This window comes from Phyllostomus discolor, chromosome 5 (assembly GCF_004126475.2).
Source record: "Phyllostomus discolor isolate MPI-MPIP mPhyDis1 chromosome 5, mPhyDis1.pri.v3, whole genome shotgun sequence".
NCBI classification, from domain to species: domain Eukaryota; kingdom Metazoa; phylum Chordata; class Mammalia; order Chiroptera; family Phyllostomidae; genus Phyllostomus; species Phyllostomus discolor.
Window position 1 is genome coordinate 14,494,513 of NC_040907.2, and position 140,103 is coordinate 14,634,615.

General features: G+C 53.8%; 4 protein-coding genes across 4 annotated transcripts; all 4 read right to left on the reverse strand.

Moving 5' to 3' along the window:
* Positions 1-2,449: 2,449 nt before the first annotated feature.
* On the reverse strand, positions 2,450-36,424 carry TCEA3 (transcription elongation factor A3). Its single transcript, XM_036025520.1, has 11 exons — positions 36,202-36,424; positions 31,168-31,230; positions 30,237-30,342; positions 29,625-29,769; positions 25,238-25,300; positions 15,873-16,039; positions 15,646-15,702; positions 12,757-12,911; positions 7,348-7,494; positions 5,841-5,912; positions 2,450-3,632 (listed from the first exon to the last, which is right to left on the reverse strand). The coding sequence occupies exons 1-11, from the start codon at positions 36,268-36,270 to the stop codon at positions 3,624-3,626; spliced, it is 1,053 nt and encodes a 350-aa protein (XP_035881413.1). The 5' UTR covers positions 36,271-36,424; the 3' UTR covers positions 2,450-3,623.
* Positions 36,425-40,027: 3,603 nt separating this feature from the next.
* On the reverse strand, positions 40,028-85,288 carry ASAP3 (ArfGAP with SH3 domain, ankyrin repeat and PH domain 3). The gene is given in 28 exon segments (XM_028514054.2): positions 40,028-41,311; positions 42,219-42,268; positions 42,271-42,311; positions 42,891-43,116; positions 43,943-44,138; positions 44,271-44,378; positions 44,464-44,531; positions 45,363-45,478; positions 45,641-45,765; positions 46,667-46,829; positions 47,067-47,155; positions 47,381-47,494; positions 47,496-47,531; positions 47,604-47,684; positions 47,686-47,803; positions 47,925-47,973; positions 49,072-49,159; positions 49,484-49,553; positions 51,483-51,592; positions 51,766-51,852; positions 52,039-52,114; positions 52,557-52,642; positions 52,875-52,986; positions 58,856-58,905; positions 59,957-60,031; positions 62,330-62,475; positions 62,571-62,643; positions 84,937-85,288. Coding segments are annotated over 28 exon segments (2,757 nt in total). The 5' UTR covers positions 85,066-85,288; the 3' UTR covers positions 40,028-41,236.
* A 10,344-nt stretch (positions 85,289-95,632) lies between these two features.
* E2F2 (E2F transcription factor 2) lies at positions 95,633-112,968 on the reverse strand. The gene is made up of 7 exons (XM_028512418.2): positions 112,399-112,968; positions 106,875-106,980; positions 104,851-105,070; positions 103,889-104,047; positions 102,441-102,555; positions 100,325-100,517; positions 95,633-96,263 (listed from the first exon to the last, which is right to left on the reverse strand). The coding sequence occupies exons 1-7, from the start codon at positions 112,651-112,653 to the stop codon at positions 95,986-95,988; spliced, it is 1,326 nt and encodes a 441-aa protein (XP_028368219.1). The 5' UTR covers positions 112,654-112,968; the 3' UTR covers positions 95,633-95,985.
* An 18,011-nt stretch (positions 112,969-130,979) lies between these two features.
* On the reverse strand, positions 130,980-132,618 carry LOC114497808 (DNA-binding protein inhibitor ID-3). The gene is made up of 3 exons (XM_028513725.2): positions 132,237-132,618; positions 132,024-132,106; positions 130,980-131,476 (listed from the first exon to the last, which is right to left on the reverse strand). Exons 1-2 carry the CDS (start codon positions 132,534-132,536, stop codon positions 132,047-132,049), a joined length of 360 nt encoding a protein of 119 aa, XP_028369526.1. The 5' UTR covers positions 132,537-132,618; the 3' UTR covers positions 130,980-131,476; positions 132,024-132,046.
* Positions 132,619-140,103: the final 7,485 nt, after the last annotated feature.

A 140,103-nucleotide genomic window follows, 5' to 3' on the forward strand; every position in this document is an offset into this window, starting at 1 on the left:
AGTGCTCTTGTACCATTTTACAGATGAAAAGAGGAGGCATGGAGAAGTTACACAAGGTGTCCAAGATACCCAGCTAGCAAATGCTTAAGAATTAAGAAATTATTGTCAACAGGCACTGTCACACACAGAGTCCATCGTCATTGTTACCGTCATGGCAGAATGCAGTGTAATCACTAGAGTTTCACACGCTCTGGGAGTTCTGAGGGACCATCTCTTGTGGCCAGGAGACTTCACAGTAGATGTGCAGTACACTGAAATGAGCCTTGAAGAACAGGTAAGATTCGGACGGGGCAGGGGCGAGACAATCAGAAGAGGCAGTCACGTCTGGGAAGGTCCATGAGGTTTTCAGGAGCAGGGCCATAGCTCCATTAGGCTGGAGCGAGTGGGCAGCAGGGATGGGAGACATGCCACCAAAGGCAGAAAGAAGGCAGATGGAAGGGGACTTACAGAGGCAAACCAAGGGGTTTGCATTTTCTTCAGCAGCTGGTAGAAACCCACTGAAGGTGGTTGGGGAAGGCCATGGAGGGGAGAGGCAGGTAAGGGAGGGAGTGCTTTGATTTGGGAGATGAGCGGAAGGTCTCTGTGTAAGTCCAAGAAAGCAAGACGGAAAGACAATGTTGATAGGGATGGCAGTGGGGAGGGGGTTGGACAAGTGGGAGACTATACAGCTGCTGACCGGGAAAGGGAAGAGGGCAAGGGGGGAGGGTCAAAGATGGTCCAAGTAACGAACTAGTAGTTGAGAGAGAGAGGAAAGGCAGAAGAGCGGATTTAAGAAAGAAGTTGTGAGTTTAGTTTCAGATTAATGGTATTGAGGGGTGGGGGCACTGTTCTTGGGGGAGACATCCAGATGGGCACTTGGTGGCTTCAGTCTGGAGCTCAAGAAAACTCGGGGCTGAAGTTAGAGACCTGGTAGTCTGGACTGCTGAGAAAGACTTCTGATTCCATACAGTACTTCAGGTTCCTGTAACTTTTTGAAACCTCTTCTAAATTTGTCATAGGATCTTGAATGTGCTTTTGCTTTCAAGTTCTTTTGGCTGTAACATTCCTGGTGAGACCTTCCCTCCACCATCCCAAACATCTGTGTTCACCTACCCTGACCTTGTCTTTTTCCTCCTGTAAGGCAGCCAGCTGCCCTCCCTTCGGAGGCCTTCCGGGGTGGCCGAAGTTAGTGCTAACCCCCTGGCAGCTCACACCCTCGTCATCTTGGAGGTCAGGCTGCTTCAGGATGGTCTAACACGCTGGAGGCGGTTTCTCATCTTAGACGGGAAGGTGGAGATGGGGTTAAATTGTGTGTTCCAACTGACAGTGTGTGCAGACTGTGGGGCGAGAGGACCATGGCATGGCCAGTGTGGCTGGAGCACAGCGTGTGGGGGCGGGTCCGAGGCCAGCCCCCCGGGGCCTTGCAGACCCTGCCAAGAGCAGTAGGGAAAGGAAGGAAGGTTTTACATGGGGGTGGTAGACTCGGGGGCTGTAACAGGCCAGATTTGCAATGTTGGATGCCTATTCTGGTCTGCACAGTGGGGCGCAGGAATTGCAGTGGGGGGGGGACACAGGAAGAGCGGGTGGGAGGGCATTGACACCTGCTGGTGCGCACAGTCTGAGGCCTATTCATACTTGTCTGGGTCTTTCTATGAATGTCGATGGGTACTGTATAGATGGGCGGACTGGAGCCAACCAGTTCTTTTGCTGTTTATTCTGACTCATCTCCTCTGTAAAGAGTGAGCTTATGAAGGGTGGACAGTCAGTTCTGTATTTTTTCCTAGGCTGTAAATCCCTATGACACGGGGAGCTCAGCGAATATTTACACCGTGACTGCTGAATATCGCCCCAGGGTGCCCCTTTAAAAAGCCCAAGAGTGACAGGTATTGACAGTATTAAATTGATAGTAGTTGCTGTTTTGTTCTGCTTTTGTTCTCTAGACATTTAGATGGCAGATTAGATAACGCAGAGAAAGATCTGGATCTCTAAACCCTTAGTACTCAAGTGTGGACCAGCAGTGTGGGCATCACCCGGAAGCTTGTTGGAACTGAGAAACCTCAGGCCCCACCCCAGACCCACTGAGTCAGACTGTGCATTTTAACACAACCCCCAGGGCATCCCCAGCCATATTAAAGTATAAGGAGCTCCTGGGTATCCAAGCAGCGCCCTCCACACTTCTACAGGTAGTATCCATACCTCGGACATGCATCACATCCCGTCCGGTATGGAAGTTTGTGCCTGTGACTTCTTTTCCCGCCAGGCCGGGAATTCCTGGAAGGCACCCACCGACCATTGTGTGTGGCCCTGGATCTCTCATTGCATCGAGCACAATGACAGGAAGCAGAAGACCTGGGTTTCGGTCCTGCTCCTGCCATTTAAAGCTTGTGTGTGTTGCATCTTCTGTGAGAGGATTTTCAAGCCTCCCAACAGACCCACCCCAAATCTGACTATTGAAAAACCGAAGATGGTGGCAGATTTCTGTACACGGTTTATTCACAGGATTCATCCAGGAGGAGGTACTTGGTGGGTGGGAGGAGGCAGGTGGTCACCAATTCAGAGTGGGTGATGCTCAGGGCATGTAAAGAACTCGGGCTGAAGTTCCTCCAGGCAGCTGCCCTAAGGCTGTACCAAGGCAGATGGAGACCCAGCGGCCTCTGCACAATCACCCTACGAGGTAGGTGCTAGACCACTCCTGTTTTTACAAGTAGGGGAACAGCTCAGAGAGGGTGAGTGACCTGCCCAGGCTCCCAAGAGCTCACGGGCTCCTGCACACAAGCTGGTTTAGGGAGCACAGCACCCAGGAGGCTTAGGCTGGGACTGCCGGAAGGCCAGGGACAGTCATAGGAGGAGAGCCCGGACAGGCCCCCCAGACCTGCTCCCAGGCCTTTCCCAGAAGACTCCAGCTTTGCCTAAGGCACCTTCCTGTCAGCTGAAAAAGTAAGCTGATGTCACCATGGCAGAAGCATGACAAGGACCCTCGCCCCGCAGACTTTTTCTGGACCTTGGGCCCCAGACAGCGCAGGGAGGACGCAATGCCAGGGCCAAGGCAGACTCTGGGGCTCAGGACCTTCCAGGGGCCATGGAACTGAGGGGCACCACCATACCCTTCAGGCAGAAAGACTCAGTTCAAGATGATCCGCTCCCTGCCTCAAAGGCCCCGATGCCAGCTGTGAACAGGGAGTAACAGAGCTTGGGAAAAGATGTGGAGTAGGGGAAAAAAATCTTCCTACATGGCATGGAAGTCATGTCTGCCTGAGCCAAATCGCGTGCCAAGGGTTCTGCGTGCGTGACTCTGGGGTGGGGCGCAGTAAGACTTGCGTCAGTTTTTTATTTTTCAATTCAAAAAAGGCTGGGAGGTTTGGATGTGAGGGAAGGGACCCAAAGCAAAGGTCTGGCAGCTACTGTCAAAGAGTTGACACCTCTTAGCATGGCAGCCCAATTAGGCTCCCTCTGGGAGCCGATCATTATCAGTGACCTATGGTTAATTTGCAAAAGGATTCTCCCTCTGATCCCTAGTACCCCATTCAGAGTTCAGCATTTTTATTTTCCAGTTTCATTTTTATTTTTTCTCCAGTTGTGATGGCTTAGTGCTTTCTCTTTGTTCTTCCTCACCTTGCTCACTGAAATCCTGGCTGGCAGGTCTGTCAGCAGAACTACAAAACCAAAAAGGCAACACAATTTTAGAGCTTTCCCTGTGTCACCCAAGGAGGCTGGGGGCAGAGGGAAAAGAAGGTAAGGGCTGGAGCCACACAGACCAGCGTCCAAGTCCAAGTTCCACCATTACTGGCTGTGGGACTTCGAACAGATCACTCAACCGTAGAATGGGGTCATAATGCTGGCCAATGGGAGAAGGGTATCAAGTAATGAATGAATGGAAATTTGATGCCAGGCACGTGGTGGGCTCTCCATTCATGGTCAGAATATCACTGTGATGATCACTAATCACTTGATTAGACTTTGGGCCCTCCCCATGGCAATGGACACTATCTGAAAATGGTGTCAGAAGCCATGTGGCTGCCACTCCGAGTGAGCCCAGCCTCTCCAACGAATGGGGATAAGGGGGAGGAGCTGGTTTTGCAGCAGGCAGACTGTCCTTTGTCCAACAGGGACAATGGCAAGAGCCATCACTTAGAGAGCACTCGTTCTGCACTAGGCAGTGTGGGCACGGATTAACTCATCTCGTCCTGACAGTCACCCTGGGAGGTGGGCACTGCGCCGCCCCCATTTTCACAGGTAAAGAAGCAACGCAGAGAGGTTAAGTGATTTGCCGAAGCTCCCACAACACTAGTGGCTGACAAACAGAACAATAGGAGTAGTGGTTTCCATGTGCCAGGAACATACGTGCCTGGGGCTTTTTTATGGTTGTACAGGTGGTGCATGGCACAAGACAGCCTGGCAAAGGGGCAAGCTGGGGCTGAAATTCGGCCTCTGCTCTGTTTGCCAAGCTCCGCACCCTGGTGCGAGGCTGTGTCTGCCTGGAAGCAGGGGCAGCTTGTCTTATTTTGACAAAGATACCATACAAGCTATCAAAGATCCTATTGATGCCTCACGGAGAGCACCTTCCCTAGTCCCCACAGCACGTCTGTGAGCTAGATATAAACATGTCCACTTAGACAGGAGGAAATCCAGGCTGAGAGCGTTCAGGCCACTTGGCCAAGTCACTGTGAGTGATAAAACCAGGATCTGAACCTGATGCCGAAGCCCGTGCTCTGAACCACGAGGCCGCTCTGCTGGCCCTGGCCCTCAGTGCTCAGTGGGTGAGGGAAGGGAAAACACACAGTCGCCTGGCTTCTACACTAAAAAGATGGCAGGTCCAGGGAGGCCCCAGGGCTGTCGAGGCTCTCTGTAAAGCCGTGGAAACTCAGCTGACCAGGACTTTGGAGCCTCGTCTTTCAGTGCTCCCAACCGCGTGACCTTATGCTTGTTAAGCATTTCGGTAGCTCAGTTTCCTCATCCAAAAGTGAGAGTGGTAGTATAAAGGAACACTTCTCGTAGCTGTTTGCAACGTGTGCGTGCATATGTAATCATCTTCATGTCAATCATTGGGGAAAGGCATGGTTATCACCCTTTTGCTTAGGGAGGTCAGTAAGGTGCTCAAGGTCACACGGCGAATAGGGCTGAGTGGAGACCTGAAGCCAGGGCTTCCGCCTCCCAGTCCCATGCTCAGGCTGGGGCTCCTTGCTAAGGACCCTCGCACTGTTGGAGTGTCTGCAGCCTGCCGGGTGGCCCAGACACCACACACAGCACAAGCAAGCCGGGCGGGACTGGAAACTGACATTAATCACGTGACCACATGGCAGGAAGGCGCACTCTGGAGGAGTTTTTGCTCGGCTCCCATGTCTGGGGCAGCCCAGCGTAACGTGAGCTTCTCCAGGGCTGCCTTGGGAAGGGAGGATGACCCGGGAGTGGGGGGCTGGAGGCCCCTCTGACAGGGCCTAGCCTTCCTCGTCCCTGGCGGTGGCCAGGTTCAGAGGAAACGACATCTGTTAAAGCACTTTGGAAAGAGGTGCGGCCCACAAGCAGAGCGCTATTGTTTTTCCTCTGTGGATCTGGGTGGGTGGGGTGGGGAACGACCGATTCCTTGTGCGCTGAGAAGACAGTTCTGCCCATCCTCTGATAAAGTGTGGGCTGCTGCTCCCATCCCAGCTGGGTGCCTTCCAAGATGAGCACGCGCACGTGCACTCCCTGCCTCACCACCACCAACCCGCCCCGATCTCTAGCTCTGCAGACCCGCTCTGCACAGGCTGCTAAGCCCCCCGTGCATGAGGCCCCTCCTTGGCTGTGGGTACACCTACTCCTACTGTGGACCAGCATCTGTGGATGACGAGTTTGCGGGTAGGGAGAGGGAGAAAGATACAGACCTTCCAGCGATTGCCGCACTCATTGCATAAGACGAAGGTAGTCATGGGCTCATCAGCGCTTCGTGTCTGCACCTGAGACAGACAGACGACCACTCACTCATGAAGTCACTCCCCTGCCCCAGGACCTGCCATAGCTCCCACTGTCTGCAAGAGTAGGTCCGAATCCCAGAGCTTGGCACTGTTATTTCCACCCCAGTTTGGCATTCCCCTTTATCACTGAGGACTCTGTGACGTGTATTAACGTGTATCCTCCTGTCCTCCTGCAGGTCCATCAGCTCACTTTCAGTAGCTCACCGGCTGGCCTCTGCACTTCCCCTCTTGTTGAGCCTTCTAAACTGATCTCACTTCTCTTGCCTCAAGACTCATCTCCTACAGGAAGCATTCCCCAACTCTCCTCTGCACACGCCCCATTGGGTGAGCTGGACGCACCCCTAGCGATCACATAGATCGCTCAACTGTGATTGACATCAGCTGGGAGTCTATGGGGTGGGAGGTAGTCCCCGGCTACTGAGGGAGCACACCAGGGAGGACACAGCTTAGCACAGCCTTGTCCCTGGAGAGCAATGACACCCGAGAAAGGAGAACATCGGGGTCCCTCAGTGCAGAGAAAACTTTGCTGATGGGCAGTGTGCTTGTGGTGGGAGGGCAGGCGCAGGAAGCCCGCCCCTCCACGGGGAAATGTCTTGGAGGAGAGCAGGAGCCTGCACAACCATCCCCGAATTCCCGAATCGGCATTCTCTGGGGGATGATTCCTGAGGGGCGAGGCGGCCTGTATGTCTGCTGTAGCCACAGGTCCCCACTGGGAAGGTGCTCTTGATACATCTTGTTTGCTGAGCAGGTGGGAGATTGAACAGAGGTCCAGAGTGACTAGGTACCAACTAGAATCCAAGGCCATTGGTGCCCCAAGGTCATAACATGTGCCACCTGGAAACGGGGTGGTTTTCTGGTGTTTAAACCAGAGAAGTGGCCTCCATAGCCCACGTGACTCCCCACACAGGGGCAGGGGTCTTCACGCTTAGGACTCAGGGCCAAATCCCTCAGGCTTTACACACCGAGTTGGGTGTGACGCAGGCACAAAGGTCTAGATCTAGATTTATTACTACCTCTGCCACCTTGGACGAAACTGCAAAGCTTGTCCCCTGTCGGGACCTCGGTTTCCCTGTGTGTAAAGGGAGGGGGTGGAGTTTTACAGTGCCACGTTCCCTTCCAACTGCCTGTGACTCTACAGTTCTGTGCCCGGTGAGTCTGGTTCCCCCTAGTCTTGCTTCAGGCCCAGCCAGAACACGCTGGCCAAGCCTCCTCGATACAAATCTGGGTGACTGTACATGCGGAAGAACATTTTCTAGAAGCCACGTGGACACATCGGTGTGCAAGATTTGCCCTTTTCTCTGCAGCCTGGAGTGTTAACCCTTCCCCCCCTCTGGCTGTTCCCTGAGCTCTCTCTGGTTCATCATCTCTGTGCCCCTGTAGCTTCCTCCACCGTGGGGCCCTCCCCTCGTCACCTTACCTGGTTGTAGGTACAATTCTTCTTCTTGCATTTCTTGCACTGGAAGAGGTCGGTGGTGGTGCCGCCTGTTTTGGCCATCTGGTGCTCACGGATAGCCTCCTGGGTCATGGCATTCCTCAACTCCCGCAGCTCATCACTGGCCATTTCCTGGAGAGAAACAAGTCTGCCCTTCAGGGCCAGGGGGTCCCGGGGGTCCTGCCCCACATCTGGTTTCTAGAGAGCCCGAACAGAGGAGGGGGATGGAGCACAAGGAGCTGGAGGGAGGCCTGGACTCTCGGCCCTGCCCCAGCTGGGAAAAGTCTGTACGCAGAGTCTCTGTTCTGCCTTTGGGCGGAAGGGCAAACCTTGGGGGCTGTGGCTGGGCCGAGCGCAGAAGGGCGTGCACAGGAGAGCGGAAGGCAAACAGCTTCTGCCCCCGGGTCAACGCTCTTTCATACGTTTCCTCAAAGCTGGTGTTCCCCAGCCTGCCAGGGCCTTGGGCACCTGCCTGAACCCTCCTCTTGGAGCTGACTTGACCGGTGACCATCTGATCTGACATTGTCCTTATCCTTCCAGTCCGGACACGACCTGCGGCCTGTCCAAGCTGTGATCACGGTCCAGCCCATTCAGCCTTGTGGGAACCATGGTCTCACTATGACTTGCTGTTGCTGTCCCCACCCACGCAGCACCTGGAACACCTGCGTTCACACCACTAACTGCTCACCTGTGAGCACATCACAGAACCTAACTTGAAGTTCCTACAGAACAGACTCTCCTGTCTTGCGTCAAACACACTGCAGATACCCAGGGTCCTCATTGTCCCGGTCCTTCCCTTCTTTCTCCATCTCCCTTGCCGTCCGACTCCTCTTCTACCTCTGCCGGAGGAGAGCGGAGAGGGGGACACTCAAACCTAACAGAGTTCTAGTTAAGGTTGGTTTGGGGGAAGCCGGACGGCAGAGGCTAATGCTAAAATGAGTGAGGATTTGGTAGTGGCTAAACATTTTCATTGTTGCTTTCAACCTTGACTCTTTAAAGGTTTTATTTATTTATTTTTAGACAGAGGGGAATGGAGGGAGAAAGAGAGGGTGGAAAATGTCAATGTGTGGTTGCCTCTTGTGCATCTCTACTGAGGACCTGGCCTGCAACCCAGGCATGTGCCCTGGGAATCGAACCAGGGACCCTTTGGTTCAGAGGCTGGCACTCAGTCCACTGAGCCACACCAGGCAGGGTTACCCTAACTCTTTAAACTGAGAACAGAGTTGGCACGAAGGTTAAATGATTTTAGTGACCACTAAATCTAATGGAGAGCACCGCATTATAACTACTTGGCCTTCTTGACAAAATGTAGATTCCTAGGAATCCAAAACTTGAAGGGCCGTCCCAGGAATATGCATTTTTATTAGTGTCCCCAAGTTATTCTGGTTCATGCAAATGTTTAAATCCTACTGTGTTGCCCTGGCTGGGTGGCTCAGTTGGTTGGAGCATCATCCCATACACCAAAAGGCTGGGGGTTCAATTCCCGGTCAGGGTACATACCTAGGTTGCAGGTTCTATATCTGATCAGGGGTGTATGGAAGGCAACCATCGATGTTTCTCTCTCCCTTCCTCCCTCTCTAAATTCAAGAATAAAAAATATCCTTGGGGAAGGATTTTTTAAAAATAAATAAATCCTACTGTGTTAAATCCAACGAATAGGCCCTAATCCATGACAGGATATACAGAGAAACAGATCAAGCCAAAGCGATAGAAGCAAAGGAGCTGACTTTAATCTGGGGCGATTTCCCAGAGCATAATGCATCTGTTCAATCAAAATCTATTGGAAGCCAATTTATTGAATGTCTTTAACTGCATTGGTGTGCTGGTAAACCAGTTTTGACTCTAGGGGTGGCTGATTGGTAGTATTTACCAGTTTCCGTGGTGTAAATATTTCCATCGTGGCCAATCTCCAGCTACTGATGCAACGTGACTGAATGCAGAGCTGGAAACAGCTGTGCACACACAGTCGTAGCTCCTGAGCTGCAGGAGCTGGTTTCAGCACACCACTGCCTCTAAGCCCTCAGGATTCGGACCAGATTTGGTTCCATCCCCAGGTAACACTAATCTGGTGGAGTAGCCAGCATTTGCACAAGATAGCAAGATAGCCTAGGAACTACGGAAACAAAGGCATACAAAGTATAGGAAAAGCGCCCCTCCCCACCCCGGGGTAGGGGCTAACTGCTCAAGAACAGGGCAGGCTCATTAATGAGGCTGACACCTTACCCAGTCTTGATAGATAAGCAGGATTGGTGGGGGTGGGGCAGGGGGTGGCATATTCTAGACAGAGAGAATAGTCCATGCAAAAGATCAGAGGACAGGAATGACATGTTTGCGGAAGGGCGTTTGGAGTGGCCTCGGGATGAGGAGTACAGGAGGGGGGGGCTGGGAATCCAATGTGGAAAGATGGTCTTCTGTGCCCCCTAAGAAATAAAAACAAGCCCTGGCTGGTGTGGCTCAGTGGATTGAGCACCAGCCTGCGAACCAAAAGGTTGCCGGTTTGATTCCCCATCAGGGCACATGCCTGGGTTGTGGGCCAGGTCCCCAGCTGGGGGCATGCAAGAGGCAACTGATTGATATATCTCTCACACATTGATGTTTCTCTCCTCTTTCTCCCTCCCTTCCCCTCTCTCTGAAAGTAAATAAACAAAATCTTTTAAAAAAAGAAAAAGAAATAAAAATAGAAAAAAAGTTGTCTGTTCACCCACCAATCCATTTACCTACCTCTGCCCTGATTCATTTAGAAGGAGGCAGTGCCACAGACACATGGAGTGAGTACAGTAATGTAGAAAGTATGGAGGAAAAATGAGGAACATGAAGGTAGGAGAAGGACCCCACAGGTGAACTCAGTAACTATTTGTTGCACACTCATGATGTGCTGGGCACTGCTCTCAGTGCTGGGTGAGCGGTGAGCAGCCGCAGCCCCTCCCCCTCTCTCTGCGGGGCTGACCGTACACCGCTCAGCAGTTCCAATGGGTGTCTCAGAATCTACGCCAGTCTTTGATATGTCTGGGTAGACAGGAGAAGAGAGAAAGGAGGAGGGAATCTCGTGGACAAGGAAAGAAACACTGAAAGGAGTTAGGGAGACACAGGGGCGCAGGGAGGGACGTCCGTCTGCATGGGCATCGCTGTCCTAGGCTTTCCCTTAAACAGGAGCGCCCTGTCCTCTAAGCCACAGAACAGACAGCGAGCAGCCCAGCCCCACGCTGTTATGTTTCTTATTGGAGCAAAAGTGATCCTATATTTCTTGTAGAAACTTCCTGTCTGGAGCAAAAGATGACCCCAGGAGGAAGATCTTGGCATCCACGTTGTCTGGGTTGCTGGCGGTGAGGGGGAGGGAGTCCTTGGCAGCTGGCCCTGGCAGTCCCTTGTCCGCAGCCTGCCAGGTTCCTGGCTCGCTGCCCTTGGCCTGGTCGGCCTCGCTTTGGGCCTGGGTTGATGGCCCGATTCTCTTGTCTTGTTCTAGTGAACAGTCCTTGGGTGGGGCCCGATTTCAGCCATGTGTCTGGCTTGGCCAATTGCTTTGCTGGGACTTCTGGCGGGGGCTGTCTTTGTCCTAATCCAGACACTTAGCTCTGCTCTGACCTCCAGCTTCTGGGAACTTGCAGGGCTTGGCTCAGACCTGTGCCAGACCTTGCTCCTGGTTCTCCTGGGCTCGCTTTCCCAACGTGGCTCTGGAATTGCCTGTGAGACAGTCTCGTGACAGCACTCCCACAGCACACACACAAAGAGGAGCAGAGGGACCCAGAGCCACAGAGCAGGGGACGGAGAGAAAGAAACACGAGGCTGGGCCGCCATAAAAGTCACAGCTGCACCTTGCAGGGACGGAGCAGGCACGGTAGGGCCAAGTTGCAATTTGTAACTCTGGGCATATATTGCTATTTGCCTAAAAAGATCAGATATTTCAAATTAAGCAGAAATAGAACCCTGGTCTACTTGTGCCAAGTTCCCCACTTTATCCCAAAGCCAAGGGTATTATCTTTCTTATTTTGGGTATTTGAGGAAGTCAGTGAACCCTCTCCTCAGAAAAAAGGTACATACATACTACATAATACCCCCCACACACACACTTACATACACCCCACACAGGCTAACACATACCAGACACACACAGACTAAACACACACGTCATGCACACCGCATGAAGACCCACTCTGGCCAACAGTTTTAGAGGATCGTCAGGTGCAATGAGGCACAGCCAGACTCCAGGATGTCACGCACGTCCCCTCCCCTCCTCTGGCGCCTTCCTGCAGCGTAGGGGTGCCCTCTCCAGGTGCCTGTGGGAAACCCCTCAGTAATCTCTGGCAGCCAAGAGCTGCTCATACCTGAGGGCGTGCACAAGGTGTCTCCAAGATGTAGCCTCTGAAAGAAACAGCTCTGGGTTCCCATCCTCATCTGTCACTGATGAGTTGTTTGGCCTCAGTTTTCTCATCCATAAAATGGGGATAATATTTCCTCTTTCATAGCATCGTGCTGAGGGTTACATGAAATGGTTGGTGAATGGGCCTATTATATACTAATTCTGGGGAGGGTTTTTCATGTATTAACCTTCTAAACTCATTCATTGCTTATGAGATAGCCATTGTTGTTGTTATTATTATTATTATTATTATTATTCACATTTTACAGATGAGAAAGCTGAGGCACAGAGAGGTTAAGTGCCTTGTCTAAGATCACACAGCTAAAAGGCAGAGGCAGAATTCAAACTCAAACAGCTTGGCACAGCCCCCACATTTCTAAGTGTCTCAAACAGGCTCGTTGCCTTTTCCTTCCCTTACTGGCCCTTTCAAGCCGGCTCCGTCCTTCCTTCCTGTGCGTTCCCATGGCGGCCCCATCATGGCACTCACCACCTCTGCTGTACACGTTCAGTATCTGTAAGTACACCCGTCTCCCGCCCTCGGACCCTGCTCCACGGGGACCCCTGTTCTGGCCTGGGCCGGGGGCTGGGTCACGGGATGGAGGCCTGAGCGAGGCAGAGGAGGGCGGCAGATAACAAGGCAGCGAAGAGCGGGCACTCTGAGGCCCCACAGCCTGCCTCCTGGCTGGGGTCTTTTCTGGCTGTGTACATAGGCAAATTCCTTGACTCCTCTGAGCCCCGGCCTCCTCAGCCGTGAGACGGGGAGAGTAAACATTTCTATCTCGGCTGGTGTGAAGACAGAAGTGGCCAGTGTGTCTGTCTGAAGTGCTAGCACAGTGCCTAATACGCGTTAGCCATGTCCACCAGCCTGATGGTCCAGGAGCCTTGAGAGATGGGGAGCGGGAGAGGGTCTGACTGGAAGAGCCTCCTGGCTCTCCTTCGAGGAGTCACAAGCCCCTCCCTGCCTCTGAGACTTGGACGAAGCTGGAGAGGCCTGGCGCCCCACCCCACTGTGCAGAGGCCCCGGCCCCGGCCCTCACCTCCGCTGTCATCTTGGCAATGAGGCTGGTGGAGATGGCCCCACTGAGCACGTTCCGCCTCAGGCCAGGGTTCCTGGGGTCCTTGAGGTTGCTGATTCGGCTGCGCACGCGGTTCCGGTACTTCATGTCTGTGCTCTTGAGCTCCTGGTAGATATGTGACACGGTCAAGGGCCAGCCAGCCAGTCTCGGAGGGGTACGGGAGAATGGGGAGCCTCTCCCTGAAGGGAGGACACTCAGGGCCAACTCTTCCTCTCCCTGGACTTGTACGGAGGTCAGGCACTCCTGTGACACTTGAGGGGACCTCAGTGGGGCATCTGGGGTCAGTCACGTGTCAGGGACAGGAAACAGCCTCCTTGGAGAGTTCAGATCATGGCAAGCACTGCGGTGTCTGGGACTCTGGGAACGGGCACCCCGAGTTTGTCTGGGCCCCCTGTATGACCTCAGGTGAGTCACACGACCTCTCTGTGCCTCCGTTTCCTTGTTCCTAAAATCCAGGGCGGTTATGAGGATGCAGTGAGTTAAGCTGCACGACGACGACCTAGCATGGTGTCTGGGACATATCAGAAGCTCAGCATTCAGGGGCTAAGATGATGATGATGATGAAGATCACCTTTAGTTACCAGAAGTTTGTGGGTCCAGCTGGCAGAGAACCACGAGATTAGGAGCCACGTGTCTGAGGCTCTAAGAAGTGTCGCAAACAATAAAGAACTGGAGGAGCTTTGTTGCATGTGGTGCTCCCCCCGTTCTCTGGTAATACCCATCACCATCTGCTGGAACCTACTTTGGGAATTGCTGGTCAGAGTTATGTCTCTCTCTCTAAGAGATGAGGAAGCTGAGGCTTAGGAAGGGTGCAGGCATTTGCTCAAGATCACGGTCACGTGGCAAATTCCCAGCAGAGACAGGGCTGGAAGCCAGATCCCTCCTAATGGTAATGCTCTCTCCGCTGCTCGCCCAGCAGGAAGCGCCCCGGGCGGGGCCAAGGACCACAGTGACCTCCCTGTCCAGATGCTGCATCCCAGGCGGGCCTCCCACCCGCTTCTCTGGAAGAGCTCAGGGAACACAGCACGTTTTCCTGGTCTCCCAAGCCAGGGGGAGCCAGGAAGGTGAAGCCTCTGCTGGGAAATGCCACGTGCCAGAAGGTGGCTGCGGGGAATGTGGGAACATGGGGACAGCTGACTTGCTGGAAGTGGTGGGAGGAAGGTGGTGTAATTTCTGTTGTTGTTGTTTGTACAATAAAAGTGTAAAAAGAAAGAATATGCCACAGTGCATTTGAAAGCCAAAACGTTTGTTTAAAAGTCTGTGCTTGGGATTCCTGGAGGTGTGTGTCTGTTTAGGTGGGGCCTGGAGGGGGCGCTGGCAATACCCCTCTCCGTTTCCTGAGATCATGGGGGAGGGGGAATGGGGGTGAGGAGCCAGGCCGGCAAGTCACTGACCCCTCCAAGGAGCCATGTGAGTCCAGGGTCACTCCAAAGAGAACAGAGCTTTTTTTGGGAGACGAATACTCAAGCCCTCAAACCTGACCTCCCACCAGCTAAGAACAACGAGCTAAAGAGTAGACACAGCTCTGCTTTCCTCTCCTTTGGGAGAAGGACGTTCAGTGGAGGGAGAAAACAGAGAAGAAAGGCCGGGAGTGGAACCACGGACTGGTCCCCTTTGTTTCCATCCGGGGTTTTAAGGTGGAAGGGACCTGCTTGGAGGGACCAGTGCCAAACAAAGAGGAAGCTCGCACTCAGTGTTCCACATTAGTTACTTGGTGAGCTACTGGATAGCTCAAGACATGCTGGTTAGTAACTGAATGATGGCGGAGAGAAAAGCCCAGATGTGTTGGAGGGTATTGATGTGGGCCTCAGGCAGGAGACGGAAGCAGGCCCCTGCCCCAGCCCACCCCCAGGCTGAGCTCCATAGGTACAGCCTAAGAGTCCTTAAAAAGGTCACTCACACCCCAGTGTGATGCTCAGATGCCCCCTCTCCTGGGGATTCTGTCCCTTCCCTCCACACCTCTTTGACATGCAAAGCTTTGTCTTCAGTAAAAGAAATTCCAGCATTCACACAGTGGGGTGCAGTGCCGAGGAATTTTTCACTCCAAGCCAGGAACTTTTTGATGCACTGGGCCCATGTCACACAGGTGGTCGCCTCCCCTGTCCGCACATGGCCCCTTTCAGAGAGTGAGAGGATGGGGAATATGAAAAGCCCAGGATGTGGAACCCAAAGACCAAGGTTTTCAGTCCAGCTCTGAGACCAGCAGTTCCCGAGCCTCAGTTTCCTCATCCGTGACATGGGAACAGCAGTCCCGGCCTCCCAGAGATTGTCGCGAGAACGGACAGAGGTAGGAAGTGTGTCCGTTGCCCGTCACAGTGCTTGGTGCATATCGGGGAGTAAAAAGTGGGGGCTGCCATCTTCACACGTTGGAAGGGGGGGAAGGCTGAGCAGGAGAAACGCTGTCCTCTCTGTCTACTTGACCACTAGACGTCACAAACTAGGCACACTGACACAGCCTGCTGGCGCAGCAGCTGAGCTTCAGGACCCGGGATCCCACTGCCTGGGTTCCAGTCCCGGCTCTGCCACTGCTATTTGCCGCGTGAGCTTTGGCAAGTGCCTCCGTCTCTCTGCTCCTCAGTAAACTCGCCAGTAAAATGAATGAGGAAACTCACCTTGTGGATTGTTCTCAACACTGAATGAGGTACACTGTTCATGAACAGCCTAGCGTGAGGCCAGCAGGTGCCAGACAATACACGTTTGCTGGAATTAAGAACTCTAGTTCAGCGGCAGAGTGGGGGGCTGTCCCTAGAGCCCCTTCCCTCCCTGTCCAGTCTCCTGGGTCCCCTGCACTCGGAAGGCCTGCTGCCGGACAGTCCAGGCACCCACAGCCTGGGCAAAGCTCAAGGATATGATCTTCGATTTCTGATGCCATCTTGTCACAGTTGATGCCGTAGTCCTTGTAATCATCTAAAAGAGATTCCGAAACATGGGCATCAGCCAGACATGACCTTGGCAGTGAAGCCTGCTTGTGCCAGGGACTATGGCACCCTGTACCACTCCCATGGCCCGGAGCAGACCACATCTCATCTGCCCTTGGGGAGCCTGCCCTGCCCCGTCCCCGGCCCAGGCCCTCTCACCATCTGCCTTCAAGGCCGCTGAGAGCATCTCCACGCACTTGTCCCGGACGGAGTCCCCAGTGAGATAGCAGGGCGCCAGGAGGCAGACGGAGGGGGCGAAGCTGGGGCTCGAGGGGCTGGTGGGGGTCCTAGGGGAGGTCTCTGCTTTTGACTTGCTGCTGTTTGATCTGAGGACGACAATCCACAATCGACATTCTGACATTAAGCGAATAAAGCACTTACTGAGCAACGATCCCCTTCCATCCTCATAGCGGCCCTAGGAGGTAGGCGCTATTTTAGGTGCTTGAGATGGATCATCTCATTTAATCCTCACAACCACCCCATGAGGTTGATACTATTCTTGTCTCCATGTTAGAGTTGCATTTAAAGTGCATTTTAGAGAGCAATGCATTCTAAATACAGGTCACACATCTGGACACCAGTAGGGCCTGAATGAAAACGCAGGCAGGCGGACTCTGGGACCCACGCTCTTAACCCCCCACTGTGCCCTCCTGGGCACAGAACAGCGTAACCACACCAAGAACTACAGCCACTAGCCCCTATGCGAGCTGCTCTCTGTCTTCCGTTCCGCTCTCCTTGAACTCTTTCTTCACTCATTCACTGAATATTTATTAGGCACCTATTCTCGGGGGCTGTGCTAAGAACAAGGGATACAGCAGGCAAGTCAGAAAGGCTCCCCCCCACAAGGAGCTGACAGTCCAGAGAATAGTGAGTGTATCACCATTGAAGAGGGCTGGCTTCTCCCGTGTGCCAGGCACCGATGTAACCACCCCAGCGGTCCTAGGAGGTAAGTACTGTTACCGTCCCCATTTGCAGATGAGGAGGCAAAGCTGGAGAGTTACACCCCTGAGGTTTGCACTCAGGCCTGATTCCGGGCTTTACAGTCTTAATGCCTATGATGCACTGCCTAAGAATGACACCACTTTGGCCTTGGCTTACAAAGCCACAAATAAATATACATACATATACATATACATATACATATACGTGCATATATGCACAGATAATTATAAAGACAACTGTGAGTCTTAGTCTGCCTGGGTTGCCATGATAAAATACCAGACTGGGGGGCTTATACAACTGAAATGAGCCCTGGCTGGTGTGGCTCAGTGGACTGAGTGCTGGCCTGCAAACCAAAGGGTTGCTGGTTTGATTCCCAGTCAGGGCACATGCCTGGGTTGCAGGCCAGGTCCCCAGTAGGGGGCATGCAAGAGGCAACCACACATTGGTGTTTCTCTCCTTCTCTTTCTCCCTCTATTCCCCTCTCTTTAAAAATAAATAAAGAAATCTAAAAAACAACAACAACAGAAATATGTTTCTCACAGTTCCAGAGACAGACCAGGTGCTGGTCCATTTGGTTTCACTCGGGGGTTCCCTTCCAGGCTCGCAGGCGGCCACCCTCTCACCCTGTCCTTACAGGCGGGTGTGCTCAGGTGTCTCCTCCTCTGAGGACACTGCTCCTATTGGGTCAAGTTTCACCCATGTGGCCTTTTTTAACCTTAATTACCTCTATAAAGGACTTAGTTCCAAATTCAGTCACATTGGGGCTTCACCATATGGATTTGGGGAGGGAGGGGTCAATAATATTCATTCTGTAACACAGTATTAACAGCAAGGATCTCTCTGAGATGGCATTATAGGATATTTTCATTTTCTTCTTTTGCTTATACATAGTTCCTAGGTCTTCTACAAAAAAAATATATCTACTTTTGTAATGAGAAACACTTAACACTTTTTTTTTTATGAGCAGTAACTGTGCTGCTGGCTCAGAGCGGCTTCCTGCCTTCCTGTTGTCGAGGAGCTGCCGGCAAAAGATGGAGGAAACCCAGCTATCCGCTGGCGGGTGAACGGATGAACAAAACGTGGCATGTACCTACAGTAAGTAGATTACTATGCAGCCATAAAAAGGAATGAAATTCTGAAACATGCTACCACACGGGTGAACTTTGAGGGCATTACACTAAGTGAAATAGGCAAGATCAGAAAGGGCCAATATTGCATAATTCCATTTACATGAAGTACCTAGAAGTCAAGTTCATAGAGACAGAAAGCAGAATGGTGGTTGCTGGGGGCAGAGGGAGGCGGTTTGGGGAGTGAAGGTTTAATGGGCACAGAGTTCCAGTTTGGGGTGACGGAAGAGCTCTGGAGATGCATGGGCAACATCGAGGGGCTCGGGGCAGCTGGAGCGTGAGGGTGAGGGAACTGGAGAGAAAGGGTTTGGCCAAACTCTTGGACTTGTTGAGGATGGTAACAACGAAAGCCAGCATTCACTGCCCGTTGCTGTTTATTTCTCTCTGCAGGCCCGAGAGTCACCAGTTACCAGCCCCACTTTACAGCTAAGAGGATGGAGTGGTAGCCGTACAGCTCCCTGCCTTTCAGAGCGGCGTCTCACTGCTCTTGGGAGGGGGCAGGCAGGCAACGTGTCTCTGCCTTCATCTCTTGGCTCTTCAGTAACCCGTCAGGGTCTGCGAGCCAGCCCTCGTGCCTCCTAGGAGACACTGGGTCATCAGAGTTGAAGAAATTAGGGACCCCTCCTCCCTCCATCCAGGGTCTGACCACACTGAACCCTTGTGGAAGGCCCCAAAGGGCGGCTGTGTTTCCTACCTCCAGGGGGCGCCATTCACATGGGCACCTGGGTACCTCTTGGGGTTGCACCGTGCACAGCTGGGGCAGCCGCACCGGGCAGCCCTGGAGCTATGGATGCACTTCTTCCCTTCAGGAAGATGATGCTGGGCTTCTGAAAAGCCAGACCCAAGGAGCGGTGTCTGACAGTGAGGCTGACTGAGCAGCTCAGGCTTCCCTGTGTTAAAAGTCTGGGGTTACGAGAAAATCCCACCCAACGCTCCAAGGAGCACTCTTCACTGTGAATTCTGCCAGCGACCTTTTCATCTCCCAGCCCTTGCTGTTTGGCCTGACCTTGGATCCCCTCTGTCACTACAGATGCCCTTGGACCACAGGGGCTGATGTGTCCTCTGGAGCCCTGAGGTCCCTCCAAGGTGTCTCGTTGCTGCCCCAGGAGTGGGGTGGGCTGGGGAAGAGAAGGCTCTGCTCTTAAAAGGTTTACATTTCAAATTCCCAAAAATTTTGTCCAAAGGGATTTCTAGCTTATATATATATGTATATATATAAAGTACTGTTTGAACCTTACTGTACTGTTCTAAGACTAAATTATCCTGGACTCTGCCCAAGCCTGCCTGACAACTGGGTGGCCTGGCAGCCGGGCACAGGGATGGGGGAGCTGCCATCCAACCAGCTCTCCTCTGGAGTCAGGTTTCAGTAGGAGAGGAAGGTGTGGGTGAGGGAAGGCTGGGAAGGCTGTAAACTGGAGAGTCCAGGGGCTGCCTGTAGCCAGTGACTCTCCCTGCACCCAGCCCTGGTCCCAGCCACTGGGACCCGTCCCTGCACAGCCACAAGAGCCCCGAAGCTGGTCTCCCTGCATCTTCTTGCTTCCCTTACCATCTATTTGCCATACAACAGCTTGGCAGGGGCAAGAGGGCTTTCAAAAACCCACACGTAGTCCCAGTATTCCCCTGCTTCTGACGTTCTAACAGCTTCCACTTATTTTCAGCATAAAGACAAACCCCTCACTGAGGCTCCCCAGCCCCTCCACACCTGGCCCCTGCCCGCCTCTGACCTGATCTCTTGCCACCACCGCCCCCCCCACCCTGCTGTTCACTGAAGCCTCTACCACCCTCCTGCTTTCTGTTCCTCGAGCGCACCTGTCCCCCACCACAGTGCCTTTGCACAGCTGGCACCTCCTCCCAGAAGGCTCTTCCTCCTCCGCATCTTCCATGACTGGTTGTTTCTCACCAGTCAGACCCCAATATCACCTCTTCAGGGAGGCCTTCCCTGGCCATGCCAGCCAAGCAGACCGTCCCTGCTCTGTAGCTCTCTAGCACGTGACCTAATTTCTTGCATTCACAGCACTTACCCAAGTCTATAATTAGCTTGTGTATGTGTTTGTAAACATTGTCTGCCTCTGCTGCGGATTACAGGTTCCATAGTATAGGGACCCCATTGGCTGGTTCGCCACTGTCTTCCAGCAGCTGTAACAGTGCTCTCGGTAGGTACCTGATGAACCTTTGCTGATGACTGAATACAGAATGGGCTGAGGGGGCTGGCCACAGAGAGAGGCAAGGGACATCCCAGGGGTCTAGTCAGAGATGAGCTAGGTCAGCCACAGGGTCTCTTTGGAAGGCCAGTGACTTAAGAGAAGGATCTCTCTCTGAGCCAGTGTCTGTCACCTCCCACAGCCTGAGCCAACGCATCTCCTGCAACTGTGATGGAGCTGCCGATGCTTCCTGGGGCTAACCCCTCACTGTCCTGCGTGGCCCACACCGCGTCCTGGGTGTCTAGGACTCAGCGGTGGGGAACCACCAGGGGGAGCTTGAGGGTGCTGCTTGGACGAAGGCATAATAGCAAACAATAGTAACTTGTCATTTAAGAAATGCCTACAGTGTGGTGGTGTATTTATTAAGGACACAGGCTCCAAAGCCAAGTTCCCAGGTTCAAGGCCTGACACCACCACTTTGTAGCTATTTGGCCTAGGGTATATACCTTCCCGCCCAGGTGCCTTGGTTTTCTCACATGGCAGGTGGGGATAACGATAGTACCCATCTTATACAGTTGTTAAGAGAATTAAAGCACCTAAGAGAATTCTAGAAATGAGCATTAGGCAATTTATATAGGTTGCCACATTAAGTGTGAGTATTGTTACTAAGCATTATGTACTTACTGAGCACCTACATGGGTTGGGAACAGTGCTAAACATCTCATTACCTCATTTGATCCTCACCGTAACCTTGAAAGGGGGTCATAATTATCCCCATTTTAAAGATCAATGGACTGAGACTCAAGAGAGCTGAACTGAACTTGTCCAAGGTCATCCAACTAGCCAATGGAAGAGTCAGACTGCAAATCTAGGTGTGCCTGCCTTCCGAATTCTTTTCAATACATCTCACTGTGGCTCCGAAGGGCAGAGTTTTCCAGAGTTCCCTTACCTGGGCGAGGCTAGGCTGCCTGTTGCATTTCCCCCCACCTTCCTGGCAGGGCACTCTCAGTCCCCCTGCCTCCTCTTGGCTAGGAGCTGACTGGCAGGCTGGAAGTTGTTTCTAAATGGCATTCCAGGCAGCCACGCTCATTTTGCTTTCAACGCAGGGAACTGGGAACTGAGTCAAATTGCAGAGAGGACATCACTGGTGGGGGTGGAGGCGAGAGAGGGAGGGCGGGGTTGGATTGATCACAGCTTCCCTCTGCCTCCCGGCTGTGTCAACGTCAGCACCAGCCTGCGTGCGTTCTGATACCGGCTAAGCGCTTAGAAAATCCTTTTGCCCCAGGTCAGAGCAGAGGCACCGGGAGGCCTGGCTCACTACTCGTGCGCGCCACCTCGAGGGCACTTCAGTTACTGCACCGCCAAGCACCTGTACCGCTCAGGTGAAAACAAGTCAACCAATTGCCTCCCACAGCTGGCTGGGTCCTACCACCCTGAAAAAGGGCGGCCTTCTTCACGGACACAGTGATGCCCTCCGCGGTCTGTGCCCTGGCACTCCAGCTACAGTTCCCAGAGTGCCATGCTACTCATACTGCCACGCCTTTGCCTGGGATGCCCTCTCTTGGCTGTCTGCCAGGCAAACTCCTATTCATTTATCTGTCGATCTTCAGCACAAATACTCTCTCTTCCACGAAGTCTCTTTGACTTCTCAAATCATAGTGAAACACTCTTCCGATGTTCCCACTGTGTGTTACCTCTCCAAAAACCAAGTATTTCGGTGTCTGCCTCTACACTGGTGGTTAGCTCTATGAAGACAGAAATGAAGAGTTTGAACCTTTGCTTGGTTTAGAGGTTGCAAACAGGAGGGCTACAAATGTTTTGTTCACCCTACTGTGTCTTACAAAAAAGGTGAGCATGCTGCCAGTGTTTAAAGTTGGGAGTCTCATCTGAAAATCTAGAAGTCCAGTGTCCCCTAAAGAGCGGGGAGGCATGGCACACGGGGCCCGTATTTCCATAAAGCAACAACCGGCTGGGGCTAGGTAGTGGGTGCCCCCTACAGGCAGGCAGGCTACTCTCCATCTTTCCATGGTCCCCAAAAGTCACCCATGGTGTGCACATGCTCTTGACCCCTGGGGGTGTTGTTTGCAAAGAATGTGTACACCAGATAGATGAGTGGATGGATGGATGGATAGATGGAAGAGAAAGATGAGTCAGAGAGGCAGAGAGTACAGGAAACAGTGTGGGTAGTGGGTAAAGTGAATTTACAAGACCTGCTTTGGGTTGCCCGTCCCCGACACTGAACCAACAGAAAATGGTACAGCTGTCTGTCGGACGTATTCTGTTTGCCCTTCAGAAAAAGAATGCTGTATCGGAGGGAGCCGGGAGACTCCGAGGCCCCAGGCAAAGGCAGGAGAGGAGTGTGAAAGTATAAGTCCTTCCACAAATGTTGAATGTTCATATTATAGCGTCAAACCCAGCACTGGATTAGTGCTAAGTGTTTTGTTTTGGGATCGGACGATCCTTCATTATACAGGGCTGCCCTTCATGCCTCTGGATGTTCAGCACCTGTGAGCCCTGCCTCCTAGGTGCTGGAGTGCTCCTCCCCCACTCCCACTACAGACAGAATATTCGTGTTCCCCCAAATTCATAAGTTGAAGCCCTCACCACCAATGGGACAGTATTTGGAGGTGAAGCCTTTGAGAGATAATTAGGTTTAGGTGAGGCTGGGCCCCATGATGGGATTACAGTCCTTGTAAGAACAGGAAGGGAGACCAGAGTACACCCCTCCAGGCAGGTGCAGACAGAGCAAGAAGCAAGCAGGTGGCCACCTGCATCCAGGAAGAGGGGCTCCCTTCCCCAGGAACTGAATTAGCTGGCACCTTGATCTTGGACTTCCCTGCGTCTAGAACTTTGAGAAACAAATGCCTGTTGTTTAGGCCACACAGTCATGATATTTTGTTATAGCAGCCCGAGCTGACTAAGGTACCCCCCAAGCCACAGTGACTACAAAAAACACTTCCACAAATTTCTGAACAACCCTCCATTGAGAACCACTGGTTTAGGGCAGCGAGGCCTCTGAGGCCCCGCTCATGGCAGACATTGCTAACGGACCACAGCACTCTCCTCTCCAGAGGTGGGTGCAGCCTCCACCCCTCTCCAAGCAGCGCTTGGAGAGCCTCCACCATCAGCTGGAGCTGGCACTCGGCAGCCAGTCGGAATCAGGCAACACAGCAGCCCCATCAACATCCTGGGCCAGTTTAATCCCCATAAAGCCTTAAACAACTTAATTTTTGTGCCTCTTTTTTCTTTCCAGTGGTGGTTTTACTGGTACCTTAAGCCTAGAACAGCTGTGCATCTCCCACTCGTATTCACCTAGAAGCCAACCTTACCATCCCACCTGTTTGTCCCAGCATCTAATATGGCCCTGTACCCTCATCACTTGCCTCCATCCACCTTCAAGCCAGGTCCTTGCCTGCCCTGCTCTGCTCCCTCTTGGCCCTGCTTCCCCTGCTCTGACCTCTGACCTCTCCCCGGACTACAGTTCACACTTACCCCTTTACCCACATTCTCTCCGTAGCGATCTCATCCAGCTTGAGATGCCAGCTATGAGCCAATGACTCTGAAATGTATGTTTCCGGCCCAGACTTGCTTCCTGAATTCCAGCCTGGTATAACCTAACTGCTCATTCAACTTCTGCACCTGAATGACTAGCGCACCTCTGACATCCAACATATCCAAACCTGAACTCTGGGTCTCCTGTCGCAGCCAGCCTGGGTTACGTGGCCCTCCCCCCACCAGTGCACGGCAGCGCCATCCTTGCAGATAGATGCCCACGTGAAAACTCTTGGAGTCATCCTGACTGTTCCTTTCGTCTTGTTGCCCATGTGCAATCTGTCAGGAAATCTAGCCAGCTCTGCTTTCCAACTGTATCTGGAGTGGAGTCTGCCCCTTCCCCCCACCTGCTGCCACCCTGAGCCACCGTCACATCCTGCCTGAACTATCGCAATAGTCTCCAGGTCTCTCTGCTTCTGCCTCGACGATCCATTCTCGGCACAGCAGCCAGAGGGATCCTGATACGTTTGATCATATAATTTACAGGCCTAACACCCTGCAGTGCTCCTGCTTCCCTCCGCCCTCCAGCTCTGCCCCTCACTCATTCCCTTCAGCCCCGCTGGCCACCTCGCTGGTCCTCAGGTGTGGGATGAGCCCACTATCTGCATGGCATTTTAAGCTTTTGCTCAAAGGTCACATCCTTAGCCCTGGCTGGTGTGGCTCAGTGCATTGAGTGCTGGCCTGCAAACCAAAGGGTCGCTGGTTTGATTCCCAGTCAGGGCACATGCCTGGGTTGCCGGCCAGGTCCCCAGTATGGGGTGCACCAGAGATAACCACACACTGATGTTTCCCTCTCCTTCTTCCTCCCTTCCCCTCTCTCTAAAAATAAATAAAATATGTTTTTAAAGGTCACATTCTCACCGAGGGCTCTTCTGACCTCCCCAGTGACCGTTTCCCCCCAACTCCCCTCACCCTGCTCTGTTGTTTTCCTGAGCACTTGCCGCCTTCTAACCTGGTGTACAGCTTACTCATCACAGGTATTGCTGCCGCCCCTGTTAGAATACAGGCCCCCTGGCCCCAGCGATTTTGGTTTCTTTTGTTCACCCCTGTATCCTTGGCTCCTAACACGGTTCCCAGCACATAGTAGGCCCTCAATAAATATTTGATGAATGAATGAGTGGTTTGATTAGGATATCGACTCTGAGGCAGAGATCTTCACCAGTTCGGCCCCGAACCAGAGGCCCCACCCCAGGTATGGGCTCTCAAGGCCTCTGTCCTCACGGGGTTCAGGTTGACCTTGAGAATGTCCCCCGGACAGGGATGGGGCAACAGTGACAGGCCAGCCACCCCGGGTGAGGGAGTCACACCTCTGATTCAGGGCCCCCTTAGTCTTTAAAAATATTTATTTATTTCAATGACAGTTCACATTCAATATTATTTTGTATTAGTTTCAGGTGGGCAGCTTCGTGGTTAGACAATGATGTAGTTCACAGAGTGACCCTCCCCCAATATTTCCAGTACCACCTGGCACCGTACACAGGCGTTACAATATTACTGACTATACTCCCCACGCTGTGCTTTCCATCTCTGTGGCTGTTCTGTCGCTGCCCATCTGTCCTTCTCAATCCCGTCACCCTTCTCATCCAGGCCCCGACCTCCCTCCCCTCCGTCATGGCCTTACTGTGTGGATTCTAGGTTTCGGAGGCAGCGTAACGTACCAAGTTGCCTCCTTCCCCAGCCTCGGGCGTCGCACATTACAGCAGAGAGAGGGACACGTGTTGAACAGAACCTCTGGGGTGGAGAAGTCCAAGGCTCCCCTTACCTTTCCATCGATGGTCTTTTTGGAGAGGAGGAGGTTGAAGACTTGGAATCCACAGAGTCTCTCCTGGAAGAAGAGAAATCGAAGATGAGACTCTCCCACGCGCTGGCATCGGTGCTGATTGAGAGAGGTTGGGGGCCGGGGAGAAAGCGTGCTGGGGCCAGGCCTGCCGGGCTGCAGAGGATAGAGCCCACCTGGACCAGCGCTGCCTGGGAGAGGAGGCTCCAGGTGGTGCTGGCGGGTCACCCTCACCTGCCCTCCATCAGATGAAGCAATCAGGGCAAGGGAAGGAAACCGAGCATGCGCCAGATGTGTTGCATGTGTTATGTCTTTAATTGCATGACTTTCACTAATTATGAAAAGCTAAGTCTCGGCAGCCCCCTCTCGTCCTTGCTGTCAGGCCGGCCTCAGCCAGCTGGAGTCCATGGACACTAGAATTGCTGGGATTGCCTGTTCTCCAGACAAACTGGACACCATCTCAGCCTCTTCTGCCGGCCCCTTAGGAGGAGGACAGGAGGAGGACAGGAGAGGCACTCGGGCCTTAGAGATAGAAGAGCTGCGTTAAAATGACAAGTGGAGAAGCAGGATGCCGAATTAGATGCATTTTGTCCCTAAAAGTCTTGCAAGAAAACACCTAGGAAGACAAAAGCTTGAAAGACCACCCACCCAAATGCTAACCAGGGCTACATCAGGAAGACGGGCTGAGAAGTGAAGTTTTTTCCCATTTTCCAAAACACAGGTAGCTACATCCTTTCTGATATAGGATGTATTTTTCTCTTTCATTGGTTTTATAAAATTAATGTAAGTTGCCCCCCACCCCTGCTCCCTAACTCACCCAGCTCTCCTAGTTCCAGCACAGCTGCCACAGCTGTCAGCTGTTAGAAAGACTATGATTTCCTTACTTATTATATGCATTGTCCACGCCCCTGTCACATAAACCCCACAAGAGCAGAGTTCAGGGGGTCCTGTTCACGGTGGTGGACACTGTGCCTGCTCAGCCCATACCCTCTTGGGTGTTTGCTCTCCCAGTGCATGGGACACAGGGGCCTCCCCCTGCAAGCTCCCCTGGGCGCGGTCTGCCTGAGGACTTCTCCGCTCCAGCCAGCACCAGCAGGCCAGTGGGCCGGGAGTGCTGGGTGGGTCTATACCCCACCTTCCTCGGCCTCAAGTGGGTCGGCCCCAGGTGTGTCCTCCACTGTCACACAGCGTTCAGAACAGGACTGAAACCCTGGTCGCCCATGGCAGTCCCCTGCTCAGTGACACACCCTGGGCTGGCTTCCTTCCCTGCCCTGCCTCCCTTCCTTACTCCTCGACCTGCACTTCCTGAAACCACTTCCCAAAGAAACCCCTGGGCTGGGATGCAAGCATCAGGGTCTGCTTCTGGGGAGAGCAGTCTGATACATCCACGGACTTATCCCCAGCAAACAGACTGGTGCCTGGCAAAGGGCAGGCGCTCTGTAAATATTTGTTGCTGAATGCTGTTAAGTCAAACAGTACAGGAATATAAACACTAAAAGGGGGGGAACAAACCTCCCCACAGGTAACAGCTACTAAGTTTAATGTCTTTCCTTCCAGACCTTTTTCTGAATGCATACAAACCCACACAACATTCATCATTGTTCAGAGAGAGCCGATGACAGGGTTGTATTCCCCGTTCTGCCCCGGGGGCAGGTCATTTTCTCTGAGCATCGGGCTCCCTCACCTGTCAACGAGAAGGAAAGAGCCTCTGTCTTGCGCTGTCTGGGAGGAAGACATTGGAGCATGCATGCCCCCACAGCAGTTCCCAGCACAGGGCAGGCCTGGTGCTCCACAGTCCCAGGCATTGGACTTCTTGTTTTCCACATCCTGCAACATTTCTGCCTGGATTTCCAGCTCCCACCTCATCCTCCAGATGGTCTGGGAGACAGTGGGCAAGGTGGGTTTAGGGGCAAGCCTTAATCACCCCGTGGACCAGACCCATCCGCTCCGGACCTTCGCTCCAGCATGAAGACGGGGCAGGCAGCAGTGAGGGCGAGGGGAAGTGTCACCCGCCTTCACGTGCCCCTCCATTCCCACACCCGCCCTGCAGCTCCTCTGCGGGGCGCCTCCCTGAGTGCCCCCCACCGAGGATGGACGGTGTGGACCAGAGTGTGAAGCTGGAATCTTGCAGGCAGAGGAGGGAGAGAAGACACGAGCCTTCACCCCGGAGCCTCGCCATGTTCAGGCCCTTCCTCACTGCTTTTCTTGTTAGGACAAACCAGAAATATTCTGCGGTTATTGTAAATGATCATTGTGAAAGCTCTTCGGGAAGATGAAGAAATGCCTACAATACAATAGGAAGATAAGTGAACGAGAACACGGTAGTTTGCACACTCCACCGACAGGGATGGGAAAATGATGCATGTGAGTAGCTCAGCGCTGGGAGAAAAGAGGAAAAGAAACTGCTTCGTTGGTTGGCAGTGGCACACTGTGGGCAAAGATTTTTAATCCTTATTTCAATTGCACTAATGTGGTTACAGTGTTTCTATAATAAGTAATGATGATCAATTATCATTAAGAAAACTAAAAAGGAAGGAAGTTCACCAATTTAGCTGAAATAGGACCCTTGCCAACTGGATGCATCCAGCAAGGCGGGGAGACAACCAGCCCAGGGCCCGCGCAGCCTCAGTGACAGCTGCGTATGGCGGGCGGCACCTCGGCTGTGAAGGGAAAGCGGCGTTAACAACCCTACCTCCCGTTGAAATGTTTACGACGTCGTTAGGTGTCAAATGCTGGTTACCAAACCGTATGTAGAGTGCGATCCCAGTTTTATTAAGAAAATATAAATGGCCCTGGCTGGCGTAGCTCAGTGGATTGAGCGTGGGCTGCGAACCAAAGCATCGCAGGTTCGATTCCCAGTCAGGGCACATGCCTGGGTTGCAGGCCACGGCCCCCAGCAACCGCACATTGATGTGTGTGTCTCTCTTTCTCCCTCCCTTCCCTCTCTAAAAATAAATAAATAAAATCTTTAAAAAAAAAGAAGAAAGGATCGAGATGACACTGCCCACTTTTCAGGCCACGGTACAGAGTCTCAGGGACTGAGGGTGTGAGTACGTGATTGAGTGAAGCCCAGAGTCTGGCTTTCTGCTCTCCAGCCATCCCCTCGACCATGTCTGTTCTCCTTTTAGAGGCCTTTAAGAGAACCCCCTGTACCGATCACTTGGTGGGATTCGGAGATGGAGCAACAGGAAGCACATGGGCTCGGGCTGCCACCTCTGCCGTGACGTCCACACGCCTGTTCTGCAGCTCAGCTCCCACCCCACTTGGCCTTCTCCCCCAACAGGCCAGCCTCTCGTCTTCCAGCTTCATCTCACAGCACCCCTCCCTCTCCCGGTCCCTCATGTGCCACGGCGCTCAGGACCACACGGGAGGCCCAGACGTGGCGGGACCAGCCCAAGCGTGACCGCCCACAGGGGGCCGCACGTGTGCAGCCAGCCCAGCAGCTGTCAGTAAACGACACTCTGTGTTGGGCCCTGTGGGTCAGAGGGTCCCCGCCAGCCACCCTGCCGACCGGTCTGGAAAAACAAAACATGCTGCACGAAAAGTTAAATGCCAACTGGGATTTCTCCAAGTGGGATACAACCGGAAAACGAGCAAGGAAAGGAAGAGAACACAGAAATGATTACAGAACCATGTGACAAGTAGCAATATTTTAAAAAGTAGGCCCTAAAATGAATAACTGTGGAAAACAAGTCAAAGAGAGAATAGGAAGGAAAAAATCATAAACCAAAACATGAACAGTGATTGCCTGTGGGTGGTGGGAGTGAGAATGATTTTCCCTCGTTTTTTCATTATTTCTACAACAAATTGTCCTCACTCTTGTTTGTTTTTTTTAAAAGTGCTATTATTTGTTCTGATTTCAAAAGCAATACAGGATCATTGTGGAAAAAATACTCAACAATATAAATATAAATTTTGTTGTATAACATAGAATACAAAGTTCTTAATTATAATCACATATATTTTTGTTAAAAAAAATATCTTTGCCCTGGCAGGTGTGGCTCAGCGGACTGAGTGCCAGCCTGCGAACTGAAGGGTCATCTGTTCGATCCTGGGTTGGGGCACGCGCCTGGGTTACAGGCCGGGTCCCCAGTTGGGGATGTGCGAGAGGCAACCGATTGATGTTTCTCTCACACACTGATGTTTCTCTCCCTCTCTCCCTTCCCCTCTTTCTAAATATAAATAAATAAAATCTTTAAAAAAAAAAAGAGGGTTTAGAGGAAAAATGTTTCGGAAACGCCAGCCAAAAAATGTTACACACAGAACATACATCTGTCTGTTTAACGGATTCATGTCTTAATGTAACTTCCTTAGAGTGGACGCGCTGGGTGAAAAGGCTGGGATATTCCTTCTCCATCCCAGAAAAAGTTACCTGTCTTTGGGCTCGTCCCCTTGTTTCTTCCTTGGTGGAGAAAGGCCTGCCTCTGGCTTCCAGCTGGAACAGGCGAGTTCTTTTTCTTTCTTCTTGGCTTTTTCTCCTTCCTCTCCTTTTCCTCCTTTGGGGGACCCAGGGGATTCTGAAAACGAGAGGGCGGCGGTACGGCTCCCTCAGCTCCGGCTCCGTTGAACCCAGCGTGGCCTGGGGGAGGGGCAGGGACAGCCGCACACTCCCCCAACACATACACGCACTTGTACACAGATGCACATACAACATGCACATACGTGAGCAAATCCACGCTCACACACGGGGGCAGGGAGGCACGCACACACACACCTATGTACATGTTCACACAAATATGTATATACAGATGTACAAACACATGAGTAAACAGAAATGCACACACAGGCACATGTATGGGAAAACTTACAGACCTACAAATCTCGCCCTTGAGCAGACAAACACTGACACTCCCCACTAGAGGCCACCTGTCATTTATTAAGTCATTCAACAAACACACACTGAGTGCCTGCTAGGAGCCAGGCACAGTCCTGTCCCAGGTGCTGGGGAAAAAAACACAGTTGAGTCAACCCTGCCCCGCCTCACCCAGCAGCCGCTTCCATTTTTTGATGAGGACTTTGGCCAGGGACACGGCCTCCTTGTCTGAGCAGTGCTTCCGAACCCCGTTCACGGCGACTCCGATCCGGGTTGTCTGCAGAGCGAGAGGGCGAGGGGCTGGTCTGAGAAGGGGCCTGCGGGACTGGCTGCCCTGACTGGCAAGACCTGGCCTGGCTCGTCCACCCCCTTCCCCTAGCCTCAGCTTCCCCACAGCCCCAGGCCCGGCCTGTGGCTGAGACAATAACCCTGACCCTATAACTGAGGCCCTGACCCGCCATCCTGAGGGAGGGCTGGTGCCCCAGGCGCAGCCCCGCACTGTGGGTGATGGCGGCTCTGGTGGAAAGCTGAGGTGGTGGTGGTGGTGGTGGTGGTGGTGGTGGTGGTGGTGGTTGTGGGTCTGGCTGACAGTGAGGGATGAGGACTCCTCCCCATCCCCAGCCCCCTGGAGTGCTGGAGGCATATCTTTGAGCTCAGGTTTCAGCTTAAGACACAGATCTGGCTACTAAAGCTTGGGTGTATGCTAATTTGGGGGGCCAAGAGCATTTGGCAATGTTTGGGGGCTACAGGGGCAACACAGGGCAGACTGAAAAATGGGGACTTTTCCCTGGATCATTGGCCTCTTGGATCCCACAAGCCCAGGACCTTGGGAATTGTGATACTCAAGGGAAGTACATTAGTCTTCCTCCCAGGCCCAGAAGGCCCCTGTGCTTGGAAGGTCCCCTGCCCGCATCTAAATGGCCCAGTCCCCACCCTCAGAGCACCTCAAGGTCCTCCAGCCCTCTGCTCAGAAATTCCCCCCAGACCCCACCCTTGGAGGCCTCCCCCCTGTCAGGTTTCCCCCCCTTGGAAGGTCTACACCCCCGCCCCCCAGCCGCCCCCCAGCCAGCACTGTCCCCAGAGCCTTCCACCCCCACCCCACCTGGAGTAGCTGGATGGACATCTGACAGCTGTTCAGCTTCTTCAGAAGGTCGAGGGCCCCTTCCTGTGGGAGGCCACAAGGTGAGAACTGAGGGCCGTGGGTTCTGCCCCAGGTCCCTCTCTGGTCATCGAGTGGTCTTCTTAGTAGGAAAGAGGAGGGCGGAAGTAGGGAGGAGACTCCCAGGAGACAGGCAGACGCGTGGTTGAAGGACAGGCCAAGGGACAGTGAGGAGGAGAGAGCAGGAGAAGATTCTGCCCCAGACCAGCTCTCCCCTTGATCCCTGTCTCCCAGGCGGGGGGGGGGCCCTAACCACTCGCCCCGCCCCCCAGCTGTTGGTTCTCCTCTTCTTTCCTCTGGGTGTGCTCTCCCTTTCCCCATCTCTTCCTCTGCAGGTACTTCCTTTGCAGCTTATTATTATTGCTTTTATGTCCGTATCCTCCTCCTCTCCTCACTTTCCAACTATGAGCTTAAGCAGAGTGAGGAGTGTGGCTTTTTTTTTTTTTTTTTTTACAGTTTTACCGAGGTATAATTGACAGGCAATAAGCTGGACATATTGCCGGCTACGATTTGATGAGTTTTGACATCGGTATACCCTCATAAAACAGTCAGGATAACACCACAGCCATCACCCCCCAAAGTTTCCTAGTTCCACTTTGTAATCCATCCCTCCTTGCACCCCCCATCCCATGCCCCCGCCACCACTTTTTGTCATGATAGATAGGCTTGCATTTTTAAGGACTGCATGCCAAGAGTACTGTGATAAACGCCCTTTGGTCTGGCTTCTTTCACTCTGCGTAATTATTTTGAGACTCATCCAAGTTTCTGTGTATATCAGAAACAGTTCCTTTTCACGGCTGAGTTGCTTTCCATTGTTCGTACACACCGCAGTTTGCTTGTGGATTTTCACCTGTTGGTGGACTTTCCCACCTGGTTTCCAGGTTGGGGCCACTACAAATAAGGCTGCAAGGAACAGTCACACACAGGCCTGAGTGTGGACATCCACTTTCATTCCTCTCGGGCGAAGGGGACTGTTTTAATCTCTGAGAACTCAGGGCTCAGCACAGGGCTCCCTGCGCAAATGAATCAAACGGACAGCAGGGGGCGGGAGGGCAGACCGGGAGGGGAAGAAAGGAGACTCGGATCTGAAAACCTGCTGGCTGTCTCTGACCCATTTCAGCTTTCTCCCTCCTCCCACCCTCTTCCTAGAAGCCAGCCCCAGCCTCCTGCCCTGCGTGCGGCCCCCTGGGGAGCACCAGCTGACTGTGCCCCCGCGCCCTGTACGCCCCTGCCAGGCTTCCCGGGCCGCGTCCCAGGGGCTACCTGTCCTCATCCTCCCTCGGAGCCTGGGTTCACGGGGTGTTTTCAGAGGTGTGACCTGTGGGTTTGTGTGTGCGTGTAAACGTGTGGGCATATAGCTCTGTGTGTAACGTGAATCAAAGGCTTACAATGTGCTGGATACTCTTTTTAAGTATTTTATGCGCCTTGTCTCATTTAACTCTTATGATGACTTTATGAGGTAGTGGTCTGACTATCCCCATTTTTGTAGATGATCCCACTTTTACAGAAGAGGAATCCAAGAAGCTGGGAGGTTAAATAATCTGCCCAAAGCTACAAGGGACAGAGCTGGGATTCAAACTCAGGCATTTTGGGCGTGAACCGCTACGCAAGTTCACAGGTCTGGGTGCAGACCTGTCCAGATTTACGCGCTCGTGGCCTGGCAGGGGGGAGGGTGCGGCAGCAAGCTGCTCAATGCCAGCAACGGGTTCTCAGGGAAAGGAAAACCCTGATGTGTACTATCTGCCAATTTCTGGTGTGACTACTCCCCCCAGGGCCAAATTTAAATCACAAACACGCTGTCGCTGACTGAAGGGGGTACCGAGGAGCGACACGCCATCCCATGGCGTTCCCACCGTACGGACGTAACGGAAGGGAATTGCCTCCAGACCATGCATGATGGTGAAGTGCAGTCAAAAAATTAGGAAATGACAATTTCAGAGCATTTATTACCTGTGGGGTTTTTTTCTAAAGAGCTTAATGTTTTTTATTGTATTTTATTATTACTTTTTAATCCTCATCTGAGGGTATGTTTGCTGATTTTAGAGAGAGGAAGGGAGGAAGAGAGAAAGAGAGAGAGACATTGATGTCCAAGAGCAACATCGATCAGCTGCTTCCCGTACTCACCCCAATCAGGGATTGAACCCAAGACCTAGACACGTGCACAGCCTGGGATCAAACCCGTGGCCCTTCGGTGCCCAGGATGATGCTCCAACCAGGCCACCCACCAGAGCTATTACCTTCACTTTTTATACAATTTACTTAACTGTAAACATATAATTGAATTTTTAAAATAATGGCTGTATTAACAACAGACTTGCAAAATTCCTGAAAGTTTAACCACGGAGTTAAACCGGCTCCATCCCATCCCTAGACACGGGTCACCAAGGTCTGTCACACTGAGCAGCTGGGACCAGAACGAACTGAGGAACAGCCTCGAGCCCTCCCTGCTTGTGCAAGTGCTGCACGGCCAGGTGTGTCTCTCTGCGTGTGTATGGGGCGTGCAGCCAGCGGTGCCCAGGCCCAGGTGTGGAGCTGTGGGTGAGCAGCTCAAAGCGCAGTGCGTTTACTTGCCTTTGTGGGATGATGCCTCTGCGGCAACGTCTGAATGCGTGAGTGTGGCTGTTAGGTGTGCAGTTTTGCACGTCTGGGTATCGCTTATTGTCTGCATGTACACGTGTACAGTTGTCTTCGCGTGTCTTTCTGTAAATAAAGCAGTCAGCGTATCTGTCATGTCAGGATCCGAAGCCCTGCCTCATATGCAGTTGTGTTCACAGTTGCCTGTTTGGTTATTGTGCGTGGCTGTGCCCGTAGCTACATTTGCTGTGTGCCACTGTGTGTATGTGTAGCCGTGATGTGGTGCTTGCGGGTTCGAAGCTGTTTCAGAGCGTGCACGCCAACAGCGTCTGACAACAGCCCTAAGCTGCTGGCCCTTCAGTAACTGGCAGTAGACCCTGGGCCTGGGCTGCGACGTGGAGGGTGGAGGATCCGCCTTCGAACAGGAAGTGTGTCCTCCTCGCCCTAACCACTCCTGGCGGGGCCCATTGGCCTCCCAGAGCAAGCCCCACCTTCCTTGATCACACGCCCAGAGCTCCGTGCCCACTCGGAGGCTGCAGAAAACCCAGGCACAGACGTGGCTGCAGGCTGGCTCCGAGCTCCAGAGCCCCCGTGGCCAGATTTGGGCCATTCCTGGAGAGAGCTCTGAGTCCTTCCACAGGAATGCGCTCCAAGGAATACCATTTCCCCTTCCCTTTTTATAGAAAAGGAAGTCCGGGCACAGAGAGGGGAAGCAGAGGGAGGATCTGTGGCCATAGAGGAGCGAGGGGAAGCCCGGGCCAGTCCCTTCCTTCTCAGCCAGAGCGCTACTTCCCACCAGGTGCTTTCTCTCAGGTCTGCTAAGCTTCCTCGCCCCAACCCCCACCCTGCACCTCTCTCACGCAGAGGCCCCGAGTCTCCCGGCCTAAACATGAGTCAGTAAGGAGCAGGGCTGGGATAACCCATCTGCTTTCAGTGGAATTCAGCTCAGAAGACCCGGGTTGGGCTCTGCTGCCCCCATAGAAGTGCCCCCATGACTCGAGGCTCAGCTTCACTGATTTTGGAAGATCCTGGAGTGGGGACGGCTGGAGGCGGGGCGGTAAGGGTGAGAAGTTGCCAGCGGGCTGCTGTTTCATCTGGCTGTGCAGAAGCCTTGGACTCCCAGCTAGCACTGCCCCAGGCCCTACTAAGGATTCACATCTCTCCCACCCTCACCGCCAATAGCAGAGACAAAAATCCAGTGACACTCCTTCCCAGGAGGTAGGTAGTCTCAGCTCCTTCTTACAGATGAAGAAACTGAGGCTCTGTCTTTACATCAACACCAACTCATTACTGTTCCCGTCTCCTCAGGGACTTCCGACATTCCGTGGCTCCTGCGGCCCTTCTTCCCTTTTCTCCACTTTAAGTCCATTCGTTTCCCAAGTTCCTAGGGTCACAGAAGGCCCTGGAAATGCAAGTCCTGCTCCAGCACAAGGCTATGGATGGTGAGAGGAGAACCGCCCCAGGACAGGGCAAGATTTAAGGCCATGCCTGCTGGACTACCCTCCCCTCTTTCCCCTGCGCGGGTGTGCCCAGAGCCTTCCTGAACGAAGGCCAAGTTTGCTCTGGCCAGGCAATCCCACGGCGCCAGCCTGAAGGCAAAGATCACGGGAAGGATCAAACATTAACTTCAAGTAGGCTTGCGCTCCGGGCTCCGCGTATCCTTAGGTAGGATCGCGGGCCCTGACTCCCCTCAAACTCCGGGTTGGTGAGGAAAGCCCAGGCCTCCAGCCCGCCCCCGTTCCCCCACCCCGCGGGGCCCCGGAGGGCTGCGGCTGCCCCGCACCTGTTCGGCCCCCCGCCGGCGCAGGCCCCACCCCTCGGCCAGGGAAAAGGAAACTTGCAAACAGAACTGCTCCTTGCGCCCGAAACTGTGCGGTCGCGGAATCCACGGCCCTTTGCTTCTCTCCCCGGGATCCATTCGCCGGTGCCGGGCAGACTCGGCTCAGCGCCCCTCGTCAGCTCAAGTTTCTTTGACACTTCTGGGGCCACCAGGATTTTGTTCCTTCCACCCCGCCCTCGCCGCCACTCCCCTGGCTTTGCCCACGTCGTCTGTCCCCGGACTCGGAAAGTCCGCTTCCAAGTCCCGATCTCTTCCCTTGCTTTCCCGGCACAAGCTACCCCAGGACCCCTGAACCCTACGTGTCCACAGGGACGTGCACAAGCCTTGCCTGTGGGTTCCTGTGATCCCCACCCCGGGTGCCCCGAGCCACGCGCACGCCCACTCTGAGGTGCCCAGCAGTCCCCCAAAGGGCGCTGAGCTCTGCGCCCGCCAAGCTTCCCTCGGGTCCTGGGTCCCGCGCGCGCCTCCCGGGCGCCCCGCCAGCTTGCTCCCCCGGGACCCTCAGGCTGGTCGGCGCCGCGCTTCCCGGGTCGGACGCCGTGGCCCAAACTCTGCAGCCTCACCGTGTTCTTCCTGGCTACCATCTTCTCCAGCTTTTTGGCGATTCTCAGCAGCTCCTCTTCCTGGCCCATGTTGGCCCGCGACACTCGGCGGGGCAACGGGTGCTGGGGCAGCAGCCGGGCCTCGGGGGCGGGAGGCACAGAGGCGGAGGGCGCGCAACACGCGCGGGACGCAAATACACACGACACACACGCCTGGCGGGGGCGGGGTCCCCCTCCCCGCCCGCCTGCCTCCGACGTGGGGGAGGGGTGGAGTGCACTAAATATAGATTTCAAGGACTTGCTGGGGCAAAGATTGCCCGCGCCGGCCGGTCGGGCCTCCCGAGCGGGACAAGGCTTCCAGAGGGGGGCTCTTCTCCTCGTGCCCTTCCCCGGGGGGCCGGGGACCGGGGGCGGTGTCGGGAGCTGAGGGAGGTTTGGGGAGGGAAGCTCTCTGGTGAGTCAGGAGGTCGTCGTCCCGGGACACAAAAGCCTGTCCGGGTGAGAAGGGCGCCTGAGTGTGCAGCGGGAGCTCCGGCAAGAGTTCGGCACCGTGTCTGCACCGTCACAGCTCGAAGCGGGCGGACCCAACTCTGCGCCTGTGCCCAAATGGAGGCAGCTCGGTGCGCTCAGGTCGCACTGGGGGCGTGATCGCTGAACCGAACTCTGCCGGACTCTGTGCTCCCTCACATCCTGTGCGCACGCGTATCCAGGCCTTCTGTTTCGGACTATTTTGCGACCGTTCGAGTTCGCAGGGTTTCACACGGTCCTGCAGAAGAGCTACGTTGGTGCTGCCGCTTCAGGGCGGCATGGAGTAGTGAGGGCTTGGGAGGTTCACAGCGCCCAAGTTTGAGAAATACTGACCCAGGCGCACGGGCGCCCTCTGTTCCCCTCTGTTGGGGCCAGGCCACCGCCTCCCCAGTGGGAGGGCTTGTGGAGGGGTCGTCTTGGGCGGAGAGGAGGAGACAGAATTGTGCCACCATAGCTGCGCACACATTTGTGTTTCTGAGGAAGGACTTCCCAAGGGTCTCCGGCACCCAGGCAGGTCTCTTCTCAAACAAGAGAGCTTAACTGACAGAAAATTATCTTTTGGAGGGATAGGTACTTAGGGACCTGGCAGGGAGGCATGGGAAGCGGTCCACAGTAGGGGGGGGGGAGCTGCGGTTTGGAGTGTTCGGTGACATCTTCAGACTCTCCTGGGAGAACCTGAGAGAACCCTAGCCCAGACCTGTCCCAGAAACAGTGCGATGTGGTCTCGTCTGGCTTGGGACCGCTGCTGTGTTCCCGGGGCCAGGGTAGGAAGGGGTGATGTTTGTCATTCATTCAGAAATACATTGAGTGTTCCAGCAACAAACAAGACAGACCCAATCTCGGCAAGCTTGAGGTTGGGTCTGGGGGCAAGAGAAACCCTTCAACAAATGTGGACACCGTCCATTCCGTATTGTCACAGCCAGGGTGAGGGGCAGGGAGAAGGGCACACACCTTAAGGACACACTAGAGGGGGTGTCGTCTCCGAAGAAATGAAATTTAAACTTTGGGCAGAAGTGCGGAGTGGGAGTTGGAGGGAGGAGGAAGGGAGTGTTTACATAAGAGAAGAAACATTCATTCAACACACATTTATCAAGCACCTACTATGTGCCAGGCGGATCCAGCCCTGTGCATCCAGAGAGGAAGAAAGCAGTCCTCCTGGAGTTTCAGATGTGCAAAGTGTAGGGATGTGGGGGCGGCTGAGCGTGTCGGGGTTGGAGGAACTGAGAACCTGGCGTGGCTGCAGCACAGAGGTGAGAGGGGCGTGGGGAGAGATGAGGCCGAAAATCAGAGACGGGTGACGCCCAACCACGCAAAGCACCGCAGGCCACTTCTCGGAGGTTAGACTAGCAGTGTGGGGTTTGGGGAGGTCTCTTGACCGGCCCCCAAGCGAGCCCCTCCAGACCCAAGGGACAGCTGTCCGCAGTCACTCAGGATCGCCTTTCAAAAAACTGCTTGCAGCTCTTGGCTGGGAGGAGGCCTAGGTGCAACTTTCTCCGGTCATCAGAATCCAGGTTCATCCGACGCCAATTGCCTCCACCGCGCACCAGCGAGGATGTCGGTGCCCTGTCCACCCTGGCCCCCTAGATCGGCCCCCTGGGCCTGTCTCCAGAAAATGTCGGTGATTCCATCGCCAAAGCCCCTGGTGACTGGAAGGGTCTGAGGGTCACGGTGAAACTGGCCATTCGGAGCAGAGAGGCCCAAGCTGGGGCCGTGCCGTCTGCCCCTGCCCTGGTCTCAGCGCCCTCACAGGACCAAAAGAAGCAAAACAACAAAACAAAACAAAACGCCATTCAGCACAGTGGAAATATCACTTTCGATGAGATTGTCGACCTCGCCCCACAGTTGTGTCACCCATCTTTAGCTAGAGAACCCTCTGGAAGCACCCAAGGGGTCCTGGGGACAGCCCCGTCTGCAGGCTGCGACCCTGCTGGCTGCCACCCCTGTGATGTCACAGATGACATCACCGATGATGTCCACAGTGGCGCCGGCCGTGGGCTGCAGGGCTAGTGAACAGCTACGGAGGGAACTAGTTCAATTGAAGGTCATTTGATAGTAAACGAACACATTTGGTTTTCCTCACGCTTCCGCCCAGGTCCCCCTCTGAAGGTGTGTGACAATGAAAGAAGCCAAGATGCCTGCATCGCCAGGGCTCAGGGGACCCCAGGAAAATGAGTGGGACCCCTTTATGGCGAGGATGGGGAGACAGGCCCAGAGAGGCTCAGGCTTGCATTGTGCGAGTGCCTCAGGCACTGCCGGCACCCACTCATGGTCCCCCTGCCCACCCGCCCTCCCTGGAGGTCACCCGCGGGCAGGTCCTGGACACGCTTCTGACATCTTCCCCCTCTCTGACCGGAGGCTCCCAGGCACGCGGGGAGACCTTGGGAATGGGCACCCCCAGTAAGGACCTTCCCAACGACAAGAGACCTGCCCTAACCAGTGTGGTTCAGTTGGTGGCAGGGCAGTATCCTGCAAAGTGAAGGGTCTCAGGTTCGATTCCTGGTCGGGGCATGTGCCTGGGCTGCAGGTTCAGTCCCCGGTCGGGGGGCGGGGGCGGGGGGGAGTTGTACAAGAAGTACCCGATCCATTTCCTTCTCACATCGACGATTCTCTCCCTCTCTTTCTCCTTCCCTTCCCCCCTCTCTAAAAAGAAATAATATCTTAAAAGTAAATAGACCAGAGTCGGTGGGAAAGACACCGATTTCTCCACTCGATGGGACAGCTTGAAGGCATGCATGTCCTCATCTGTACGCTCTCACAAAGGTCGCCGGTGAGGTGAGCCCTGATCCCGCACGGGACTGCGCCTCATTAACGCACCCTTTACTGCTTCCTACGCTCCTGTTTCACTCCCTGCCCTCTCCTTGCGCTTCCCGGGATCACTCCGCAAATAAACTGCCTGAGCCCAAACATCTGCATCAGGGAAACCCGAACTGAGACGAGACCCGAGCGGCAGCGGCGCTGAACGGCAGGTCTCCTCACTGCTCACTGCTGGGCCGCGCTCTTCCCTCCACGCCAGGGTTTCTCCGCGCTGGCACCACCGTTAGCGTTTTGGACCCGAAAACCCATCGCTGTGCGGGGCTGACCTGTGTACTGCCGCCTGTCTAGCAGCACCCCTGACCTCTAGCCACTAGGGGTCAGTAGCTCCATCCCATTGGGAGCAGCGACCCACGTGTCCCTCGGGGCCCAGTTGCCCCAGGCTGTGTCCCTTACAGGGTCCAGAGGAAGATTTCCAAGCCCTAAGGTTCTCTCTGCTTCCCTGTTGCACTTCAGATCACACAAATAAAACACTGGGGTTTACTGGAGAAAAAAAAAAAGGAAAAAGGAAAAGAAAAGACATTTTTTTATTAGAGATGAATGGAAGAACAAGTGTGGGCCCCTGGGGGGCAGGAAGACAGCTCTGCCGCCGGGGAGCATAGAGCAGGCGGGTCTCCAGGGCAAGCGCCTGGCCACAGTGCTGGCCGGCCACTGCCACCGTCTGGCCTCCCCTCCATGGCCTGGCCCGTCGGCCGCTTTAATGCGGGGGAGTTAGACCCTGATGAGGCCTTCGTGGGCCTGTTTTCTAATAGGCGGCTGAAGGCCTGGTGGAACTTCGGGCACTGGGAGGCAGAACCGTTTCGTCTCCGCCCTCCCATCCCTGTCAGTGTCCTGTCACCTGTCCTCACCCTTCCTTCCCAAGGCTGGAAGGCTCCCAAGTCAACCAAGAGAAAGCAGAGAGAAGCGAGAAGCCATCGCCCAGGACGCGCCCTGCTAAGTCAAGGAGACCCGGCAACACGGGTGAGTCCTACTCTGCTTCTTGGCTGGGAATATGGTAGGGGTCCCAGGAGGGCTGTCCTGTCCCTGATAAGGAGTGACACTCAGAATGTTTAGTCAACAGGCAGTAAGGGCGGCCGGGACACAGACCGGCCAGAATGCATACGGGCTGTGGACAGCTGCAGTGTCGCATCAGCCAGCCCCGATCCCCAAACCACCTGCTGTGCCCATTCCCTAGCTCAGCCCTGGGACCAGTGTCCCAGCCAGGGACCACGTCTGTGGGGCCCTCGTCTCATCCATGTGGCATCTGCAGCGCCTAGTACAGGTCTGGACCCAGAGCCAGAACTCAGGAGAAAAACACTGATGCATGGACAAGAAGACGGTCCCTGGTCTGGAGGATGATGAGGGCAGGCTGGCCCTATTCTTGGGACACCCCCAGACTGAAGGAGGAAGCAGAGCCTTGGTCCCGTGGGGGGCTGAGGGGCTGCAGTGGAAGCAAGCTCAGGGGCACTCAGACCCAGCCAAAGGGCCCCCTGTACCAGCGGGGGCGAGGTTAATGAGATAGAAGGGAAAGGACCACCATCAGCCGGAACGTGGTGTCGTCGGCAGGGGCGGGGGCCCGCGGCAGGGAGGCAGGCCAGCCACAGGGGCACAGGGACAGAGAGAGCAAGACCCAGAGAAATGAACACCTCGGCTCCCCAGTCTGGTGGGCTCAAGTCCCAGCTCTGATCGTCGGGGTCCAGCAAGATGGTGGTCCACGTAGGCAAGGGCCAGCGAGGAGCTAGTCTTGCAAGAGCTGCACAGAACTTTCTGGGCAAACCCCGGTTCTTAAGCCTTCTCCTTCAGTGAAGCCAACCTGGGGAGACAAGGATGGAAATGGGCATTTTTCTAAGCACTTATTATATACCAGCTGTTTATCTCACTCACTTTCACAACTGTCCTATGGTGATGACATTATATCACAATATGGGGGTAGAGAAAAGCACCCCCATTTTACAGACAATGAAACTGAGGCTCAAAGAAGTGAAGCCACTTGCCCAAGTCTCCTCACTCTAAAGCTAGAACTCTTATTGCCACACATGCTTCAACGAGAGGCATCAGCTAAATGCTGGGTAATAGATACCTGGCTGGGGACACCGATTGGTGTTTGGTGCCTGACTTTGATGGACTGAGGATGACAATCCCCAGGGACACCCAGTTCCTGCCCCTCCCTTCCCCCACTCCTAACACAGACTGCCCCGCCACCCCTGAGGAATTCCCAGGGGAGCAAGGAACAGAGGGGGCTTCCTTCCCAATGCCACTGGCCCTGTCCTTTGCCATTGCCAGGGTCAACTAAACAGACGCACATCCTCTGCCTGGGAGCTGGCGGGCTCAGCAGACTGCGGGGGACTCCTGCCCTCGGGGAGACTGGTGCACAGCCACCCTCGTCCTGCCTCGACTGCGGGGAAGTGATTCCTTCTCTCTGAGCAGCCAGCCCGGCTGACAGAGCTTTGCCCGTCCTCTCCTGGGGAGTGCCGGAGCTTGGGCCTCCTCACCTCTGCCACCCCTCAAGGCCGGGCTCTCCCCTGCTTCACCCAGCCTGGGCCGGAGCAGGGGGAGTGGAGCACCAAGATAGGAGATGGCCAAACTGTGGCCACCTTGGCCGGTGTGTGCCCCCATCCTGGGGAGTGGTCTCCCACCCTAATCCACCCCCTCTGGACCGACTCTGCCCCCCAGGTACTCTGCCATCTCCCCTCAAACGACAGTCTTGAGCTCCTACCTACTGGCATGCTCCTTCTGGGTAGGGGCTGCCTGGCTGAGGGGTGATCTTCCAGGTCCTGGCGCCCCCCCGCCGATAGGAGCGAGTGCTCTCGGAGCTGGAAAGCAGGGAAAGGCCAATGTGACCCCGATGCCCACAGGGCCCCCCCGCCCCCGGAGCAGAGAGAACGGGCTCAGGTGCAGAACGAGGCTGGGGGGCTTAGGACAGGTGGGTGGAGTCCACACCTCCCCCCCACAACTGGGTCTATCGCATGTCCCAGAGGCCTGGGAATGACCTCCAAAGAGTTGGAAATTTCCGCTTGTCTACTCCCCACACCCCCAACTGAAAGGGCGTGTAAGGAAGAGAGGACCGGACCCTGGGCTGAAGGTGGAGACGGAGTGAAGACCCCACTGACAGCCTCTAGGACAAGCCACATAGAAGGGGCTCAGTCTTCCCTACTCCAGCTTCAGCTTTCTGGGTCCCAGATTCCTAACATTCCAGGCCAGACTCCGGAGCAAGTGCGTAAAGGGGAAAGAAGTTCAATCGCCCTGCACTCGAGGTCTAGTATTTCTGTACTAGTCACGGGCTTCAGGGCTGGAAGGCATGCCAGTCTTTAGGCAGACACAGTTTTGAGGTGAATGGGTGCCCAGAGAGGTCAGGACACTTGCCCAGGTTGCACAGCTGAGCTCTGACCAACCTGAACCTGACAGGGGCGCATGTCTCCGCAGGGGCGGTTCCAGGTGTCAGGCTGGGTCGGGAGGTGCTCGGGGCTTCCAAGGTGCCCTCTTCAGAGCTGGGTGGGGTTTGGGTGCCACCCCCAAGTTCCACGGGGCTGGTAAGGCTAGAGGTGGAGGACGTGGGACTGCCCTGGCTCTCGGGGGGCCCAGGAGGCTCTGAGCTCAGGCTGGGGGCTTCGGAATGATCTGCAATCAGAAATGATAAAGCCTGTCTTCATCTCTCATTCTGCTCAATTTCAAAGTGGTCTCTGGCTTCTAGGATCTCCCCACTCGCCGGCTGTCTCTCCAGGGCCCTCCCTCAGCTCTTCCCCATCAAGCTGCAGTCTCACCCACCCACCCACGACGTTCATTCACGACAGCCAGGGCCACGCGGGCACGCTGCCTGGCGGCTGCTCACACATTCTCCTCAGTCCGGGCTCTCCCGCTCGTCCCTCAGGCTCAGCTCGGAGGCTGCCCCCACCACCAGGAAGCCTTCCCAAACCTCCCGGCAGTCCCAAGAGGACATGCTCTCTCCCTCTCCTGAAATCCCAGAACAAGCCCGTTCATTCATTCATTCATTCATTCATTCAACAAATAGTTCTTGGGGACAGCCAGGCAGCCGGGCACCGTGCTGGGTGCTGGAGAAGTGGTAGGAAACAAAACATTCCAAGTTCCCACCGCCCTGGGGTTCACGTTCCTTATACCGCATTCTGGTTTTTGTCTCCCCCACTCGACTGTGCCTCAGTAGCCCCCAGAGGCCTCAAGACGTAGTGGGTGCTCAGTGAATGCTTCTCTCTCTGTTTAAGTGAAGCACTGACGAATTTGGAATAAAACAGACCTGGGTTTGAATCCCGCAGAGGGGACTTCTGTAAGTTACCTAACATCTTTGCTCCTGTACTTGTAAGGGGGAGATGACAACCCCCACCTGCAGGGTGACAGGAACCAACATATGTGCTCCGAGCTCAGTGCCCAAGCACACAGCAGGCCCTCAACGAACAGCAAAACGAGCATTTCTCTGGGAAGCCAACCATACCTCCACTGGTATGTCCTGTGCGGCCTTGGACCGTGGCCCGAGAAGGGTTTTTGACCGGTAAGGGTGGGGGGCAGTCCTCGCTCTGGCTCTGAGGGGCAGGGGATCCCAGGCTGGTGATGGCCTCGTAGGTCTTGTTGCTGATGTCCATCCTCCCGCTGGTGCAGTGGAGCGGGGCCGGGGCCTTCAGAGGGCAGCCCTGCTGGGGCGGAAGTGTGGGAGGGAGGGCAGCCTGGTTCCCCAGAGCAGCCCCGCCCCTCCCCCCAGCAGGCCCAGTCTGGTTCTTTCCCTCTGCTGTCTAGAAGCCTGACAGGCAGGGACTGGGACCCACCTTCTCCTCTTCCTCCTCCTCACTGTCAGAGGCAGGCTCTGCAGAAATTCCCCAGGAGTAGTCCACGTGCAGAGGGAAGACGAGGGTCCCAGCCTGGGCCTGTTCCAGCTGCCAAAAACAAAGCCTGGACAGTTCAGAGGGCCAGGGCTCAGAGGAGAGAAGGTCGGGGCACCCCTCCGTCCCTGGACCTCACCAGCTCCACACACTCCTTGTGCAGCTTCCTCCTGGCTATGTCCAGAGCTGTCTCTCCGTCATCGTTCACTGCGAGGGGTAACAGCAGGAGTCAAAGTCAGGGTCAAAGCCAAGTTACAGCTTAGAGGTTAAGATGGGCCTCTGGAACCAAACTGTCTGGGTTTGAATCCTGGCTGTGCTACTTCCTGGCTGTGTGAGCTCGGGCCTTAATTTTCTCATCTATAAAATGAGCATGATGGCCCTGGCTGCTGCGGCTTAGTAGACTGAGCATTGGGTTGAGAACCAAAGGGTTGCAGGTTCGATTCCCAGTCAGGGCACATGCCTGGGTTGTGGGCCAGGTCCCCAGTGGGGGGCACACGAGACGCAACCACACACTGATGTTTTCTTCTCTTCCTCCCTCTCTTCCCCTCTCTCTAAAAATAAAATAAATAAATAAATAAATAAATAAATAAAATCTTAAAAAAAATGAGTCTGATACTTGTAATCACCTGGACAGGCTGCTGTGAAAAACGAATGAGTGAGTACGCGCACAGCACTGGGCACATTACCCGGCATGTGTTACACAGTCAATGGTGGCTATCAGACTCACTGTAATTCAGGGTCAGTTCGTGTTTATTTGGTTAGGTACTTTCAGAAACAATATTTCCTTTTACCCTGTTCGCAGGCCTGTTAGGTCAGTGGTATTATTCCCTTTTTACAGATGAGGAGGCTGAGGTTCAAGAGCTGAATGGGCAAACCCCACAGCCACGCAGGTGGTCAGAGGCAAGCCAGGGTTAAGACCCAAGTCTGACTGCGAAGTGCGTGCTTGTGACCAGCGCTGTGCCTGGGGAAGAGGCAGGGGGTCCCCCCCCCAGGGGCAGTCAGGGGTGGGAGTCTGACGGAGGAGGCGGTCGGGCCCACCTGTGCCAGTGGAAGCCCTTCCTCTCAGCAGCAGCTTGAGGCAGTCGGGTTGGTTGTAGAGAGCAGCGTAGTGCAGGGCACTGTTCCCATGGGCAGCTGTGGCGTCCAGGTGACCGCTGCGGAGGTGTGGTCAGGGAGGAGGAAGGAAGGGGAATCGAGAGGGGAGGGGTCAATGTCAGGGTAAGAAGAGGAAGAGGAGAGGAGGGAGGAAGAGTGGGAGAAGGGCAAGGCAAGGGGTCAGAGTGAGGACGTGGACAGACAGGCAGGGAGGCTCTCACCCATTCTGAACGATGAAATCCACCAGGGGCAGGGAGGCCTGGGTGGCGACTCTGACAGCCAAGTGCAGGGCCAGCTCTCCGGGTGCCTGAACACACGTCCACACCTCTGAGTTTCCCCCAGGTCACTCGCCCCCAACCCAGTACTACCCGCTTGAACCCTTGCTGCCTCCTGACACCTCCAGAGAAGAAGCTGCCAGAACCCCTGTAAGCTGAGACTGAATGGACAGACCTCACGTTGGAAAGGAGGGTGGAAGACTATCCCCTCATCTCTTCCTGCAGTGGCTCTGGCTCCTCCTGCCCCCAGTTGAAGATGTTTCCCAAACTTGGTTCTCAGCCCTGGGCTCCCCGCTCTGCTCCTCTCCCTGCCACCCAGGGCCTCAGCTCACCTCGTGCTTTCAGCTACCACTCACGTAGGCTGTTCCAAGTTCTGACCTCCCCTTCGTGCTGCACGCTCACTGCCACTGACAGCCCCATGAAGATATCAGACAGCTCACAGACATGCCACCCCCTTGTGGATATCCGATCAGTCAGCTACTCCTGTCGATTTTATCTTTCAAGTGTCTGATTGTCCCCCCCCCCTTCACATAATGTTTGTTCCTGGAAAAGCCATACACTGGCCTTCCCGCTCCGATCTGACCCACCTTTATCCCTGTCTAAGGGTGTTCAAGAAAAAAATGATACTAACAATTTACTGCACACCTGTTGTGCACCAGGCCCTGCACAACAGGACCAAATTCTCATTTCAGCGCTGTGGGCGCTATCATAGCCCTGCTTGACGGACGAGAAAAGACTCAGAGAAGTGACCTGCCGTGGACTGCACAGCTAGGAGCGGACAGAGCCAGAACTCAGGCTCAGGTCTGCATGACCGAACCTGTGCTGTTCCCCATCTACCCCTCTGATGGGTGGGCTTCCGCAGGTGTCCGAGGTGGGCAGTGGGGAGTCACAGCTGGTCCCGGGGACTGGGGAGAATGTGAGCCGTGGGTGGGTAAGTGTCCTTGGAGGGTTCTCACCTGCCCCTCCGGCCACCGGCAGCAGCTGTCCGAAGTCCTGCCCGTTAGCGAAGGCCTCCAGGACTGACAGGAGGTCCCGGTTACAAATGGCCATCCAGAGTCTCTGAGGCTCGGGTGTGGACCGCCGGGCAAACCTGTGCTCCACATACTTGGCCACGATATAGTCCCTGCGGGCACTCCTGCCAAAGGCAACCGCTGGGTCTCAGAGCAAAAGCAGCTTCCACCCAGCTGACCCCTGAACCATTCCACAGGAGACAAGGGATCTCCTTTCCCCGGAGTCTGTGCTGGACCCTTACAGATCTGAGGCTCCCCTCTCCCTGGACTTCTGGTCCAAGATGCTTCTGGGACCTTGGGAGCCGGAGGGGCAGAATCCCCAGCCAGGACGCCCCTCCATCGGAGAATCCCCTACATGTCACTTGTCAGCTGAGGGTTTAGGGCCACCATGTGAGGGCAGCTGGGCCTCCATGACCTCATTGAAGCGTGTGTTTCCGATGTTCAAGGCCAGCTGGAATCACAGGAAGACCAAGTGGTTAAAAACAGCGCCCCCTGGCGGACGAGCCCTCGGAGATACCCACTCTCCAACTGTCTGCTTTTCTGGCAGTTCCAGATGGGGTCTCACCTCAGCCACACCCACTCGACCCCACATGCTCTGACTGAGCCAGTCTGCCCAAGCCCGCCCTCCTGATCAAGGCCACACCCTGCAACCCCTCTGTCCCCGCCCCACCCTCACCAACAGTTCGGAGGGACACAGCAGGTCCAAGGTGAGGGACTGCATGCGCGAGAATCGCACGCCCAGCTCGCGGTGGACGCCAGAGCACTGGATGCAGGTGAGCACGCCCAGGTTTGGTGCTGAGCCACGTGGGGTCTGCAAGGGAGGGCAGCTCGTTCCTGGAGGTGTGGGCCCCTCCCCGCCCCTCCACCACCCTCCTCCGAGGCCCCACGCCCGCTCGGACCTGCAGCTCCGCGGGGGAGTCGCAGCACTGGCTGTCGTTCCCGGGCCTGTTCTTCACCTCCGCGATGAGCAGCTTGGTGAGGGTCCTGGAGCTCCCCGTCCAGCCCAGCGCCCCCGCAGGGCCCCGGGCAGCCGCTGGGCTCCCCGAGGAAGGCGCTGCTCAGAGCTTCGTCCTTGCTGTTCTGCAGCACTGACACCCACCTGCGGAGAGTGTGTCCGGCGCTGTGGGGAGGGTACGGGCCGGAACCGGGGTCCTTCCCCGTCAGGCTCCCTGGCTCCCACCCCTCTGCACCCCCCAGGCTGGTGGTGGGGAAGCACTCACGCCTCACACTCATGTTCGTCCTCCGCCTGGAAGTGGTACGTCCTGTTGTCTGTGGGGAGAGGAGGAGATGTCTGGGCCACAGAAGTCCGCCCGCCTTCCCTGAGCCCAGGGAGTCTGCACCCAAACCACTGGCTCCAGGTGGAGCGCTAGACCCTGAGGGCCGAGGCTCAGCCAGGAGCGGGCCGGTAATGGCATCGGCCAGCAGGGGGGGCAGTGTCTCAGCAGGGACCTACAAACACCTACAAAGCAGATCCCAGCAAGACTCTCTGTGTGCAGCCCGGATCCCAAGGTCAGGGGAGGTCTTCTAGGGCACAGGGCCCCACCCAGCTCAGAGGCAGTGCCTCCTCTGAACCCGCTGCCACCACCCCACCTGGCCCCACGGCCCCTGTCTGGGCTCCCTGCTCCTCATCTCGTCCCCTCGCCCAGCCTGTACCAGCTGCCAGATGGTTGCAGCGGAGGGCTCTGTGCTAACCGCACCTCTCCCCTGCTCCAAGACCCGCCTTGGCTCCCCACTGCCAGGAAATAAGGCCCACACCTTTAAGAGGCATTCCTAGGCCTCGTCCCCGACGACTCCTAGGTGAAGCCTACACTCTGGCCAAACTGGCCAGACCCACGCTCCTGTTTTTATGCCTGTCCTCTCGCCGATCCTGTCTCCTGAAACGCCCGCCCCAAACTCTGCCTCCTGGGTCCTTCAAGGCTCAGTGCTCCCTCTTCCAGGCAGCCTCTCCTGACTGTGCACAGCAGGGCAGCCGCAGGCCTCCCCGCTTTCATCTTCGACAGTGCTGCTGTGTCTATCTGCATCTCTCTTCTGCACCCCTCCCCCACCCTCTGGGCCTCTAGTCACACCCCTGCCGGAGAGGGCTCCCCAAGGGTGAGGCCTAGGCCGCTCTCCACCTGCGCCTGCCCCAGGGAGGGTTGGCACCGAAGGCTCGGAAGGATGAAACGTGAACTTGTTGAAGTAATAATAATTCCAAAAGCCAAACTACCCAAGTCCATCCAACTGTGCTTTACAGAGTGTCTGTAGCAGCCGTTCGACAGACAGGTGTGGGGTTGGACACAGGCCCCTGATCGTCGCCGCTGCCTGGCTGCGGACAGGTCTCTCAGAGGAGCCTTGGGCTGCTGTGGGGAGGGGCCAGGGAGTACTCACGAGTCACCAGGTCGAAGCACTTTTTCTCCTCGGGGTTCGGCCTCACTTGGCACGTCAGCAGGGTCAGCTTCACCGGGGGCCGGTTTATCTGTGGGAAGTTGGGGGTGGAGGGCATACATGTTACCCTCTGGGCCTGCCAAACCTCGAGGCCTCTGTTTCTCAGTCTGTTAAATGGGCATAATCCAGTTCCCGTTTCATGTCTCCCCTCTCCCAGCACCCCAGGGCTGTAGAATGTGGGCCAAGGCGAGGCTGGGAGCTTTGGGTCCCATATGTCCCTCCACAGGGGTCTCCTGCAACCCAGATCCAGGTTTGGGGGTTGTCCTTAGAGGAGAGGGCTTGGCACTTGTCCGCTCAGAACACCAGGAGGAGAAAGGACCTGGGTTGCCGCGACACCCCCACCCCGGGGCCTCACCATGCTGTGTGAGATGGTCAGGCAGCCGTACTTGACTCCGCACTTCCTCTTCTGCCAGACTCTTCGAATTCTGGGGCCCAGAGGGATAGAGACACAGCGACCCAAGGCTTACACCTAATTCCTCTGTGTCGGAAAAGAGTCCTGGACCAGATCTCCAGCCCCAGCTACACCCCTTCCCCTCTTCTGTCCCCCGATTCCCAGACCCCTCCCTTTCAGCGCCCCCTTCTGGAGGAGAAGATGCAGCTCTGCCCAGAAGCAGCTCCCAGTCTGATGGGGGAAACAGCCTCGCTCTCTGGGAATCCTCATGCTGAAGGGGACCAAGTGGCCTTGACTCTCTGAGAGCTTCTAGTCTGATGCAGGAGACACAGCCCCCACCTTAGGGTGCTCCTCATCTGAGCGGAGGCCCAGGCACTTGACTGTGACAGATTATGGGTAAAGACAAAGCGAGATAAATACTGGGACCCCAGAGACACAAGGAGCAAACCCATGCTCCGAAGCTGCGTAGCACCACTGTAAATATTAATTGGTTTAACAGTTACTCTTCTCTGATAAAAACTGACTAGAAAGCAGAAACATGAACACATGAGACGGATACTGAACCAGCAGTATCCATCGCTGCAGATGCTCCTCGAAACACGAGAAAAACATACACAGGGACAACCGAGTCCTGTGGGGAAATAGGGACGAAACGGCCACTTTCTCTAGTAGAGAGCACCCTGAGTCGCCACCTGAGCAGGCTTTTATGGAGAATACAGACACAGTTTGTGGATTACAGTCTGGCAGGGAAGATCAAAAGGAATAGGCAGCTTTCAAAGGTGCTGGTAGATCTCCCGCTGGGATTCTGGGCTGAGATTTTGGGTTTTATCACTTAAAAAGACCACAGGATCTAAAAGGCTAGTTTCATTTCCTGCCTGTGCCTTCATATTCTAATTCAAGAGCATCCTCCAGCAAGTAGATCTCACAGGATCTTGCATATTCTATGTCCCAGGCCTGATTACCCCAGGGGCCTGCCGACTCTGGTCTGGGCTGCACTGCCCTGTTATTTCCGCGGCCTGAGTCAGGCAGAGGAGACAAAGGCAGCCTGAGACTCGGATTCTCACAACTAAGAACAAGGACTCAGGCTTTGACAAAGCCGAGGGGGCAGGGGGTTGATGTCGATCACCCCCTCATTTCCACAGCCCCCCCTAGTCCCTTCCCTGAGGCCTCCTTGTGATCATGCCTGTCTTAGACGATTCCCCCCTTAGGAAATCTTGCCAATCTTTGGCTACTGATCAAGCATCGGAGGCCAGGTACAGAACAGGCAGCGTTCATTGCCAGGGAAATAAGTTTTGTCTCCTTAGTGGTTCCTGGTCCGGAGGTCTCTCACTCAGCCTAAGTCTCGGGGGGGTTACAGCTTCCTGAGACCAGGCAGGGGCAGACCCCAGCAAACACGTCCATAGCGTCCTTTGCATTTCACAGACTGGTTTTTTTACACCAGGGAGCAAGGCACAGGCAACACTGTCATTTCCAGGCGTGTTCAGTACACTGGAGAGGTTAGGCGTGAGGGTGTGCAGACTGTCGCAGGGGTGCCTAACCTGCGGCCCATGGGCCACATGCGGCTCAGCGGCCCAACACAAAATCGTGAATTTACTTAAAACACTATGAAATGTTTTTGTGTGTGACTATGTGTCTCAATGCATTTAACATGTGGCCCAAGACAACTCTTCATCCAGTGTGGCCCAGAGGCGCCACACGTTTGGACACCCTGGCAAGGACATGGTAAGTGCTCAGAAAGTGTCAGCTGCTGCTATTGTTCTTCTTCAAGTTAAGAACAACCAGTGACTCTTAGAAGTCCCTGTGCCCAGGACTGGGATGATTTTGCATGGCCCAGTGGAGGGTCCTGGAGCCCTCAGGGTTTACACAAATGATAAGAATAGTCCTCTTGGTCGGCAACTCCAACCCTGACTTTTACTGTCTGTGTGGCTCTGGGCAAGTCACTCCAGCTCTCCAGGTCACTTACCCATCACTTTTCTTGTACAGAAAGCCCACCTTCTCCGTCCCAAACTGCTTGTTGCCTTGGTGCTGGTGGATGCTGTAGCCACACCCTGAGTTCTTCCGGCTCGTGCTCTCCTGTTCCTCAGACATGCAAAGGGGACCTCAGGTTGGAAAGAGCCCCGTCCTGCAGGGGTCTCCTGCAAGGAGACTTAAGGGGACTCTGAAAAGTCTCCCTTCTCTCCCTGCCACCCCCCCACATGGAGTGCCTTGGGGGGAAGCACTCCTTTTGGGATGAACCAGGGGCTGACCTCTCTGTTCTCAAGCTGCAGCATCCCTCGGAGGGAGTCCCGGAGCTGGGTTAGCTTCTGCAGCTCCTCCTCTTGGGCTTGGCGCAGCTGCGGGACCGAGGGCAGGACCCCGTCAGCAGCCAGCAGATGTGCCAGGCACAGAGCCCAGGGCCAGAGCCGCAGGGCGGGAGCCTCTCCCCCTGGGCTGGACCGGGGCCAGCTCTTCCACACCCACAGATCCTCCCAGAAGGACAGGGGGCTCGACCACACGCCAAAGGGTAAGGCCCGACTTACTGCATGTACCGAGGCTGCCAGCTTCTCGATGAAGGGGGACAGGCTCTGAGCAGCCTTCCAGCCATCTTGGAAAAAGCTGAGGTGCGAGGCCAAACAAGGGACCCGAGAGAAATGAAAATGAGAGATCAAGCATGAAGCGTGGGGCAAGGGCTCTAAGGATCACCGGGCAGCACAGTCTGATGGTCAGGAACAGGCACCCCGGATTTAGAGTGTCTGGGTCCGGGTCCCACTTACTCTGTGTGTGAGCTCAGTAAACCTGAGCCTCAGTTTTCTCATCTGTACAATAGGGATAATATGAGTACCTGTTCACACAGGTGCAGGGGGATTGCGTGAGATCAAGTGACACGTGGAGTGTGCTCAGTGGAGAAGGGCTGTAACAAACATTACCCATGAGAGACAGACACACGGAGTCCTTAAGGGGCTTCCAGACTCTGGGCCTGGGCCCTGGTCTGTGTTGCCTGACGGGTTAAGGGGCGAGGAGAGTGGGGGTTGGGCCGGGGACATAGGAAGAAACCTACTTGTGCTGGGCATGGAAGAACTTGATGAGGCTCTGCAGGAAGTCGGGGCCTTGCTTCATCTGGCTCTCCCCGGCTTTGAGCAGGTACTGAGGGGCAGGCAGGACAAGACGTGCCACGTGAGCAGAAACTACGTCCTGGGGACAAGGGGCTGTAGTCCCCTCCCCAGGCTACTCCTCTCGGCCATGAGTGAAGCTTGATGACATCCTGAGGGCCACCTGACCGGGGCCTGAGCCGAGCCTGTGACCGGGCCCCTAGAGGTTCGGGAGGGGTAGACAGGAAAACGCAGCCCATTGCCCCCTCCCCTGGAGCAGCCGTTACCTCGCACATGTGCAGCTGGAAGACGCGCCGCTCTCTGTGTGTGTCCTGGGCCACCTCCCCAGGGTTCCCTCCTGTCGCCCTGGCCCGGTCCCTGTCCTTCTCCAGCCTGGTCCTAGGCCCCAAGAAAAGAGAGGTCTGAACACCTCTCGCCGGCCCCGTTCACGTCTCACCATCCCTACGGCCTCCTCTCTGCCGCGGGCACACGAGAGTGAGGAGGCCTCCTGTGTGCCAGCTGTGTGTGTGGGGGGGGGTACACAGTGACAAAGGCAGATTCGGGGAACCCGCAGGCTCATGGGGGGAAAAAGACGTGAATCAAATCACAGCCTTGAGGAGAGCGGTGGGGGGTCAAATGGGGCACTCGACCTTTTCCAGCTGCTCAGGAATTGGTGTTTGAGCTGGGATCTGAAGTCTGAGAAGTTGTCTCGGAGGGATCTAGGGCTGGGTAGGAGGACCAGAGCATGTGACGGCCGGAGGCAGGAGGGATCAGGAGCTCGGATGGAGAGGGAGGTGGTTCCAGGTGAGCTAAAGAGGGGCCAGACCATGCAGGGCTAACTCAGACCCTGTTGAGGTTGTTGGTCTTTACCCCAAGAGCAATGGAAACGACTTCAGGGTTTTATGCCGGGAGGCGAGGGGCTCAGATAAGGGCCAGGTGGGAGCTGGGCCCCTTCTGTCTGATCTTACTGAAAGGGATTTAGTACCACGTGGGTTTAGATGACCACTAAGTACCTTCATGCTTCTGAGCTGTGGAGTTTCCCATGCAAAGCTTAGGAAAACCTTTGTTCTTTCCTTTGTAAGTGAAGATAGAAAGCGCTTCCTATCCGAGTGACTGAGAGTAACCTGGGCCCTCTCCCAGCGGATCGCAAGGGCTGGCTGTTTTTCTCTCTGGGGGTGGGTGGCAGTGTGTGTACACGGTTTCCTGGAAATCCCACACCTGTCAGACCACCCACTCCCACCCAGGAGAGCATTCCCATCTCGGAGGCAGGGCGCACGGGACCACGAATCCTGTGGAAAGGAGACGTCTCTCTGAACTGCTTCTACGCCCACGTGGGGCCAGCCCCGAGCACAGGAGACAGATGTGGGACACACTATGAGCAGCATCACTTTCCCTCTTTGAGCCTCAGTCTTCTCATCTGGAAAGTGGGGGCCCTTACCTGTACCCGGATGAGAGAAAGTATGCGACAGCCTCAGCACATAGAAGATACCATGGCTATTATTGCTACAGGCCCCTCTGTGCCTCAGTCTCCCATCTGTGAGCGGAGGGAGCAATGGCCCAGAATGGTCCCTCTGGCACTAGAGCGCCAGGCCTCACTGGGGTCAGACCTGTGGGATCGTGTTTACAGGCAGAACCTGCACCCAAAGCAGCGGCTCAGCCTTGGGCCTAGAGACACTTCCGCCACACGGGTCTTTGCTGTGGGGCTGTCTTGTGGAGGCAGGTTGCTTCGCAGCATCCGTGACCTCTACCCACTAGATGCCCATCTCCCCAGTGGGGACAATCAGAAATGTCCCCTGGGGGTGAGGGCAGGGGTGCAATATCACCCTCGGGGGAGAACCCCTGCTCGAGAGCGGAGTTCTGCAGGCCTTTAAAACCTTATTCAAATTTTCTCAGAAGTGGTTATTTTTCATTCCAAACGGGAGTTTGCGGCAGGGTGGTGGAGTTGCAGGGGGTAAGTGGCAGCTCTGTGACACGGGCCTGAGCATCGGGGCAGGAGCTTCTTTTTTGGATCTGAAGGGGAGCGGGAGAGAGAGGGGCAATGGCCGAGCCCGCAGTGGGTCAGCGGCGGTGAGCCGGCAGCTTGCCAAGCAGGCCGGGACACTGAGTGGGCAGAGTGGCCGGCAGGGGGTAGGGGACTCTCCCAAGCACACACTGTTACTATTTCTTTCAGCAGTAAAACATAAGAAATAAGTTACATGTATAGCAATAGGAAGGGGTTAAACCAAGCATGCGATGTCCCTACATAGGAATACTACGCAGCTCTTAAAAAGGAGGCGGCGGCTCTATACACGCTGGCGTGGGAAGGTGTCTGCTTCAGAGTGAGCGGGCGGAAGGGGAGTCTCAGTGTAACACAGCAGTGGCTAGAAATGCGGACTCTGGGTCTGACGGCAGCTCCCTCCCTTACTGATCTTCCTAAGCTTAGTTTCTCCATCCCAAACACGAGACGAATGCCGCCGCGCTCTCAGATGACGCGATCACACGGGAAGCATTTACGGCCATTCCTGGCACACAGTCCGCCCGCAGTGAGTGGCAGGAGCATGCTGATGCTGATGATGCTGACGATCATAATAATAACTCCTGGTGATTCCTTCGGATGATTGCTTTACTATAGGGCACGTACTTATTTAGTCAATATTTTAAATACAGGGTCTAGTGGAGATTAAAGGACAGGGCTGGTTAGCTCAGAATGAAGGTAAGCTGTGAAGTGCAATCCATGACTTCGTGAATTGCCAGAGCTCTGCCCCTCAGCCTCAGCTCGGGGGGGTTTGGAGACTCGCCCTGCAACGTCTGACACAGCCACCCAAGGGGACCCGAGACACCGCAGACTAAGAGCTGGGAGTGCTTTCTACCCCACGCCCCCCATCCACCCGTAAAACATCAGCTCCCACTCCTTTCCTGTCCTCAGAGGATCGCCAATGTTTGTACATATTTCCAATGTTAGGAAGGGTTTTCTTTCCTTTGAATGGAGTGGCAGCAGAAGGAGTGAAATGAGGTAGTGAGTGAAAAGTGCTGGAATGCTGGTTACCGGGGAGACCGAGGGACCTGGAGAGCAGGGTGGCAGCAACTACGTTGAGGAGACGTTGAGGAGACGGGGAACAGGCACTCCGGGGAGGGAGGACCAAAGGAACCACAGTGGATCCCGCACCCGCCAGCCTGACCTTGAACCATCTCTCCTGTGATGCCTGTTCCGACCACCCTTCCCTCCACCCAAACAAAGACCTGCCTTTTCTACACCCCTGTGCTGGCGCTGCCCCTTGGCACCGTCACTTCATGCTTTCCTTGCTCACTGAGCCACCCCTCTTCTCGCTGATAAACCAGGCGGATCCACCAAGGTGGGGTGGTGGCGGGTTTTCCCTCACTACTTACCTGCAGGCTGGGGATAATGACAGCACCTCTCCCTGCTAAGGGGACTAACCTTGTACCAGATGTAAAGGCCTGATCACAGTATCTGATCACAAAGGCAGCTCTTAAGTATGAGGATTAGCTGCTATTATTACTGATGAGTATTTTTAAGCACTCAAGCAATAGCCCCATTTTCCCGATGAGGAGCCTGAGATGATAAGTCACTTGTTCAAGTCACATAGCTGTTAGGTGGTAGAGCAGGATTTGAACCCATGTCTGTCTGGTGCCAGAGCCCTGGGGATGGCCCCCCAGTCACCAACACTGTGCTCGGACTTGTGCCGTCCCTGCTACCCTCCCTGCCTGGTTCCCCCAGCTGGTGATAGTCACAGTGCCTTTTCTGATAGGTCATGGTCTATTAGGAGCTATTTTCCAGATGGGGAAGCTGAGACCCAGATGAGAGAGGTGACTGCCCGAGATCCCGAGCTGGCCAGGGGAATGCTGGGAGCAGGGGGTCTGGGCTCCTGCCTCTCCACCCCTTGCCGAGTTATTCTGGTCCCAGTTCTGGCTCAGAAGGATGGCCAGCCAGTACCTGTTGGACTGCAGTGCCAGGTGCTTCATATGCACTGCACTGATTTCATCCCCATGTTAACCCTGCAAGGACTCCCTGGCTCCATTTTGCAGATGAGGCAACAGACCCTCACGTGGAACGGCCTCCATCAACTTGGCTCCTGCACAGGCCCTGGGATGCCCTTCTCAGCAGCTCTGGGTGGAGAGGGAAACCTCCCTCCCGTATGAAAATCCAGGATGAGACGCCTGGTGGTGTCAGACACCTGCTATCAGCACCCTGGGCCCTTCCAGCTGCTGCCCAGACTGGTTTGGTGAGAATGAGGCGGAATCACTCATCGACTCACGGCTCATCGATGCCTCGCTGCACCTGGAGTGCCCCCGGAGGGAAACGTACACAGACGTCTGTGCCAGGACAGGTAGCTCGACCAATGTCACATGCATGTCAGGAGCCCGGAGACCATGTGCATGGCTGGAAGAATGCTGGACTAAGAAGCTTTGGGTTCTAGATCAGGCCCTATTGATAACCCACTAAATTATCTCAGCCAAGCCCTTTTCCCATCCATCACACAGAATCTTTTCTTTAAATGAAACCTTGCAGGCAAGTTCAGTGTATAAACCTGGTAAAAGCAGAGCTTGTTGGGGTAGGTCAGCGGGGCAGGGTTTACCCTTCCCACTGGGTACATGATGTCCCGACAGGCCAAGGCCTTCTTCCAGGTAACTCAGGAAGGCCACGTGACCCACATGAAGTTATAAAGAGAAAGCCTGTGTTGTCCACACCCCTCTCTAGGCCTCTGATGAGGGCCGATGGCCATGCCCATCACAGCGGCCATGCCCATCACAGGATCTACACCCACGGCTGGCGTGGAGATGGAGATCCCCTGGGAGGGAGAAGCCATGACCTTCATTCAGCCTGGGGAAGGTCACCATGGCTCTGGGAGCTGGAGGAGCAATGGAGCTCCAGGATCTACTTCTCGGCTTTGAGCCTTTACAGAAATAATTATGCGTGAGAGTGAAGATTTCATTCTGAGGATGCTTCCCCAGTGGTAGGGGGGATGAAATACACTGTGGATCATGCAGATGCTGGCACACCTTGCATCATGCAAGCAACGTATAAGAATAGGTAATGATGTAGAGAGATGGTCACCATGCACTTGTTCTCTTTTTAAACTCTTGTGTGTGCCCTGACCGGGATCGAACCTGCAACCTTGGCATATCTGGACGATGTTCGAACCCACTGAGTTTACCTAGCCAGGGCCACAATGCATTTTTAAGTACGAAAAAGTTTACACAATTATTATGATGTCAGTTTTATAAATATCTTTCTTTCTATGTAGAAAAATAGCTAGAAAGATGTTAATACTTTTGCCTTGGAAATTAAGGATTTTCCTCCTAGTTTTTGGTAGTTCCTCCTTCCCCTACTCTTTTTAATTGATAAAATTACTGCGTTACCCATACTATGTAAAAAAAAAATTCAAACAACAGAGAAGTACTAGATACTTCCCACATGACCCTAATCCTCTCCTTGGAATAATTAAACTTTTTTTTCTTGTACATCATATTTTCTAAGTTATTAATAATGAACATGTATAGCTTTTGCAAAATGTAAGAGAAACAAATTTACAGAGATGAGCAAACAGTGATCTGAGGTGTGGAGAGTCCGGCTGGGCCCCGGCGGAGGGCTGGGCCAGGACATGTGCAGATTCCAGAAGGCAGAGCCCGAGGTGTCTCCACTCAGAGGGAGTTGGCCACTGGATGCCCGAGGCTCCTTCTGTCCCCATGATGTCATCGGTGGTGCCCATAAGAGGCCAGGGTATGACATCAACTCCCTTTCCTCCTCTGTGTCCAACTAAATGTTTATAGACAGTACCTTGTGTTGCAGACAGAGGATCGAGGCACACGAAACCGAGCTCTGCCTCTGCCTAGCTGTGTGGCCTTGGGAAAGTGACTTAACCTCTCTGAGCCTCCAGTTCCTTCTCTGTTACCGGGGACACTGATATCTCCCTCACAGGGCTGGTCGATTGTGAGGGTTCAATGACTAGCATAGAGAGGCGTTCAGTAAAGGGTGGCTCTTGTCTCTGCCACACCTGATGCCACCCAGCACATGGGTCTCTGCTAGCAGCATTCTGAGGTCACTTCTCCAGAGCTCCCCTTTGGTGGTCTTGTGGTCCAGCCCCCAGATTCCTGTTAGGCCTGGTCATAAACCACCGCCACCACGACAAACCCCACCCCGGGAGAGCAAGATGTCACGCGCTTTTGGGCGTCACGTCCTGGCAGCGCTCAGGCCCTCCCCAGACCCAGCCTCCTGCTGCAGCGTAAGCGCCCCTCTCCCGGACAAACCACCCCGGCTGCAACCACTTACATTTTGGCTTCCAAGTCCTTCCACGCCTTCTCCAGCTGTTTTTTGGAATCCTGCGGTTTTAAAAAGAACAAAAATTTGCCCAAAGGGGCACTTGGGGTGTGGAATCAACAGTACACTTTGCTGCCTTTAGGGGAACCCTGCGCCTGATTTCTTCCCACAGTTGCCAAGAATCAGCTAGGTTTGGTGGCCCGGGCCCAGGATGTGGGGAGATTTGGGGGGGTCCACCCTGAATTTGCTTCCTCAGAAGATGGAGATTGCCATGAGGATGAGGATGGTGGGGGGGAGATGAAGTTCAGAGCCCCTTCCTCCAGCTTTATCCCTCCATTTTTCTCCTCCCTGGTCCCAGATCATCCTCTCAATAAGAAGGGTACGGGGCGAAGAACATAAGCGCAGAGAGGCTAAGAAATCTGCCCAGGGCCACACAGCAAGCCAGGGTGACCCGGCTGATCCCTGGCCTAGTTTGCCTGGGCCTGGCCGCTCACACCCGCAGAGCAGCCCTCACTTCCGGGCGCCCCAGTCAGCCGGGTGAAAAAGCTGCCCGTCTGGTTTGGGTGGCTCCCAATCTGGTGTCTAGCCTAGGGTCAGGAGGGAAGCCTCTGGGGGGAGGACCGCTCCTCCCCTGGACCTTCTGGGGCAGCCTTTCCAGGCAGATTATTGTCACCTTCTCTGAGCTCCTCCCCACCTCACGCCAGGAGCTGCCAGGTGCAGAGTGAGCAGCCGAGCACGGGAGTCGCGAGTCCGGACCCCACACTGGCTCCTCCTCGCACCGACGGTGTCAACCCCAAGCAGGTGGCCAAACGTCCCGGGCCTCCATTTCCCCAGCTGGGGATGGCAGCACCTACAGACCCCACTCCACAGGGCTGCAGGACTTCCATGGGCTACTTCACATCGGGCCCTGGCAGGCAGTAGGTCAGCCATCCTAGGCTCACCCCCAAGCCAGGTCCTCCTGTCCTCCTGAGGGTCAGTAATGCGGGGTCACCACTTCCCCTGTGACAGCCTCACTTGGCCTCCTCTAAGGTGTCCTGCCCACCCCTGGCTCGCTCCACCCCACACCCTCTGGGCATCTCCCACCCCAGCCCCCATTCCCACACTCAAACTCACCTGCCGCCCGTCCCTCAGTTGCCCCTTCAACAGACTGTCCAGCGGGAAGGAGACAATGTTGTTCAAGTTCTGAACCTGGAAAAGGCAGACACCCCCATGCCCCACCTTGCGTGACCGTCTGTCCAGCCCCAAGGGGGCTCGAGTGCAGGGAAGCAGCAGGAGGCAAAGGACACCACTGGGGGTCAGGGAAGCCGGGGAGAGAAAGGGGAGAAGGTGGGGGTCAGGGAAGCCGGGGAGAGAAAGGGGAGAAGGTTGGGGGGAAGGGGATGGCGGAGTTGGCCTCCTGTAAGAGCTGTTACCCTGGCTGACCAGCCTCGGCAGCTCGCCGCCCCAGGAACGCCCATGGGCAGCCCCATCTCTGTTCTTCCTCCAGGAGCACCTTCCTGCCCCTCTCTGACTCTGAGGTCCCCCTGTCATGCCCACGTGTGGCTTTTGTCTGGCTAGTTCCTTGTCTCCCCTTGAATGTGGGGAACCCTTTCCCTGTGCTCACGTGGGGTGAATACAGGAGTCAGAACTGACCAGAGAGTACCCCAGCTTTGGGCCATCGTGGTTGGATCAAGAACCGGCATGTGACCCAAACCAGCCAATCAGATCCTTTCGGGGACTTTGCTGCCCCAGTCCTGGGAGAAAGACCATGCCTTTCTCCAGGTAAGACATGAGCTGGGCCTGCTGGGCCATCTTGCCCACTGAGCAGAGACAGAGGAACTAAGAGAAACAAGGAGCCTAAAGCCAGCGGCACTCCTGAACTTTCCATCATAGGGGCCAACGAATTCCCCTTTTAAAAATTAACCTAGTTTGGGTCGAGTTTCTGTCATTTGGCAACCTCAGATGGCCTGTCTGATATTTCAGCCCACCTTTCAGGGTACAGTCCAGGTCTCCCCTCCTCCAGGAAGCCTTCCTGACCATGATGCTCGTGGCCTACGCTGAGCTCCCCTTTTCTCAGTCTGTGCCCTGCTGCTGGCGTTGCGTGGTATCGCCCTACACCTCACTCCCTGTCTCTCCCGCTAGACCGCGGCTCTCTGAGGCAGAGGCTGACTCTTCTCTGTGCTGCCAGCCCTGCAGTGCCCGGCAAACACCAGCTTGAGTGACACAGGGACAGAGAGGTAGACACAAAGGAGGTCACTGACTCAGCTGAACTCAAACACTGTGAGGCCTATGTGTGCCGGCCGGTATCTGAGGCGCTGCCCCTCGGAGGTGTAACGACAGACGGCAGTGCTGGCCAGCGCTCCCTCTGGAGCGGGCACTCAGCTTGTGTGGTCTTCGTTGCAACTCTGTGAGGCGGGTCCCCTTACTGTCCCAGTGTCACAGACACAGACCTGGGGCTCAGGCAGGCTGAGCGGCTCACCCAGGGTCACACACCCAGCGAGCAGCAGAGTGGGGATTAGAGGCCCCCGTCTAAGTCCAAGGTCCAGGGACTTAACCACAGAGCAAACCGCTTCTTGGAGATGGTGCAACCCTGCCGGCCCTGGAGGGCACTGGTGGGACTCGAGCCACCAGAGCTGAGGGCCAGTCCCAGGAAGCCTGGAAGGAGAGGGGCTTTCCTAGGAAAGGGGTAGCACCAGGCTTGTGCTCGGATGCTGGGGCCAGGCAACTTGGGTTCAGATCCAGCTGTCTGACCTCAGGTAAGCTGCTTAACCTCAAGTCCCAGGTTCCTAGCCTGTGAAGCGGGGGCAATAGCAAAACCAACCCCACCGAGCTGTGCTCCAGGATTCAGCCAGTTAATACATAAGGTCCTGGGACCAGGCCTGCACATGGGAGGAGCTTCTATCTCAGGCGGCCTCGAGGCAGGGACTCCTGGACAGGGTGTGGGGAAGGGGGAGGCCGTTTCAGGAAGGGGCCTGAGGCCACTGGGCACTGTGCGGAGATGAGAGGCTTGTTGAGACACGGCAGGTTCTAGGCTTTGAGGACCAAGCAGATGCGGTCGGGAACGCAGAGGACAAAGAAGGTGGAGGGGAGGTGGTGGCATAAAAACAGGAACCCCAGAGTCTGTGCTCTCTTCTCCCCCACCTCCTCCAGGGAGCCCTCCCTCCTGTGGGGCTCTTCCCTGCTGCTGAGACCCCTCCGGTCCTGGATAGTCACCACAGAAGACAAAGAAGAGGATAGAGAGGAAGGAAGGAAGGAAGGAAGGAAGGAAGGAAGGAAGGAAGGAAGACAGAGAAGACAGGGGTGAGGAGTCACAGAGGAAGAATGCAAAGGTAGGTTGGAACTACAAAGGGGCCTGAGGTCATGGGTCAGAGGTCAAGGGACACTAGAGGTCAGTGACAACTTAGGAGAAGAGTGGAAACCAACTCTTTCCTATCCAGGTTCTTAAGCCCACTGGATTTGCCCCAAGCCTGGGCTAGAGGCTGGCTAAGAAAGGCCCAGGGTCCTCACCAGGTTCTTGAAGAGTGCAGCCACCTCACGGGTGAACACGGCCAAGTTCAGGAAGCCGGTAGACAGCTCATGACTGTTTTGGGACAGGTGGCTATTGCCTAAGGATTCCACGGCCTCTCGGTACTGCTCCTCGTTCTCCACGTGGCCTGTGGAGAAAGGGAAGGGAGCTCAGAGTTAGCTCCTGTCTGGGGCTGGGGAAGGGGCGACCTGGCCAGGCTGGGCATCAGGCGGGCTGACTCACCGAGGCCAGAGCTGTGGATGGCCCGCACAGCCTTCTTTATCCTCTGCAGGATGGCCTGGTCTCCTTCCAGGATCTGGAAGCAAACGTGGACAGAAGTTCAGGGATGCCCAGCTGGGAGGGGTGCCTGACTCCACAATCCCACCCTCCAAACACAAAAATAGAATTCCGCCCTGGCTGGCGTAGCTCAGTGGATTGAGCGTGGGCTGCGAACCAAAGCATCGCAGGTTCGATTCCCAGTCAGGGCACATGCCTGGGTTGCAGGCCATGGCCCGCAGCAACCACACATTGATGTTTCTCTCTCTCTCTCTCTTAAAAAAAAAAATAGAATTCCCTCCATAGGTCCCCTTGCACCCTCCACCAAACATAAACAGACCCAAAGGAACCCACAGACCAGTCACACCACTCCAGGAGGACCACAGACTTGTCCCCAGGTGCAGTGCAGGCGGTGTAAGCGTAGTGATTCTGATGTATGGGCATCACGGGATATGCCAGACCTGGCTTGGGTCTCGGCTCTGGCGCTAACCAGTGTGTCAACTTAGACAAACCTGTTAACTTCTTTGAGCCTTGGACGCCCTGTCTGCAAAACTGTGGACTCAAGGAGTTGCCGAGGGAATGAATGACTTTATGAATACGTACAAAATGCTTAGCAAAGACCAGGGAGAGAACATGGACATCGCTACATTCTCAAAGACATAGATGGGGGCAAGCTTGTTCTCCCAACCCCAGGCTCAATAAGCAGCCGCGTGAGGACGAGGAGCAGGTGCAGGATACCACGGGCAGGCGGTGAGATGGGAGAGGGCAGAGGGCACACACTCAGCACCCCACGGGAAAGGACTGGTGGATGACATCGGGCAGCCTCGAAGTGCAGGGGCGGCGGCACAAACGGCAGACCAGGGAGGGGGCAGTTGTGATGGCAAGACGCAGGCCTCCCAGGCCCACGGTGGGTTTACCCGGTATGGAAACCACCCCTCCTCTGCTGAGGTATGGAAGCTGCCAATCTCATGAAACCCTTATGCAGTACATAGCTGAGTTGGAATGCAAGGGCTGCAAAGGGCCCACAGACCCACAGATGAGGAATGTGAGGCCAGGAGCGGGGAGGGCCGTGCCCAGTCGCACGGTGGGCAGGCTGCATAGCTGGGCTCCCGGGGGTGGCCCGGGACAGTGCCCCACCCACGGCCCCGCCCTGACCCCAGCCCCACCTGTTTTGTCCAGTGACTAAAATGGGATCAGAGTCTCCTCTCCAAAGAGTTATTACACCATAACGAGAGTTAGCAAACACATTGGAATGGTATCTCCGAAGATTCTAAACATCGCTCACAGAGGACGTGCGCAGGGCAGAACTCAGGGGCTAAGGAGAGCAATCTCAGAGCCTGGGGCGTGTGGGAAGCCTCTGGAGGCGGGGGTCTGGTTTTGAGGCCCAGCTCCACTGCCCAGACGCTGCGTGACCTCGGGCCAGCTGCCGACGCTCTCCGCGCTTCCTGATCAGCTATCTGGAAAGGAGGGGAAATAGTGCCTCCCTCTCAGGCTCGTTGTGGAGATTGGTTTGTGTGTGATGATGCACAGAAAGGGTTTACACGGTGCTTAGCAGCGTGTCCTCCTTGAATAGTACCTGTGATCCTTATCAGCAGCTGCTGCCGATGATGAAAAGGTCCATCACATTCTGAATGCTTTTCCTACATAGATGAGAAACCTAATATTCTCCGCCTTGAGTATGAACTTGAGACACTTTCACGCTTGGAACCCAGGGAAGCCCAGCGGTTGTGAACAGGGCTGAAGGAAGAAAGTCAAGGACTTAGGGAGACTGGGGAGAGGGGCCATGATTGAAGCAGCTAAAGAACTAAGACACTTCTTCCTGGAGAGACAAAGACAGGAGGAGAGGACACGGACATCTCCTTAGTTCCCAAAGACGTGGCCGCCAAAGCCCTTGATCCCCACCTTGAAACCTGAAAAGGAAAAGCTAGGAGGTGATTAACTTAAGGAGCTGTGACTTCACTCCAAAAGTCAATATGAGCAAAAAAGATATGAACGAATTCCAAGGAGATTTAGAAAGCTCCCTAGAAGGTCAATCCGTGTGCTTAGCCTACAGAAAGTGCTCAAAATTGTTTACCTAAATGAATGGTAGTCGGCAGAGCCCTGGGGCACGGGCCTGGGAGTTCCAAGTCCATTCTCTAGATGCCTTTTGGAGATTTTCCTAGCCCACGAGGCCCCTTCTCTGGAAACTGCCTTCCTCCCCTCTGGAGGTGACCCTTTGCTGCCTTGTTTGTTCTAGTCAGAGTTCACTGGGCCAGGGTGGACACCTGCCCCACGGTGGGCCAATCAGATTCTGTCTCCAAGGGATTTGGAACTGGGCTCTGGGAAGCGAGCTGACTGATTGGAAGTGCTCAGGCTGGGACGTCTTGCCCACCACGTGCATGAAAAAGGAGTCAAGCAGGCGTGTAGAAAGAAGCACGGGACGCACACTCCCACAGAAGGGCAGACGGAAGGAGCTGCCCTGGTTTCTGGTAACATGTCAGCTCCTGTTATATCGAGTATCCTGTCGCTCGGAGCTGAACCCGGCTGTAAGCGGTATAGACAGGTTAGTCACCCTAATCACCCCACACACTGTCCCCTGATGGCCTTGTCAGACATATATGGGAAACAGCCTCCCAGAAAGATCCTGTTCCTGTCCCTATTGCTCTTCACAATCAAGGTTCACACAGCTATTCACTCATTCATTCAATTAGTTATTGAGTGCCTGCCGTGCATCCAAACCCTGTGTAAAAGACACAATTGCAGCTGTCAGCACATCTCCATCTAAGGTGAGAAGGAGCCAAGTAAACAGACACTTGTAAAGTAACATGACTAGGGCACAACGTCAGATGGACAAGGTGCCTGGGAGCCCAGGGGAAGCAGAGCCACGTCTGCTTAGGAAGGGCAGGGAAGGCTGCCCCGGTGCTGTGATGATGCTCAACCCCAGGACAGGGCCGGAAGAAAAGAAACTAAGAGACGGGCCGCACTGTGAGGCGGGCAGCACGGGGAGCACTGGGTGTAATGGTGGGATTGCTACAGGAGGGAGGCTTGCTCTGGGAAGAATGGGCAGGGAGATGAACATAGTTCGCTTGTTTGTTCCTTTGTTCGTTCGCTCGTTCATTCATTCATTCATTCATTGACTCCAACAAGCATCTATGGGTGCCTCTTTCAGCCAAGCACGGCCCCTTCCTTCCAGAGGCTCGCAGATATATAAACACACAAGTGCCTGAAGGGGGCACAAGACGGGAGAATGCTCATCACCCTCTTCTCAAGAAAATATCTGGAAATCATTCACACCAGGGTATAAACGATAATACCTACCCTCTATGACACAATGGGCAAAGATTTAAGCTGAAGAACTATAGTTTTTCCTTAGGCTTCTATTTTTCTTTTTTTTTAATTTATTTCATTTTTTAAAAGATTGTATTTATTTATTTTTAGAGAGGGGAAGGGAAGGAGAAAGAGAAGGAGAGAAATCAATGTGTGGTTGCCTCTCATGCACCCCCTACTGGGGACCCAGCCTGCCCCCCGGGCATGTGCCCTGACTGGGAATTGAACCTACGACCCTTTGGTTCACAGACCAGCACTCAATCCACTGAGCTCAGTAGCCAGGGCAGAACTATAGTTTTAAGGAGGGACTTCTGATCACAGCCTGGGGATGGGTGTCGGGGAAAGGCACAGGGGTGTCCAGCAGTGATGAGTCACAGGCTGAGATGCTAGCCCCAGTCTCCTCCAAACACTGTCCCTGGGAGACACCAGCCCGACCGCTTCTCCAAACCTCCTCTTCTTTCAAATGGGAGAAAAATCATGTAATTTGGGGGGGAAAATCCATTTTCCACTTAACTCACAGAGTTACTCAAATTCCCAGTCAGGGCACATATCTAGCCAAGGCTTGAGGCTTTCGGAAAAAATGAATCTGGTCCCTACTGTGGTTTGTGCTCTGCCCCTGTGTGAGGTCGACCCTTGTTTCCCGAGCCTGAGCCCAGACAGGCCAGGGGAGAAGCCAGGTCTGGAAGTAGGTGGCTCCGTTTAATCCCCGATAGTCAGTCATTCTCAGAGTGGGGTCCCTGGACCAGCAGCATGTCCATCACCTGGGAACAAGTCAGAAATGCAAAATCTCTGGCCAAATCAGATAATCTGGGGTGGGGCTCATCAATTTGTGGGTTTAAAGAAATTTTTAAATATGGCCCCGACTGCTGTGGCTCTGTCGGTTGGGCGTCGTCCCACAAACCTGGGTTGTGGGCCAGGTCCCTGGTTGGGGATGTGTGAGAGGCAACCAATTGACGCATCTCTCTCGCATTGCTGTTTCTCTCCCAGTCTTTCCCCCTCCCTTCCCCTCTCTCTAAAAATAAACAAATAAAATCTTAAAATTTTTTTACATGTGTTTATTGATTTGAGAGAGAGGGAAAAAAAAACCATCTCTTGGTTGCCTGCCCTATGCACCCCGACTGGGGATTGAAACTGCAACCTAGATATGTGCCCTGACTGGGAATTGAACCCCCAGCTTTTTGGTGAATGGGACGACGCTCCAACCGACTGAGCCACACCAGCCAGGGCTCCATTTGTGTCTGAACAAGCCTTCTGGGTGATTCTGATGCACACTAAAGTTTGGGAACCACTGACCTAATTCTACCCTTCTGAGGTGCAGTGATTCATCATCGCTGAAAGGATGGGGCTGGCCCCAAACTACGTGGCTTTCAATATCTGCTCTGGTAGGTACTTGCTCTGACTGCTCTGTGCCTCAGTTTCCCCATTCATAAAATGAGGATGATAACAGTTCCTATTACACAGGGTTGTTGGGGAGATTAAATGAGTTCACATAAGTAGGATGTGTGTAGCACTATTATTTGAAAGCTAAAAATGTTATCTATTTCAAAACTAAATTTAGTTTGGCTTAGGAAATTTTCAAGTTTCCTTGAGCTAATTAAAGATACCCCCCGCTCAGCAAGATGTGGGACCCACAGGTGCAGAGGGGCCAAGTGAAACCTCTGCCCCTGGGCGGCCGCAGAGAAAGATGTCACACGTGCTGGCTGTGTGCCAGGTACGTTACTTGTCACTCTCCCAGCCACGCTTTACACTTTAGAGCTGCAGCTGTCAGGAGAAGGAACATGCCCAGGTGTGTCCAGGTCAGAGAATGCTGAAGAATGGCAGAGACGTCATTTAAACTGAGGTCTGGCCAATCCAGGGCCAGTGTTCTTTCCATACCAACAAGCTGCCCCACAAAGGTGAGGGGACACGGCTTCTTTGATCCTAGGACCAGATCTGACTCTGAACCCCAACTCCACCACCTCTGCCATATCCCCTCAGCATCTTCTCAAACTTCGGGGAGGGAGGAGGGGGGGAGAGAGAGGGACAGGAGACCCATCCAAAGAAAGCAAGGCTGACCACAGTGGTGGGGCCCCAGCTACCAATGCTCCGAGGGCTTTCCTGCTGAAGAGAAACAGATCTGTTCAGGGGGGCCTTGGCGAGCATTCCCAGGACCATGAGGTGGAAGTTAGGGAGCTAAAATCAGAGTTCAGCTCAACCAGAGGAAGAAGTTCCTAAGGAAGAATCAAGGATCCCTGGAGGGAGTGAGCTTCCTGTTGCTTGAAGTATTTAAGAAATTCAGATCCTAGTCAGTGATGCAGGCACTGGATTTGTGGTTACTATGGATGATCACTTAGATTTCTCTCCAAGCCGAGTCAGTGGCTCCCTGCAGGAGCCTGCGCAGGCCCTGGAGAAAGGCAGGTAGAACACAGAACACCGGGGACATGTCTGAACTTGGAAAACCAATTGGAGGCCTTCAGATAGCCTTGCCTGTCCTGTCCCAGACAAAGCCCGAATTCCAGCTGGTGGCACTGCCCCACCCCACCCAAATCTCTCTCTCTCTCTCTCTCTCTCTCACACACACACACACACACACCGTGCCCTGGCTCTCTGGTTTCTCTTCTCTGCAGCCAAAAGCACCGTAGATGGCACTACTAGGTCCATGCCCAGCTGTCCTGCTTGGACGGGCCTTCTGCATGGGCCTCCTCCTGGGTCAGGATTCATCAATAGGACTCATTCTTCATTCCTGTGATCTCTCAGAGCCAGCTGTGGTTACCATGGAGACCCTGCCAAGGGGGCAGAGTTGCTAAAGCTGAGGCCCTGGGAGCTGTAGATTAAATTCCACTATTAGACATTCACTCCTTTGGACTATTATTAGGCATAGGCACCACATTGGTGGCACCATTAGTAAATCATACAAACAAAAAGGGGTGGAGAAGGACATGGGACCCAAACTGCCTATAATTGCCTTGTTCAGTTCCAGTCTGTGGGCCCCAGGCCCTGGAGGTCCATGCAGTTATCACCAGGGCCCTGAGAAGCTGCACTTACCATGAGCACTATAGGTCAATAAAAAAAAGTCTCCCGCCCTGGCTGGCATAGCTCAATGGATTGAGCGCGGGCTGGGAACCAAAGTGTCCTAGGTTCGATTCCCAGCCAGGGTACATTCCTGGGTTGCAGGCCATAACCCCCAGCAACCGCACATTGATGTTTCTCTCTCTCTCTCTCTCTCTCTCTCTCTCTCTCTCTCTCTCTCTTCCCCCCTCCCTCCCTTCCCTCTCTAAAAATAAATAAATAAAATCTTAAAAAAAAAAGTCTCCCAAGTCCATATGACCAAATGTGTATGCAGATATTATGATCAATAAGACCTAGAAATTTGTAAAAGCACTCTTGAATTCATGATAGCTTTTTGTCCTTTTCCATTTTTGATCAATCAATTCTAAAAGTACAACTGCTGAGGAAAAGTTAATGAAACCTTGACATTGAAATGGGGTTCAAAGGAGCTGGATCCCAGCTCCTTTGATCTTTGACTCCGATGTCCACAAAAGATTAAGTTATATGTGCATGCCAAATGTGAAAATTAAAACACGATATTTTAATGAGCAAACTAAAAGTTAGACTTAAAACATTTAATAAAATGATATATAAAATGCAAAGAAAACAGCCCTGGTTGGTGTGGCTCGGCAGGATTGAGTGCCAGTCTGTGAACCAAAGGGTCGCCGGTTCGATTCCCAGTCAGGCACACCCCTGAGTTGCGGTCCACATCCCTAGTTGGGGGTGTGTGACAGGCAACCGACTGATGTTTCTCTCGTACATGTTTCTCTCTCTGTCTTTCTCCCCACCCTTCCCCTCTCTCTAGAAAGAAAGAAAGAAGGAAAGAAAGAGAGAGAGAAAGAAAGTTAGGATGATTATGAAACAACTGAAAATCTGAAAAGAGGATAATTGACAATTTAGGAATTACTGTTAACATGTTAGGGTACAATAATAGTATTGTAGTTATGTAAACAAAAAAGTCTTCACTGTTTACAGATACATATTGAAATATTTAAGTGTTATGATGTTTGGAATTCGCTCTGAAATAAGGTGAGAGTCAGGGAAGTAGGTGGGGATGTGGAGAGAGCAGATGGAGTTACAGGTGAATGGGGGAGCAGTTCATCATTCCGTTCATTCTGTTCTGAATACTCCGAATTTTCCCTTATCAGAAAAAAATGAGGGCTAGTAGATGAAAAGATAAAATTAGCAAAATATTAACCGTTGAAGTTGTGTGAATCTACTTTTGGGTATGTTTAAAATTTTCTACAATACCAAGTTAATAAAGAGCCTCTTATATTCAGGAGAGTTGGGAACCAAGAGACTAAATTACCTGAAACTCATCCTTGACACCTTAGCACGTTGATCTGGCCCCTTTCAATGGACAGCTGTCTGGGCACGGACGGCTTTCAACAGAGGGGCGGGTGGGGAACAGTGGGTCTGGAGAAGTCAGCCTGGGGGCTTGGCCAGGACCGGTGGAGGGCAAGGGCCAGGCGGGAGGGTCCTTGCGGGGGAGGCAGAATGGGTTTAGCTGACCTGCTGGCTAGAGGTGACCGCCGAGTGCCGTGGCCTAAATATTTACAAAGAGGACACACTGTAGGGAGAGCGCAGGATGTAGAGTGAGGAGACCTGGGTTCAATTCCAGACCCAATTCCTTACCGGCTCTGAGACGCTGAGCAAGCCCCTGCCTCTCTAAGCGACTCTGAACCTGCAAAACGGGAGTGCCAGCCGCTGCCGCTCCAGCCCCCTCCCGCTGCCAATCAAACCGCCTGAAGACAGAACGGACACTCGCAACCCGGGCACATGTGAGCCGTCCTGTTCACGTCACGTTCTGAGTCTGCTTTTTCTCATCCACCTGCCCAACCACCAGATCCAGAGCAAGGCAGGGAGCCCCACAGGGCCCTCCCTGGGTGGCCGGCAAGGAGGGGAAAGGGTGGGACTGAGAAATATTTGCTTCCAGGGCAGTCCCAGCGCAGCTCCACTCCCTTAATAGCGTCTCCTCCAGGATCCCCAATCTGCAAACCTGCTCCTCTCCACCCAGTGGGGCAGAGGGGGAGCGGCTGGGGTAACGTCTCTGACAGAGTCACTGGCACATAGTAGGAGCTCATCCAAACACGCTGAGTGTCTGGCTGCACTCGCAGGGGCTGGGAGAGGGAGATGCCAGGCTCGGGCGCTGCCCTGAAGGTGCTCACAAGGAGACAAGGATACACACTCGCTAAGGGCTGAGGAGGCCCTGGCGAGCCCGGAGCAGCAGAGAAGCCTGTGCGGGGGTGCAGACAAGGAACACCCACCCCACCCTGGGATGGAGTGATGCTACACCAGAGCCTTGAAAAAAAGGACACCGATGAAGCAAAGTAGGACGGGGAAGATGACTCAGAGAGGAGAGGCACCGCTGCTGAGTCCCTGGTAGGAGTGCTGGGCACATTTGGGGACTGGCCAGGACTTACTGGAGCAGGCGCTTACCTGGACTGGAGGGGACATGGTGAGGGCTTGGACTGACACGCCGGGAGGCCATGCTTACAAAGAAAGCTGCACAGATGTTTCTATATCATCCCTACCACGTGTGCCAGGCTCATTCTAAATACATGGCATACTTCATATTATTGCGTGTGATCCTGTCAACATCCCCGGGAGCTTTTGCAGATGAGGAAACAGGCCCAGGGAGGTCACAGCATTGGCCCAGGCTCACACAACTAGCAAGGGGTGGGACCTGGGCTCAGGTCCAGCGTGTCGTGCTCCGGAGTCTGTGTTTTTAGTCCAAACCTCTACCTGTTATCCCGTAAGTGATGGGGGCGCTCCTGGAGGGTTCTCAACAGGAGAGGAGCGACTTGATAAATGCTGGTGGTAGAAAGGTCAACGCTGGGGCTCAGCGGCAGACTCTCGTCCAGGTGGGAGAAAGGGGTTGCGCCTTGTCTACTAGGCAAAACAGGGTGATGGGGAGCACAGCCCAGTCTGGCCCAGAGCTTATCACCCAACAGGAAGGACTCAATCCCGAGCTCTGAGGATGAGTCCACTTACTAACAGGAACCCGACCTCCGCCCACTTACTGAGTGCTGGCTTTGGGGCAGGCACCTGGTTTATTCCTCCCAGCTTCCCTGGGAGGTAGTTATTATCCTCCTCCTTTTACAGAGGCTGGGGCAGGTTAGGCAACTGGCTCAAGGTCACGGGGTGGCTCTAGGAAGCACAGAGCCCTCTGCCTCCAGAGTCCTCTCTCTACCACACTAGGGCAAACCACAAGGTAAATGCGCCCTGGCTGAGCCCCCATTATCTCTGTGAGGATTGCCGTGAAGATTGAGTTAGGTCACATTGTGTCCAACGGTGGATGCTGGGCGTTGAGAGGCAATGCGGACACACTGTGAGGGAGGAAAGTGCTGAATTTTAGACCTGCGCCTGCCATCAGCCCCTCTGAGCAAGTTCCTTTCTCCTCTGCCTCAGTTTCTCCATCTGTACAATTTAGAGCTGACGGACATGAACCCTAAATACCCTTTGAGGTCAAGGCTCTGGGACTCAAAGTCAAGGGTAATCATACCTGCAAGGCTGCTCCAACCTCAGCCACCAGCAGGAGCAAAAGTCTCCAAACGGTTTTCATCTGGAGAAGCCCCCAGCCCCACACCTGAGAGTCCATGCTGGGCCAGTCGGGAGGTGTCAGAGGCGAGCAGGGCTCTTCCCAGCTGCCCTTTGCACACCCATGTGGGAGGGGCAGGCCCTGTAGTGGCTGTACTGCAGGCCTGGGAGCCAGGACCCAGGGCCAGCCCCAGCCTCTGGTGTGATCTCGTAAAGTCTCCCTCCCTCCCTGGCCTGACTCCTCATCCCCATGGACTGAAGAGGTTAAGCGGTGACGTGGAAGGCTCCTGCCAGCTCTGACATTTGTTATTTCAGGATCCCTCGGCCTCTCACTCTTTTCCTTCCTGCACTGCTGGAGCCCGTGACGGGCCGTGCGCCCCTCGGTGGGGCCCGCACAGACCTCTCCCCAGCCGGGGAACCTGTCCGACCTCGCCAGCTCAGCCCCACCAGCCGCCCCTTGCAGGGTGGTGGGAAGCGGGGTCGCAGGAAGGGAGCCTCACCCTCATCATATGCTGAGGCCTCTGCAAACCCCAAGTTTCCTGGCCGGGACTTTCCTCGGGAGACTGCTCAGCAGGGATGAGCTAAGAGAGCAAGAACTCTGCAGACAGACAGCCCAAGATTCCAGTCTGACCCCGGTCTGGCCCCAAGCCCTGAATTCCCCCCAGCTCTGGGGAGAGCCCAGCCTGCCCTCCTGGACAGAGTGGCAAAGGGTCCCGTGCCTTCCCATCCTCTGGGCCACCTTGCAGGCCTGGACGAATCCCTCCCTGCCCCCACTTGGACTTGATAACCATCGCTAATCCCTTAAACCCCAGACCCGTCCAACTTTTTGTAATTTCCTCAATTTGCCAGATCTTTATTCCCACTGCTCCCGCTGCCTGGAGAGGCCTCGCCATTCTGCCTAGTAAACACTTCATCTTTCCTGACTCAGCTTGAAGGTCACGCCCACATCTTCCACACAGAACTGACCCCTCCAGAACCCACCTCTCTGACCTATATGCCCCCCTGTGCCCACTTTAATCAGGGCGCTCATGGCCCTTATTTACGCGACATGTCCGAGTTCTGAAAACTCCAGAAGGGCAGGGATTGGCTCATTTGCTTTTGCATCCACAGCATTCAGCATGAGAACCAGCACACGAGCAGCAATAAATGTTTATGGAATGAATGAATGAGTAAATGAATGAATGGATATTAGCAAGGCCCTATGGGAACACGGAAAAGACAGCAGGAGTTAAGGACTCCAGCTTTTACGTCACACTGTCATGAGGTCCAGATTCTGGTTCCAATTCTTAGTTGTGTGACCTGGGGCAAGTGACTTAGTTTCTCCAAGCCTCTTTTTTCCCATCTGTCAAGTGGGACAAGAAGAGCACCTGTCTTACCAGACTGGACGTGAGCAAGCTTTGAAGCACCTGACCCAGTGCTGGGCATACAGGGCAGCTGCATGGTAGCTGTCCTGCCCCACAGACGTCTCTGTGTTCCCGGGCCCCGAGTCACACACCCCCCAGGCTGCTGAGTGGCACCACCTGGAACACTTAAAAAAGCAAGTGTGCCAGAGTCTCATGTCAGGCCCATTAAACCAAAGACTGTGGGGAGAGGGAGGGAGAGCCAGGCATCACCAGTGGAGTGAGGAGAAGGACCCCCAAGTGCTTGGGACCGCCCAAGTCCAAACCCTGGTTCTGCCACTTACTGCTGGTGGAGTTGCCAGATTTAGCAAAAATGAATACAGGACATACAGCTATGGTTGCATTTCAGATGATCAATGAGGAAGTTTTCAGTATAAGTATGCCCCAAATTTGCATTGGGCATCCTGTATATTACTTGGCAGCCCTGTTTGCTATGTTATTTTGTCTCTCTGTGCCCTTGTTTCCTCACGGGGATTATACGAATCAATAAATGGAAAATGCTTGTAACACTGCTTGTGTTTGCCATCCCTACTTTTATTGCTTTTAAGGCAACCCAGACGACATGGAAGAGCCTTGGGAACATCACGCTGGCTGAAGGCAGCCAGACACAGCAGGCTCCGCGGTGCAGGGTTCCACGGATCTGACACGTCCGGAACATGCAAACCCACAGAGGCACAAAGCTGCCAGAGGATGGGGGAGGGGGGGAGTGACTGCTACCAGACACCGTTTCCCTTTTGGGGCTGATGGAAACGTTCTGGAATTGGTGTGACGACTGCACGACACTGTGAATAAAAACCCCTGAGCTGTAATCTTTAAAACAGTTGAAATAGCGGATTTCACCTCCGTTTCTGAAAGTCTACCTAAAAGCAACCCAGGGAATTACCACGTCCAGCCAGGACTGAGAACCGCGTAGGCTCTCAAATGTCTGGCGGAGAAATGAATGGGTGGGGGAGAGGCAGGGCAGGGCGGAGGGAAGAACCTGGCTTGTCCAGAACTAGGTTCAGTTCCTCGTTCCCAGACACCCCCAAGGTTCACGAGAGTCCTCCTGCTGCTCCGGCGCCAGGGCTGCCTGGACAGTTGTGGTGCTCACTTGTGGTAACGACCTCACCCCCGTCGCCGGCGTCTCCCCTGCGCTCTGTGTGCTTCCTGCTCTCTTCAACCACCCCACATGCCGGTCTGCTTGTGTTTGTAGTAAAAGGGAATTTTTTAAAAAGTATTAAGTATCTATTATGTGCCAGGTATATGCTAGGTATTTCACATATAACCCCCTCAAAAAACCCCATAAGATTGGTATTATCACTCCTGATTTGCAGCTGGGGAAACTGAGATTCAGAAAGGCTGAGTCACTTGCCCGAGGTCACATGACCGGCAGGAACTGAAACCCAGGTCTGCGTGATTTCAGTCACTGTACTGCCCAGACCGCAGCCACGGGTCCATAGGCTGTGGGCTGACAATCAGTTTTTCATGGACTTGAGTCCTTCTTCCCAGATGAAGAAGGGGATTATATGAATCAATGTTTGGGAAATGCTTATCACCTGCCATCTCCAGCTCTCAGAACCTGCCATCCCCATGCTCTCAGAACCATGCTCTGAGAACCTGCCATCCCAACTTTGTACACAGGGGTACTCAACAAATAGACTTGAATTACTGACCTTGAGTGGGCCCACAGTAGCTCGCCACAACTGTTTTCACCCCGACTGCTCCTCGGAGTCACGGGGGAACTGCCAAAATGCTCCCTTGTCCAGGCCTCACACCTCAGAGATTTCTATTCAGTAGGTCTCGGTGGAGCCTGAAGTTCTTAAAATGGGGTCAAGGTCAAACCCCAGCTGAGTTAGAGAACGTTTAGCAGCTATTTCCAGCTCGGCCTTCCATACCTTCACCCTGAGGCCCAATCACAATGTTCCCCAGACACGCAGGGCCTGGAGCCTTGCCCCAGAGTCGTGGGGAACCCACTGTGCCTCCATGGGCCTCCCCAACTCCTGAGCTCTGGGCCCAAGCCCTGGGCCCGCCACAGGGACCGCCTAGCTCTAAGGACTAACCCCGCGCACGTGGTTTCATCGCGCTTCTCTTTACTGTGCTTCGCAGATGTTGCGTTCTCTACACATTAAAGGCAAGACCCCCCACCAGCAAAAGGATGATAATTCACTTCATTGCCAGACTCGCTCCACTGTGGTCGTCTGGAAGCAAGCCCTGAGTATCTCCCAGGCATGCCTGCACCACCAAATTACATTTGAGGGGAAGCATTTTCCTTCCGCTCTGGCCTAAAGTTCCCAAATTTGCCTATGTCACCTCACTGGCCAGAGACAGCTGAACACGAGGAAAGAAATGAAGCACAGAAGACTGAAATTCGGGGAGGGGAGGGGAGGAGAGTCTGGGAGGCTGGACTCAAGGCTGACGACTCCGGGAAGACCCTCTGCCCTTGCGCAGAGCCCGCTGGTCTGGGAAGAGGCTGGGCTCCGAGGAGCTGGATACTAAGTCCATCCTGGAAAATTCTCTGGGTCCAGGTCCCCGCTCCCCTATGTGGGGGAGGACTTCTCATCTGCCCTCTCCTGCGATCAGTCCAGGCTGGTGTGGAGGGGAAAACAGCACTAAACTGGTTCTTAAGGGCATCGGTGACTTCTGTGTTGTCAAAGCTGGGGGTCCTGTCTGCCCTTTTCTTACTTTATTTCTGGACACGAAGGCAGCGTGGGACAGAGCTCCCTCACTGAAACACTCCTCCCCCGGCTTCTGAGCCACTGTGCTCTCTCGACTCCCCTCCCTCCTCTCTGGCAGCCCCTTCTCAGCCTCCTGCATTAACTCCTCCTCCCATCCTAATCTCTCAACACTGCAGCTCCCCGGAGCTTGTGCCCAGGCCCTCTTCATCCCTCTCCCTGGGTGATCTCATCCATTCCCACAGCCTTAAACACCAGCTAATGCAATGGACTGCCTGCATGAGCAATCTCCTGGTATTCCTTTTTATTTATTTATTTACTTACTTACTTTTTTAGAGAGGGGAAAGGAGGGAGAGAGGGAGACAAACATCAATGTGTGGTTGCCTTTTGTGTGCCACCTACTGGGGAACTGGACGGCAACCCAGGCACGTGTCCTGACTGGGAATTGAACTGGTGACCCCCTGGTTCATAGGCTGGCGCTCAATCCACTGAGCCACACCAGCCAGGGTATGGCATTCTTGCTAAAATGATGATTCCCAGATACCCTCCTGCATGCTGGCAAACCTGCTAAGTATATTTGGCTTTCTTTTCTTTTCTTCTTCTTCTTCTTTTTTTTTTTTTTTTTTTTTTTGTTAGTCTGGGAAATTACCTGCTGCACAAGTCTTGGCAAAGTTTGCCTCCTATAAAAGCTGGTAAGACCAAATTCTTGCTTTTCCAGCCTCCCTTGCAGCCAGGGTACAGGTGTATGAGCTAGGCTTGGCCAGTTAGAGACACTCACTGGAAACTGTGAGTCAGGAGCAGAGAGGGTCGAACATCCATCCTTATGCTGGGGGCAACAGCACTGAAGGTGCCCAGTCGCCAGGGCCTGGTGGCGGTGCAAGCTGTGACATTTAGTATGTAGTAGCAGTGTCCTCGCCAAACTGGCTCAGTGGGGTTGATTTTGGCTGAGATCCTACCTGATGCTTCACCCCAGTCCCCGGCTTCCCAGAAATTGTGTGAACTGCTGAATATTCCCTTTCAATGAACTCCTTTTCTGTTTAAATCAGCTCAGGATGGTCTCTGTTACTTGCAATAAGAAGCCCAAGTAAGATACAGCTAGTGGATTGGACTCTCTGGGAATGATGCCAGGTGACTCTTACACAGATGCGAGCTTGAAACCCAGTATCTCAATGCTGACAAGTCTCAAATGTGTATTTCCAATCCACTCCTGTGATCCCCACACTCATATATCCAAACGCCTTTTCGATATCCCGCTTGGATGCCTCACAGGCCTGTAAATGTACACTCAGAATTCTTGACTTTCCCCCAAAACCTGTCCCTCTCCCAGATTCCCCCTTCCTGGGAATGAGGAATTCCCCCTTCCCGCTCCCCCATTAGGAATTTGGGGACCATTCTTGACCACTTCCCACATGTACTCCATCAACGCATCTTGATGTTACTTGTCATGCAGCCCTTAGCAACAGGTACGCAGTCTGAGAACTGAGTCGTTCGAAGATTCTGCCCTTGTGCAAACATCACAGAGGACACTTACTCAAACCTGGATGGCGGAACTTACACACCCCTAGGCTCTATGGTCCAGCCCACTGCTCCCGGCTACAGGCCTATGCAGCGTGTTACTGTACTGAATACTGTAGGCAATTGTGAACCACTGCGCTGCAAACCACTACAATGGCTATGATGTCACTAGGGAATAGGAATTTTTCAGCTCCATTATAATCTTATGGACCTCCATCATACACGGCCCACCACTGAATGAAGCATTGTTAAGCACTGAGGGATTGTACAGTGGACCCTTGAACAATATGGGGGTTAGAGGTGCCAATCCCCACATCCCTGCATGGTGGAAAATCCACATAAAACTTTGGAATCCCACAAAACTTAACTAGTAATCATCTCCTGTTGCCTAGAAGCCTGGCTGATAACATAAACAGTCAATTCACACATATTTTGTGTGTTACATGTACTACATACTATATTCTTGTAATAAACTAAGCTAGAGAAAATGTTACTAAGAAAAATCATAGGGAAGAGAAAAATACACATTTACAGTATTTATAGAAAAATATCCCTGGCTGGCATAGCTCAGTGGATTGAGCGCGGGCTGGGAACCAAAGTGTCCCAGGTTCGATTCCCAGCCAGGGTACATTCCTGGGTTGCAGGCCATAACCCCCAGCAACCGCACATTAATATTTCTCTTTCTCTCTCCCTCTCTCCCTCTCTCCCTCTCTCTCTCTCTCTCTCTCTCTCATCTCTATCTCCCTCCCATCCCTCTCTAAAATGTCCCTCTCTAAAATGAATAAATAAAATCTTAAAAAAAAGAAAAAAGTTAAAAAAAAAAAAAGAAAAATATCCTTGTAAAAGTCCATGCACACTGTTCAAACTTGTGTTGTTCAAGGGTCAACTGTACCTATAAAATACGTGTAGAACCTGCCCACCTCTCTCCCCCAGCCGTGGCCCTGTCCACACCACCATCATCTCTTCCATGAACAAGTACAACAGCCTTCTGGGGTCCTCTCCTGCCCCCTCCCACCTGGTCTCTACACAGCAGCCGTATGTCTTTCTGAAATACAATGTGGGTCCGACTGCTTGCCTGCAAAATAAATAAAGTCCAAGCCCGCCATCAGGGCTTCGAAGGTCGAACATAATCCAGCCCCCACTTAGATTCCCAGACTCAGCTGGCGCCGCCCTCCCCTTTGCCCATCACTGTGCTTCCGCTCCTCTGGACCGTTTCCAGTGTCACCAACCAACACTGTGGGCTCCTCACTGCCTCGGGGCCTTTGCTTACGCTGGGCCCTCCCTCTGCAGCACCCTCGCAACATTATTCTCTACAAATGCTCCTTTATGGTTTTCGTCTTTTATTTACTTTTTATTCAGCCAATGTGTCCTGAGCACCTACTATGGTGCCATGGTGAGATCCATCCTATTCTCCTGGAAGTCAAATAACTAAGTGAAAAATCAGACTTTTAAGAGAGGAATGTTACAAACAAATGCAAATTTTACCTATGATGTATGCTGCAAAGGAGAGAGCTTTCAGGGAGAACCGAGCCAGGGGAAAAGTGGAGAGCCAAGCCAGGAGGCCACGCGGTTCTGCAGGGGAGAGGTGGCGGTGGCTCGGACCAGGGCAGAGTGCAGGGAAACGGGCAGACCGCAGCCATGCTAAGAATGCGAAACTGATGACCCTCCGCAGTGAAACGTGCATGTGGGGTGCCAGACTTCTGGATTGTGTAACGGAGTAAAGGGAGATAGAACTCCACGGGGAGGGGACGCTGGAAGGACCAGCCTGGGGGAACTTAGTCAAGAGTGTGGTTTTGGACAGGTTGAGATGTCCCAGGGAAATAGCCAAAGGAGCAGTTGGACGTGAGGGTTTGGGCTGGAGGTCCAAATGAGTGAGTCATCTAAAGGCGGGAGAGGACTGGAGCGTGGGTGAGATTGCCTGGGGTGAGGTTCTTTCTGCATCTCTAGCGTGCATAGGGATGTGGACACAGGACCAAACCTCAAGGGAGGCCTTGGCCAGGAGGACGAGCCTTCCTGCCACTTATCATAACGTGCAATTACTGACTTGTTTGTTTACTTGTTTACTACCTGTCTTCTCCCGATGACATTAAGCTCAATGGAGCATCTCTTTTAATGAGCTATGTGTTACCCAGTGCCTAAAACAGGGCCTGGCATGAAACACTCCCCGGACTGCATGCTGGCTGCCATGTTTCTCAGTAGGACTGGCCTTAGCCATTCCAACATGATTGGATCCACGGGTCCCTACCGCCCAGCAAAAAGCCCAAATGCCTAATTAGCATTCAAGGCCCTCCAAGTTGTGCTGTAGCCACTGAGCTCTCCAATCCATGTTTTAAATCCTCTTACACCTGAGCTTTCCAAACTGGGGTTCATCTACACCTGGATAACTAGGTGGGCACAAAACAGGGTGAGTGCAGCGCCTCTCCCCGGATCCTAGGTTGTGCCAGATGAAGCGGAACTGCCGTGGACACGTGGGGGGACCCTTCCAGGCCCCGCCCCTCTTCTCTGAGAAGTGCACCCCTCCCACCGCTCCACAGTGTGTAGATCTCTACGCCATGTTTACCCTGCCTGCATCTATTCCTCCATGGCCTCTGTGGATGAAACCAGGGTGGGGACCCGGCTTCTGGAACCAATCCAGAACTGGGCCAGGCCACTAGCCTCTCTGCCAAGAACTTGGATGTGGCACAGCAGACTGGCTGGATTCCCTTTAGGGGCTGGACCAGTGTGGTCGCGTGAATGTGGGGGCTGAAGGTGCCTGTCTTCCCCAGGAGACAGTGTTATGCCTTTGGGGGTCTGTGTGACGACAAGTGACTAAAAGCGCCGTCCAGATAATGCAGAAAGAAACAGAGGCAAGAGACAGAGAGAATGATGAGGCAGGCGCCTTTGTTTCTGACCAACTTCCCAGCCTCCGCGGAGGCCCTGGGGAGTTTCCAGCCTCCAGCGAGGCCCTGGTGAGGTCTCCTGTCGCTGACAGCTCCTCAGCCCCCGCAGCACCTCTGGTTCCTTAAAACAAATCTCCCCGCCACGTAAGCCAGCTTGAGAGGGGTTCTAGGTTTCGTGCACACCGTCTCTAAGATCACATAATTTCTATTATTTTCTTGTAAAACAATTACAGACCAAGCGGAATGTAAAATTCACAAGAACAGGAAGAACTAAGAATAAAGTCCTTTCTAAACAAGATTCAAGAAAAGCAAAAGTCACAAAGGAAAAGATGGATTCCACTCCGATAAAATTTAAACCCGTGGATTGTAAGACATGACTCCAATGCAGGCAAATACTCCTCCCCACTACCACTCCCCCCTGGGTAGTGTATTCCTCTCCGAGGGTACACACTGGGGCGCGCGCACCTCCCCAGCACGTGCCTCTGGGGAGAGTATAGGGATTGTGAGACACAGTCAGAGGTGACTTTAGACTTTTCAGCTATGTTTGTAAATTTTTTAATGAAAAATTATCTTTTGTATAATTAAAGCTTCATTAAATCTCTCTTTCTCTCTCTATATATATATAACACAAGCCTTGGAAGACCCCCTGCTTACGGTGGGACTGCTTCACTCGAGACCCACTAGGACACAGAAGTTGACTACCAGTGTGAGACGCATGACACAGCAGGAATTCTCAGCACTGGTCCAAAGGCCTTACTTGGTTCCCGAATACGCTTTCCCCCCACTATTCTCAAGAAGTTCTTCACTTAATAAAGTTCTTCCCGCCCTGGCTGGTGTGGCTCAGTGGATTGAGCAGCCTGAGAACCAAAGGGTCGCTAGTTCAATTCCCAGCCAGGGCACATGCCTTGGTTGCGGGCCAGGTTCCCTGTTGGGGGTGTGCAAGAAGCAACCAGTAGATGTATCTCTCACACACCGATGTTTCTCTCCCTCTCATTCTCCCTCCCTTCCCATCACTCTAAAAATAAATAAATAAAATCTTGAAAAAAAAATAAACTTCTTTCCTCCTTCAATACCCATCTAGAAGTGTCACTTCCTCCAGGAAGTTCTCCCTGATTGTACCAACCCTCACTGCTCTCTCCCGGCCCCACTTATTGGCCTCTTATGGTACTGACTGTACCTTTCTCTGGGCACTCAGAACAGATTCCTAGGGTTCCTACTTATCTCCCTAAGATAGGCCACATCTCCCCATCCAGCCAGCAAAAGAGAGCAGCATCTTAATGTCCTTGGTACCTAGCACGGAGATGGCATGAAGGAATGGACAGGCCTTAGAGTCAGACAGACCCACTATGGGATGCAAGGCAGCTGCCTCACCCTCCCTGGGCCCATTTTCACTTGTGTCATTGTAACCACCAATTAGATGAGGGATGTAAAGGGGCCGGGACAGGAAAAAGGTGGTCGACAGGATGATGACCTGTCTTCTTAAGATTCCCTCATATTTCTCCAGTGTTGCACAATTAAAAACAAAAAACTTTAACAACCCAAAGAGGTAAGCAAGGAGGGATGAGCAAACCCATTTTGAGCTTAAAATAACTGAGGTTCAGAGAAGTGACATGGGGAAGACAGGCAGCTGGACTTTAGAAGGAAAGAGAATGGGACCAGGGGTTAGAACATTCGGGCAGAAATGCCAGAGTTCTTCCCCTACCCAGCGGTGGGAGCTTGGACTATTTCTTGTCCCCTTGGCACATCAGTTTCCCCATCTCAAATAAGAGCCTTCCTAGGTGGTCTCTATCTTGAAGGATTCCTCCACCCTGGTATTCTAGGTTCCTGTGACCTGTCCAGGGCCCTTCCCAGCAGGGCTGCAAAAGAGGGTTGCAAGTCCCAGGACAGAGACTACCAGGAAACCAGCTGGGATTGGAAGACCTGATTTAAGAATCAGTTGCATTTTGATTCAGCCAAATTCAACCCCCTTCAAGCCTGGGGGTGGGTTAGTCATGCCCAGAAAAGGAGAAGGGAAATGCCAGCTTCAAACGACATGTAAATATAAACACAAATGCAAAACCAAACAGGAAACTTCAGGAAAGTCCAATCCAAAGGTCAGATTCTAACTTTTGGGGAAGTGAAGTGCTGGAGAGGAAAGCTGTGTTTGGGTGCCACGGGCTCGCTGTTGTGGCAATGAACCTTGTGTACACAACACCAAAGTCCCAAAGGCAAAGGAGACCCGGTTTTGTAGGGACTGAATTGGGGCAGGCCTGAGCCCTGACCTGGGCCTGCTTCGGCCCCCAGGCCTATCCCAAGGCCTCCCCCAGCCCCTCCAGGCCCACGCAACTGCTTACTCGCACCAAGCCAGGCGAGGGCAGATGCACGGGTATAAATGGCCATTTCTGTCCCTTGATGAAGGGTTCATAGTACAGCCTCTTCTCCTGCTCTGGCTCTGATTTAACATTTTAATGAACAACCCAGAGAGGAATGTGAACTGTGACAACCCCAGGGGTACCAATGACAGTGAACTCTTCTGGGTCATGAAATGTGAGACTATGGAGACCAACCTCAGGGCGCTGTCCCCTCGGGATGAGGCTCTGTGGCAGTTTTCCTGTTAGCCTCGCAGTAAAAGACAATTCATATTCTTAGGTGGTGGACTCCCAACTACCGGTTCTGCCCAAGGAAGGAAGCCAAAGATCATCGACTGCCTCTCATTTAAATTGGAACCTGTATCCCTACTACGTGCAAAGCACTAGGCTGGACTCTGTGAGGGAAATGAACAAAAGAGACCCAGGCACTGGCTAAAGAGGCCCATCAGTTAACCCAATCATCATTCCATTGATCAAGACACATGCCTGACATGCATTGCCTCGTGTAATACCACAGCCCTGTACGGTAAATATTATTATCTCCATTTTACAGATGCCAAAAGCAGGGCTCAAACAAATCAGGTCACATGCCCAAGCACACCCAGCGGGCAAACTGCAGAGCCAGAACTTGAACTCAGTCTGCCTCCCCCAGAGTTGGTGCTCTTTCCACAACCCTCCATCACCCACGACAAAGGGACAGATACAGACTCTGAGACGGGGGGTTCTGCCTGCCAGAGGAAAGGGGGAAGAGAAATTTTCCAAGAGACTGACTCGGGGTATCATGAACTACTGAGCTTTGTATCAGCTACACAGTAGGTGCTCAATACTCTTCCGGTGAAGGATGGAAGGTGAGAGGCATGGCCGAAGTCCAAAACATCACCCAAATTCAGGGCATCCTCTGAAAGGGAGCTGCAAAGACACATTTTTTCTCTTTTGGCCCAGAGCTGCAGGGTGTCTGCCCTAGAATATTCCCTGCAGGGGAAGCCCGGGAAAGTGCAGCAGGTCGGAGAGGAATGAACTCCGAAGAGCAGGGGAATGGGGTGGGGCAGCCTGTAGGGGTGAAAGAAAAGGCCTGGGACTCGCTGCTGGGAAAGACAAAGAGGAGAGGGGAGGGAGGTGGAGACTAGAAACTTGCCAACAGCCAGGCCAAGGTGAACCCCAGTCTCCTGGCGCCTTCTCATTCGCATTCATTCCACAAACCCCAGCCAAATCTCAGAGCCAGCAGCCAGGGGGAGGGGGCCTCCCTGTAGCCGGGGAAGAAGTAAGTTCATGACTGAGGCGGGAAGGCCTGCTTCCCAGAAGGGGAGTAACTTGGGAGCCAGACTTGTGGGGCTCCGAAGATGGAAATCCAAACAGATGTAGTAAGGAGCTGAGCAAGCACATGCGATGGTGCAGGGCACCAAGAGCATGGGGGGTATGTCCCCCACCTGTGAAGTCTGTCATCGAGGGGACCTCGAGGCCCCCCACAAACTGTCCCTCCAGCCCTCCCCAAGGCCTCGACGGCGAGTGAAGACGCGGGTGTTTGAGATGCACTCGGTTCTCACAGATCTAGGGAGGGAGCAGGTTTCTGGGAAGCGGTAAGTGCCCACACAGCTCTGGTCACGCCAGTGAACTTCAAGGCGAGGCCCTGCAGGGACCCCGGACCCTTCCCTCCTCAGCCCCCTCACCTCCTCCCGCGCCAGTGCTGCCCCCCGGCACCGGGACATCCTGGCGGCGAAGGCGGCGGCCCCGGCCGGGGAGCTGAGGTCCTCGGCGGTGACGGCCAGGAACTCTGCGACGCTGAGCTGCTCCGGCATGGTGGGCGCGGGGCGGGGGCTCCGGGGCTGCGGGAGTGGGGTGCGGGGCGCAGAGCGTGCTTGATACTCAGAGCTCGGCTGGGCTCACTGCACTCTGCGGGCGCCGTCCAGGCCTCCGCACGCCCCACCCCCTTCGCGCCGCCCCGCCCCTGACTGCCTTAGCCGCGTACCGCCAAGTTCTCTCGCGTCCCGGGAGCCCCGAGCTTCCCCACCCAGTTCTCTCCTCGGCCCCGCCCCGGCCTTCGAGCCTCCCTTCCGAGCTCTGCCAGAACAGCCGTCTCAGGCCGTACTCTTAGCTCCTCAGCCCCGCCCCCTGGCCTCCCAGCCCCGGAGAGCGCTGCCCCTGGCTCATTGCCCCGCCCCTGGCCTCCCGCAGGGCTGATAGGCCCCGCCCCTTGTCTTTCGGCCCCGCCCCCGACCTCTCTTTCGAACCTCCCCCTGCCCGGAGCCGCCCTCCGGGCCCCTCCAAACTCCATTCCCTTTCTTTCCTCCCCTTGGCCTCCCAAGTCTTTCTCTTTTCCCATCCGCCTCCCTTCGTTTCCATCCCCTATGGCCGCGTCCCTTAAGCCTCCACCCCCACCTCCACCCCAAGCCCTGCTGGCATCTTTGTCCCGCTCTACCCGGAATCACCCCATTTCTCCCTGGGTCCACGCACCCAGCTGTCAGCCTCCGGTTCCCTGTGCCGTCGGGGCCGCCCACCCTCCTTTAGGCTCGGCCCCTAGCGGAGTGCCCCGCCTCCAGGGTCTGTGTAGCTAGGAGCCCCGGGGTAACTGTGTGATTCTGGCAAAATGTGATTCCTTCTTGGAACCTCTCCTTTTTTGCAGAATGGGAAGTCTCATGCTCCCTCTGTTATAATGTTGCGAGAAAAAAAATCTAACACGTGCGTGTACCCAGTAAGTGCTCGGTAACCCTCTCTTCACCTGGCCTTCTCACCCACCCTCTTCTTTCTTCCTGGGCTTAGTCTGGTGCCTTTCACCCCTCAACTCCCCGTCACTGTCCCTACCAGGCTGAAGATGGTCACTCCTAGCCATGCACTAACTTCTTCCTCTTGGTAATCACCTGTATCTTTAGATGGATGACGGATGGGGTCTGAACAGAAATCTGCTTTGATTTAGTTCTGGACCCGGAGGCCCTCTTGAAAAGATTCCTTCAGGTGAATGACCAGGGGAGCACCGAGGTGAAGAACACTGGCCTTGGAGTGTGCTACATCTAAGTTCCCATCCTGGTGCTGCTGTTGACCAGCTCTGGGCAGCTGGGGAAACTGCTTGCTTCTCTAAGGCAGAATGTCTTCTTAAAATGGCCAATCGTCTTCTACCCCATAAGGTGACTGAGAGAATTGTACAGTTTGCATAAACAAAGAAAACTTGAAAAGATGTATACTAAAATAGCACCATCTGAGGACATTATGAGTAATTTATTTTTCTTTTGGCTAATTGTGCATCTTAACTTTTTTTATAAGGAACATAATACTACTTGTGGAGTAGAATTAAAAGTTGAAAAAATAGGTACAATCTGGGGGAGGAGACAGGACAAATGGCTGTGAAATACAACTCTACTTCACCCCTCAGTCGCCTTTCAACCAACTCCTGTCTGTTTTCAACCCCAACTACCCAGAATTATCTCAAGGTCAACTAGGATCTTCCCTCACAACTCAACAAGCACTTACTTCTCTTGTTTGACTTTGTTCTTCCTCTGTATTTTTTAAATATTTTATTTATTTGCTTATTATTTATTTAGTTATAGGAGAAGGGAAGGAGAAAGAGAGGGAGAGAAACATCAATGTGTGGTTGCCTCTGGAGCGCCCCCAGTTCAGGAAGTGGCCCACAACCCAGGCATGTGCCCTGACTGGGAATCGAACCAGCAACCCATGCTCAATCCACTGAGGTAGACCAGGCAGGGCTTTTTTGTTTGTTTGTTTTTAATTTATTTTTAGAGGAGAAAGAGAGGGAGAGAAATCAATGTGTGCTTGCCTCTCATGCACCTCCTACTGGGGACCCGGCCCACAACCCAGGTATGTGCCTTGACTGGCAATCGAACCGGTGGCCCATTGGTTTGCAGGCCAGCACTCAATCCACTGAACCACACCAGCCAGGGCAGTATGTATCTTAAATGCTGGCGTCATCGGGAGCCCTCTGCTGGGCACTTTGCTCTTCTCACTCTATGCAGGCTTGGACACCATCCTATGCCACCAGCTTCCTTTACACCATTCATGTTGATGTTTTCTGTATTAGTTTCCTATTGCTGCTGTAACAAATGGCTGCAAGTTGGTGGCTTAAAACAACACATCTATTCTCTTATGGGGCTGGAGGTCAGAAACCTGAAATGTGTTTCAGTGCATTGAAATCGAGGTATCAGCAGGGCCGCACTCCCTCCAGAGGCTCTAGGGGAGCATGCATTTCCTTAACCTTTTCCAGCATCTAGAACTGCACTCCTTGCATCCTCTGGCCTGCGGCCACCTCCTTGTATCTTCAAGGGCATCTTGCTTCTGCAAAGGCATCATATTGCCTTCTTTTGTGTGGTCAAATCTTCCTCAGCCTCGGTCTTACATGCACATTTGTGATTATGCGTAGGGTCCACCTGGATAATCCAGGATAATTGTCCCATCGTGAGATCCTTAAATTAATCACATCTGCAAAATTCCTTTTGCCATATGGGGTAACACTCATAGGTTCCAGGGATTAGGACCTGGATACCTTTGGGGCCCATTAGTGAGCCAACCATACCTTCCAAGTCTCCCTTTCCAGCCTGGCCCTTTCTCTGGCTTGAGCTCTGTGTATCCAACTGCCTATGTGATGATTTCACGTGGCCATCTCATAGACAGATACCTCAAACTCTACATGTCCAAAACTGAACTTGACATCTTTTACCTGGTCCCTGGCCCCAGCCTCTTTGTCTGTGTCTTGGTGGGAGGCACCACCATACACCACCTGAGAGTCATTCTCTCCATCTCTTTCCACCAACCTCCACCCAGTCGTCATTTTGTCATTGCCTCCTAAATGTCTCACATATGTGACCACCTCCTCCATCTCCATGCCAGCCCTAATCCAGGCCATACCGCCTGCTCACTGGTCTCCCTTCTCCCAGTTTTGCATATCTGATCTATTGCTCTCTTGCTTAACTTAAACCTTTTCAATAGTCCTCTTTACTGTCTGGATGAAAGATTAACTTTTTTTCATGGCTACCTGGTCCTGCATGATCTGAATGCTTCTGCCATTTACAGCCTTGTCTCTCACTCTTCCCTCCCTGCCACGACCTGTGCCCTCCCACTGCTCTTCCCTCTGCCTGTAACACTCCCCCACCTCCTTTCAGCTGGGCTGATCAGAGGTCAATTCCTCCAGAAACCCTTCTAGTGACCTAGTATCCCCTGCCACAGCTCTTTCTCTCTCTGTCTTTTTAAAGGCTTTATTTATTTCTTTTTAGAGAGGGGGGAAGGAAAGGAGAAAGAGAGGGAGAGAAATATCAATGTGTGGTTGCCTCTCACGCACCCATTGCTGGGAACCTGGCCCATCACCCAGGCATGTGCCCTGACTGGGAATCAAACCAGTGACCCCCTGGTTCATGGGACGGCACTCAATCCACTGAGCCACACTGGCCAGGGCAGGTTTGGGGTTATCTTTAAATAATCTGTATTTGATATCATGTCCTGACCAAGTTTATGTTTACACTGAGCATGTTCCTTCTATGCTACAGGTGGCAAACACAAGGCCTACAGGCTTAATCCGGCCCTTCACCTTGTTCTATCCTGCCCAGCACCTTGTTTCTACCCGGGGCAGCAGTGCCAAGCTCCTTGCTCCTAGTTAAGGAGTAGTTACATTGATACAGTCCTGACATTACATTCGGCCCTTTGAAGGCAACTGCGAAGCTAATGGGGCCCCTGGTGAAAACGAGTTTGACACCCCTGTTCCATGCCCTGTGACCACCCAGTACAATAACAATCATGTGTATCATGACAATGGACAGCAAGTCAACTGCATCGTGAGCTCACGGTCATTTATGCGAGAAGTGGTTCCCCGGCACCTCTGAGGAGCTGGCCTGGTGCTGACTGCGTGCCTCAGGGGATGCACTGCCTGGGGAAGGAGACTCCCTGCGGCTGGGGCTCTGCCTTCAGGCTTCCCTGAGACCTGTGGGCTTAGGACACAACACACATACACACATGCACACACGAATAACGCTTCCTTTGCTGCTCCTGGAGCAAGGAGTCTTCTCATAACTACATGTGCAGGACATAAGTGATGCTCTTCAAGGATAAAGGGGTGAGTCTTTGTCTCCCCAGCATCTAGCATTGGACACACAAAGGAAATGCCCAAGGTCAGAAGGGAACCCCCTCAATGACAGTTAGGAGGTTGGGCTGCGTGGTGGTTGAGACCATCAGCCTTGGGGTTTGGCTGGCCCAATTCCAGGGCCCGCCCATCTCCGGGGCTGGGACTGGGACGAGGCAGGTGAGGTGCCTCTCTTGCCTCACGCTACTTCTTCACTCTATTCATGATCCTGTCCACCGCTTCCAGCTGTGTGACCTTAGGAAGGTAACTCCTCCTCTCTGATCTTCAATAAGAACAATAATACCTATTCAATAAGGTTTCTGGGAGATTAAAAGAAATAAATCCTGGTCCTTAATGATCCTTAACAGTTGTAATGAAGGGTAGTTCCCCCCGCCACCCCAATTTCAGCATTTATCAGAGTGGCCACCAGAGGGCAGTGGTCTCCCTGACAGTAAAAGAACCTGCCTTGGTGATCGATCAGTGATCCCTTTGAAGAAAACACACCTGTGAGTGTGCGTGTGCACATGTGTGTGCCAGGAGGGTTGTATGGCCTTGATTGAGTCAACACAGCAACCGGCCAGCAGATACACAGGGCATCCTATCCTGCTGGTCACTTTCCCACTCTCCACTGTACTCATGTGAGAGTTGGCAGGAGTCTGAGACCAGTGAACCGGATTTCCTGGGTCACTCTGTTCTCTAGACTGCAACCATGGAACCACCTGGCCTTCCCCAGAGCGGTTCCTTTGGCTGCTGCACAGCCTTCTCCCACCCTGTTCTTTGGCAAATGTCTCTTTCAGGTCTATCCCCAATGTGACCTCTCTGAGTTCCTTCTTCCACAGATGGAGTCCTCGGCTCCGGAGTCAACCTATTCTTTTCTCGATGGTGCATTCCTAACACACCATGGAATCGCTCATTTAGGTGCAGTTCAACTAGAGTAGGGACTCCTGGGGACCCGTAGCCTGGGCTCTGTCACTTCCTTGTAACTGCATGTACATTACCTAAACTGAGTTTCAGTTTCCTTGTTTGTAAAAATGGGGCCTATAACAATATCCAGCTCACGGGGGTTCCTGAAAACTAACGACAGTATGCACGCACAGTCCTGTTTTGTGGAGCGAATGCCTGTCAAAACCACTGAGCTGTAAGGTCCTCAGGGGGTAAGGACTGTTTTCTTCCTTTTTCACAGGATAGAATACCTGAATCTCAGTGTGGGCATACGGCCAGGGCAGAGTTCTGAAAGTAGGGTGCCCGTGACCGGCAGCCTCAGGAGCCTGTCAGAAATGCACATTTTCAGGCCCCGCCCCTGACCCGCTGAAACAGAAACTCTGGGGATGGGGCCCTGCAACTGGTTTTTAACAAGTTCTTGCGGTGATTCTGCTGAGTGCTGAAGTCTGAGATGCATCGGCCTAGAACAGAGGCTGTAAAGTATTTGTACAACAAATGAGAGGAGACCCCATCTGGGGTCTTTTTGTGGCTCTTACACTTTCCAAGGTTTATTATGTGCTCTCTATCCCTGGATTGATGGAAGGATCGAGGCAAACAAAACGTACGAGTCTACATAATAAAATAGCATTGGCATCTGCTGCGCCCTGTGAGAAACTCTCCTCTAGACCCCAGGAGAAGCCTGGTCTTCCCTTCCTGCCACCGTCTAGCATGTGAGGCGCACAGGCATGTGTGCTGCAGACACACGCCTGCCAAGCCTGTCCGCTCATGGAAAGAGGAAGCCAGTTCTTAAAGCGTGCTGATGGCCTCGATAAGGGAGGAGCAGTGGTTACGACCCCACCCTGGCACAGGGCAGGTGCCCAGTAAACATCTGACAAGTGAGCGACCCTGTCCAGGGGAGCACAGGAGCCGATTGGTTGGGTTTGGGGGCAGTCAGATCTGGGCTTTCCCTCGCCCTTGGTCTCATTGCTTTCTCTGGGATCAGCAGGATGATGTCGATTTATGAGTGAGTGATAGTAGCTGTCATTGTCTTGTTTCTAATGCTTCACCATCAAGAATGATATTTGCATCCAGGAGTTTTTTAGTCTGGCCGTGGCTGGTTGGCTTAGTGGACTGAGCACCAGCCTGCAAACTGCAAGTTTGCTGGTTCGATTCCCAGTCAGGGTACATGCCTGGGCTGCAGCCCAGGTTCCCAGTTGGGGGCGTGTGAGAGGCAACCAATGGATGTATCTCTCACACATTGATGTTTCTCTCCCTCCCTCGCCCTCTCTAAAAATAAATAAAATATTTATTTAAAAAAAAGGTTTTTACTCCAAATGATGCCAGAGCCAGATGTAGTTACTGGCATTTTATTTGCCTTCTATGTAAATGGATTTCTTGGTGTCAAGCTCCAGACTCATCTCATTGGTCAGTTTGTCCCCTATGGTCTAACAGGACCCCCGACCTTGTTTCCCCCACCCCATCCCACTGCCCTCAGGGTCTGTGTCAACCCCTTTGACTCACTGGACTTCCCCAGAGCAGGAGCTCCAAACCGGCAGAGTTGGAGCAGCAGGCAGTGCTCCACGACACCCACCTTTGTCTGCTGGACCACAGGACAGGATATACTGATCGCTCTGATTGGAAGGGAGGACTCCCATCCCCATATGCCCTAGCTCCAGGCTACTCCTGCTTATCCTTTAAGACATAGTTTGGACATCACCTCCTCCAGGAAGCCTTCCCTAATGACCCCCCCAACTCCTATCAAGTATATTACTGCAACTGCCACATTATTTGTAATTACACTTTTATGTCTGTCTTGTAAGCATCCTGAGGATGGGGACTCTTCTTATTCATTTCTCTCTCCACTGCCGAGCATCAACAACCATATCCATGTGCAAAGTATTAAAGGTTCCATGTTAGTGTCGAGGAAAACAACAAAGAAAAGATGTTTGAACTGCACCTGGAAGAACAGGCAGGAGCCTGTTCAGCTGAAATGGAGAGAAGGGCATGCCAAGTGGAGTGAGCGCACAGCACATGGAAGGGCCAGAAGAGAGGAAACGTATTGTTTTCGGGAACCAATATAGAGTTCCCATGTGGCTGAGTGGCTCGGAGTGGCCAGGGAGTCTGGAAAATTAGAGCAAGCCAGTTGTAAGGCTGCAAATGGACTTCCTTGTCATGCAAAGGGGGAAACTTCATCCTAAGGGCAGAGGGGAGCTGTCTGTTAAGCAGGGGAGCGGCATCATTAGAACTGTTGGAGGATCTCTTGGGGTAGCAGAGGACGTGGCTGTCAGACTTCAGCTGCGTCAGAACCACCTGGAGGGCTCATCAAGTGGTGGTTCTGGGTTCAACCCACTCAGTTCCTTCTCCAGGTCCTGAGTGGGGCCTGAGAATATGCATTTCCCACAAGTTCCAGGTAATGCTGGTCTACCCCCACTTTGAAAACCACTGCTAGAGAGGACGAAACGGAGAAGAATGGGCAGCAGAGGGAATAGAATATTAAGGAAGCTACTGAAATAGCCCAGGTGACAGGTGATGGAGGCCACGCAAGGAAGGTGCTCACATTTTAGGTCGGGGTGTGGCCGACTTTTCCGTCTTAATGGTGAGGTTTTAGGCACGGTAACAAGCCGGTGCGGAAAAGGGAGAAACCAGCCAGCTGGCCAGGATAGTCCCCACACCTGACCCAGCAGAGCCAGACCCACACTGGTAATGACCTTCAGAAAGCACAACAGAGACCAGGTGCCCCGGGTTGCTGTTTAATGCCCGATTACCACACACGGGGAGGTTTACACGGCACTCATCCAAGCAGGACCCAGGGCAAAGCCAGGTTGGAGGTACCTGACCCATCCCGAGTCCCCGCACCGAGACCCGGTTCCCTCGGGTTTGCACACCCTCGAGACATATGTGATGCACATGAGGCTTCTCCACTCGCCCAGGCTGGCCGGGTCTGTGGTCACTGAGGGTCCTCACGGGAGAACAGGTCCCCAGGATGGGGCGGGGACCTCGGGGCACGATGGCGAGAACCAGACAGCGGCCCGTAAACAACCCCGAAGGGCTTCCATGTCAGATGCACTGAGCCACACAGCGCTCGGACACGGGACATCCGAGCTCTTTCACTGAAGACACCAAACACTGTGCGGAGCTGACGCTGGAGACACCTGGGGAGAGACCCCGATGCCCGAGCCATCCCAGAGCCAGTTTCACGAGCTTCCTCTCCCCTCGTCCCTGCAGCTGTGCTGGTCGGGCCAGCACTGCGGTGGGGAGGGGACGCCACTCTGGTCTAGCCGACACTGTCAATGGGAAGGGACTCGGGAGCGTGTCCCTGGTTTTAAGGAATTTCTTATACCCTGACTCTGTCCAACAATGTAACACTACTGGGTTCCCTGGGGCCCTGAGTCTTTGATGTCCCTGGGGACACAGGTGACTTGGGGGCTGAAGAACTTCCTGGCAGAAATGATGTACCTCGGGGAGAAACTGGCTTGTCTTCTGCCCTCATTTTAATGTTTTCCTGGCCCCTAAAGGAAACATACCCCTCAAGATGTCTTCTTAAAGCACTTCAGTGAACTTGGGGGGTTTCAAGTGTCACTGGTAAGCAAGAGGCTCGAACTTGTTTCCGACACCGAGCTTGAGAATGGGCCTGGGTGGCCCAGCCCCTGGGCCAGGCAGGGGACCACACAAGAGGCGACAGGCCATGGGCCCAAGAGGCAGCCCCTCTGCCCAACCCTATGGCTGGGCATCTGGAGACAGAGCCTGTGTTCTGGCCAGATTTCAGCATTAGACTCATTCCCAGGGGATCCTGCAGGCCTCTTACTCCTTTTTTTCTGACTCAGTTCTAGGAGAAAGCTCTCGATAGAGCCCAAGGCGTGAAAGTCAAACACGCCTGTCCTCCGAGATGGTGAGTGGCCGAACAGCAGCCCAGCAAAGAGCCCGGGACAGCCACGCCATCTCCAGCCTCATGGGCCCCGACCATGCAAGGGCCGCAGTGGTCCTGGGCATCTGGGCTGCAAAACAAGCTTTCCATGAAAGCCCCGTGGAGCCGTGGAGGTGGGGAGACCACAGGCATTTCTGTAAATTATAGAAGATTAGCCCTGTTTATAGAGCTGGGCGCCTTTGACCTGCAAACGACAAGGCACAACTGTCCCCAGCTGGGCCTTAGTCATGCCGGACCCCGCTCCCCAAAGACGCCCACCTCCCAAACTTCAGAGGCCCACAGATCGCCTCGAGAGCAACCACACGGGGCCGAATTCATATTACAAACCAGCTTAATGCTACAAACGTCGGGAAAACAAAGTGCTGCCCAGCCGAGCCCCTGAGAAAACAGCTCCCTGAGGTGGGGAGTGGGCCTGTTGGACCACCGCCCCTGGCCGCCGCCCTCCAGAAGGCACAGCCGTGGTTCGGCCCAGGGCACCCCACCCCGGGCTGGGTGGGGGAGGAGAGCCACCAGCCCCCCACCCAACTGGGCTACAGGGGCTGTGTGGGATGGTCAAGCCCCTGGGGGTGAGGGTGGGGACAGGCCAAAGACCCCAGAACTCCAGGTCTGAAGGGGTAACACGAGCCCACCTCCTCATTAGCTGCCCAGTCTGGTCTGCAGCAAAGGCCCTCTCTGTCACTTCTGCTTTCCTGGGACAAAAGGAGCCACCCTGCCACCAAGTCCTGGTCACCCCTGGCCCTGGGGGTCCCTGTGCGAGCTGGGAGGAAGGGGAAGTCCTTAAAGAATCACCCCCTTTAACAAACGAGGCAAGAAGACCCGAAATCTTTCCAAGGAAGGGGAGGGGGCAGCTACAGAGGGGGCGTGTTCTGGCAATTTCGTGTCTTAATCTCACCCTCCCCTGCGGTGCCTGCCCCCGCCCGCCAGGTCCTCAGTGGGAAGCAGCCCGGCCCGGCAAGGGGCCCACACGGAGGGGCAGCGCCTGCAACACTCCCGTCTGCGCTTCCTCTGTAGCTCTGCTCGGCTGTCTCCCCCGAGGACCACTTTTTACATTCTAAGGGAGGCAAATAAGGAATTCCACAGGGAGGGAGGCCCCTTAATTGGCTGGTCCTGTTTCCTCAGGAGCCTCAGTGTCACCTGAGCACTGGAGTGGCTCCCTGGACCCACCTCTGGGACAGAGGAGACCGGGGAGCCGGGGCTGGGACGTCAGCCGCTGCTTACTAGATAGAATTAGGGACCTAAGTGCAACGAATGGCCCAGCAGATGGGACGGCCCCTCAGGGACCCAGCCGCCACCGCAGGGGGGTGGGGTTAGGGAGTTGGCCCGGGTGCCAGGAATCCCCGGGCTGCCCTTGGACAGCAGTCGGTGTGGGCCTGCCTGAGGAGTCTGACCAGAACATGTCCCTGCTAAAACTCGGGGAAGACACACAAACTCAACTCAACCTGAAATAAATACACGAGGCATCAAGTGCTTTCCGATAAACGGAGGGCCCTAATCACCCCTCAGAGGGCCGTGGCAAGGCCTCTCCCCAGACCCGGTCACCTCATCTGCGGCCCTTCACGTGGGAGGTCAGAAGGCTAACTGGGCCTTCTCGGGCCCAGCTTCCACCAGGAGGGACAGACTCAACCCCTGGCACACCCTCCAGGACCCTCCCAGGCAACCTCGGCTGGCGCGGGGGCAGGGGCACAAAGGAGAGGAGACCCCCACGCTCAGAGGGTAACACCTTGTGGCCAGTGTCCCAGTGCAGGCAGAGGGACTGTCAGTCTGTCCGCAAGGAGGTAGAGACAGTGACGGGGTGCTGGGGGCGGGCAGGGTCACTCAGTTAATCAGCAGGTCCCCGAAGTCATAGAAGTCAAACAGGTCGCTGATGCCCTCGCCCCCGTCCAGGCCCCACAGGTAGTCGTCCTGGTCCAAGGGCGGAGAGAGGCTGATCAGAGGCGAGCCGTCCGTCAGGGCTGGGGACAGGAACTGGTCCTCGGTCTGCTGCAGGAGCGGGTGTGGCAGCTCCAGCATGCTGTCGGTGGCCTCCAGCGGGACAAGGGGTGCTGGCAGCGGCGGGGGCAGGACACTGTCCTGCTGGGAAGTCAGCGATGGTCCTGGGGACAAACAGACGAGGGTCAAGCCTGGCCTGGTGCCCAGAGGCCTCCGGCCAGGCCCCAGAGCACCGGAGCAGCCCTCCAGCTCTCTGGATGCCTGCGTGCCCTTCTCTTCTCTCCCGCCCTGCCGCAAGCCGAGTGGCACAGGGCCCCCTTCCCGGCACCAGCCCCAGCAACTGCCCTCCTTCCCCCACACGCTCCCCTGTCCTCTCCCAGTGGGTGGGGTCTCCTGCTCTCAGAACCCGCCCTCTCTCACTGTGATGTCCCTGAAGTCCTCTTCCCTTTTTCCTGCATCATCAGCTCCTCTCGCTCTACCAGATCATCCCCGTCCACACCTGGACAGATCTGATAACGCCATCTTTAACGAAGCCTCCTCCTCCCCCATCTCACGACTCTCCAGTCGCCAGCCCATGTGACGGCCCTCTTGTGGAGCAGAGTGTCTCAAGAGTGGCCTGTGCTCACTGTCATAACGAATGAACCACCGCCCACTCGGTGCACGAGGCCGGAAGGCCCAAGAATCCTGGGATCCTGCCCATTTCCCCTGCATCCAACCCAGCAGCAAGCTCTTCTCCACGACCAGGTGTGTTCTCCAAGCTGCCCACTCCTCCCTCACCCATACCGCTCCTGACCAGCCACCTCTCTCCAGCTCTTGTCCCTTGCCCTCTGTGCTCTGATATAAAAAGAACTTAGAGACCTGGCTGGTGTGGCTCAGTGGACTGAGCACCAACCAGCCTGTGAACCAGAAGGTGGTCAGTTTGATTCCCAGTGAGGACCAGGTCCCCAGCAGGGGGCGTGTGAGAGGCAACTGATCAAAGTTTCTTTCCCTCTCCTTCTCCCTCCCTTCCCTTCTCTCTGAAAAGGAAATAAATACGTTTTTCTTTTTTAAATAAAAGGACTTAGAATGACATGCTGACGAGGGCTGAGAGGCCCAGTTCGATCGGGCCCCTGTCTACCTCCCTCCCATAGTCCACGCTCAACCACGCTAGCTACACTGGCCATCCGCTAGCCCTCAGATGCCAAGTCCACATTCACGTAGAGGTAAGAAGGCGATCTGCCACTCAGAGATGTGGAGCAGGGCCCAGGAGTCCCCTGTCAGGCGCACCCCGAAGCCTGCACTCTCACCACTCGAGTCACTCCTTAAGGCCCAGGCAGGCATTGCTTTGGAGGTGCAACCGTGCCGGCATGCCTACTGCCTGTGGGGAAGAGACTTCACGTGGCTGAGTCCCCGTTTCCTCGCCTCTAAGCGGGGGTGGTGACACAGACCTCAGAGGGTGGCGGAGAGGGTGACACGCTCAGTGCGGGTGAAGCTCGCTGGCGTGCAGAAACCCCATACTGGGTCTGTCGCTGCCCTGCCAGCAGTTATGATGGCTCCCGTTCACCAGGGGCTTACGGGACCCAGCTCTGCTTGCAAGGACGGGCAGGTGTCACCTCCACGGACACTCAAGTGTCAGTGTTGTTACCCCTATTTACAGATGGGGAAACTGGAGCTCAAAGAAGTCCAATGTATTCAGACGAAAGAAACAAAGCACAAATGTTTGTTTGCTGTGCTGCAGGGGCCTGCAGGTGTCAGAGTGAGAGGCCCCGGGCTCGGGAGCAGGGAGGGCGTGGGCTCGGATCCCAGCCCCACCTCACCGGCTGTGGGACCCGGCACCTCCGTTTCACCACAAGGAAAAGTGAGGACCCGCCTCGGTGAGCTGCACAGGGCAGCAGCTGGGATAACCTGTGAAGGCCTCCGCTGCAGGCCGGGCCTGGCTCTCCCTGTCCTAGAGCTTATCGCATCCTGAAGAGAATTGCTCTTTGTAAAAATGTCTGTGCCTCACCACACCGAGTGGCTCATGTTCACTTCTGTGGCTCCCAAACTGGGCATAGTAGGTGCTCAGTTCACATAAGGTTTTTCAAAAATCACATTCACGCTGTGTCATCTCCATAACCCACCCAATGGTCAGGAGGGGTTATGAGTGCGGGAGCAGGCTCTGAGGGGCTCAAGTGACTCAGCCACCGTCCCCAAGGCAGGGGAGGGGAGGTGCAGGCGAGTCCCCCGATTTTAACCTCTGTGCCATCAGCCACATTTAGGTTTACCTCGGAATGTCAGGGCCTGCAAGGATGGTCTCCTAGGACAACTGAAGTGAAAGTGGTTCGAACTCTGGAGAGCTGTGTACTTGTTGACAGTGGAGTGAGAACAGGGTGGGGCATGGGCCTGGAGTGGGAGATAGGCACTGGGAGGTGCCCAGAGGGACAGATGGCTGGTGCGGGGAGCATCCCTGGTCCCCAGACCAGGCCAGGACACAGGGGAGATCACTGGAGAAGAGCTGGGAGTCTGGGCTGTTGCCCAAGCTCCACCACCAACTTGCTGTGTGACCTTAGAGAAGTCACTTGCCCTCTCTGGGCTTCTTTTATTCACATGCAAAATGAAGGGCTGCGTTAGATCAGGGGTCAGGAAACTTCTGTACAAGGCCTGTAGTATTTTTGGTTTTGCAGAACACTTATGGTCTCTTGTCACAGTCGCTTTCTTTTCTATTTCCCCCTACAACTCGCACAATGTGAAAACCATTCTTAGCTTGTGAACCGTATAAAAACAGGCCGCATTTGGCCTGCAGGCAGCAGCATGTCAATCCTTGAGTCACATAAAGACACAGAATCCAATCTGTATTCTATAGACCCTCCCAAACACACCTCTTCCACCAGACCAGTTCTGGCTCTGCATTTGTTTTGTTCTTTTGTTTTAAGATTTTATTTATTTATGTTTAGAGAACAGGGAAAGGAGAGAGAGAAACAGCCAACATGTAAGAGATACAAACAATTGGTTGCCTCTCACACACACTCCCATTGGGGACCCCCAGCCCGCAACCCAGGCATGTGCCCTAACTGGGAATCGAACCAGTGTACTTTTGGTTCGCAGGCCGGCACTCAATCCACTGAGCCACACCAGCCAGGGCTCTGCATTCGTCTACACACTGGGGTTCTACTTAAGGAAATTCTGCTGCTAAAACACACAGAGTGGAACACTGGCCTGCGCAGCCTCGAGAATCCTGCCAATGTGACCTGAAGTGTGATCCCAGCAAAGAGCAAAAACCATGCTGGTGGAGGGGCCTTTGCAGGTCCCCGCTCCCACTCCTTCCAGACCCCCACCCTCCCTGGAAAGGCCTCGGGAACCTCTCCCACCTCCTTGCCCCCTGGCAGCTGCCTCATTCTACTTCCTATGAGGCGTAGCCAGCTTTTGGCTGGACCGTCCACTTCCCAGCCCAGGATCCCCTGCCTGATGTGTTCTGTTTCTCGCGGAGACAGCGCTGGGCTGGGGAGGTGGAGACCAAGGCTCAGGACCCAGCTGTGTCATCTCCCAGCCAAGAGACCTTGGGCAGGCCACGTCACCTCTCTGCCTCGGTGGATTATGTCTACCCTGGGAATACAAAACCCCCCTCAAGAATTGCTGTGAGGAGTAACGTGAAAATGGGTGTACCTGGCAGAGTCATGGTTCAAAAACCTTAGTTATTATCGTCCAAGAAAGCGCTGAGCCTTCCTCAAAAAAATATATATATATAGTTTCCACTTCCTGTGGGCTTACTGAGCACCAGAAGCTCTGTTCTCGGTAGCTGTCACAGAAGCAGCAGGACCGGCAGTGGTGGCAATAATCATGGTAACGACAGCTAGCACTCACTGCCAGGCACAGTTCTGAGTGCTTTCGTGTGTTCACTCATTTAACTCTCACAGCAACCCATGCAGCGAATACCGTTAATTTCTAGGCCCAACTTACAGACGAGGAAATTGAGGCAAAGAGAGGTTATATACGTTGTCCAAGATCACGTAGCTGGTAAGTGGAAGAGCTGGGATTCAGACCCAGGCCCCCCACTGCCCTGAAGCAGGATCAGCCTGCCAATGAGACAGCAATGCACACGTGCTTTATGGCGTGTAGAGTGCAATGCACACACAGGGGGAGGACTGTATCCCCTGCCGCTGGGTACAAGGTCAATACCCAACAAATGGTGATGTGGAAGAGGAAACTTCCACCCAACCTTGGCCAGTGGCTCTCCCCACCTCCTATTCCCCTGGACAGAGGGCCCTACCTGGGGAGGCCGTGGGTTCCAGAATGCAGGGGTTGGTGCTGCTGCTGGGCTGGGCAGAGTCAGGGCTGGGGCTGAGGGTGGACGTGGAGGGGATGGGCTCCTTGGCAGGGCTGTCTGGTTCCTGCATCTCCTCCGGGCACAGGTAGACTTCGATGGGCCCCTGTGTGCTCTTCAGGTATATCTGCAGGTTCTCCTGGAGGAGGAAGAGAAGCCAGGCCATGGCTCTGGGCAGCTGGACACTTACTCAGGGGTCAGTGTACATGGACACACACACGTGGCTCCCACCATTCATGAGAGCAAGCTCAAGTCCTGAGCTGGGCACGGAGGCCTGCTCCGCCTGGCCTGTGGTGACATCTGCTGCTTCCACCTGCCCAGCCCCCAGGCCCCCTTCTTTCAGGGAGAATGCCTGGATTTTCCTTTGGGAAATACCTATATCCCCACTCTCAAGCTCCAATGGGTGAGCTTGGGATGCAGGACGAGAAAGTCCGAGGGACAGTGACTGGTGCAGGATGGCACGTGACTCAGGCCAGCCCAACCAGCATGAGGCCCACGGCCTGGCAACAGAAGCTCCCTTCCCATTGGGGTTGCCCAGCTGGTATCATGAAGGCTATCTTTGCCACAAGGGGGGAGCCCACCTGGGAACAGAGTCAGCGCAGAAAACGACACAGTGAGATGGAGAGGGTGAGGAGGAGTCATAGGCGAGCCCCTGCAGCAAGCCTGGCCTGCAGCTTCCACATCCTGCCCCCGATCTGTCACTCAGCCCCGCTTCCCCCTCCCTGAAGCCAGCTTGACTTGTCTTTCTGCCACTTGTAACCAGGAGTCCTGACACACGGCTTTCCCATCCCTGCCTCTTGTCTACCACATACCAGCAGCTTCCACCACAGCTGACTGCACACATGTGCCATTTCGGCACTCGCGTGCCATTCTGGCACGCACTCAGCTCTCCAGGCCGGGGCTCACGCAGCACCCTCCTCCCCCACTCCACCTGGCAAGAATCCTGCGCAATGATATTGAGACAGGTTTGCACAGTGACAGGCGATTACTAAGCTTAGTGTGGCGATCACATTGTAAGGTGTACAAATGTTGAGTCAGTATATTGTACACCCGAAACTGATACAATACTGTATACCAACTATATGTAAATAAGGGACTTGATTTTCAAAAATCCCCTTCATTCTTTAGGACCCAGTTTAACTGTCACCGCCGATGGCTGCTTCCCCCAACTCTCCTTCCTCCCGGCCCTCAAAGCCCATCTCCAGGCTACGACCCAATGCTTGCTTGCGTCTTTTAGGTTCTGAGCTCCTCTGGGTGGTAAAGGCAGGGCCTTATTTATCCTCCTGTTCTTCCATTAAACAAATTATTTCTTGAGCCCTTATGAGGGTCTGGGTTGGGGTGTCACAGGAGGGGAACGCACTTTTTCTGGAGTGCGCACTCTAACGGACAAAACAGAACACTGTCATGTAAGCACCAAGATATTCTGGCGCATGGAGGTTAGGGGTGGTGGGAAAGCACAGGTGGTTATGAATTCTGGGGGTGATCAGGGAAGGCTTCTAGGTGGAAGTGATGTTTGAGTTGAGACTTGTAGGCTCAATGGCAGTAAACCAGGGGGAGAGAGGGAAGAGTATTTCAGCTGGAGGGAACAGCATGTGTGAAGTCCTGCACTGGGACAAGCTTACAGCGGTGGGGAACCCGCAGGCAGGCGGGTGGCTGAAGCAAAGACGAGGGGCAGCGCGTGCGTGGAGGCTGATGAGGTCAGAGTGCAGAGGGCCTCACAGGGAGCGTTAAGAATTTCGGTCTTTAATGCAGAACAGCGTGGTTAGCATGAGAAGATTATTGTGAGCGCTACCACTGCTGTGTGTGGTCACACGTGTGCGTGTGTGCAGGCACGCAGGGGCTGGTGGGACGCAGAGAGCAACCAGAAGCAGCGGTTTTCCTCAGGCCACAATGTGTCGCCCTTTCCAGCTTCCGTCACTTCTGCCCCAGCTCAGGGCTTGCCGTGGGTGCTAGCAAGGCCTGGGGGAGCAGGGGGCTGGGCAGGGCCAGGGCCAGGGCCAGAGCCTGCAGCGCTGCCCAGGACCCCCCTGACACTGCTGTCCACCAAATGCTCCCTGCTCACCTCACTCTTGTCGGGCACTTCCAGCCTGGTCTGCGGAGGGGCCTTGACGGCGATCACCGTCTGTTCCTTAAAGGTGCCAATCGCACGGATGTCCTGGTAAGTCACATAGGCCAGTGTAGGGGGCAGCAGAGTCAAGGGAAGTTAAAATCCACACCCTCAGCCCACAGGCAGGGATCCCACCCCCTCTCCTAAGTCTTTGAACACTTTCCCTCATGCCTTCTGTGGCTTAGAAACAACCCCAAACTGTAACCTGTCCTGTCAATATTATAAGCTACTTTGGATCTCTTAGAAAGCAAACAAAGGTATAAATCATTTTTTTAAATGCTGCCTTTTATCACTTTTAAGATTTTATTTATTTATTTTTAGAGAGGGAAGGGAGGAAGAAAGAGAGAGAGAAACATCAATGTGCAGTTGCTGGGGGCCATAGCCTGCAACCCAGGCATGTACCCTTGCTGGGAATCGAACCTGTGACACTTTGGTTCACAGCCCATGCTCAATCCACTGAGCTACACCAGCCAGGTCTTTTATCAGTTTTTTATATAAAGGCTTTATCTCTCAAACTAAAGAAGGCAGGAAGACATGTCTTATTTCTTTAAATTTCTCACAATGCCTAGCAACCTTCCAAATATACAAGGTTATATACAAAAAAACAATTAGGCCCTGGCTGGTATGGCTCAGTGGATTGAGTACTGGCCTGTGAACCAAAGGGTTGCCAGTTCGATTCCCATCAGCGCCTGGGTTGTGGGCCAGGTCCTCAGTGGGGAGGGCATGCAAAAGGTAACCACACATTGATGTTTCTCTCCTTTTTCTCTCCCTCCCTTCCCCTCTCTGAAAATAAATGAAATCTTTAAAAAAAAACAGGACAATTAGATGGTGAAACTGTTTGGGGAAAAACATATAAAAAGCCCTAACAAAGTCCATGTTCTGTGACATCATCATTTCTGTCCTAGGTATCTGACCTAGGGAAATACGTAAAAAGACAGGGAAATGTTCTATATACAAAGGCATCCATCGTTGTATTGCCTCATAAAAGCAGAAATCTGGAATGGATCTAAATGTGTGCCAGGTCCACAGTATGGGGGGTGCGGGGGCAGGAGAGGCATCACCACATCGATGTGTCTCTCCCTCCCTTCCCCTCCATCTAAAAAGAAATAACTTCTTTAAAAAAACAAAAAACATAGCCCATGGAAGGTTCAAGAACAATGGCTATGTTGCAGTGGAAGCTATTTCTTTCTTTTTGTCACTTTGCAAATTTAAAGAAATGCACTTGTCTTACTTTGACTATGAGAAAGTCACTTTAGTAGAACCAAGAGGAGAAGCCACCCAGAAAGGAAAACTCGGATACGCCAGGCCCTGAGCGGGGCACTGCACCAACTCTGGATAGACGTGAGCGTGCCGCAGGTCCCCTCCCCACTCCCCGACAGCCTTCTCCCAACCAAAGAGGATATTTCTTGTTGGCCTTGTCCTCGGTCAGCTGCTTGAAGTTCAGAGAGCAGCTCTGGATGAGCTGGTCCAAGGCCTGCTCCGTGCTCATCAGCTCCTGCAGCTCCTGCCCCAGCTGCTGCTGCTTCCTGGGCCCAGTGGGGTCTTCAAATATTCCCCTGCCTCTGGTAACAGAGCAGCCCCCCAGTGTCAGTCTCAGTCCACACCCAGGGGCCCCAACCCGAGGGCTGCTGGGCACAGCCGCACAGAGGGTGCACGGCCCCAGGATGAGGCCGTTCACATGGTCTACAGTGGTGCTCCTGGGCTGCGCAAATCAGCTCCCAGGGAGCCGCCAGAGATCGAACCTCGGCGTTAGGGGGCTGGGCTAGGGAAAAGAAATAAATCAGAGTGTGACCTCACTTGTGGGAGGCTTTCAACTCTGTCCACCCTATGCCCCAGCCTCCCCCAAATGGCAGGGAGCTAGAATGACTTCAGTCCTGACCCCCCTGCCTGGTTCTCTTAGGATTCAGGCTGGAGGCTGCAGGTCTGCTCTTTAAGACCTTGTGGAAGTGAGGAGAGGAGCCTGGAGTCATGTCTCTGAGCTGCAAGGAGCCTAGGTTATTACCGCTCAGCAACCAGGGGACTTTCCTACACTACAAGAGGGAAATCTTGGGGTCTCTGACTCAAGAGGACACAGTCCTCTTAGGCCTTTACACCCCTAAAAAGCCTCCTCCACCCTGCCCTGCCATGCTCTCCCAGCACTGCTCCGGCATGTACACCTGCTCTTCCGCTCCAGCCTTAGGTACCCTGGCTCCGCCCCCAGCTTATAAGCCTGGTGGATGTACTCCTGGTCCGCTCCGACCACTTGTGCCCATTGGGTGTTGCTCTCGGCCCCACCCCCGACTTCAACACCCACTGGGTACTGCTCCTGGTTCCACCCGCAGCACCTGCACCCATAGGTGCCCCCAGCCCCAGCCCAGGCACTCACACCCACTGGATGTTGTTCTTAGCCTTCTTGCGGATGAGCTGGATGCCCTCCAGCACGTTGGTGATGTCATAGATGCGCCGCTTCTGCACGTCCAGCACCTCGGCAGCCCAGTTCAGGTCCAGGACCCCGTCCTTGGACTCGCTCAGGAGGTAAATGAACTTCTTGGTGAGCAGCCCCAGTGACGTGTCATACCGAGTCTTCTCCCCGGGGGACTTGGGTGCTGAGGAGGAAAGGGGCGCAGTCAGTGCTGAGAGAAGGCCGGCCTGGGGAGCTCCTTCATGGGCCTGGACCCATTCAGTACCAGCCCTCACAAGAGCCCCCACTCTCCAGCTACAGAGCACTGTGAGGCGGGGGGGGGCGGGGGTCACTCACTGCCATTGTCCAAAAATGGAGCCTCATACCTAAAGGGGGAAAGTGATTTGCTAAGGTCTCATAGTCAAGGGCAATGTCAGGGCTCAAACCAAGCATCCTAACCCCTGGTACAGAGCACCTGTCCATCACAGCTTAGGGCAGCCCACATCACCACCACCACTGATGACAAGGACAAATGCATACTGAGCGTAGGTCACTGTGCTACGCACTTTCCATATACAACAAATGTAACCCCTACAACATTCTAAAAATGTGATGCATGACCACCCCCATTTTAGAGATGGGTATACTGAGGCATGGACAGGTTAAGTAGCATGCTCACCTCGCTCGGCTAGAAAGTGGCAAAGCTGGGGTTTATACCCAGACAGTGTAAACGTAAGCCTCCCTTCTTAACCATTGTCCTATCCCGCCTGTCATGTCAGCAATGTGGAGTTAGGATAGGGAGCGAATGCCAAGCTTGGGTTTGAGAACATTCTTACAGACCTGCCTTTTCTTTCTATGTGCTCCAGTGGGGCAGGTTCATGAAAAGGTCCCTTTGTTAATGAAGCTGATGTCACAAGACCACATCTCAGCTGCAGCATCTTGAACCACAAGGGGACTTTTGCAATCGAGTGACTTGCAAGTCATACAGCAAGTTAGTGTCCAAACTAGTTCAGGAAACTGAGTTTTAGAGAGTCTCAGATTCCTCTAGAAGGGGACCTTAGGATCCCTTCACATACAGATGACAAGTATTTGGCACACAGGTTGCTTTTTTAACTTTTGCACCCAGGGCAGGCATTACTAATTGATCAATGCACTTAGGATCCTTCAATAAAGAGCTCTGAGCATCAATAAGAAAGGATGCTCTCGTGCTGCTCCCGATTTAGCTGTACCTCGTTTTACAGATGAGACAGCTAAGGTTCATGGAGGAGGAATGGCCGGTCGGGTCTGGGCACAGCTCTGCCTGAACCCCCAGGCTGCCGACCCTCGTGCTTCCCACCCAGTCACATACCTTCTCTACTGGGTCTCTGACCCCCCAAATTAGCATTCCCTCTTAACACAGGTGCTGAAACTCCCACCCTAACCAGGATGACTGCAAATACTAAGGCGGAACATCTCTGGGACTTAGCTTTAGGAAGTCACTGCCTGGGTGGCCTCTGGGTCTTAAAAACACTCGGAGGTGGCATGAGCTGGATTAATCCCGGCTTCACTTCCCCTTGAACCTCTCAGTTAGCTCTCTGTCTGCATGCAGGAGGGAGAACCTGCTCCTCTCCGAGCTGGGTTCTCTCTCTGAGAAAAGGTCAGATTGGACTAAGAAACTTTAAAAACAGTAAGCTCCCAAATAAGTCGTCGGTCGTCCTGTCCGGCCCCTGAGGGCACAGGTGCGGGAGAGGCAGTACAAGACGGGGCCACAGTCCCGTCTCCACCTGCCAGCAGTGTCGCCTTGGGCAAGGCACTCAAGCGCTAGGTCTCAAGTCGCTCCATCAGCCCAAGGCGGGTAACCCTACCTGCCTGGCGGGATCCAGGGGCAGAGCACACAGCAAACTGTTTCACGCACCAGGAAGTCTGCTACCAATGTTACTCCTGCCAATCTGGGCAGGGCTGCTGCCCTGGGCCCCTGCCCACCCCGCCCCTACTCTCCTGCCCCCAGGTGCCCCATCAGTGCCACTTACTTTTAGGGCTGGGGAGGCCATCCACTCTAATGTGCTTCCCCTTGGGGGTCTGGAATTCCAGCACCGCGGGCCTCCCGATCCCCTCCAGGTCCAGCTTCCTTTTGGCCTTGGAGAGAGAGAGAGAGAGAGGCAGAGTTTGAGAATCATTCCCCCTTCAGCCTTTCCCCAACCTGGGGCCAAAGTACTGAGGACACCAGCTGCTGCTTCCTGCCTCAGTTTACCCCCAGTCCTGGTGGAACCCCAGTGTACTTGGTGAGGAAATGTCAGTGACCGGACAAGTGACCTTTCAGGGGAAGGAAGCCCTATTTCCTGAGAGGCACACGACACTCGCATCCTCCGAGGCCCAGGCACGTGGAGACCCTACCAAAGTCAGCCTGGCCACAAGCTCGGGGTTCCTCAATAACAGGCTACAAGGTCACTTCCACATCTGCCCCCTCCCCCTATGCACAGAGGACGATGCAGGAAGGAGTGGGTGGTTCCTAAACCACATCAGACTGGGGCGAGCCCCCCCCATCGCCCCGCCAAGCAGCTGGCCCAGCCAGACTGGGTGCCCATCACGGCCCCACAGCTGGCCCTTATCAGGGTGGGGCTGGGCATCCGCCCAGCCCCAGGGGACTTCCTGGATTGCTGCCACAACCCAGGGAGGTGCCCACATCGGGAAGCAGTGCAAACATCCCCCACCCCGATGTCTGGACTCCAGCTCAAGGGCTCTGGGGCCCCCTGAATAGACTCCACTTGCCATTCTTTCTTTGCGGAGAGGGGCAGACAATGAATCCTTCCCCTGTGTCTTAAGGACAAGCAGCTGAGGTCCCCCTGCTCCCCCTCCCTGTTCCCGCCAAGCTTGGGAAACACCTGCTGGGGAAATCAAACCACAGACCCATCTGCTCCTCTACACCCCATTGCCGCCCAGCCCCAGTTAGGCCCAGAAGCTGCGCTGGCCCGGAAGGGGCCTCGCTCCCGGTTAGGGTTGGGCAGGGGCAGGGCGAGGGCACTGGGGCACTGGGGCGCTGGAGCCAGAGAGCTGGGCTTGCACCTCCCAGCTCCTTCACAGGCACACACGACTCGACTCGGAGAAATGCCCCACAACCAGGAACCTGTTTCCCCCTCTGTAAAATGGGGCAGAAAAACACCTCCACCAAGGGGCCACTGTAAGAATTCAAGATAACCTCTGCAGGGTGCTCAGCCTGTGTGTGGCTCAGCACACGGTGGACGTTCAGGAAATGCAGCGTCCCTACTTTAAAATCCAATCTCAGCCTCTTCCTTGGCACACACTTCTGGGGGTCACCGGGCCTATTTTCTTCCTACTTTCTGTCCCAACCAGTCACCCCTACCCTGGTTGGGACAGAGAGGCCTATTTTAACCTTTGGTATGAAGTCATGCTCGGCAGGGCTGAGAGTTCTAACCGCTTCTGAGCACAGCTGGGCTGGCAGGTGTGGGAGGCGAGGACAGTTCTTGCTCTACACTCCCCTCTGTGCTGCCCCCCCCCACACACACATACACACCTCCTCCAGGAAGTCTTCCTGGATTGATTTGAAGGGCACTGCTCCTTGATTTGAGGAGCCTACAAATATTTCTCTCCTCTACACCTACCCAGATGTGGACATGGTCCAAATGCCTCTCTGTTCGTTCCTCTTGAAGTCTCCCTGGAATATTCCTTTTCTAACCTCCCAGCTGGTGACATCCTAGATTCTAGAGAAGATGGCCTGCTCTGGCCCCATCTTGTCTCTAGAGAAAGGCCCAATCATTTGCCAAAACCTTCCACATACCCTGGTCCAAGCCCGAACACTCATCACCTCACCGAATCTTCCCAACACCATTCATCCTGTTTCACAGCTAAAGTAACCGAGACTTGGCGAACTCCAAGGCCTTTATCAATCCTGATCAAGGTTATTGATCCCAGAATCCTTCATCCACTCCTCAAAAGGAATGCCAAGGGCTGGGAGAAGAAGGGAAGTCAGGCTGAGCTCTACCTGAGGCAGAGGTGGGGCAACCCAGAACCTCCCTGCCCCACTGACCTCCCCTACCTGGCAGAACACACCAGGAAGGACCTCACTACCTGCAGAGTGGGGGAGAAACGGAGGAGGACCTTGAAGAGAGTCCCTGTGAAGAGCCTGTCCTGTGCTCATCGATCCTGCGACATCAGTGTTGGCAATCTCTTTTGGCAGAGAAGTGGAGGCTCAGAGAGGCTAAGCCACGTGCCCAAGGTCACACAGACAAAGGGAAGACCCGGTTTGAACCCAGGACTGTCTGATTCCAAAGCCATGTAGCAGGCTTCCTTGGTGGGCCAAGGCCTGGCTATACCCACCTGCCTCCATCACTTATACACACACACACACACACACACACACACACACACACACCAGCCCCCTCCCTTCTCACTCTCACCCTTATCTTGCACTCTGAGTCCCTAAGCAGCAAAGTGCCCCCCCACCCGAGGACATCTCTCTGACACCTTTGTGCACTGCCCAGAGGAAGGTCAGCGCATGGATGTTCCTGAGCCTGCAGCACAGAAGTGGCCGAGGACACGCCCAGGAGGAGGACCAGGGAGAGGCTGAGCACCAGCCTCCGAGCCAGGCCCGCCTGGGTTCCCCTCTAGCCCTCCTACCCCACTTCTTAGCTGGGTGGGCTGAGCAAGTCAGCTGACCTCTTGCGTCCTACCCGTGAAGTGGGGCTAAGCCACCCAACCTCAGACTCGGGGAGGCAGTGCAGCAAAGCGCCTTGCGCACTCAGGGGAGCTGCTGTCACTAAGGCACCAGAGGCACTCGAAGGGGAAACGTTCAGAGGTCAGCTGAAAAGACAGGCATGTGCCAAGAGCAAAAGTCTGGGACCACACCCAGAGGCCAGGTTGGCTCTGACCTGGGCCCTCTTAGGCCACCCCTTGGGCTGCTTCTTAAAGGCCTGGTTAAAACTCGAAGCCACCCAGCCAGTCCTCAGGGAGAAGAACAGAGGTCCTTTCTAAGGCAGCTCCAGAAGTGAGAGAGTCAGACACAGCCCCCTTTCGGGGCAGCCAGGTGAGGAAACGGGCTCACGGGAGAGGAAGTGACTTGCCCAAGGTCATGCAGGGAGTGGAGCCAGGCCTCTGAGCCCCAAGTCCTCTGTCAGAGAGTGGGGGCAGGAGCGAGCGCGAGGCCTTCCTCGGGAGCCTCACGTCCAGATCCCAGCGTGGGAGCCGCACACAGCCTCGCCTCTCCGAGCCCGCGTTTCCTCCTCCCACCCGCCTTGCAGGGTGGTTCGTCAGAACGTTCACTTTCTTTCATGGTTCTCAGAGGAAATTTGGGAAGTACAGAGAAATTCAAAGGAAAAGAGAACAGTGCAGAATCCCACCCTCGTCCCAGGTTCCTGCAGGTATGAAGACAACGATGCAGCACCTGCCGGAGCAGGGGCTCAATGGACAACCATCCTGAGCCTTCTGCACAGAGTGGCAGGAAAAGCACTAGACAGAGAGCACAGAGACCTGGGCTCTGCCCTTCATTCTGCCATCGAGCTTGGTTGCCATCCCTAGGCAGTGCCTGAGGTCCTTTTAAACAGCAGCTCACTGACAAATCCTGCTCACCCTGCACTTTGCAGCCTGGCCACAAAGCAAGCGGCCACACCCAGGGTTGGGTTTGGAGCTCCTCCAGGTCACACCCTGCAGAATGAGTAAGCAGGGGGCCAAGGCCTGCCCACGGGGCCAGGGGCACCAGGCCTCCGAGGACTGACGGGAAAGCGGGAGCGCTGGGCTCGGTAGGCCTTTAGGGTGGTCTGATGGGAGGAGACTCTACCACCTCCTAGCTTGTTACTTGAAAAAGTGACTTCCCACGTCTCTGCTCAGTTTCCTCATCTGTAAGATGCCTCATCCCAGGCATCTTGGCTGAGATAACGAATGTGAAGAGTGCCAAGCAGTGCCTGGCACCCAACAGGCGTTCAGTAAAAAGGAGCCATTCTTGCTGTGATTAATGAGCCCCTCTTGGAGGGAGGTACAAACAGATGCACTCGGGCTCCTCTGGGAGAGAAGCAGTTCAAAACCACAGCTGTCACTGAAACTCCGCCTGGGCGCCTGAACGCAGCTGGCCAGAGGAGACTCGGCCAGCCACTGAGCCCCTTCCCGGGATGCACCCAGCTTCTAAGTCAAGCGGTGCTGGGGAAAGTCAAGGCTGCAGAGAGGAGACTGATGACCACCTGCCTGTGGCATCGTACATCTCCCTGGATGGCCTTGGCCAGGTCGCATCCCCTCTCTGAGCCTGTTTCCCCCTACTGCCATCCACCTCACAGGGTTCAAAATTGTTTTAGGCTGTAAAATGCTGAACACAAGACAGAGACCCAGCCCCAGTTATCCTTGACTGCTTGACCTATAAAATGGGACTAGCTCTCCCGCCTTCTTCCCCCTAGCTGGAAATAACATGAGGAAGGGGCTCTGGGTAGGGTAAAGCCTAGAATAGGGCCAAGCACAACTCCAGTAGCAGGGAGTTAAAGGCTCTGCCTGCATCCAGAAATGGCCGGGGTCTGTGCCTATTGACTGACACAGGTCTGACCAGGTGCCTCTAGGAGCATGGTCTTACCCCCTCTACCTGTACTGATTCAACGCTCACAACTAAGCAAACCTCCAACACCCGCTCCCTGGAGCCTGCTCCCAAAACCCAGCACCTGCAGCTGGAAGTGACCTGAGATGAGTTAGCTCCACAGCTACTCCACGCGCTCGCGCACACACGTTTACAGGAAAACGAAACTGAGGCTAAGACCTGTCCAAGGACACACAGTGAATTGGTGGCAGTTAAGACCAGAAATCAGGCTCCCCAACCTCCCCCCTTCCCCCAGGGCTTTTCCCACTCCACCCTCACCCTATGGTTGTTGAGATTCTCATGGGCTCCAGCCAGGAATTCCACTCCCACAAAACACACCCTGTGCCCAGTGCACCACACTGCAAGCTCTCCCTGGCAACAGGCTTGGGGGCTTACGGAGGGAACAGTCCATCTGAACTGGAGCCCCAGGGAGCTGCCCCCAACTTGCACCTGCTACTGGCTGTCTGGGAGGAAAGACTGGGCCTGGCGGGGAGGACTCAGGGCACATAATTAAGAAGGAGTTGGCTGGATGGAAAATTTGGAGTCTGTCCAAGCCATACTCAACTGGGAAGACACCCCCCACCCCGCATTTTAAAGTCCCTACAGTATCCGCAGACCTAGCTTTGCTCTGGCACAATAGCAGGTGCCCAGTACTGGTTACTGAGCCAAACAATGAATGAAGAATGAATGAATGACAACAAAGTTGGCCCCCTGGACTTCTCCAAGGTCACATAGTGCACCAGGGATGATGGGATGAATCTCCACACCCCCAACCCAGTGTTATTTCGCCCCAAGTTTGAAAAGCAAGGGCTCTTCTCCACTGGGGGCATTGAATTGTTCTGGAAACTGAAAGCTCCCCTTTTCCCTCCCCAAACTCCACCTGCTTCACTCAAACTGGGTCCCAGGCGCCTCTCCCTCCTTGACCACAAACCGAAAGCATAGGGGGGAAGCGGTTAGGGAGTTGTGGAAGGGGTCCCCAGAATTACCGGCAACCGGCCAGCCGGCACGCATCGCACAGCTTGGCCCTCCGGTCCGTGGGGGGTGGCGTCGAGGCAGGTGCCGGGCACCGCGGCCGGAGGCACAGTCTGCGGGCACAGCGAGGTGTAGTAGGTGGTGGTGGTGACCGGGCAGAGCTGGGGGCTGCCAAGGCCGGGCGGCCACAGTTCGGTGGGGCTCATCGCGGGCAGCCCCTTCAGGGGCGGCCCAGCGGCCGGAGCCAGGGCCCGGGGCCCTCGCAACATGGTGAGCGCAGAGCCCCCTCCCCTGGCGTGCCGGCGGGCACCAGCGGACTCCGGAGCCAGCGGCCGCTCACACGGCCCGCGGCATGGTGCGGAGGCCCGGGGAAGCTGCCAATGGACGCCTGCGGGGCAAGGCCGGACCCTCCCCTCCTGGCCCGCGGCCGAGCGGAGGAGCGCTCGGAGATCTCCGCTTGGAGATCGCCCGGCGGCTGGGGCTGCGGCACAGCCAGGGGCTGCCCCGCCCCAAGGGCGGCCGCGACCCGCGATGGCCCCACGCCCCTGAGGGCCTCGGTGCCTAGGGTGCAGCGCCTAGGGGGTCTCTGGCGTACCCGCGGGCTCGACCGAGACGTGATGCGCTCGGACGGGGTAGGAGGAGGACCGATTGCACCGACTCTCTCTCGCCTCGCTCTGTAGTCCCTGAGTCTTTCTCTGCCTCTTTTTTTCCTTCTTCTTTTTTTTTTTTAGCGCCAAACTGCGTGCCGCGAAATTCGGATCTCCCGCGGAAAATGCCGCGCTTCCATTGGTCGCTGCAACAAGCCTAGGCTCCACCTCCCGGAAAAGACCCATCCCCTAGGCGGCGATTGCAACAGGAGTTTGGCTGCTTAAAGAGACAGCCACACCTGTCGTCGTTAGCGAAACAGTCTGGAAGGGCGGTTCCGGTACTGTGCCGAAGCACCTAAGCACGGAGGAGCGCTCCGCGCTCCGGGGAATGGGCCCGAATTCCCTGGGGGTGAGTCGGGAACAGAATCCTGACCTGAATCCAGACGCAGCAGTACATCACTCAGGCCGAGGGTCTTTTGTTAGTTGGGGTGGTCGGCTAACTGGCATACATGCATTTCTATCCTTTTCTCAAGAAAATGAAGGCCAGGAATCTAGTCTCCTCCTTGGCGGCAGAGAGGGGTGGGGGACAAGGGACGGAGCCTAACATTTATATCTCTCAGCAGGGAGATACTGACATCTACTGAATGCCTACAGTTGCCAAGCATCCTGCTAGACGATTACATGTATTGTTTTGTTGAATTTAATACAACAATCCTGGGGAGAGTAATTCGCATCTTCCTGGTGAAGATGGAGAGTCTGGGAGGCTGGGTAACTTGCCTCAGGTCACATGGAGAGATCTGCTGATTTGAGAACTGGGGCAGGCCGGCTGCTGAGCCCTTGTTTGTTCCAGTAAGAGGTCCCTCCTCAGTTCTCCCAAGCTGTGCCCTGGGCCCTGCCCGGCGCAGGTATGGGAGCGGGGTGGGGGGCCAGGGGGCCAAGCTGTGTCTTCTTCACAGTTGTATTCCCAGAGCCCAACACCCAGTAAATATTTGAACATCTCTAGGGTTCTCCAAAGCAATCCTTTTGTCACGAGAGCCTCCCTCCTTCATTCAAAACCTTTATTGTTGACAATCCACTACATTCCTCTTCTCTCCAGTTAAGAGATGCTGAGGCTCAGAGAAGTGGCCTTGGCTGGTCAATGGCAATGCTGCTGGAAGCGGCTGCTAAATTCTAGGTCTGCTGATTCCTTCCTGGTGCCATGGGATTTTTTTTTTTTTGCATGTCTGAGCCTGGTGTTTATCGCCATTCAGAGTCAGTTCCCAGCTTAATATCTAGTCCTCACCCTCAGATAGTGAAGCTGAGGCGGCAATAATCCACGGTGATTAAAAGCCCAGACTCTGTAGACAGCCTTGGGTTTAAACTTGACTAGCCTGTGTGACCCCGTGCAAGTTTTGTAAACTAGATTTCCTCGCCCCTAGTAACAACACCCACTTTGTAGAACCCTGGGAAAGTTTCATGAGATTATGCATGTAAAGCTCTCAGTGTAGAGCCCGGTTCATAAGGAACCTGGCAGCTGGGCTACATCCCTGTCATCTCCAGTACACACACGCCTCACTCCAGTCACGTATTTCACTGGTCCTGCAGCTCCTCCAGGAAGCGTCCCTTGCCTGCCACCCCTTTACCAGAGTGTCTCTTGCACTTTGAACCCTTAGTGTGTTCTATCTCACCAAGCAAGCCTTTGTTTTCATGCCTTGTTTATCCGTTAGGTTCCTCCAAGTCCCCTCAAAGGTGGGAACTGTAGCTGAATGCCCCTCAGCACCTAGGGCCTGGTTTTGCATGCAGAGAGTGGGTAATAAATACAGACTATATGATTCACTCATCTTCCCACCGAAGAGTGGCGAGGAGGCCCCGATTCAAATCCCACTCTGCACTTCCTAGCTGCGTGAGCCTGGATGAGCTGCTGCTTCACCTCTCGGCCATCAGGTATGGGGAATGCTCCCACCCGGCCTACTTCACAGGACTTCAGAGACACTATTAAAATTGTGGTGGTAAAAAGTTTTTAAAAGATAGCCTTGGCTGGTGTTGCTCAGTGGACTGAGGGCCAGCCTGAGAACCACAAGGTCACCGGTTTGATTCACAGCCCCAGCACAAGCCTGGGTTGTGGGCCAGGTCCCCAGTAGGGGGCGTGTGAGAGGGCGTCTCTCCCTCTCTTTCACCCTCCTTTCCCCTCTAAAAATAAATAAAGTCTTTTAAAAAACAAACAAGTGAAAGGTTTTAAAAACATTTTAAGATAGAAAAAAATGGTGGTGGTGATGATCGTTAGTATTTATGAGGACCCACTGTGTGTTGGGTTCCAGGTTCTTGGGAATCTCCCCTGATCCTTATGACAGCCCCTCAGAGACAGACATTCTTTTTATCCCCATTTTACAGATGTGGGAGCCTGGAAGAAATTGTGGCAGAACAGGTTTGGGGAAGCAGCAGCTCCAGGGCCAGGAAGGGAAATGAGGGTGGCAGGGTGGGGCTGAGACCAAAGAAGGGAGCCAGCAAGGGGGCTGGGAGCCAACTGTGTGGTTGAGTTTCAGGCGGCTGGGGTTGGCTTTTGAGTTTCACTGCCTGGGAACTAATTCCTGCAAAAAGGTGTGTGGCACAGACCTGTAGTCCGCCTCCCTGAACTTGAGTTCATGCCCCATCCACCCCCAGCATTGTATTCTTGGTCAGACCTCTCTGAGCCTCGACGTCCTCATCTTTGCAATTCAAATGGCAGAAGCAACCTTTCCCTTTACTGTGTGGATCCAGTAAGGTATACGACATAAACTACTCAGAGGGGTGCATGCATAATGGGTCCTTAATATGTTTTAGCTAAAGTTCGTCTGAGATGAACCAGACGAGGTTGTCACATGGAATCAAACTAAAATACTTGGAGATTTCCATTCATGCTTGTGGACAGAAAAAAAACGGAGAGGGGGTTTTATGGAAAGTAACCTCACAGGGTGGTCTGATCATAAATTCCTAAGTGGGCAGGTCATGGTGGGTAGTCATGCCCCAGGCTTGTAGCTTCTTTAGGGAAAGGTTTTAAGCAACCTCTGTCCATTGTTTTTGAGCATTTGGGTAAACACACATTTGAAATACCAGAAGTTAACACCCCTAGAAGGGGATATTAACCCTCAAGAGAGCACGTAATCTTGTCAATTATCCTGTAGTCCAGTCCCCACGTTGCTTTCTCCCACCTCCACGTGCATTCAGGTGCAAAACGGTTATTCTCCAGGGCGTCTGAGATCTTGCTCCCCGGCTTATGTTGTCAGTTTCACTCAAATAAACTCATAAAAATTCTCTACAGGTGTGGACATTTCTCAATGTCGACATGCACTACACTTTCCCATTTCCCAGGCTTTGCTAACGTGGCTTCCTACCCACGAGGCCCCTCCTCCCTTCCATCCCCATGTGCTCAAGTCTGACCCATCCTTCAAGGCCCAACTCGAATGGTGGAGTGGCAAGAGCACAGAGTCGAAGTCAGACATTCAGCGAGGCTTCAGACCCCTTGGGAGCTGGACGGAGGCTCCGTCCTCACTGTGTGCTCTCCTCCCTGAGAGTGCTGGCACACAGGAGGGCTGCAGTCCGAGAGGATGGTGGTAAGAGCTCACACCTCCCGAGCACTTTCTCGGTGCAAAGCATCCCACCAGGCTCTTTACATGTGTTGGTATGTTGAAACCCCCTAATTACCCTTTAACACAGGTACAATTTGGACAGATGAGGAAACTGAGGCTCAAAAATGTAAAAGGACTTGACCAAGGACTGATTAAAGATGAAGCCAGCATCAGAACGCAGATCTGCCCCCCAAGGTACTGAGGCATTTTGCACAAAGAGCTCAGCCCGGGGGCCCATGGGAAGGAGGGTGTGTTCTGCCCACGCACCAGGGCTTCCAGTGCAGCAGGCGTTGCTGGGCTTGGGACGTGTGCCCCACGGCTAGGTGAGTTAGGGATGCAGAGTCTCACTTTCCAGGTGCAGGAGCAAGGCATGATGGGCATTAAGTGACTTGTCCGATGTGGCACAGCTGGTAAAGGAGGAAGCCCCTGGTCCAGCCAGGCCCCAAGACCTGGAAAAGCCCCCAAAGCAAACTTCCTTATCCTTGGTGTATCTTCTGAAAAACGCCTCCGTTCCCTCTGCTCAAAGTCCTTTATATCAAAACACAAAATGCTGCCTATTAGCTTCCAGGAGACGCAGACTGCCCGTCCCGGCTTCCCCGGCGCATCACCTGTCCATGGGAATCCGCAGGCAGGGAGAAGCCACGTGGGAGCTGCGGGAAGGAAGGAACATCTGCTCTGTCTTCTTTGTGCTTCTCTGGATAGTTTTGTTCCAACCTATTCCCCAATAAGCATGTATTACTTTGTAATTGGAGGAAAAAAGCTTACATTAAAAAAAAGAAACCAGTTGTCACTTCAGGGAAGTTCTGCTCGTGATGATAATACTTTACGGAAAATTGTTGGAAGGTGAGGTTCATGGGTTCTCTGGACTGACACAGAGTGAACACTACATGAATGTTTGTTAAATAAATAAAACTCTGCCTGGCTGGCATAGCTCAGTGGATTGAGCACGGGCTGCGACCCAAAGTGTCGCAGGTTCGATTCCCAGTCAGGGCACATGCCTGGGTTGCAGGCCACGGCCCCCAGCAACCGCACATTGATGTTCCTCTTTCTCCCTCCCTTCCCTCTCTAAAATAAATAATAAAAATAAATAAATAAAATAAAATAAAACTCTGGGCTTGACGCTCCTTAAGCTGTGTGCTTTGGAGCATATCATTGCACTACTCTGGGCCTCAGTTTCTTCACCTGAGAAATGGGGCTAAACATGGCTGCCTCACAGGGCTATCGTGGTGGTTGGGGTCGATCTCGGAAAGTGCGTGAATGCACTTCGTGTGAGTGCACGCGTGTGTTTACAGTAATATTACCAAAATGCGTGGAGAAGGTAAAGGGCTTGAGTGGATGACTCTCCAAAGATGTATAGAGATGAAATGAGCACATAAAAAGATATTCAACATCCTTAGTCATGAGGAAAATGAAAATCAAAACCGCAGCAAGATTCATACCCACTGTGATGGCTGTAATCGAAAAGACTGACAATAACATGTGTGGGCCAGGATGTGGAGAAGCTGAAACCTTCATATGCTGGGGTGTAGCCTGGGGCAGCTGCTGTGGAGGACAGTTTGGTGGAAGGGATGAACAAACGTGGTGTCTCCGCACAAAGGGATATTACTCAGCCACGAAAAAGGAACGAAGCCCTGACACACACTACAATATGGATGAACCTCGAACACATGATGCTAAGTGCATGAAATGGGACACAAAAGGCCATATATTGTATGGTTCTATTTACGTGAAATGTCCAGAACAGGCAAATCTATAGACACAGAGAGGAAATTAGTGTTGCCGGTAGTGGATCAGTTTCATGTCACAGATAAGGAAACCCAGGTCAGAGAAGCCGGGCTCCACTGTGCCCCCCTATCTGTGTGACTGCGGAGAGTGGTTTCACCCCTCGGAGGTGTAGTTTTCTCAATTGTAAAGCAGAGATAACGAGGCACACGTGAGAATGTGGTTGATTGCACATCCTTCCCTTGTGTTAGTTCCTTTTCCCCTCTCTCTGGCCTTCGGGTGGAAGCTGATGGGATTTAAGGGTTAAGGCTGCCATCTAGAGGTGAACTCCAGCACCTGCCAAAAGCCTGCGAGACTGTGGAGTCAATTCCCTATGGGCTTGGGGAGGAGGAAAAGGATGCGAAAGAGGCAACCCTGCTGAGAAGGCCAGGGCTACCAGAGTGGTCAGATTCTTTCCAGATGTTTCCAGACTTGGAGATGTTTTTCACAGATGTTGGTCCTGTGGTGGTGGTCCCACATTGCGGGATGTAGGGGCAATCGGGTTCAGGTCCCAATAGTAGTGCCCAGAGGAGCTTCGGAGAAGCCACTGTAATTCCTGTTATTATCGATGTATTTCTCCTTTTCCCTGCTGGAACTCTTTAAAACGTGCACCTGACCTTGTTACTCTCTAGCTTAAGGTCTGGCAAGCAGTTCCCCATTGTGGCCTGGCCACCCCACCCCAGCCCTCCTGATCTGCAGCCTCCCTTACGGGGCACCTTAGACTCTGGTTATACACACTTTCTCGGACACCCCTCAGACGTCCCTGCTCCCGTTTGGCCATGCTGTTCCCTCTGCTTGGGGTGTCTCTCCCCACCTCTCCCACAGGAAAGAAAGGCCTGTCCTCAGACACACGTTTCTCAGATGCACAAGTCACTGAGAACATTGTGTACCACCCACCCCCATCCTATGCACACATGATCTCAGACATCAATAAAAACAGGTATTTTTAACTCTTCAGACTAGCAGAATTGAAACCCGAGACAGCAAAAATCAAGAATCCAGATCAGTTCCACTGAAAAAACAGACTCAGAATTCTTTTGACATAAGCAAGACATTCAGCCTTGGAGTCAGGTGGCCCTGGCAGCTTACACCACCCACTGCTCAGAGGCTGACCCTGGCCTTGCTCCCCACCTCTGTCAGGAATCCCCGTCTGTTGTCCTATCACTCTGTAGTGACAGCCTTTCTGTTCTATCATCACCAGACTCAAGATGCCCCTTTTCTTCCTTATTTTCACATCCCAATGTCCGGCCCAGTGCTCACTGCAAGGCAGAAGCTCATCAATGAGTTCCTGAAGTGAAGTCAGTGAAAGGGTTTGGGAACAGCTGAAAGACTATGCCCAGTCTCTTCCCGGGAAAGTCTCTGGCCACACTGTCAGAGTCTCTTGGTGACTCTGCATGGGGAAAAGTGGGGGCCCGAATTCTCAGGTACCTCCTTCTCCTGGCTGGTGGAGAAGCATAACTTCTTACTTTCTTTTCTTTTTTTTTTAAAAAAAACAACATTTAAAGCAAGATTCTTTTTTAAATTTATTTTATTTTTAGAGAGGGAAGGGAGGGAGATGGAGAGAGAGAGAGAGAAACATCAATGTGCGGTTGCTGGGGGTTATGGCCTGCAACCCAGTCATGGACCCTGACTGGGAATCGAACTTACGACACTTTGGTTCGCAGCCCGCGCTCAATCCACTGAGCTACGCCAGCCAGGGCTAACTTCTCACTTTCTAACCTCATCCATCGCCCTGCCTCCTGGTCATTCCTGCCCCCAAAGGCAGATCCAAAAACAAAAAACAAAACTGATGCTAATAGTAGCAAAGTAAGGACACCCCAAATCCGCTTGAGTTATCACCACAGCCCTATGAGGAAGTCACGATTAGCCCCATCTCACAGCTGAGACAACTGAGGCCAGGAGCAGTTCCACGATATGCCTGAAGGCACACAGCTAGAAAGCTAGGACCTGGAATTGTACTTATTTACTCTGTGCCAGTCCTCGTTCCGACAGCTTATAAATCTGAACTCCTATAATCCTCACAACGTCCCTGTGAGGTATGCATTGTTACCACTTGAACTTCACAGATGAAGAAACTGAGACTCAGAGAGTCTAGATAATTTGCCCAAGGTCGCAAGGCTGGTGACGGCGCAGCGGGTTTTGAGCCAGGGTAATCTGGGTTCACCCTGTCCACCCCTCTGCTCGGTGTCCTTCCCTCTGATGTCCTCTGAGAGCTGTGACATCGGCTTGGCTGAGTAGGGTAACACCCGCTTCTCAGGGTGGCTGTGATGTTTAGACCTAGTGTGTTATGTTGGGCATCTGGAGGACAGTAGGTACCGAGGAAGGAGAGGTGATACCATATCTTGCTGTGGATAATGCACTCCTTTTCCCAAATGTCTGAAGGAAAAATAAGGACGTGCATTATACATGAGTAGTCTAATTCCTTATCTATATGCTTTTAATTATTTTATTTATGCTTATAATGTAATATAGAAATTGAAGAGATACTTCTGATAGTGACAGTGATGGAGAGTTCTTGGCCTTCTATGATATATAAATATCATAAATTTGTTACCATCTCTTCTTATATTTTGTAATTATTTGTTATATAAAATTTCTTGTACCATATGTTAAAAATAAAGGTTAAAATTCATTTATAATACAAAGAAACAAGTATCTAAATGTAAATAAATAATTAAATTTAATATTAAAACGAGATTTTTTCCCCTGAAAGTTTGGGCCAAAAATGTGAGTGTGCATTATACACAGCAAAATACGGTGATTTTTTGTTCCTCTCCAGAGCCTCAGCTGACAATTGCATCAACTGGCCACCAGAGGGAAGTCATGCGCCAAAGACCTAAGCCCTTCCCAGGGACCTGGGTGGCCGTTCAATGGTTAGGGATTCTGCTGAGTCCTTTTCCCTCCCTGTGCCCAACCCTGGGACCAAGGACATTATCTCACCAGTGCAGAACCTCTCGGAACTGACCTTCTTGCAAAAGAAACAAGGTCTGGGCCTTAAAGGCATCCAGGGGCTCCTTTGCCAACAACACTTCTGGAACTGGGGCGGGTGGGAGAGGGCGGGGACAGGATGGGAGGATGAATGTTGAGGGGAGGCCAGCTGTGTCCTATTTGGTGGTGGTGGTGCTGGGGGGTGGCAATTATCAGCCATGCCCCTTCTGCTTGAGGCTGGGTTTCTGGAACCACAGCTGCAGGGTGGAGGGTGGCAGGGAGGGCTTTGGAATTGTCTCCCTAGGGGTTTCCATGGTTACAGATTGATGCGGGCAACCCACTAGGCTGGGTCCTTTATCTGTATTGTCTCCCGGAGAGACAATGGGCTCTGCGGATGTGGGGGTGGGGTGGGGGGTCACTTCATGCAGATCACTGCTGCAGCTAGGGCCTTCTGTGCCCTGCCCTGTGGATCTCCTGACCCCGGCTGCTGGGGCCGGGCCGAGAGAGGCAGGCAGGGGGGTCAGCCTTGGCGACCACTTCTAACATTAGGGTACAACATTACTGCTGCAGAGACTCGGAGAGGCCCGTGTTTCTGAGGCTCCAAGCCAGCAAAGCTGCAGAGGCCTGGGGGTGTTAAATAAAAACACACACGTTGGAGTCAGCCCCATCACACCAGTGTTCTGTCCCTTACTGCTGTCCAACTGGGGCACGTTATTTTACCTGTCCAAGTTCCAGTTTCCTCCTCTTTTTAAAAAATTTTCTTTTTTTGAAGATTTTATGTTGTTATTTTAGAGAGGGGAAAGGAGGGGAACATCAATATGTGGTTGCCTCTCATGCGCCCCCTACTGGGGACCTGGCCTGCAACCCAGGCATGTGCCCTATACTGGGAATTGAACCAGCAACCCTTTGGTTCTCAGGCTGGTGCTCAATCCACTGAGCCACAGCAGCCAGGGCTCAGTTTCCTGATCTTGAAGGTGAGGACAACGCCTGCTTTACAAAACCGTGAAGAAGTGCCAAGCACAAAGTCTGGTTTTGAGAAGGTGCTCACAGAGTACCTGGGCTCAGACACTGTAAGACCCAAGCATAAAATTAATTTGTCTGTGGTATGGAAGGCAGGTTTGGGGCCACAGGACTGGCCCCACTCTGTGGCCCTTATCAACACCCTCTTCTCTCTGGGCCTTGGCTGCCGTATCTGTGACTTGGGGTCTTCAAAAGATTTTTAAGAGGTGAAATGACTGGATGCTAAGAAAATGCTTGGGAAAATAGAAGTCAAACCCCTACTACACAACCCTTGCCTCCCAGGACTTCAATCTACTTGGAATATGCAACACATGATGACAGGGGGCAGGCAGGGGGCATCCGGGGCGTTGGGTCTTTGGTGCTATGGCAGATAAGGGAGATTTTCTGATAAGGAACAGGACTTGCGGGGTCTCAGAGTCGGGAAATCACTCCAGAAAGATCTGCCACCCTGTGCCAAAGAGAAGCAAGGGATGAAGGGACTCGGCTCTCTGCTGCCCGGTTTAACCATCTTGCCTTCTGTCCACCTTGTTCTCCGAGGGAAGGGTGTGTGTGGGTGGGGTGGGGTGAGGGAAGGTTATTGCCATTTACGTGACACGCTTACATGAGGCAAGTTGATCATTAGCCCCACGTTCTAGATAAGGAAACGAAAGACTGCTTATGCCACTGGGTTGGCCGAACAGTGTGTAAGACCCAAGCATAAAATTACTTTGTCTGTGGTACGGAAGACAGAACTTGCCCAAGGGAAAAGAAAAACAGTCTCTTCCCCTCTAAGTAATCAGCAGAGGGGACCAACCACTTCCAAATGTCTATCATTCACCTTTCCAGTCAATGCTCTTAGCCCAGAACCCCACACATCATAAGTGTTCAAGAAATGAAAGTTCTCATCACAATCACCATGATTATTAAATTTACTACTACACAATCATCGCTGAGGATGCAAAGGTAAATAAAACTCCTTCTAGTCTTTGAGGAATTCAGTCTAGTGAGAGGGAAGGGGAGGTTGCAAAAAAATGATCTCTGACACTTGTTCAGCGTGGCCATTCCCACAGCCCTCTTCACCCCACCTCACTGAATTCTGCAAGCAAGCTCATGAGGAGGGCATTTGTCCCATTTTAGAGATAAGGAAACTGAGTCTCCGTGGGCTCCGATGACTTGCCCAGACATTGTAAAATATGAAACATGAAATAAAATAATTTTAGGAGGAAAAAACACTTTATTGGATGAACAGAGAGGTGTTACAGAGTGATAAAACGTACTGATTAGGTAAGGCACAGCGCCCGCTGCCCTGTTTTACGAACGCCAACAGAAAAGACAGCTTTTCCAGAATTTAAAAACCCAGCCAGGCTTCCTAGAGCTCTCATTTATGGGGCGAGGGCTATGTGCTTGGCACTTTCGATGTGTTTCTCTAATTCTCACAAAGGTCCTCCAAGTTAGACGTGGCCGCCACCTCTCACAGATGAGAGGCCAAGGCTCAGAGCGGTGAAGCTGCGTGCCTGGGTCGCACAGCGAGGAAGGGATAGAGCCAGGACCCGGGGCCCGGGCTCCGCCGCTCAGGTTAAGGGCTGGGGCCAGGACTTCCTCCCGTGTTTGGTTTTGCCAAGCACCATGCTCGAGCTGAGAGGTGAGCCCGCTTCCTTGCCTCACCCCGCAGAGCACGCGGGGTGGGCGGGCGGCGCAGGCGGTGCCGCAGGGTAAGAGGGCCTGCTCCAGCCCATTCGGGAAGCAGCGCAGTGACACATGGCCTTCTCAGAGCATACGTGTTGATGTGTGTGTGTACACACACATGCATGCGAGTGACTGTGTGAGGAGCTGGCCGTGTGCCAGGTCTCGCAAAGCTATGTGACAAAAATCTGTACACCTTCCTCCACTGTCAATTTTACTTAGAAAAATGAGACATTCTGATTTTATATTAAAGCACAGGTGGCTATCAAATGTATGAGAACAAAAACTTTCCAAAACACGCTCAGGGAGTGGATGACAACTGGCGTTCGGGGCCGAGCTCCAGTCTAAGCGTTCCGTGCGTTCATTAGTTTAGTCCTCAGAGTGACCGTCTGCGGCAGAGACTTCCGTGTGCCCATTTCGTGGAGGCAGACGCCGAAGCCAAAAGACGTTAAGTAAGTTGTGCAAGTTCACACAGCTAGTAAGGAAAGGAGTTTGGGCACATACAGGCATTTTCATTTTCATGGCCAAATATTAGACATCTGCTACCCACTGTTTGTTCTACTGGAAGTCTGCACACGGATGTGAGTGGGGAATGATGACGAAGCAGCAGCTGCGGCCACTGGACTTCCTCTTGATAAAAATTATAAGGGCTGCCAATTGCTAGCAGCTTACCTGTGTCGGGTTCCCTACCTCTGTTGTCTTATTTCATGCCTACGAGAACCCTGTAGAAGTGACTATTTGGAGTTCTCCAGGTGAAACACTGAGGCTCAGAGAGGTGGTGTCCCTTAGCTGGTCACACAGGTCTGTGTGGCAGCGACAGGGTTACAGCACAGGTCTCTCTGATGACAAACGGCTGCTCGTGCTCATGAGTGTACCACCTCTGGTCTCCTGGTCCCCTGGCCTCCGAGTCACCCGCCCCATCCCAGCCCCCAGCCCCCAGTTTCTTCCAGATAGGGGTGCTTCCATGAGTGAGCTGGTTCTGGCTCGGGCTGAGCCTGCAGAGGCTCACAGGGTCTGAAGCTCTGTCATCCCACCAGCTGATAACACATGTGCCATGCAGTCATTACACATCCCAATAGTGAGAAAGTAGCAGCTGGGCCCTGACTGGGAGCATGAAGATCCGGCCTTTAACCCCTAGGTCTGTCTGTGAGGGCATCTTCCCACATGACTTTGGGTGAGTCACTTCCTCACCCTGGTACTCAGTTTCTCCATCTGTGAAATAGGAATAACAATACCCACCAGCCATGACTTACATGACTTCTTAGGTGCTTTTTACATCAATTCCTCACTAAGTCCTCACCACAACTCTGTGGACAGGTTCCAGGCAGGATTATGGGGAGACACTGAGACCCAGAGAGGTAAAGAGCTTGCCCACGGTGGCAGAGCCTGGGAGTGGAGGCGCTGGGCTGGAGCCCCCCTTTTAGTCCCTGTGCTATTCCTCCAGGCACCGGGCTGCCCTGGGCGTGCGTGGAAGGGCCTTGATGAGCACAGATGCTGGACAGTGCTGAGGTGCTGTGTGACTGGGTTATGCCAACAACACTAAGGAAGGAATTATGTTAGGAATTTGACAATGATCCCCAGCCAGCTCCACGGCTGGGGGTCACACAGGACCTACCAAGTGCCAGGTGCTATACATATGTCATCTAATGTAACCATGCAGCAATCATGTGGGGCTCTGAGAGGACAAATGACTTACCCACGGTGGCATAGCTGCTGCAGAGCAAAGCTGTGACTGCAATCAGCATCCGTCTGATTCTTAGACTCACGGCAAGTGCACCAGCAGGACCGCAGTGGCTGGGAGAGGCCAACTCTGTAGGACCCACTGGTTTGTGCAGTTTCTAAAGAGCTGCAAATGGCAACAGAGCTGGGTGTGCAGGTGGTGCTGCAGCCCCGGGCTCCAGGGGTGAAATGGGGGCAGCACACCGCCACCCCCTGCACCCCCTATTACCAGACACTTTCCTGACACTCTCTTTGTGTATGGAGACAAATCTGCAGTGGAAAATGCAATTGACAGGATGTGGGACCAACATTTAGGCCCCTGGGTGGCTCATCTGGATGAAAACCTCGATGGGAGCTGGGATCAACCCTTCATGCATCTGGACACATGGCAAGACCTGCCAGGGGCCCCTGGTGTGAGTCAGGGTGTGTGGGGGGACAGGGGCATGTGGTTGTCTGTCCCACTGGTCTCCAAATCCTCATCTCCTTTCTGCAAAACCTATAGATCCCATATCCGGATGTCTTGTCCCCCCCTAACCCCCACCCACTTTTTGAGGCTAGAACTGGCATAGGCTGAAAACAAAACCAGGTTTAGGAATAACCTGGGTCAGTGAGCGGGCGGGTAATTCTGGGGAGTCTGCCGTGCCTTGGGTACCCTCATTGCCACACAACACACACTTTTAGCCCTAAACCAACCATTTGCCAGCTGGCCAGCGACCATCTCAACTTAAGAGTAATGAGTTCCATATGTTTCCATAAGAAACCAGCTAAGCTTTTCCCCAGCAGTTCTTAAAAAGTGTTTTCTCCCCTCCCAGGCTTCCAACGCAGGCTTGGCCACCCTTGTTTCATTTACTCCTAATGAGATGGGGAAGGAGGGGGCTGGGTGGCAATGACAAGGAGACAGTGCCTTAGGGAATCACCATTCCCTGACTTCACATTTCCAGATCCTCGGGGTGAGGGGGTGTGCAGTCCTCCAGCCCCTCGCAGCCCCTCCGTGCGAGCTATGGGTGAGAGCTCCAGTCGTCCCATCTCCAAAGTGGGAATAGCAATCCCTGCTCAGGGTAGGCTGAGTACCCCCCAAAGAGCCCTGGGTGGGAAGCTGGCAGGCTTGGACTTGATGACTGTCTCATGTCGTGTGTCCCTGAGCAGGCTCCTGCCCCTCTTGGGTGGAACTTATGACCTCTAAGGGCCCTTCCGTCCCTGACAGGCTGTAGATTTACGAACAAATGGCAGAAGGTACAGGGAAGAGCACTAACTCACCTGTTGAATACGGGTGGCTCCAGGCTCCGGTCGGTGGAAGCCTAAGGTCTCACTCACTATGGCCAGTCTGGGCTGCCTTTGACCACAGTCTGGCCCAGCGAGGGCTCCTGCCTCCAGCTTCTGGCACCAAGCAGGGGTGGGATGGTGCTGAGGAGGACGGGGAGGGTCCCCCCATGGCTGGTCAGTCCCACCACCGCTTGGGTGGTGTAGGAGTGGGCTACGGCCAGCCCCCAGCCGTGGAGGGATGTGAATCCGAGTTCAGAGGGCTAAGGCACCCCCTCCCCTTATCTGGCTTGTCCAAGGCAACCCCCAAATCCTGGTCTCAAGATGACCTACCACCCTGGTCTGGACCAACCACTGGAAACTACACTCACTAAACTTGGCCACTGATGCTACTCAGACTAACCCTCACACCCTGTCGGTTAACCCAGGACACACACTGGCTGCTGCCGACTGCTCCCCACACTTAGCCCCAAGCCCTGCCCAGTCAGGCTGAACCCCAACTCTGTCCACGCTCTGGCCCCTCACTCTTTTAGACTGATTCCTGATTCGGGTCACAAAGCAACCACTGCCACTAACTGACCCTTAGCAGGAGAAATAATCAGAGAGCAATTAGATGCTGAACTCGACGAGTGAAACAGGACATCAGAGAGGAGAGACTGAGGCGGGGTGGGGAGAGAGACTGGGATGGAGCGCAGAGGCTTCCCGCAGGACCCCCGCGGGCCTGGGGCCACACTCCGAAGGTCGGAGAGGCCTTGTGCGGGGCACGTCGCAGGCGCTCGAGGAATGCGAGTTGCCTGACAGAATGAAGGAAGGAAGGAACGGGGTGCGAGCCAGGGCTGCCGCCCGGCCGGCCGGGGCAAAGCTGCAAAGCTGCCGAGGCAGGAAGCGGGATGGGGGCGTGCCGAAGCTGCAGCGGCCGGAGCGCAGCTGGGGGCAGCGGGAGAGCAGTCGGGTCAGCGACTCCGCTGGGTGGGGGGCCCCCCAGGCCGGGAGGCTGGGAACCGGGAGGCCACGCTGCTGGCAGAGCGGCGGGGGCGCCGCGAGACTCCGGATGGGCTGGGAGCCCCGCCCGCAGGCTGCGGAGGGAGCCGGAGCCAGAGCGGAGCCAGAGCTCAGACATCCGGGCGCCAGCGAACACCTGCGAGCGGCCCCCAGGGCCCGCGGGGGGAGCGCGGGTCGCCCGGGCCGAGGGCGGGCCGAGGGCTGGCCGAGGGGCGGGGCCGGTCGACTCAGCTCAGCCAGGCTCGGGTCCACGTGGGTCGGGGCTCCGCCCCTGCCGGGCTGCGGAGAAGCGGTCGGTGGGGAGCGGCTCTCTCCTCGCTGGGCCGGGGCCTGGCAGAGGGGGCCCTGAGAGGTATCTCTGAAGGAAAGAGAGGGCGACAGGAGGTTTAGGTGTAGCCTGGGGAGTAGAGAACAGTGGGGGCCACGAGACGTGATGAGGCCGGGAAGACAGAACTGCCGGCCCGTCCACAGCCAGGAAGAGCTGTAACTGGGCTCGGAAGGGCACCGCTGTCTCCGGTGTAAAAGGCCTAGATTCGAATCACGGCTTTGATGCTTAGGAACTGTGTGGACACGGGCAAGTTACTTTGTTTTGCGCCTTTCTCCTATTTACAAAGTAAAAATTCCTTCCAAAAGTAGGTATTTTAGAGCTGATGGGCTAATGACCGTTCAGACACACAATTAATAGTGAACACTGTATTTCAGGGAGCCTGGTAGATGTTTTAGGCGTGTTATCTTTAATCTGGACCACAAAACTGTTAAGGGGGGGTACCATCATCCTTTTAACAAATGAATGGGAGGCCTCAGGTGGCCACCTGAGGTCTTTCTCGTTCAGCGAGCACCCGCTGGGGTCCAGCGCCCAGAATGGAAAGGGAAAAGAGCTGGCCTCCAGTAGAGGTGAGAACATGGGCTTTGAAGCTAGATGCAGGTGGAGTTTACTAATCCTTGCTGTGTGACTTGGATCAAGTTATTCGGCTTCTCTGGATGATTCCTCTGCAAAATGGAAATAATGATACTTTTCTGGATTATGGTGAGGATTAGAAAAACTAAGATACAGTAGAGCCTGGCATTTGGTAGGCACTGGATAGGTGATTCTGACAGAAGACGCTCTCTTCTTTCTGCGAGTTTTCTGTCCCAGGGCCAAATTGCTTTCACTCTCTAAGGACTCATGAATTGGTGTGCTGGTTTCAGCTTTTGTCTCAGCCACCTGAACAGCTCAGTCTCAGCAGAGCTAACAGGCAATTTCCTTGGAATTAGCTTAATAATACCTTGTAGGTGTGTGATGCATTTCAAAGAACTTTCCCACCATTATCTTCTGTCCAGGGAGGCAGTAGGACAAGAACCGCCAGCTGCTGGGCAAGGGCAGGGAGGCTTGGAAAAGTGAAGTGGCTTGCCCATTCTAGCCTTCTTCGGCACCACAACTTCTGAGCAAGCAGGAAGCGGCATACTGGAGCAAAAAGGGTACAGAACCTTGAGTTCAGTGCCTGGTTCTACTGCAACTAATGCTGTAATGTGGGGCCAGGTGCCTCAGAACTGTATCCTCAAGGTCAGCAATTTTATACCAATGTGAAAACAGGCTCAGTTATTCAGTTGAGTATGTGGCAGTGCAAGGACTTGCACCCCTGTGTGGCTGTCTCGGAGCCAGCACAGCACACCTGGCTGGTGACCCAAGACAGACCGGGCCTGGGTCTTGTATCTCATGGTTTGAGACAAGAGTTCCTCACATGAAGACTGAGGGCTTCCCAGGGGACTGGGGATCTGCTATTGCTCTGCAAAGTTGTGTGCGTGTATTTGTGTGTTTATTTTCTGAAGAGTGTTCATACCTTCCATTAGATCATCAGAGGAGACTGGGAAACAAGTTGAGAACCGCTGGTCGGCTGGGAGGATGGTTGGCAAAGGCAGGTTGCTTACCTCCCCTCCAGATGCCCCTGTTCACCCCTGAAAGCAAGCTCACCAGGGTTAAGGCGTGAAGGGTGATGTGAGCTGTTTGTTATGAAATATTAAACTAACTCATGCCAGGGGCCAACACACAGATGAGATCATATCATAAACAAGAATCTAGTGAGGCCAGATGCCTGTGGAGCCCACCTGGGGAGCTGCCAGGTAAGAGGCAAACTGGCATGGATTGGGGGCTTGGCCCCATGGGATATCCAGTCTTGGACCCTGCTCCTCCGTGTCACAATCTTAGTCACTGTAGTTAAGACTGAAATTCCATTCCTGCCTCTCCCGGGGCTGTGATAATCTGGCTAAGACTCATTATCAACTGAGCCTCAGTTTCTCCATTTCTGAAGTAGGGATAAAGATGCTTGCTCACAGAATAGGCTCTCTATAGAGGTGTTTGGGAAGGAAATAGCACAGGTGTGAGGGTACAGGGCCTCTTCATCCAATTCCCCGTCCAGGGTCAATTCTTCAACTAGCTGACAGTAGGGAAGGGATTGGTACTAGTACTTTCCAACCAGCACCAAAATCCTGATCAGAGTGTCTGGGGATTTGAGAGAAGAGACCTGTTTTCCAATTTTGGAGGCCCCAGAGCAAGCCCAATCAAAGAGCGTGAGGAAGGAAATGAAACCAGACCGATTCATCTCTGAAATGGGTCTATGAACCACCACCCTGTCTGGGCACCAGGTGAGGCTCCTCTCTTCCCTGTCCCATGCTAGAAAGACACAAATAATTAATGGCAGTGAACTAAGACAGCCATCTGCTAGTGCAGCAAAAAAAAAAAAAAAAAATCCCAGGGGACTTACTGGGATTCAGACTTGATTTCTATCCTGAGCTCCCAACTTGCTGGGCGAACTTGTATCAGTCACTTCCCCTCTCCAGTCTTCCCTCATCTGTAGCATGGGGGGCCAGGGCCAGGACATTCTCTGCATCCAACCCTCAATGGATGTAGGGCTCCCATCGTGAGCCCCTTCCACTCCCCCCTCCACCCCAGTGTTAGTTGGTCATTTCCCCACCTCCCTTTTAAGGAAATAAATAAGTTTGGTTTTCCCAGGCTCCGAGAGGGATCTTTATTCCCCCTAAATTCAGCCTCGTGAGACTGTTACTAGCACTTTCGGAATCAAATTACACACACAAGTGTTTAAAAACCGTTTATTATGCAAAATGTTAACTTTTATAAAAAGTTTAATAATATACATCACTTGGTCACAGAAAGTCACCTTCCTGCAAAAAGGTACAAAAGCTATATACTCTATTATAGAGTTCATAATTAGGGCCACAGAGCCTTTTCCCGAGGAGACCAGAAGACCAGCTCTACTGCTGCCTTGGCAGTTTGGAGAGCAGCCACTCTCCCCCCACTCCCACCCCCACACTCTGAAAGACAGTCTTTAAAACTTGGGGGTGGGGTGGGGCTGGGTGACGTTGCCCAGCTGGTGCCCAGAGCTAGCGCTGGCTCTTTAGGCCACCCAAGTTCACAGTCCTTCGCTCCCGGGCGCCAGGTCCAGCCTCGAAGCAGGGGCTTGGGGAAGTCAAATGGGCAGGGAGAGGCTGGGGCCCATCCGTGCTCTGGAGCTTCGGGCCATAGAGTCCTGGGGTCCTGGGTCCCAGGCGGAACGGGCGCCAGCACCTGCGTTCTGGGCGGGGGAGGAGAGAAGACCAGTGAGTCGTCAGTTTCCGGCGAGAGAGCCGAGGCGGGGGCCGTCCGCAGACTGGCCGGCGCCAGGGAGGAAACTTGGTCTCTACCTCCAGTTGATAACTCTGCGCCCCACGCTGCCCCCACCCAGTTGGCGCCAAAGGACCACAGGCGGAGCTTGCGCCACCCCTCCCTCTTGGAACTGACACTAGATGGGAGGGAATTGAAAAAGACACAGCTCTCTTTACGACTCCAAGTTACTAACAGACGTCTATTTCATGCAGGAGGACCTGCAAGTACTTTCTTGGGTCTTTGGCCACTGGGGGAGGGCAGGAGCAACGTGCGTTTAAGGTTGAAACACACACAAGATGAAAATTGGTTCCATCATTCATGTGGTATGATCACGGGCTAGTTACTTGTCCCTGGCCTCGGTTTCTCTAAATAGAGAGAGTGGTAATATCTTAAAAAGCCTACCAACTCCAAGATTTACTGTGTAACCACTACCGCGCCTGCACCCCCACAGCCCCCGAAAAGGTGGGGATACTCACCTGGAGATGCCAGGACGGCCAGGTCAGTGGCAGAAGCTCCTCTTGTCGTTGGAGATTACAAGTTCAGGAGAGAGCTCGGCTGTCTGAGAGAGAAGGAAAAGAGAAGAGAGTTAGGTATATGCAGGTATGGCACTTGGGAGTTCCCAGGAGTGCAGCAGCATCCCCAGTCCTGGAACTCAGCCCCGCCCGGCTCCCGCGCACGCCCGAGCGTACCTGGATAGGAAGATGCGGGCCGTCTGGGGGTCCAGGGGCGGGTTCGGCCAGGACCACCTGCAGGTCGAGGATGTAGTCGATGACGCGCTGCAGGATTTCCACCTGGCTAAGCTGAGTGCCTCGCGGGACTCCGGGTACCAGTTCCCGCAGGCGTGAGTAGCAGTGGTTCATGTCGTCGAGCAGGCTCAGCGGCTCCTCGGCTGCCGGGCCCTTGCCGCGGCCCCGCGCGATAGCTAGGCTGCGTTCAGACAGGCAGCACACCGCCTCGTAGCAGCCGCGCACTGGACTCAGCGCCTTCATGTTGAGGAATGAGGTTGGAGATCCCGAAAGTACAAGCAGTGAAAACACAAACCTTACAGCAGCCTGCTGTGCGCGCACGCTCTCCAGCGGCCGGTACTTATAGAGCCAGCCTGGAAGGCACGGCCTGTTATGCAAAACAGCCCGCCTCGGCCCCGCCCCCTCCGGCCAAGGGCGTTCACAACGCGGTTAAATTGCAAACAGGCTTTCTTCGGCGGGTCTGACGCCGAATACCGCGGAGTCGCGGATTCAAAGAATGAGGAAGCGCTGATACTGGGGAGAGGCTGGCCTCTTTGCCAGCAAGGATTTCAAAAATCACTTAAAACCATTAACTTTAAGAATTTGCCTTTTCCTGGCAGCGACCCAGATCTTTGAGCTCCCCTGCCCCCTGCCAATCCACCCACAGCCCAACACTAGTTCGAACCCACAGCTCCTCTGAGGTCATAAATCCCTGAACAGCAAAGAAGCTTTTTTTTTTTTTCTCAAAAGCAAAGATTTTTCAAGGGAAACTTGTAAGGAATTAGTGCCGCCTTGTTCCCCAATTTGCTGTTCGTCTGACCTCCAGACTCACTGGCGTCAGGAATTATCTTGTGACCAGAGGGGAAAAAAATTAATTGCGGTGAAGCTGAGGTTACAATGAAGAAAACAGATTTGGGCTAGGCGCTGAGATTACAGGAGGAGGAGGGGAAAGGGATCTGAGCAAAAAACATTATTTGAGCAACAGGAGAAAAGAAAGAAAAAGGAGACTGAATCAGTGCTTTTTGCTTGGGAAAGGAAAAGAGCCACCATCCTCGGGCCTCATGCACATGTAACTGGCATAAGGAGCCAAATACATGCCCAGTTACGTTTCAGCAATGAGTTTGATTTGATTAGAATTTTGGACAGTTCTGAATCAAGGAGGGGCAGTGACAGAAGGGATGATTTCTATATAACTGTTTTAGGAGCCACCCATGGAGTCAACACATCTCTTAACTCTTGCTTTCTCCTTTCCCCCCTTCTCCAAACACCTCTATGCTGAAAACAGTAGTTTGGTGATACCATAGCTCTATTGTCTATCTCTTCATGCTATGAAATGGCAGGCCACCTGGACTTGATTATTCCTGGCCCTGATGAAATAGCTCCAGTTCTATCTGGGAGCCCAGGAAAGGGACCAGAGAACAGGCAAGTAGAGCCCTGTATTGCAACAGGACATTCATTCCATTCAGTAGCTTGCACTTGTCTTCTTATCACTTCCTAGAACTTTTGGGAATTTGCAGCCTTAAAATGCTGGTTTCATCTTGACACTGACCAAGTAGGATCCCCCAATGGTTGCTTCCTTAATCGACCAGTTGGTAGATACTTATGGAATCCCTTCACATAAAGCAGTAGCTCCTGTTCTCAAGAATTTCACAATTTGGGGAGACAAGATTAACACAGGAAACAATTAAGAGTTCTATAGCATGTGACACTGATTAACAGGACAATGCGAGCTCAGAGCTAGGAGAATCTCAAAATAACCATAATAAAAAGGACGTGGGACTGGAAGGCAGGAGGCTTCCAGTTCAACATCCCAGCCCTGCCAATAGTTTCTTCGTGCTCTTGAACAACCCCAGCTGCCCTGGCCTCACTTGCCTTGTGAATAAAATGGGGAGATGGTTCTAAGTGTTTATTTTAAATCACTTCCAAATCCAGAAGTCTATAGCTTTATGATTTTGGACAGGCAGGTGTGGAGTGGTCAAGGGTGCAGAGAGGGACTATAAAGCATGTCCAGTGCCACACCACAAATAATGGCAGAGCCAGACCTGACGTCTTGTTCTTTGCTGTCATCCCACAGTGCTCTGTGTCCCAAGAAATGTCTTTGAAAGGCATCAGTGTTTCCAAGGACAGCTTCTTGAGTATAAGGAAAAGGAAGGAAATAACCTGTGAGTAAACAAGTCAATCCATATACACCCAAAACATAAAATGAAGAGCATGCCAGCTATTTGATCATGGAAAGGGAAAATGGTGTCCATGGCGACTCCTGAATGACCGTATAGAAAGGCCTTTCTTTCCTTTTCTATCATGGAGAGTTCCAAGGTTTGTGCAAAGTGGCAATGCCCGGGAGGTTCTAGAAATATCATGGTCATCCCGATGACCATGACAGATTTATGTTCAAATCCCCATTCTCTTTTATGAATGATGTGAACTTTGGGTAGGTCACCTCTCTATGCCTCAATTTCCTGATTTATAAAATGCACCTAATCAGACCAACCTCGTGCCTTCAACAAGTAAGTGTCGAATGCCTCTTCTCTGCCAGGTGTCTGACAGGCCGTCTCCAACAGACCTGTTCGTCTCCTTGGTGCCTGGGGACCCAGCATGGGCCAGGTGTGTGGTAAGTACACGGTCCACAGGTCCTCACAGGTTCTCCTCGTGCATGTAAAGCCATTTTCAAAATACCTTCCCATTTGCTGTTTCCCAAGATGCTTTCAGATTGCAATGCCTTTGGGCTGTGTGACATAGGCGAGAGAGAGACACGCAGTGGGATTAGCAAGCAAAATTCTGCCCTTGCCATGCCAAATACTTGCAGTGTGGCCCCGTTTCCTTTCTCCCGGGCTTCGTTTTCTGTAAAATTGGGGGTGGAAAGTAGCAAATGACCTCTAAGGCCCCCTCCGATCTAAGATTCTAATTCTGAAAGAGGCAGGTTAAGGTGGGAACTCTAAATGAAGTTTGAATCCCAAAGACCTCTTTTCCCCAACGGCAGACTGGAGGGCTAGCTCAGGTCTTGTGCAAGTTGCTTAGCGGCGGCGGGGCCTCAGCCTCTTATTCCAAATGCCTCTGAACTTTCTGTTCCCAGTTCTGCTCCTTTTACCAGCTTTTCCCCCCTCTTGCATTTTTTTATTTTTATGAAAGGATGTCATTAAGGCTTTTGTCTGCACTGTTTTTGTTTCAGAACTTTTCTCACAATCCTATTTTTTGTTGAGGAATCCGCTCCTTTGCCCAGCTGTGGGTCCCGGTCCCACAGCTGTGTTGATCTAAGACTCAGCCCCAGACAGCCTGGCGCCAGGGTGGGACGTCATGCGTTCACACAGGGATGCGTGTCCCAGGCAACCTTTCCTCGGGCAGTCACCGGACGGCGACGGCCGCCCCCACCAATGAGCGTCCGACACCCGAGAAAGGGGCGGAGTCTGTGCCGCCCCGGCCCGCGAGCGGCTAGGGAGTCGCAGATGCTGAGAACTTGATAACGTTCCTTGAATTGGTGCCTTTTAAAGTCTTTTTTTTTCCCCACCTCTTTCTTTTCTTTCTTTTGTTTGCTCTCTTTCTCTCCACCGTCTTCCTTTATCTAGAAATGTATATAGTTTTTCGTCGTCGCCTTCCTTTTCTAACTATCTCCTCCCAGTGTCAGGAATTATTTTGTAAGCATTTCCAGGAACTGAATCTTCCTTTGCCAAAATTAAAAAAAGAGAGAGAGAGAGAAGAAAAGAAAAAAAATAAGTGTTGTGCTCTCCGACTTTTTTTTTGAAGAGTTGGCAGAACTATTAAGTTATACTGTTTTGTCTTTAAAAAATTTTTAAAGTGGTGGGGGGTCTCTGAGCTGTCGATTTCAAAGCCAAAGTAATGATGATGAGAGTTGCAGATGTCTTTTTGCCTAGACCGAGCCTCTATTTTTTTTTTTTTTTTTTTTGCCATTTATGTTGACAGTGAGGATGAGGGAAACTTCAGAAACTTGCCCAGGGTTGCTTGGGATGAGAACTGCCCACCTGTGGCCAAGCCCCAGCCCTCCCTGTCACTGGGCTCCCCGTCCACTCTGCCCCCCACCACTCTGCCCTCCAGCTCTCACCGGGGCCAAAGTGGTCTGCTGTGGCCTCAGAGCACGCCCAGACGCTGCACTTCCTGGCCTGTACCTGTTTGCTCACAAAGTTCCCGTAAGGGTGTGCTGAAGGCTTCCCAGCCGTATGTGTAGGAATATCCACCGCTGCTCCCCTCAGCAAGGCCACACCTCAAAGGACTGCTTGGGACTTGTGCCATACAAGAAAGCACAGGGAACTCAGAAGCAAGGTCAGCTTCAGATCGTTGCAGAGGTCACCTACCCTCACTCTGCCTCAGTTGTCCCCTCTGTAAAATGAAGTGAACAATAATATCCATCTTCCTCACAGCTGGGAGGGTGAAAAAGGACAAGGGGTGGAAAGTGTTGTGGGAACCAATTACTGGCAATTACAGGCAATTACTATTGCCATTATTTTTATTATTTTAGTTTCACCTGAGGACATGCTTATTGATTTTTTTTTAGAGAGAGGGGGAGGAAGGGAGAGAGGGAGAGAAATATCGATGTGAGAGAGAAACATCAATTGGTTGTCTCCTGAATGCGCTCTGATGGGGGACCAAACCAGCCCGAACAGCAGCCTAGGCATGTGCTCTAAGCAGGAATCGAACCCTCGACCTTTCACTTTACTTACTGGATGACACTCCAACCAACTGAAGCCACACTGGCCAGGCCTGTAATTATTTTGATGTGCTATGATGTAAAGTAGCCCCTGGTGAGTAGGATAGGTGGTGCCAAGTGAGTTTAATGGTTCCTGTTGAGACTGTTTTCAGGAATCTGGGCAATACTAAGAAGGGACTCATGGGGGGCCAACTGGAGCTAAAGTGTGAGTCCTTACAGGGCTGGGGATTTTAGGAGCCTCCAAGTTGGGCTACTCTGTACTTGGTGCCAGCGTCAGCGTCAGCATCAGCATCATCCTTCAGTGACTCGTAACTGTTTGCCAAGTCCCATTTGCCTTCTCTCACATTATCTCATCGACCCACTTTAAGGACAAAGAGACCGAGGTTCCAGGAGGTTAATGTGCTTGCCCATGGTCACGTAGCTCATAAGTGACAGATCCAAGATTTGCAACAATGCCTGCTTGTCTCAAAGAGTGTGTCATTTTGTGCCTATGCCTTTCATTCTGCTCCTTCACAAAGGACCTCCTGGGAAGATCACTTGGACCTGAGAGGGTTTTACTCTACCCGGTGGAGGAAAGCAAGGAGTGGGGGAGATGTGCTGAGGAAGGGAGAGAGAGAAAAACATTGATTTGTTGGTCTACTTATTCATGCATTCATTGGTTGATTCTTATATATGCCCTGACTGGGGATTGAACCTGGAACCTTGGCATATCAGGATGATGCTCTAACCAACTGAGTTCCCTGGCTCAGGGAAAACATTGTTTTGTTTTGTTTTTTTTAAAACAGAGACTCAGAGAGCATTGATGGTAACTAACCCCTTGCTTTAGCAGGTAGGCAGTGACCATGGGATGTCCAGGGGCTAGCTTGGCCTCTGGGGTGGGATGGGGAGGTGCCCACCCACAGGGAAGTGAGAAGGGCCTTTCTTTTCTGAGAACCTATCATGTGCTGGTGCTTTATACATTCAGTCTTGTATAATCTTCTCTAGAGTCTTCAGGGGTAAGTATTATTATGACAAAGATACTGATGTTCAAAGAGATTTGTCCACGCAGCCGGTAGGGAAGATCTCTAACAATCAAGATGTGACCCCCAGGCCTATGGCTCAAACATTGACATACACAAGGTTGGAGATTGACATTCAAGTTGCACAGTGTCACCCTGGCTGGTGGAGCTCAGTGGATTGAGCACAGCCTGCAAACCAAAGGGTCGCTGGTTCTATTCCCAGTCAGGGGACATGCCTGGGTTGTGTGCCAGATCCTCAGCGGGGTGTGTGCAAGAGGCAACCACACAGTGTTGAGTTTCTCTCCCTCTCTCCTTCCCTTCCCCTCTCTCTAGAAATAAATAAATAAACCCTTTTTTAAAAAATTGCAGTGCCCAGACACACAAGGACTAGTTCCCTCACCGTAGCATTTCCAGGCTAATGAGGACAAACCAGGACAGCCGACTCTGGAAAGCATCAGTGGATTACGTGGCTTAACTCTGACCTAATACGCATATATTGCTGTAGTCTTGCTATTTCCAAAGCACCCACATTCATGGTATTACTGAGCACTCCCAACTACCCTACCAGGTACAGAGCGCACTTGATTTTTAGTCAAGTCTTGTCTCCCTGGTCTCAGGATCACAGTGCCTGAAACAGTGTGGAAACTTGGTAAAGATGCACTGAATTAAGTTCCACCCTGGGAACCGCTTTTGGGAGACCGCCTGGAAAGGAGTCTGAAACTCAAATACAGGTTGTGCTGGATGACTCTGACTGTGGCTCTCAGGCCTCATGGTCTTTTGCTTCAGACAGATGCTGACATTTGGACTTGGGCTCCCACTAATGGGGTTCAGGGAGTGCTTTAGAAAGATAATGGAGTCCAAGGCAAGAAAAGATGAAGGGGAAAAAGAAGCCTTGAAAAGCAATGTTTACCTTGCTAGATATTGTCTTGCGTTGGCCTCAGTCCCAGCAGCAATTCAAAGGCTGGAAGGTAGTAGGTAGGGAGGTAGAAGGGAGGGGCCTGGCCTGGGGACACAGCTGACCCTGCCAGAGAGGAGAGGGCTCCTCCGCCCCTAACCCGGCTCAGCTCTGCAGTAAGTTCAGCCGACCAAAGATGTCCTTCGGGGCAATCATTTCAACAGCCCCAAGCACCAGCGAGCTCATAAAGGATAATTTTTGCTGAGTGCCAACAATGAGCCAGGCCTATTGTATTATGTCCCCCAGTCCTCATGTGGATTGAAACTCAGGTGAGGTGACTTGCCCAAGGTCACACAGCTGCTGGGAGGCAGAGCAGAGTCCAGAGCTTGTGCTTTGATGCGAGAGCCAGGCCACCAAACGGGGAGAGAGAGAGGAAGCAAATGCTGGAAAATAGGCGACTGTCTTACGGAGAACGTCATGGGGATGGAAGAAGGAAATTCCTATTTGAAATCCCTTTTTGCTCAACAGACCCTTACGGTGTCTGGCAGTGTACATGTGAGTCTCTGAGTAAGTGGGTTCTTCCCTGAGGATGTGCGTCTCTCCCTGAGTGTGTTTTTGGTCCCTCTCTGAGTGTGGGACCCTCTAGGAGGCTTGTGGGTCTAGGCCCTTGGAGAACGTGTGTCCCTCCCCGCGTGTCGCAGCCTATTTAAACGTATGGGGCGTCTCCCTAAGTGCTGGGGCCCCTCGCCTGAGTGCATGACCTCCTGTGGGTGTGCAGCCTCTGCCTCAGTACCCGCTTCATTAAGTGTGCGTCTTCCCCCAATCTCCGGGCCAGGTGCAGGACAGGGCCAAGAGGACAATGGGCTTGTGCGCCCGGGTGGCCTTTTCCTCCACTCCCTCACCCAACACGACCCCCCCTGCCAGCACCCCGCGCCCTAGCGGCCCCCACTCCGGCCCTGCCCGACCCTCCCCGCCCGCGCCCCGCGCCCTGGTGGCCCCCACTCCCGGCGGCCTCAGGCGCGCAGCTGCGGGACACACAATCGCAAGCGCCCCCTCCCCGCCCCCCGCGCAGCCCCTCGCCCAACAAAAGCCCCTTTCTTTCCCCACAACAGATTAAAGACCAGGAGGGGGTGAAAAATAGCTTCTCCAGCCCTGGCGGGGGAGGGGCGCGGGAAAAGCTGGGCTTTGGGGACTCTTTGATGGCGAGTGTGTGGGAAACCCGGAGGAATGTGGCTGCTGGGACCGGCGCGGCGGGGCGAGCCGCCGGGAGGAGGGTCC

What these genes read in the sequence shown, in the direction of transcription:
- TCEA3 (XM_036025520.1), bottom strand. Translation starts at nt 36,270, where the DNA reads ATGGGCCAGGAAGAGGAGCTGCTGAGAATCGCCAAAAAGCTGGAGAAG. An exon ending in GGGGACGAGCCCAAAGACAG is followed by an intron (nt 25,301 to 29,624) that starts GTAACTTTTTCT and finishes CTCTTCTTCCAG; the next exon opens with GAGAGACTCTGTGGATTCCA. An exon ending in AAAAGACCATCGATGGAAAG is followed by an intron (nt 16,040 to 25,237) that starts GTAAGGGGAGCC and finishes TGTCGTCCTCAG; the next exon opens with ATCAAACAGCAGCAAGTCAA.
- E2F2 (XM_028512418.2), bottom strand. Translation starts at nt 112,653, where the DNA reads ATGTTGCGAGGGCCCCGGGCCCTGGCTCCGGCCGCTGGGCCGCCCCTG. An exon ending in TGCCGGCTGGCCGGTTGCCG is followed by an intron (nt 106,981 to 112,398) that starts GTAATTCTGGGG and finishes TCTCTCTCCAAG; the next exon opens with GCCAAAAGGAAGCTGGACCT. An exon ending in GAGGACAAGGCCAACAAGAA is followed by an intron (nt 102,556 to 103,888) that starts ATATCCTCTTTG and finishes GCTGCCCCCTAC; the next exon opens with ACTGGCCTATGTGACTTACC.
- LOC114497808 (XM_028513725.2), bottom strand. Translation starts at nt 132,536, where the DNA reads ATGAAGGCGCTGAGTCCAGTGCGCGGCTGCTACGAGGCGGTGTGCTGC. An exon ending in GCCCGCATCTTCCTATCCAG is followed by an intron (nt 132,107 to 132,236) that starts GTACGCTCGGGC and finishes CTTCTCTCTCAG; the next exon opens with ACAGCCGAGCTCTCTCCTGA.